Source organism: Cinclus cinclus, chromosome 3 (genome assembly GCF_963662255.1).
Source record: "Cinclus cinclus chromosome 3, bCinCin1.1, whole genome shotgun sequence".
Taxonomy (NCBI): domain Eukaryota; kingdom Metazoa; phylum Chordata; class Aves; order Passeriformes; family Cinclidae; genus Cinclus; species Cinclus cinclus.
Window position 1 is genome coordinate 14,006,145 of NC_085048.1, and position 144,179 is coordinate 14,150,323.

General features: G+C 38.6%; 3 protein-coding genes across 6 annotated transcripts; 1 reads left to right on the forward strand and 2 right to left on the reverse strand.

Moving 5' to 3' along the window:
- Positions 1-5,326: 5,326 nt before the first annotated feature.
- Positions 5,327-101,813, forward strand: ROCK2 (Rho associated coiled-coil containing protein kinase 2). Of its 2 annotated transcripts, XM_062489693.1 has the most exons (33): positions 5,327-5,491; positions 45,580-45,661; positions 56,085-56,185; positions 62,335-62,472; positions 65,722-65,982; positions 71,701-71,845; positions 74,188-74,326; positions 76,026-76,117; positions 76,912-77,071; positions 77,661-77,724; positions 79,121-79,186; positions 79,487-79,566; positions 79,972-80,020; positions 80,730-80,865; positions 80,994-81,085; positions 81,333-81,579; positions 81,895-82,001; positions 82,650-82,809; positions 83,485-83,645; positions 83,981-84,165; positions 85,315-85,384; positions 86,737-86,840; positions 86,962-87,148; positions 87,491-87,584; positions 87,700-87,794; positions 88,459-88,638; positions 88,852-89,020; positions 91,521-91,591; positions 92,581-92,669; positions 93,405-93,483; positions 93,687-93,948; positions 94,568-94,781; positions 98,020-98,980. In XM_062489693.1, exons 1-33 carry the CDS (start codon positions 5,342-5,344, stop codon positions 98,114-98,116), a joined length of 4,326 nt encoding a protein of 1,441 aa, XP_062345677.1. In that variant the 5' UTR covers positions 5,327-5,341; the 3' UTR covers positions 98,117-98,980. The 2 variants fall into 2 exon arrangements, with proteins under 2 accessions (XP_062345677.1, XP_062345678.1); XM_062489694.1 differs by lacking the exons at positions 79,121-79,186; positions 98,020-98,980 and adding an exon at positions 99,363-101,813.
- A 2,561-nt stretch (positions 101,814-104,374) lies between these two features.
- On the reverse strand, positions 104,375-117,908 carry SLC66A3 (solute carrier family 66 member 3). 3 transcript variants are annotated; one of them, XM_062489696.1, is made up of 7 exons: positions 117,539-117,908; positions 115,320-115,402; positions 114,807-114,876; positions 114,112-114,169; positions 112,828-112,948; positions 111,668-111,709; positions 104,375-104,866 (listed from the first exon to the last, which is right to left on the reverse strand). In XM_062489696.1, exons 1-7 carry the CDS (start codon positions 117,679-117,681, stop codon positions 104,814-104,816), a joined length of 570 nt encoding a protein of 189 aa, XP_062345680.1. In that variant the 5' UTR covers positions 117,682-117,908; the 3' UTR covers positions 104,375-104,813. The 3 variants fall into 3 exon arrangements, with proteins under 3 accessions (XP_062345680.1, XP_062345679.1, XP_062345681.1); XM_062489695.1 differs by lacking the exon at positions 104,375-104,866 and adding an exon at positions 108,088-109,815; XM_062489697.1 differs by lacking the exons at positions 104,375-104,866; positions 111,668-111,709 and adding an exon at positions 108,088-109,815.
- Positions 117,909-126,615: 8,707 nt separating this feature from the next.
- On the reverse strand, positions 126,616-130,025 carry C3H2orf50 (chromosome 3 C2orf50 homolog). Its single transcript, XM_062488314.1, is given in 5 exon segments — positions 126,616-126,804; positions 127,431-127,470; positions 129,734-129,790; positions 129,792-129,871; positions 129,873-130,025. Coding segments are annotated over 5 exon segments (519 nt in total).
- Positions 130,026-144,179: the final 14,154 nt, after the last annotated feature.

A 144,179-nucleotide genomic window follows, 5' to 3' on the forward strand; every position in this document is an offset into this window, starting at 1 on the left:
TTTGCATTTAATTATACAGATGGCTGAGTGGTTTTGTAATTTTATAGCTGACCTGTGCTAGTAATTGATGTGGTAGTGTCAGTCTTACTGAGGCTGGTTTGGAAATGCATGGGGTTGTATTTAAAGCCTCTAGTTACAATGCAAGAGATGAATTAAATGAAAGAATGTTAAACAATGTTGGGGTTTCTTGGTGGACTTTACATAACTGTACTATTTGTCTCAAGACAACACTGGAATCAGTATATCAATGATGAATATTGTGGCTGACTTTGCAAGTCCTTCAAAAACATAATTCCTATATACACAAGTTGTGTACCTTTCTTCCTGTCTGTTTTCATTAACCAAAAATGAAGAAGTTTATTTTTAATCCAGAAAAAATAATTTATTAACCTTTAGGCTGATTGAACATTAGCATGCAAGAAAGGAAAATTAAAACAAACAAGCAAACAAAGCTCACAGTAAACTTATATTCCTTTTCACACCATTTCATATTTATGAATCTATAAGTAAAGAAACCCCTGCACTAATGACATAAATCTACATTATTTTCTGGAGGTAGAATAATGATCTTCAGCTATGCCCTCCAAAGTCTCAAGACCTCATTACCTAAAAACTGACTTCTTGTCCTATTTCCATCACAACAACACTGATCCACGTCAGTGCAGCGTCCTGAGCGAGTGACGACAGTTATGCACCTTTGCCTGTAGCAGTCTGATATGGTTTAATTTTGGCAGCTTTCAAAGACTGTATTTGCTTAGACTATTGACAGGTGTTTTCTCCTTCTTACTCTGTCACCATAATTTGGTTCTTATTTGGGATAGAGTTGATTCGTGTAACTGGACAAAGATAGTTCATGATTTCACTGGCAATTCACTTAGCTTTTATATCTGTTCTCCCATATGCAAAACACAAAAATGGACTGGATCCACAAGATGCTAAATGTAAATTTTAGAAACCCTAGGTATTAGGAGAATCAACTCCTCTGTTGGTAGTGCTCTTAAGTTCTTCAAATACTTGCAGAGTGGGAGCCTGAAAAGAGGATTTGCAAAAGCCTTACTTAGCCAGCAGCAGGTGCTAAAAGCACAGCCCCTTCTTTTAAAACAGATGCACACATGGGTAGTTTGTCTCCTTTTGCTTCTTTTGCAATAGTAGTGAAAGCATGCCTGAGGTCCAAAGCCAAATCCCTCTTCTCCCTGAGTAGGCCTGAGCCCTATGGAATACCCTGAAGGAACAACCTGAAGCAGAACAACCTGAAGCAGATGGCTTTTAACCAATAAGCCCCATTTACCAGCTTCTTACAAATCTGTTTCTATAAATGTAGCCAGTTCTGAAAATGGTCAACAGCAAATTCCCTGCCTTGGGACACCTAAAACATTTTTGGACTGTAGATATCTAAAGAGTTCAGCAGCATTTCAGGAAGCAGACAGAGAGATGAAGGATCCAGCTATGAACTCATACGCTTAAAGCCACAGCAGGCACACTGGAAGGCTTGGACTTTGCCTTACAAAACATAGTAAACATCATTTGACAATTCACTGCATAGGACTTCAAAACTAGCTGTTGGGGATTGGTTTCTTTCCCTTTTCCCTCTGTGGAATTTTCCCCATTGTCATGCTAAAATACCTGTTGATTAGGCCCTAATGACAGGGGAAAGCGGGGAGGGGAGGGAAGAGGGAAACCCCTGGATATCCAAATAGCCAGAAGAGCAGACAGAAGGCTCTGGCTGTCCCCATTTCCCCTGCAGAGTTCGGACGAGAAGGACAATCACCGCCTCTGACCCATCCCTGCCATCCCAGCACCAGGAGCCATCCTCACTGCTGTCAGACCCTGCCCTGCTCCCTTCTCGCTGTAACCTGCCACCATCCAGCACTCTGCTGAGCACCAGGACCCACACCGTGAGCGGAGAGCTCTCTCTCCATCTCTCTCTCCCCCTGGGACAGCGCTGCCATCACCCCCAGCCCTCCTGCGGCTCTGCGGGACCCGCCCGCCCCCAGCACCGGGAACTGCAGCTCAGGGAAAAGGTGCCTGCAGCCAAAGAACACTGGGACTGAGTTACTGTTCTGTTTGTGGGTAATTTCATAGCTGTTGTTGTTCTAGTTTGTCTTGTTAGATATACTAGTAAAGAACTGTTATTCCTACCCCCATATCTTTGCCTGAGAGCTCCCTTAATTTCAAAATCATAATAATCTGTAGGGAGGAGGGATCACATTTTTCAGTTCAAAGGGAGGCTTCTGCCTTTCTTAGCAAACACCTGTCTTTCAAACTAGGACACTAGCATACACAGAGTGGGTAGGAACAGTTCTTCCTTAGATGGTCACTGTAGGAATAGGTGATACCCTGAGAGATTTATAGCACTGGGCAGAAAAGGTAGGAACTGTAAAATGACCACAGAAGGTGATATTATTTTTCCTCTAGGGCATGTTAAAACAGTGGTTTTTGCAAACACTGGGAGAAGAATCTGACTTTCTGAGTACTATTTTTGTCACTTAGTCACTTATAACCAGCAATAAATCTTCTGCTGATTTTGTTGAGGATTCATGTCATACAAAGGAATTCAGCTGACAACCATTGTCAAATTGTCCCTGTAACAGCGTAAAACTTGTTTAGTCAGTAAACAGATATGTCTTGAAGGGTGGAAGAACAGATCTATTGGGCAAGAATTTCAAGAAGGTATTGTTTCTACACACTTGCTTTTGAAGTCACACTTTTTTCCTACATAAAAAGGGCTGTTATGCTTACTTAATATTTTCCTTGTTACCTTTGTTTAGATAGCACCCTGAACAATGTCATTAAATCACATAAGCTAAAGATCAGTTTTTACAAAGCTTATAGATAAGAAAAACTGGAGGAAAGAGCAGCACCTTGCCCATAGCCAAGAGGAAACTAAGAGCTTAGATCATCACAACAGCTGGTGCTCAACTCCAAGCTCATTGAAATCACCCTCAAATTTTCTGTTCACAGAACAGAACTTAACACGAGCTGCTTATTGATCACTAGACATACTCCTCATGTTTGGTCTGTTGACCAAACCTGTTTTAAATTCTTTTAAAAAGTCAAAACATTTTTGTTGTGCCACTTACAAAAATTAGCCAGTGAATAGGCTGCAAGTGAAATAATTTCCGTAATTTAGAGTTTTGAGCTGTTGTTTTGTGAGGCTGTGCAACTTCATGATCCAGCTAGTACCCACATATAATCCTAGTAGCAAGCCAACTCATTGTCACACTTACTTCTTTTATCTCCTGGCAAAGTAAACCACTCAAGGAGACTGTGTGATTATTTTTTTTTTCCTGGTGGTGCTGCAGTTAAGCAGATTGTAATCTGTTTTGAAGATGAAGTAGTCCTAAAATATAAATAACTAGTGCCTCTCCCAAACAGATTTCACCAATTCCTTCAGAAAACTCACAAACTGAATGTGGTTCACTGCAAATCTTGAGTGATAACATCCAATTTGGCTTTTCAAAATGTTCATGTGTGTGCGTGTTTCTGTCAGGCTTGAGTATTTTGACTCAGTGGACTATAAAAGCAGAATCCAGTTATGGGGTTTGGGTGGATATTCAGAGCAGACCTTCCTTCAAGCTGGGAGTTGTTCAGCACCAGAGCCCTGACTCAGAATATCACCGAGAATGATCTCGTTCAAAGTCATGCAAGTGACTCACATATTTACTTCTCCGATTCTCTCTCCTCTTCCTTTAAAGTTAAAATACTGGGCCACTTTTCTGACATCAGCTGACTGCCATCCAGCTATCAACTGAAAGTCAACACAGTGAAATGTTAACCTTTCCTCCCTGAGGTCCCTCCACCTCAGTGAATGACACTTCCACAGTCTCTGTTGTTCTGCCCTGTAACATCTGCCCAGCAGCCACACCTCAGGTCTGCTGGAACCATAGTTTGGCCACAGCTCACATGCCACTCCATGGAGCATCCCTACCATCCAACTCCCTACCTCCATCCCTGTGGGGACAGCTCAGGCAGAAGTGACACCCTCCCTTCTGTATCCTCTCTTGCCTGGGTGTGATAAACAGCATCCTGTCCTCTCAAAGCTCCCACGGAGTGCTGCAAGGTGGCTGTGCCCATCTCCAGCACAGTGTGGAGGGTCATCTTCCTCAGGGGGCGAGAGTGTGGCCTGTACCTTCCCCAGCACAGCTCCATCCTCCCTCTCACACATGTAGGATATACACACAGGAGTACCTCTCCTATGAGAGAATTTGGACTATTCAGCCTGGAAAAGAGAAGGCTTTGAGGTGACCTTACTCTGGCCTTTCAATACCTGAAGAGAATTTATAGAAAAGATAGGGCAAGACTATTGACAAGAGCATGTAGCGATAAAACAAGGGTGAATAGTTTCAAATTCAAGAAGTGTAGGCTTAGATTAGATATGGGGGAAAAAAAATCTTTACCATGAGGGTGGTGAGGCACTGGAATACGTTGCCCAGAGGAATTGTGGATGCCCCATCACTGACACGGGCCGGCAAGGCTGGACGGAGCTCTGAGCAGTCTGGCCGAGTGAAAGGTGCCACTGCCCATGGCAGGGGGCTTAGAATTAATCGAATTTAAGGTCCTTTCCAACCGAAACCATTCCATGAATTCATGCCACGAGCACTGTTGAAAATCTGAAACGCTGCCCGCCCACCTTCTCAAATATTTTTCACTTTTTTCCCCTGTGTGCTTGGCGCCGTGCGGGCAGGCTGAGATGTCCCACGCCAAGTCGCACACAGCCCCGTCCCCGAGCGGCAGCCTTCCCCAGGCCCGGCACGGCCCCGCCGAGCGCAGGGTAGCGCTGATCGAGCGCCGAACAATGCGCCGCCCGCAGCGGGGCCTTGTGGGTAGGGGAGGCGGCCTGCGCGGGGCCGGGGAGCGGGAGGCCGGGCCGGAGTGGGCGGAACGCGGAGAGAGTGGCGAGAGAAAGCGGGGCCGGCGGGGATCGCCGCTCCCGCCCCAACAGCCGGTCAGAGCTGCAGAGGGAGCCGCGCTCTGAGCCCGACCCCGCGGCGGCCGCTCCTCCTTCGCTGCCCGCCTCCCCCCGCCCTCGGAGCGATGTCCCGGCGGAGCGGGCAGTAAGGCGGCGGCTGCCGAGGGACGCCCTGAGCGGGGAGAGGCGGGGGAACGGCGGGAAGCGCTCCGTCCGTCCCTCCCTTCCAGCTCTCTCCCCTCCCTCTCCCCGCGCCGGGCGGAGCAGCGGCCGTTTTCCCTCGCCCTTCATGCCCGGGCGGCGGCCACCGGTGGCGCTGCCCTCCGCTCCCGCCTCGCCGCCCCCGCCCTTCCCGGGCTCGCCGCCGCGCTAGGCCCGCCGGGCGGCCCCGCGCAGTGCCTTCCGCGGGCCCGGCACTAGGCGGGCCGGAGGATGAGCCAGCAGCCGGTGGGGAAGATGTCGGCGGCTACCCTGGCGGCCGAAGCCCTGGAACCGGCAGCGGGGATGCTCGAGGGCCGCCAGAGGAAGCTGGAGTCCATGATCCGCGACCCGCGTTCCCCGGTCAACGTGGAGAGCCTGCTGGTGAGGGGCGGCCGCGCCCGGGGCGAGCGCTCGGCGGGGGAACAAAGGGAGAGCTGCCCTCGCCTCAGGCGGGCGGGAGGGAACGGGAAGGAAGGAAAGGGCTCCCGCGTCCTTAAAGTGCTTTCCTGGGGGAGGACGAAGGATCGTCTCCACGCCCCCGGCCGGGCCACCGGCAGCGGGGAGGTGGCGGGAGCGGCCCTCGCCCCCAGGACCGTGCTGAGCGAGGGGACGCGCACGGCGCTGTGAGAGGAGAGCGAGTGCTCCCTATTAGCTGCATCTTATTTGGGGGGAAAGTGAGAAGCGTCCCTGGCGAGATCTGATCCACGGAGAGGAAAGCGCCTTGCTTTCTCTCCCAGCATCGTTCACACCGTTCGCTTTCGCGCCTCGTAATCACAGCGTGTCGGTGCCCGAAGTACCTGCCTTTGTGTGCGCTGCCGGGCACCCATCGCTCACCCCCTGGGAAACGTCCCCTGGTGAAGCTGAGGTTGCTGTGTGATGTGGAAATGATTCAGGAAAAGGGGACACGCCTAAGGGAGAACTGTAACTGGGGGGTCCAGTAGGGTTACATTTATTTTTCATTGAGGCAAACTGATTCGTCTGTATCCTGTTTTTTCAAATAGCATTTTTCCGCGTGAGTGTATGAAATACAGTTTACTTTAGTGAGAAATCTGTGCCCTCGGGAAGAAGCGTGAAAGGGGCTAGATTTCCCCATTTAACCATCTAAACTCTAGAAAGGCAGCCAAGAGACAGATTGTCATTATTGCTATCAATATTATTATCATTATTATCATTATTAGTATTACAATGATTAGTATTTTAACTGAACTTTAGTGTCTTCAAATCTTTTAATTCCAGGCTGCCCCAAAGATTTCCAATGTTTCCCAGTTATGAGGAATCGAAAAATAGGGAGAAAATCCCAGTCCTTCCAGGAGTTGCTCAAGGCGCTTACACTGTGTCTTTTTTTGTGCTTTCAAATGACTCAGTTCTGTTTGGCCAAAAATACAGGAACTGACTGAACAGAATGTTTGCCTGTGCTGTGTGGAGAATATAGGAATTTCCTATAACATCTGAAAAATGTTCTTCCCGAGGCTGTGGTGCTGTGTTACTCCTCTCATAGATGTTCAGAGGCATGACAGCCATAGTCAATGGAGGGGAGAGGGGAAGAGTGCTACATATCTGACTGGATTCAGATAAGTTTTTGCCTAGGCCAAAGCAAAGAGAGCTGCCTCTGGGCTTTGCTCCCAGCATTTTCACTTTGGTATTTTGCTAGGAAAACTTTGACCTGTGGCCAAAAAAGAACAGTTAAAAATAGTACAGTCGTTCTGAAAAATGCATCAGGTTAATACTTAACCCCAGTAGACTTTTTCACACTCTGCTTTTATACTCAACAGCATGATTCTTTTATTCTCTCACCTCCCATGCTTTGGACACAGATTGAATACACTAAAATATGTTTATGTGTCTGAAGAGAAATCCTAGCTACAAAATTGAGACTGGGCTGCTTAGAACTTGATTTTTTTGCTTGTTTGTTTTATCTGCTAGCAGTGTAGATTGCTTCATGTAGCACATTGAGAAAGCTAACCATGGGAGACTGTCAGCTGGATTGTTAATGCATTTTTTTTTGCAGTAAGGGTAATCACTGTTCTCTGCACTCTGTAAGTATTGTTTAAAAAACTAGCAGCAAGTAAAATATAATGCTAATCAATCAAATTTCCTATCTTGTGCAGTCTACCTATCTGTGTATGAAATAATGGACTATTTATTATTCTTATTTAGGAAATTTGCGACAGATTTCCTAAATAAAATTTTTAAAAGAGCTTTCTTTTGGTCTCTGGTATTGTTGCTTTATGCAGTTTGGTATTAATTTTCCATTGGTGTGCTGCTAAATAGTCTGAGTATGAAAACGTCATATTCATATTGAAAAATTTACTTGTTTACTAAACAGCCCACTCTCAGTGCAAATTATCAAAAGTGGAAATGTGTTTTCAGTTAAAAGTGGAAATACAGCAACATGAACTGAGAGTCAGGGAAAGCATCTTAAAAAGACTAGCTGGAATGGCACTATTCCATCCTCCAAAAATAACATAACCAAAACTAAAAATGTGGAATGGAATTCAAAATGGAATTCATTTCCTTACAGTGTAAGAAGTCATAAACAGCTGCTATTCTGCATTTTGTGTGCATGCTTTATTTTAGGGAAGCTGTAAAAAGCAGAAAAAGTAGCTGTTAATCTGTAACACATGGTGTAAATTTGAAAGACGTGAGAAGCTGAGGTAATAAGGTGTCTTTCTCTAGATAGCAATTCCACTGTCATCAAGAGATGTTTTATTCAGTGGCTCTAGATGAAGAGACTTTCTTTGCGTACCTTCCTGACCACAGGATGGCTGACCAAATCCATCTGTTTCTTCAGCAGGAGAATCTATGAAGCCAAATACATTGATTGATGATGTTCCTCCCACCTCCCTTCGGGGGCTCAGGAGAGACTGTTAGATTTTCTAATGGGATTTTTCCTATCTTGTGTGCCTTCACAGTTGTTATTAATGCCTTTGTTGAACATAACTATTTGTATTTGATTAAAGCATATCTTCCAAAAAGACCTATGAGTTCTTAATTCTGAGGCATAACAAGATGGAGAACTTCGCATTTAGTTTGTTCTCACAGGCAGTTATGAAGGCAAAATAAAACATCCCAGAAAACAACCAACCAACTGAAATGTGTGGCATAGTTATTACCACCCTTTTCCTGCTAAATTAAGAAAAAAATAATGGAGGACTTTCTACTCATTAGCATAGATGAGCTGTTCAGCCAGCACTTGGTGGGGTTCTCCTGGTTTTGGTCTGATAAAGAATGGAAAGAGGAATGCTAGAACTGTGTACTCAGTGCCGTGGTGTCAGCAAAGACATCCACAAAGGGAAGTGGTTATTGCAGCCTCATTGAGGCGTTGGCTGAGTGCTCTTTTCTCTCGTTGCATCTTGTTGAAAGCCTGTTGTTAGGTTGCCTATGCTAAGATAAATAATTTTGGTATTGTCACAGCTTTTCTATGGTCTTACTCTTTTTGGGCATGGAAGAGTGCATTAGTGGTTATGAAAACCTGTTTTCTGTATTGCATTTAGATCATGCAGATTACTTTGTAAAGCTACAGTATCTTCTCTGCCAGTTGTGTCATCCACTAATTTAACAAAGTGACATTTTTATGTGTACCACATGTACACATAGATGATAGCACTTAATGGCATTTGACCTTGGGTGATCCATAAGAAACCCTTCTATAAATACATTCCTACTGAATGGTTCCGAGTTGACAGCTAAATTTAAGGAGAGCTTAACAGTGCTCGAATACATTTGTGCATTTATGATTTTGCATATAAGCTCTATCTACAGTATGAACTGAGTTATTTTTGGTAGTATTTGGTACATGTTATCTAGGGGTGCGTTGGCAAGTGTTCCCTGCTCGAAAGCAAGAGCAGATAGGTCGCTGTAGGCTGTGTAAAACTAATCCAGACCTCTGCTTCCTTGCCCTGTGTAATTGTATCACTTCAGCACATGCTGAACTCTTGAGTTGAGTGGTAGTGATGAACAGCTCTGGTAAATCTTGCCATCCTCTTCCTGCAGTGCTTCGCCTGGAGCTGCTCGTGTGCAATTGTCCAGGGAAGAGTGCTGGTGTTTGCCCTTGGACTTACTTGTTCAGTGCAAGCCTCAGGATTGTGGCATTAAGCTTGAAGTTTGACATTACATTGGAGGTGTAAAATGTTGCGGAGTATATTCTGCCTGCTCTGCTATGGTTGCATCAGCTTTTGAAAGAAGGAACTCTTAAAACTGTTAATTAGGCAGTGCAGCAGTGAAATTGTGATCACAATGCTGGACTATGCTGAAATGCAAGCATAGTGGACTGAAAATTGGAGAGATGATTAGCAGGAGAGTGCTCAAGTGTCTCAGAAAACACATGCCTTAGAACCCAAAAAACCCAAACCCACAAACCAAAACTGAATTAATTTGCCCTTTATTTTTTTAATAAAGCTGACCGGTAAATTGTGTATTTACACTACTTTGAACATGAATAGATGTTCATCGACATGGATCATTGCCATCAAGACCCTGGAATTCTCTTAATGAAAAGTGGATTGGAGATACAGCTGTGACTCCCATGCTTTCAATAAGTGCATCTGTCCGTAAAGATCTCATCAATTGAGTAGATGCCAACCTTATACCAAGAGTGTTAATTGAGCAGATCACTAGGCTGAGCTCTGTTAATTCAGGGTCTTCAGGTCATCATGGCAGATACAAGGTATCCCTTTGCAGGATTTTAGCCTTAGAAACTTTCTAAGTATTTAATATTTAATATGAAAGTTGTTTCGCTTTCCTGAATTTATTGCCACATATAATTTTAAATCAGCAAGAACAATATGTTGTGTTAATTTGAGCCAGTGAGTACAGGGAAGAGATGGAAATGTAGCAGTTAGCAGGATCTGATATAAAATTCACTGCCCACTAAGTAACTGGAAGGCCAGATGATTCTGTTTTCTTGAAGATTTTCTTGCTTATTATATTTCCTGTGCTGTTATTTCTCTCTTAGTTTCCAACTCTTTCTATAAATGTTCTATTTTTGATCTGTAATTTTAGAGTAAAAATTAGAGTAAATTAATTTAGAATAAAAATTGCAGAGTTAAGAATTATGATCCTTAAGGAAACAGAACTGTCTTTTGTTAATTGTTCCCCTCTGATGGATTTATATATAGCAATATAGTTAGCTGTTTTTCTGACAGTTTTATGTGTTTTTATATTCTGTCTTATTCTACACTAGGATTGAAGTGTTTCACTTCTGGTTTGAGTAAGCAAAATGAGCATTTTGCTCAGCTTCAGGCCTTTTTACTGCCACATGAGATGCATGCAGATTTTGTGTGTGTATTCACAATAGCCATGTTCACTCCCAGTATTTCATCTCTGTTTATCGGATTGCAGAGTGTGTCATTAGTATCCTTTAATTGTTCAATCTCTGTAACAATTTAAGAGAAACATAAATACACCTACACTATCAAGTTAGCAGCGTTTTCTTCTGCTTTGTATATGCTGGAATAAAAATTCAGGGGCTGTTCACTTTTCCAAATATTAGTAGTCTCAGTTTCAGTTGTAATGTGTGCAAATAATCTTTAGAACCTGTTTTTTAAAGCACATTTTCAGTTTTAACTAATGGCGGAGCAGTGCCCAAGCAATTGGCTCTTTGTCTAGTAATGCAATCTGTAACAAAAGCTGCCTAATTTAAAAAGAAAGAAAAGTGCTACCTCAGTAGCCAATCTCCACAGCAATCAGTTGATGATTTCTTGCCAGTGTTTGATCTACGAAATATGTATCAGTGTCACAGAGGAGCTGACTTTGGATTTTAAAGATTAAAGTAATTGAAATTTGGTAGTAGAGTTTTACATGATGAAGGATACAAAAAATTAAGCCTGTGTATTTTTATAATTCATAAGCATGGGGAGTTATGGGGGGAAGAATGTTATATTGTGTCTAAGGTTTCTTCTAAACTGTTACACTGAAAAGCAGCAAATGTTTCTGGTAACAAATTTATTTAAAATACTTTTTTCTTGGTACATCCCATTGGTTAAGAACAAGAATACAGTGTTTATATTGGCAGACTTGGCTAGTAATAAACCTATTTTAATGAGCTGTTCGCAATGTAAACACAGGTTGAATGCAGCGCTCGGCTCCCCAGCCTTACCTACTGTGTGTGAAGCTGCTGCAGCAGCGCAGTGTCCAAGCAGCTCCGCGTGGCCACCCCTGTGCCCGGCCGCCTGCCAGCTAGCTGCATCCTTCACTGGCAGCATTGTATTCATTACCTGCTAGCAGAGTTTTAAGACTGTATGCTTGAACCAGTGATTGGGCTCCTAATGTGCAGAGGAGTTGGAATATTTGGAAGACTGTGATATTTGAATTTTGTCTAGATTTCATTTTGTTGGATAGTTTCAGTTTGTAACAGTGCTTTATGTGGTATGGATTTAGCATTTTCTCTGTGTTTGTCTGCTACTGTTGCAGCTATTGAGAGAGGAGCTTTTTTTTTGTCTGTGAAGTGTGGAGTTTTGTTGTTGGTTGGACACAGATTTCATTGTCATGTGGAACATGCCTCCTGTTCAGTCTCTGCTTTATTTGTTGTAGGGTGGAGAAGGTGATAGACCTGAGAAGAAAGACAATCTGGGTGCCACATACAGTGGGTTTTCGTTTATGCTTGTCTTTAATTTTATTTCATGTAGAATGACCTACCTATGTGAAATCTTTTGCAAAAAGTAACCAATCACATAGTTTGTGTTTTCTGTGTGTCCAGATGGAGACTAATGAGTTATGGTGTTAGTGTTCAGCATTGTTACTTTAATTCCGTATAGTAATTTCATCTCCTTTTTTATTATTATTATCTTTTTTTTAGGGTAGTCTTGTTCAGATGGTACAGAGAATAAAAAAAAATTAAAAATGGTGTGCGGGAGGGTCTGAACCCTGATTTACTGCTATCACTTTATGGCTTCCGACAAATCTTTCTTCATTTCCAGCTATATGAAATGGAGATGATGAAGCTTTATTTTTAAGATGTACTGGAGAATAATTAAATATTTAGAATAGACTTATGTGATTAAAAAAGATGATCATAAGCAAGCTATGCCCAAGTGTTTGATTCCAGACCTTGAAGATTCAGGTAATCAAGTGATTCTCTATTGCCTTTTGACTATTCTAAATCATGGGTACTGATTTTATTAGTCTGTATTTAAAGTACAGAATTACAGGATCCTACATAAAGCAAGATGAAGTTTGGATGACTCATCCAAACACAAGAATTTTCTTGTACTTTTCTTCAGGAGGAAATGAAGAGGAGGTCACATACAGACATGAAAGTAGGCTTGAACAACTATGAAAAAAGGAAACCTAAGCTTTAGCAAATACTCTTATTTTTTTAATCTCAAAACACATAATGTTGACTGTTACTGTGACCAGATAAATAAATAACTGGGAAAAAAATGCCTCCACACTTTCTTGCAAATGCTATTTAAAGGTTAACTAAAATCTTGATTACTATTTAAAGGCTGTAGCACTTCATTGTTCTTTGTCCATGTCACTGCTTTTACATGTAGACGTCCAAAGTCTATAGCTTAATTGTTGATTAAATATCAAACATAGTTCTCTTTACAGCATAGATTTACCCTTGTATGGAATATATAGAGAGAAGGACCTTCAGGTGTTTAGGAATTCTTTTTATTGAATGGGCTCTGAATTTGGAAATCTGCTTGTGTTTGTTGGTACTGTACAACTTGATTGGCCTTCTTTATTTTTCTTTTGTTTGAAATGAAGAGTGCTGCATTGATAAATTCACAGTACTGTGTATGTGCATGCTTTCAAAGAGATTGTGCTCTAGAAATACTAATAGCATGGGTTTTGGTTGAGGGGTATACAAACATTTGGCTTGCCTGTGCTATGAAAATATTCTGTTTCATACAGAAAATAGTTTTAAACTGGTTTTCCTTGTGGTTTCTGAAACTGGTTTGTACTAGTCTCTGTTTTCAGTTTAGTGCTGATTATGTTAAGTGCAAGATTAGGGAGAAAAGCCTTGTCATTTGTTTCATGTTTAGGACACAGATTTTTATTTGTAAACTATTTTTATCACCATCTGTTATATAGCGAAGGCTCTATATGGTGGCTTCTAGACTGTGGAGCTAAAGTCATTGGAAACAAGCTGCAGTAAATAGATAAAAGATCTTGTAGTGTTGCTTCATATTGGTTGCAGCCCTTGCACAATTTTGTAACTATGCTTGACTTCTGAATTAGGGTTTTTTTGGTGGAATTTTAAACTTTTTTGATAAAATAACCATGAAGTCTCTCAATTTAGGAATAGAATTATTCATTCGAATGGTTTAGGAAAATGGAGAAGAGCAGGAAATAATAACTGGAAGTTTTTGGTTTAATGAGTAATGAAAACCTTTCCAATGCCAGGGGTATGCATGCACAATCTGCTTCCTTTAGGGAACATCTTGGGTCCTCCTTCTCCAACAGTAAAAGTTAGCCCATTTAGGCATTAAGCTGTAGTTTTTATTTCTTGGCCTGTTCAATTTAATGACCTCTTTAGGTGTATAAACCTGGATCATAAAATACCCCCTCCCCCCCCCCCCCCCCATTTTTATGTTCTTTTATATGAAAAGTGACTGAGAACAACTGCTTGAATTACTCATCTGGCAAGGAGGTACTGACAGTTTATTATTGCGTTGCAGCTGCTGCTATTAATTAATGAGATTATTATTAACATTATTCTATGTTAATTGTTTTTCTCTGTGAGCACAAAATAATAATTCTGTTAAACTTAAGACATGCATCCATGCTGGTATTACAAGCACCTGAACTGAGCTATAGGTCTGATGGGGAGATCTGAAAATAACTGCACTTTAAAAAAAAATCCTACTACTAAAATGTTAAGTTTTGTAAAGCCATTTTTTAAAAATTGCCTTTAAGTTAAATTTTCAGTATTAGTTTAATTATATGCAATCTGGTTATTTTTATTGCATTTTAAAGTTATTTTCCTTCTTCCCCACTCATCATCTTCCTAGAACTGAAGGATTTGTCTTGACTCTGCAAATGTGGCATTATTGCCAGTGAGGGTGGGAAACAGCAGAACTCCATTGTCAGAATTCTGCTGGTAGAACCTGAATGTAAGGGCAAAGAAGGCAGCCTGAACATTGTTTCGTATGCATGTGGTATTCTGTGTCAGGAATATTTTAAGCTTGTATTAAAAGGTAAGTAATAAATACACTAATACAAGCTGAATCTCCTGAAAAAATATTATGTTGGTAATTCCTTTTAATCATAGACATCTAGCTAGTTCTCTGTTTTAGAAATTATTTCTGCTAGGATTATGAAGAAAACCGCTAAATATGGACACTGTGATGAAGAATGGTTCATGTGCGTAGAAGCCTGAAACAGTAGCACCATGAGGTGTGAATCATTTCATCTATTTTAATGGTTGACTGCCTCTGAAGAAAGGCAATTTAAGTGTCAAAATAAACTGTTTCAGTGCTCTCATTTTTTTAGAAGAAATACCAGTATTTGTTCCCACATGTGACTTGCAGTGTTTCTCAGGTAGCAGAAATCCCAAATGTCCCTTCTCTACCTGTGAAAACATCTTTGGCAAATTTGACAGATGTGAAGTGGAAAATGTAACTTTAAAAATTTTGTAAGGTATGATGTTCATTATTTTAAAAGCTCCTCGATTTATTTTATATCACTCTACTGCAGGATTTCACTGAATCAGAAAATCAGAGACAGCACTGAGCCCAACTTCAGAACTTATTTTTGTTTTCTACATAGAATGGACTGTTCTGCTTATGCCACATTGCTGTAAGAATGTTTGGTATAGGTTGGGTAAGAATACATATGGTGATATGGTATTCATGTTTTGAAATCACACTCTAAATTTATGAGGGAAGATGTGCAGTGTGTTGTACAGACAGATGGGAATTTAAAAAACTGCAGTATACTTGCAATGCAAATGTTTTTTTGTTAAATCAAAGCCAAGTGAATGTATGCTGAAGTTATTTATATTTATCAGTGTGTTACATCAAATGGATGCTGAATGTCACGGGGAGAGGAATGGCTGTTTTGCCTTCTTGGACTATGTAGGAAGCATGACTAAAGAAAAGTATTAGGCGCATTTTACTCCAATATAGACCTTTTTAGTTCTACTTTGATATCAAGCTTATTTTCTGGAGTTTATCAGAAGAGGCTGCCAAGTAATTGGACTCCTTTCTTGGTACACAGGAGCTTTTCTTGCGTTTATACACAGACTAAATTTCTGAATTGTGGAATTTGTATTGGTTTTACTGCTATTATTCCTTGATTTTTTTTTCTCACGTGTGAAATCTTAGCACTGTTGGGTCAGTTGTCTTCTAAAACGGAAGTGGGGGAGAAACAAAAGGGCATGAAGCTGTAGCATCATAGGGACACTGATGCTGAAAGCACATATGGATAGTGAGAGAAGCATAACATTTTATCTTCTTTGTGTTTCATTGCATGTGAAAAAGTAATGAAAAAGTCATTGTGGTAAACTATCACTGTCTTCTGTAAGTTTGTATCTAATAACAGTAACTCAGATTGTTGGGGTTCTCTCCTGTAGCTGGTGTGGTATTGTTCCCTGTCCCTAGTGGGAAGTTCCTGGCCCAAGGTTGTCCAAAAGCATTGCTGTGGTTACAGCGAGAAGACTGGAGGCCTCACAGAGAGGTTCAGGTGCTGCTGTTGGTTCACAAAAGGATTCACAGAATACCTTTTCAACTCAGAGTATTCTGTGTATCCTTCTGTAAATCTGTGATTTAAGTCAAAACCAGCAGAATAATTGGCAATTTAGGCTTAAAATGAACCTCACCAGTGCTCAGAGTGAACGATGGTTTCCAAGGCTACATCTGTAGCAGCAAGTGAAACAAGAGCAGCACCAATTATCTCATGTTATTACTGAGTTATTTCTGAAAATGCTGGCCTTTGAGTAAATGAACATATCCCTGCATTCAATAATCAATTTTTTGTATGTCTGAACTTCCTTTGACAGTGAGGTGTATGTAGCACATTTTCCATGTAGGGTAATGAGGAATGACAGGGAACTCAAATCATTGGGACCCAATTTTGTCTAGAATGGCCTGAAACACCAGGGTCATGCACTTACCTACTCAAAGTGCAGTAAAGCTGTTAAACTGTTTTTTGTTGATACAAGGACTTTGTACCCCCACATTTAAATTCTGCTTTAGTAGAGAGGTATTAGTGATTCTGCTTGCTGTTGGGTAGTGCCACGCTGTTGTGTCTGTCCTGTTTCTGGTTAGATCATGGTTATGTGCTCTCCACCTGTGTATATTCACATAGGATGCGTGCAGAACTTCGCTTACAAGAGACCTATGTAAACTTTTTCCCTTAATGGTCTTGATGCATGAGTTTTGCTTCAGATGTAAAAAATGTGATTCCTTGGGGAAGCAGCTGATGCAGATGTCTCTTGGGGGGCTTAATCTGCTCAGGTTTTAGGCGAATATTTTCTTGCCTTTCCACATAAGAATCACTTGTTGCCAAAGCTGAAGGAAAATTTTTGAAACATTAGGAAACATTGAGTCTGTGGGAAAACTGTTTTCCACTTATAAAACCATTAGGAATTTGAAATCTATTTTCTATTTTGCTTTACGTTCTCAAGTAATTGAGGATATTCAATTAGTCCTGAATTTCTTACTATATTTTTATTTAACAGTTGTGGGATTTTTAAATTATTTGTATTCCAAAGATATATTTGCTAGAAAAGGAAAGTGATTATGTTGGAATAAACAGAAGCTAAATAAACTGAAAAATATTTTTCTATTTTAAAATTTCTTTTTTGCTACCATAATTTCAGCTGATATTTTTAATATCAGTTTGTAAACAAATTTTGTTAAGAGTTTTAATTGAAGGCAGTCCTGCATATCTTCTGTTAAATGACAAGGTGAAAAGGCAGGATTTCAATACCTGCATATATGAAGATAATACCACTACATCGCAGAGCTATTATCAACTGGAAAGAATATTTTGTATGTGGTTCAAGTTTTACAGTGTCCAGGAGCCTTGTAATAACTTTACCTTGAAAAGGCTGTGAAGTAGTCCAACCATTCTGAAGATACTAGGTACTTCATTGTCAGATTGAGACCAATCTTCCGGAGGATGTGGGCTCTCTTGTGAAGATCTCTGTCAGCCGTAGACAAAAATGTTAGAGTGTCCATGGGGGATGAGGGAAGCCTTGAAATGGTATAGGATGTTCTCTCTGTTTCTGAATACTCTAGGAGCAGAAAGAGATGAGACTTTGCAGACACAGTCTTAGTAAATAGATGAGTACCATGCTTGGGTCAGATAACTCTGGTCTGTAATGTGGATGTAAATGTAGCAGTAATTAAGACAAGCTTAAGCGCTCTTGGATAGTCTATAATGCTCTGAAGGAAGATACAACAAAGAGGGTGGCCCTTTTATTTTGGAAAGGTGGGCACAACAGAGGACACATGTGTTCTCATATATATGGAATAATTATTATTAATGGCAGCAACTTAACTTCTGCCTTAGGACTAATACATTTAGAAGAGGAACAGACACGGTCTATTCTGGTGGTCTTGCTAATTAGAATAAGATTTTCTGGATTATTCTTTAATAGTCTAGATGTGGATTTTTTTTTTAAAGGTATGTATGTTTTTGTATTTACTTAAGGGCTTCTGTCGTTAAGTGTAGAAACAATTAAAATTTTATGTATTTAACAAAAATATGTCTGTCTTGGAAGAATATGTAAATGAACCAGTAATTAGATGAAGATACCAAGCAGCTTTTAATGCTAGAACAAGAAATGCCCAGAAATCTGAAGAACAGAGAATTTTTCAGTGGGAGAAACTAAGCCTCAGTGATCTCAGAAACTTTTTAACCTGTTTTTCTCCTTTAGTACTTTTATTAATCCATTTAGAAACAAATGGCTAATACAAATAGTTTCACTATCAGTTAAAGCAGTAGCTCCATCTACTTCCCTGAGGCACCACCTTGGTGGTGACACAATATTTGTGCTGGTGTATTGTGAATTGCCTTGAGTATCTAACCTGGATTAAAACTAACCTGAATAATTTTCTCAGCTAATCCTTTGCAGAACGATCCCCAACCATAATAAGTTTAACAAGGAGAAGTGTTGGATTCTGTACCTGGGATGGGGCTACCTCAGTTGTGTGTACAGACTGGGGCATGAGAGGCTGGAGAGCAGTGCCATGGAAAGGGACCTGGGATCCTGGTCCGTGGCAAGCTGAACATGAGCCAGCATTGCCCTGGCAGCCAGGAGGGACAACCCTGTCCTGGGGACATCAGGGACAGCAGCACCAGCCAGGCAAGGGAGGGATTGTCCTGCTCTGCTCTGGGCTGGGGCAGCCTCACCTCAAGTGCTGGGGCAGTTTTGGGTACCACAATGTAAGAAGGACATTAAACTATTGCAGTGTCCAAGGGAGGGCAACAAAGATGGTGAAGGGCCCTGAGGGGAAGCCGTGTGAGGAGTGACTGAGGTCACTTGGTCTGTTCAGTCTGGAGGAGACTGAGGGGAGACCTCACTGCAGTTACAACTTCCCTGAGAGGGGAAGAGGAAGGACAGACTGATCTTTTCACTCTCAAAGCCAGTGAAAGGACTTGAGGAAACAGCATGAAGCTGAGTCAGGGGAGGTTTAGATTGGCTATCAGGTGGAAGTTTTTCATCCAGAGGGTGGTTGGGCACTGGAACAGCTCTCCAGGGAAGTGGCCACAGCACCAGCCTGACAGAGCTCAGGAAGCTTTTGAACAATCCTCTCAGGCACATGGTGGGTTTCTTGGGGTGTCCTGTGCAAGGCCTGAAGTTGGACTCAGTGGTCATTGTGGTTCCCTTCCAACTCAGCATATTCTATGAGTCTATGAACTATCACAATAACATAAAAAAACTCCAAAAAAACCTACAATCCTGAACCTCTCCAAAGGAAACTAAAAACTCTACAGCATATCTCCTTTCTTCAAAGAGCTAGGTTCCAAGTGGATGGTGTGTTTGTTGATTAAGATATACAGTGTACTTTTTCTGAATGCAGGCCATCATCTGCGTGTCCTACCACAGTGTTGGTAATGAAATTTTAAAGAGAGCATGGGGCCAGGAAAAAAAATTTCTGTACTGCTCTGGAAATACTGTAGCTTCTTTCAGTTTGCAGAAAACTTCAGCTAGAATACGCTAACATAAATTCAGGAGAAAAGAGAATGAGAATAAAAGAATGAAATAATCTTACAATCACATTAAGGGTTAGTATCACATTTTCTTACTAGTCTGTGTACAGAGAAAATTACAGAAACTGGAAAAGGTTTTTTTTTCAAAAAAACTAATAAAAAGTCAATTCTGATTAATACTTGCCTGTGTTTGAATTTAGCAAATTTAAATGGATTTTTTGTGCTTTAATCTATTATTTTAGGAAAAAAGCAGGAGTCTGTGAGTAAACATGCTTGTTTTAAAGATAAATACTGGCTCATATTTTCTTCTGGAAATAGTGGAATCCATCAACATAAGAAATGCCAAAATGACTAATTTCAGTTGTTGGCTGCTAGTGATTAGCTGAAAGTTGTTCTTAGTGCTGTGTTAATATTGCTTCATCTCCAATATGTAGGTTCTGTTACACTGGCACAAAGCAGACTGATACCACTGCAGCCGGCTTTGATACCTGACTGAATTAAATTATATAAATAGTAATTTGACCTTACACTTAAGCCATTTTCTGATTTTATACTCTTACATCAGGGTAGTCTTGGCATTGGGACACTGTTGTTTAAAGAAAAAAGGTTTTGCTTCTAGGTTTGATGGAGAGGTAGACATAGTTATAATAGATAAAATTATTCTAAAGGTTCCACAGAAAATAAATGTTTAATTTTACAGTTGGCAAAAGAAATATTTTTGATGATGGGTACCATTTACCAATTAAGGAAATAGCTGATTATTGATGTATCATTTTCAGTACTGCTTACAGAATTCTTTCAGAATTACAGAGCAGTTTGACTTTTAAGGAACTTTTAAAATCATGCAGTTCCAATCCCCCTGCCATGGGCAGGGACATTGTCCACTAAATCAGATTGATCAAAGTCCCATCCAAACTGACCTGGAAGATTTCCAGAGACAGGACATCCACAACCTCTCTGGACAACCAGTGTCTTAACATCCTCACTATAAAGAATTTCTCCTTATGTCCATTATAAATCTGCCATCTTTAAATTTAAAAATGTTAACCCTTGTCCTGTCACTATAGGTGCTGCTAAAAGGTCTCTTAGTCTTTCCAACCAGCCCCCTCTAAATATTAAAAGGTTGCAGTAAGGTCTCCCTGAAGCCTCTTCTCCAGGCTGAACTCCAGTTCTCTGTCTTTCCTCATGGGAGAAGTGATCCAGCCCTTTGATCATCTTGGTGTTCATCAAATCCTCTGGACTTGCTCCAAAAGCTCCGTGTCCTTCTTGTGCTGGGACTCCACATCTGGGTGCAGCACTGCAGGTGGGGTCTCAGCAGAGCAGAGGGGCAGGATCCCCTCCCTCACTGCTGCCCACCCTGCTTTGGATGCAGCCCAGGGCACATTTGGCTTTCGGGGCTGCAATGGCATGTGGCTGGGTCACGTCCAGCCTCTCATCCATCAGCACCCCAAAATTCTTCTGCTCTCAATTTCTTCATCCCCTAGCCTGTCTGGATTGCCCCAGCCCATGTCCTTGACTTGGCACTTGGCCTTGTTGGACTTCATAAGTTTCTTATGAAGAAGCAGGCCAATAGTTTGCTGCAGTAACTGGAATTGCTGTTCTTGATTTTCATGCTTGAAAATGTTGTAAAATTATGTCAAATACAATTTATGGAGAGAATAGCCACTTGCAGTGTCACCACAGTTAGTTTTACGTTCAGTTTGTTTCTGATTTGTAGCCTGATATTAGGCAGTTCAGAGCTCTGTTTTGGTAGCAGATTGAGGGTTGTAAAAAATATTTTTTACCATTTGAATGAAGGAACCATGACAGGATGAATTTCTGTAGATACTAGATCTCCTGGTCAGATAAGCTAAAGGCAATTTTCTTTTCAGAGAAGTGAGGGTGCCAGGAAATAGCATTAGGCAGTTATTTTCATACAATTTGCTTTTTTTTTGACAACGCTAATGTCAAAAATCAAATACAGCTGATCAAAAATCTCTATTGTTGTACTTGTTCAGATGTTGTCAAAACGTGAATATATCATCTATTCACAATAAAAGGATACAAATTTCTCTGTCATACTCGGAAGCTTCTTCAGCTGTTTGAATTCATTCCCCCTAGATAAACAGAATAGATACCCAGACATGGATTTTAAAATTACTTAACAAAGTAATTGTTACTTAACAAATCATGAAAATGAAATGGATCCTAGAGAGTTGGATTCCTGGAAGTCTTTTGAAAGACACTTTGGGTTAGGGGGAGTATTTTTCAGAAATATTATTAGAGTGCAGTTTTGCAAGCCCTTACATGCATGTTTAACTTAAAATGTTTCAGTAAATACAATTAAGTGGGTAGGACTACTTATAGGCCCAGAATTAGACATAAGGTTGTTTCAGTCCACAGGGCTGTGGATTGGGTGGTTGTTGCCAGGACTGTGTAATTTTTCCTTGTCATCTCTTTGATATGTAGGATACTTGTTGTACCCACTTCATTCTAATCTCTCTTCTCATCTTAGAGCAACATGGAGCCATTTCAGTTGAGGCTAACAAACGAAATCTATTTCCTAACAAAAATATGTTCTGTTCAAGTGGATTACTGACATCTAAGAGCTAATGTTTGAATGTGTGTTCTGTTAGCATGTAATTCTGGGAGCTTAGTTATTACTGCTTTGAAGCCTAAAAGTTTACTTTATGTGAAATTTAGAAATGCATTCAGTAATACATTCAACTCATTTCCGTGGAATTCTGCCCCTTCTTTCTCAGCTATTTCATTATGTTTTTGGAGTGAGTTTTGTATGCTTTATGGAGGAATAATTGGAGGAAGAGGAAAGGGCAGATGTCCCAGCTTCAGTGATGATTTTATTTTTTTTTAGACTCCAGATGTTTTTTTTCTGTTACTAGAATATCCAGGTAAAACTTGGAGCATAACTGGAATATTTGCAACTGTTCTGCTGTGATGAAAATCACAGAATTAAAATTACTGATTTATCACTTCTGTAAATATGAACAGGTTGATAGAACCTTTCTGTTATTTTTCTAAAAACATTTTTCAGTGTCTGAAAAACACCGAATGTTTTCCGTGGTGCTGTCAGCTTTTCTTTGAGATCATTGGTTGGAGTCTACAATGCTTCTTGTTACATATACATATACATATACATATACATATACATATACATATACATATACATATACATATACATATACGTGTCTGTAATTTGAAGACAGTATTTCTTTACTGAAAGTGAGTTTTGGCCAGGGATTTGTTTCATGTGCCTTACTTGAGTAGTTATAAAAATGTGTTACTCTTAATTTCTGCTATGATTATCTGAGTGTTTATTTTCTGAATTTTTAACATGTTGTACAAACACAAATATCTAACACTGGAAATAATAATAAGTATTTTTCAGTATTTTTAGTGAGGAAATATATATATTACCTGTCTTTTCTTTCCCTTCAGTGTTTCAGTAAGTTTAATCAGGTGATATTGGCTGACAGATGTTTTCTCATGTTTGTCTCATTTTGCCAAGCGTTTAGTGAAATTTACTTTGATTTTATACACACTTTGCTCATCTTGGTACAAGCTGCACTACCTTAACTAGGCTAGTCTTTGAAAAGCAGTTTCGACCCAAACTGTCAAAAAATAGCTATCTTTTTCTCCCCTTTTTCTCCAAATGCACACTGGTCATCTTCAAAGGAATAAATATATATCAAAATTTTGAGTGCTAATTAGCGCTTCCTAAGCGTGAATTTTGTAAGTCATTGTGGTAATTGCTAACGTCTTTATTGTTTGTAGGAGAAACTTTCTGCAACACACTTAAGATGTTGAAAGAACACACTTTAGTGTCATGAAATGCATTAAAAATTATTTTAATATAAGTGAAGAAAACTGAAGTCTGTATCAGACCTGCAGCACTGGCTGCCCCCACAGCTGCAAGCTCTCTTTGTGTTCAGAGTTTGGGGAATTATATTTGCTTTTCCCAAATTTGTTATGCCAGCTTCCTCAGCTGTGGTATTTGGAGGTAAATCCTGTCGGAAAAATGTAGCATCTGACTAGAAAAGAGGAACCTTGTGCTAGAAAAGATGGTGAATTTTTCTGTGGTCCTTAATTCTGTGGAATTTCATTGCCTAATTTTGGACCAGTCTCTCAAAATCTTAGCCTTTCAAACAAAGATGATAAAACTCATCTCTGTTTTGCAAATCTTCTTTGCTCAAGAGGAATGTAATTTTACGCCACAGTCTTCAGGTGAGAGATTTCACTGGTGTGGTGACACTGTAAGGGCCAGTTGATGTGTTCCTTGAGGAATGTTGAGATAGATTTGCAAAGTCTAAATCTTCTACAGGAATCAGAGGCAAATATTTTGAGACAGCTGGCCTAGCTGTGGAGTAACACTGCAGCGTTTGGTACAGCAGGACTAGGCTCCAGAAATCTTCATGTCCATAAAATTGTATGGCAGCACTCCAGCAAGATTTAAGATAAGTTGAATAAATAAGGCTTATCTGCAGTATGGGATAGGAAGTTGAGGAGGAAAAACGTTGTTCAGATTTTTGCAGGGTGGTTTTTTTTTTTTTTTAAGGGTAGGGAGGAAAGAGATTTTCAAGTTGACAGTGCGGATACATGAAACTCAGGATAAACATTCTTTCAAACAACTTGATATAAATCCAAACAACACTTTTATGAGCGAGGTCATGACCATTGCCTTAAATAGAATGAGAAAGGAAAATTACTTGGAAGAGGTGATGTTACTGTTTCTCTGTAGAGGACAATAGTTTGCAATTAATATTTTCCCAAAATATGTCCTTACTGGTATAGTTCTGTGTGTTTACAGCTGAAAGGGGACCCTTGTGCCGTAGGTCAATATGATTTTCTTTAAAATTATCTCCCACCTTTTCAGTTTCTGGTTTTATGGCTCTATTTCCTAAGCAAAAGAAGGTACTATTTGCATATGTGAAGGGATTTTGTATAGTTGTATAAATATTCACTGTTTTGACATTTTGACTTTATTTTTATGTTTGGCAGGAAGTGAAAAATGAACTTACTGTATTACTCTAAAATATGTAGGGAGTGTTTTGTTCTTGAGAGATCTATCTGTCCATTTGGATGTGAACCATAACTTAGTGAAGCAAAAATATTTTCTGTGGGTAAACTATTTGCTATTGATAGTATGCTTATTTTATTACTTATTTTTCTTACAGAATTATTAAATATTTTCTATTCAGATTAGACTGATTAGTATGCCAAGAAACAGTCAGTTCTAAAGATTCGATACAGCTTCTTTTCAAATGAAGTTGTATTGATAGAATAAAAAAAAAGCAAGTTCTTTACAGCTTTTTGTTGTTTTGTGCGCACTTTTCCCCCTCTCTGTTTTTCAGGGGTTTGAATGAGATGACATTTTCTCAGGAGTAAGTCCCCATGCATGGGACCAATCTGCCTTGGTCACTAATATTCTTTCTGCTGCCTTTTCACTGATTATTTTACATCTCTGACCCTGCAGTGAGCAGGTTTACGGAGCTGAATGGCCAAAAATGAAAGCAGCAGAAGACCTGTCCAGTTTAATTCCCTAAACTGGCTTGCTCAGGGTCAGAAAGCCATAAGTGCTGAGGCAAAGGTGGGGATTTTTGTTTAGGGGATAGGGAGACTGGTTTAGACTGTCCTGGAACTTCATCCTCAGACCTTGAATAGATCACTTCTGTATGCAAACATATGCTGCTTGACTGGTTAATCTGCAGCTCTGAAAATTACTGTGGGTTGCTGTAATTTACTTACTCATTGTTAGGTGCCTGCAACACACAGCTTTGGAAGCAAATGTTAGTGTTAACCTGCTTTCGAAGTTTGTTTTGAGAAGAGTTGGGTGGAGTAAGTTCTTGAGACATCCATCCTGACTGCGGTGGATACCACCAATAGCATAGGCCTGAGCTTCCCATTTCTCTGTGGTTTTTATTCAACTGCTTCTTAATAGGGTCAACAACGTAATGGCTGTCTTTTGCAGTCTGGGGCAAATGAAAAGAAACAAGCTTCAAAAGGTTCTTTCTCACTTGTCCTTGATGCAGCATGTATATTCAAATGTCATATAATGATAATTATTTTATATAAAAATTATCAATATTTATCACTCTTAATGAAAAGTACAAGCTGTTCAGTAACTCCATCTCAAAACCCCTCCCCACAGAGCTATTTTTGATTGCTTTTCTTCAATAAATCAAAACAGAGCAATTACCAACATGTTTTACAGTTTCAGCATTTCAGCACTTGTTATTTGTGGAAGTTCTTCAGGCTTTGTTAGCAAATGTAGCAAAAGATGTAGCAAATAACTACTTCATCATATATTCCAAGGGTCATACAACTAGGCATTTTCTCATTTTACCTTTAAGACAGTCCTGTTTAAATTATGTTAATTGATTCTAATATGTTTAAGCATGAGTTTCAGACTTAAAAACTTTATTTTTAAAAAGTGTTATTATAAAATACTTTTATACATTCTGTATAGTTAGTGTTTGCAGTACTTGTGACAGTTTGTTTTGAGCAAGCCAGATATTTTGAGATGTTGAGAGATGGAGATAGGCGATGTAGGAGGCATAGAATGCCTTGAGTTTATTTATAAATCTGGTAGGTGCATTATTGCTAACGTCATGGAAGGAATGTATTAATGTTCTCATTTACATAACTGTTTTAATGAAGGGCTTAATTGTCTGAAGGTTGTTATTTTCTTCAAGAGATGAAATGACATCACAGAGCTAAAACTAAAAGACTGGACAGATTTCTGTGTTAAGCTATAAACTGCATTCCGAGAAATTACATGAAATAAATACTGTGAGTGTAAAGCTCTAACTTCATACGGCCACCCAGGTGCTCTGTTGATGAAACCCCAGTGGTTTATGCAGTGGTCTGTGCCTCCTTAGGAGATGCTGCCAGGCTAGATCCATTTCTGCTCCCCAGTCAAGTTTTTGAAGTGCTGTTAAATAATATTTCTGTCAAACATTTGATAACTAAAAAACACTGTCAGTAAATTATCTTGGCCACTTCTGTCAAATTCCACTATGCAGTTATGGTCACTCAAAAACTCTCTTTGCAGCATATGGAAGTTAAATGTTTATAACAGAGTTACAACTTAAACTGTGCAGTATATGTAATACTTTCACAGAAAGTATCTCAGTATCTCTATGCTGAGATAGTATCATTTCATACAACACATCTACTGAGCTTCTTTCTAAATGGTTATTGATAGTAGTTATTTGGAATTTCTCTGCTTTTGTGAAGTTGGTGGAGTGTCATTGTTTAGCTGTGAAGTAGAACTGGAGTATTGTTTTTTGCCATTGAGTAGACTGAAAACCAACAAACTTTCAAAGAGCAAAGTAAAGAAGACACTAAGGTCAGAGCAAAACTCCTGATCTCCCAAGGCCTGTAGGTGCATGTAGAGGAAAAATTAACAGATGAACTGTTGTAATCTAAAGAGAAGGATTCTGAAAAGTATTATTTAAAAGCTTGATTTTGCTGGAAAAAAGTTCATCATGTTGAAAAGTTTGTGGCATTTTCAGTCTGAAGGTTTGAAAAGGTTTTTTTACTATGTAATCTGAATAGAAGAACAGCAAACATTGCTGAAGATCTCTTCACATGTAATGAAGAAAAATGTTATTTGTATGAAAAAATGACATGGCAACCTGGACTGTGTAGATAAGATGAGTTTAAAGAGCTGCGAATTTGCTGGCTGAGTAAGACATTGCAACTCTGAAGAAGAGCTACTACTGTGGTCAAACATCTAATTTTGAGAGCAGTTAATGACAAATCATGAAAATAATGCAAGATTGGTTTTGAGAAAATGAAATGTTGCCTGGGAATCCAGCTGATACAGAGCTAAAGGAAGGAAAGAAACCCAAAGAAGAAAAGATCAGGAGATAAGAGTAGCACAGGAGCATGGCTTTGTTAAAAATCTACTTCTGATATTGTATTACTGGATCAGCCAAAACACCACTTTAAAAAAAGCCTTAAAATTAAAATAAGACAGTTTGCTGACTTCAGTAGAAGCAAAATGGATCTTGACTGAAGTGTCGTATTGCAGCACAAAGAAGTAAGAAGCTTTTAGCTCTCCTCCTTATTTCTGTACCATAAAGAGATGATGCAGTCTGTTTTGCAAGTGGAAGTTGTGAGAGCACTTACCTTGTTTTCCTGCCTGCTGTGCAGAATGGCTTACCTTTGCATTTATGGGGACAGTACTTCATGTTCCTCTGAACTGCCCAAAAAATCACAGCATAAATTCCCATTGATCTTGGATCTTCTGCCATGCTTTAAAATGTGCATTCAGTCCATTTCTGTCCAGGGAAGGACCTAGATCTTTTAGTGAAACATTACATGTCAGCGGGAAGGTTGTGCAGCTGGAAGGCAGCTGTGTCCTAGGGCTTTTGGAGGGGGTGATGAAGGTCTCTGAATGTGTCCTCCGTTTTTGTCTTGGTGAGAAAAGTTAAAAGGAGGGAGTTGGTTTACTAAGGTTATGACTGGTTGGAAGAATGTGTATAATTACAGCATGCCATAGTTATGCAGTCAGAAAGTGAGTTTTCATAGCGCATCACGATTGACTTTGTCACAGCTACACTGAATGTTGCTTTAGTGTTTTCTATTGTAAATGTCAGTTTAGCAAGGTACAGTATCACACTTGGAGTTTTAAGTTTGACATATGAATTATTTGGATAAAATACAAGTCTTGATGTTGTTAAAAATTCATGCTGTTCACAGAAACATTCACATCATAGCTCATGCAGATCGTTCTGTGTTATGTACCACCTTAAATTTGAGGTTGATCAGGAAGTTAAATAACTTCCCTTCTAATCATGTACTTACTGGATGATAGTATATGAGCAGCTGTTCCTAGGGGTGGGCAGGTACCCTGTTCTGCTTTCGTTCAGCTACTTCCTGTGGTGAGTGGAAGGTTTTAAAAATAAAGTATGATGATAATTTCATAAACATTTTAGAGGATGAAAATGTCATACTGTAAACTTTGCACATACAGTCTTAATTTAGGTAACTGAGGGGCCTAAAATCATTATATAGCAAAGCATGGTTGCAAATTTATGGGTGGCTTCAGAACTTGGAAGACTTTTGGAAATGTCAGGTCAGAATGATTTTTACATACTAACTGGTAATTTTCCCATAGTCGATTTTTTCCTATCACATTTTTTAAATACAGAAAATCTAAAATTGTGCTATTAAGAGGTTTAATATTTAAAATACTTCTGTTTAACAAAGGGAGTGAGTTAATATTTTCACTAGTATTTTTGTTAATTGAATATCACAACGGTAAATGTAAAATGGATCTGCAAAACAGTACTTCCTAGCAGATAACCCCGAATTCTGGTAAATTATATTTTGGTGAAGAAGGGTAATGTTTGTGCAGCTAGAATGGAATCCCATGTCTGAGATAAGGATAAGGCTGTTGCTCTGAGGGCAGCATTGACTTTCACATGGAACCGAAGAACAATTTTGTAATTTTGAAAATGTCTGTGGTGCTGTCTTGGGGATGTGGATGTTTTTCTTCCCCTTTATAATTTTGAGGCAAAGAGAAATTACCATGATGTGGCAGGAAAGAGCTAGCAAATACTGGTGGGGAAGCATCTCTGAAGGCTTCGTGGCACAGGGAGGGAATTCTGAATGTGTAGAGGGACGTAAAGCCCCTGTTCCTGACCACAGCTGTAAGTGTGGAGGACAGGACCAGAGTGGCTGTGTCCTGCCCTGGCCACCATTGCTGCTCTGCTCTCAGCACTGCACCATGGGCTGCAGGGGACAGGGTGCCTAGCAAAGGGATGCTAAGGCAGCATTTTTATTAAACTGATCCTATTTCCCAACAAAGCATGTTAGTTGCTTAGCTGAGTGTTGTGTTTGCAGAATGGATGAGATATGAGCTGTGACATTGGTATAGAGTGAAAATTCATAAGCAGGAGGAGGAAGGAATTGCATCACTAATCTGGTATCGTGCACCAGAAGTTTCCGCCTAGAAGTGTGTTGGCGTTTTGAGTTGCAATGGGAAGTGCAAGTAACAGTTGTTGAGATCATCCACCTTTGGGTTTGCAGTACAGGGTTAAGGTTGAGCTGGGCTCTGGGCATGGTCTTCACTGCTGGCATTGCTCAGAAACAGCCATAGCCATAAAATACTGCTCTATAGTCTGCACGATGCTCAGCCACTGCTTTGGGTGTCTGCACAGGGAAGACTTCATTGGCTTGTTGTAGGATATCTTTCTCTGGGAACTCGGGGCACTTGTGATTCTGTAGTCAGGGTTGTCCTCTTGGCAAAGATTGTGCTCTTGGAGTTGAAGTTTTTTTTTCTTTCCCCTGAACCCATTTTGTTGTTATTGTTTGTTGTCTACTCAGCTTGTGCTGTCTACCTGAAAGGCTTCCCATTTGTCTGTGCTGTCACATTGGAGGTGCTGGCATCCTCCACTCTTGATTTGTAAGGCTACTGGAATTGCTTTTCATGGAATTATTAACACTGGAAAAAACCCTTAAGATCATCAAGTCCAACCACTAACCTAACATTAAAAAAACAACTTCCATTTTCAGATGATTTCTGCCCACATTATTCACATGGATGTAATGTGGGAAATTTTGGAAACAATTTAGAAATCATGAATCATGTTCTGTGTTGGTGTGCATGTGCTGGTGATGACCTGAAAGTAATCTATTTTGCTGGCTCAACAAGTGACTTCAAGGCATATGGTTCTTTCACTTGTTGATATTGGAAAGGACTCAGATAAGAGGTCATCAAATCTGATTCAATTTATGATTCCCTATGGGCTATTTTTTTACATATGCATGTAGAAGTATCTGCAAAAATCCCCAACGTGGTCCTTTTAATGAAGTAATTTATGAACAAAAATTGTTAAAGTCTAGAACTAGTTCTAGAATTCTAGCACTATTTTGTGTTAGTATGATTTTAGGCTTTTACAAAAAAGATAATTTTTTAAATAATTGGCTTCAGTTTCTCCAACCTTATCAATCAGTGGTCAGCTAGGGAGTTAAATTTCCATTTAATTAATCTTCTTTCTTTTTGAAATAATTTAATACCTTATTTATGATATATTTTAGTAATAATGGGAATTGAAGTAAGTGCAGAAACATTGGTTTATAATTGGAATTAAGATGTTCAGACTGAAAAAGCTATAATAATTTTAACTGTTCCTTTCTTCCTTTTGCCCAAGTCTAAGTGATAATATTTAGAATTCCTTTCAAAATGTGTTTGGAATGATCTTTGACATTTCCCTCTGTAATCCTTTTTGATCCTTTCATCTTTTTTACTATTGGTTGCCTGCATTATGTCTGCTAAAACTCTGGCCTGTTTTTTTTTGGTCATTTTAATACTGACTTGGATTTTCAGTATCATGATTTACTGTAGAAACTTGTCTGTGGATTTTCATTCTTCCAAATCCTTTGCATGAGCAAATGTGATCTTGTTTTCATGCCAAACTTTAATCTATATGTGATGATTAATAACAGGTCTTAAATATCTTCTAATTCAGTGACCACAGTATTTCTTAGCCTGTCTAACACTTCTTTGCCTATCCTTTGTAGAAGTTTTATGTTACTACTATTAGGCAAATAGAATCATATGTACTCTTCAAACAGGTTTCCATGACAGATTTGTTATTCAGATGTGTTGAAGTCACTGTGGGGTCAAACAGAATAGCAGGGATTAGCTGCATGTTAATGAATTTTCACAAGTAGTTGTTGTTGTGGTAACTGTAATTCAGTGTTTCTGAAAAGTACATGTAAACATGGGTGATTAGGACACATAATGAAGTTGTATGCTTTCGAAGAACTAAAATTATATTTTCAGATCAATGACTCAGCATAAAGGATTACTGCTTCCAGGAGTTCTATTTTGGTGACTAAAGTATTTCCACTGTGAGTGATGGCATTCTGAGTGAAGAGATGGGTTAAATATAGAATTGTATACTGTGTAGTATAGGGTGATACCAAAATTTAGAAATAAGTATTAGAGGGTAAGATGCATGGTAGGTCATTGCACCTCTAAGTGATGAAAATGTGATCTCTCATCTGTGTACCTCCATTTTCTTGATTTGTGTACAGGAAGTTAGGAACCAGGAATTGTCTGGAAGAGTAAAAGACAGTAAAGGTACATATCAACTTCAAAATGTGGTGGGTTTGGGTGAGACTTTTTCTTGAGACCTCAGAGACTTGTATGTCCATCTGAAAATCACATTTTTCATGGATAGAAGAACAAGTGTGCATATGTAGAGCAAAATCTTTGATTTTACTGCATCTGTAATGAACATAAAAGCAGGTTTACAATAGCTCAGGAATAATACCTTTACTGTGAAAAAAGCATATTTGCTCTAATTTCAGAATTTTGCAATAGTGCTTGTGTTAGTAGAGATAAGTCCTTTTTTGAATTGGATTTGAAAATAATAATTTCCTAGGCTGGTGAAATTGTGCAAGTAAAACTAAATTAAAAATTGAGATACTGAGATTTGAGATGTCTGGGAAAAAAGACACTAGAGTTTTCTTAAAGATAAATCTTGTATTTAAAGTATGGCTATAACTTGAAATTATTTTCACTCTTAGCAGTGAAAGTCTAAGGAACATCATGATTTTAATCTCTTCTAAAAGGACTACAGTTTCCTTTGCCAATTTGATGTGATTCCTTTTCACAAATGCAAACAAAAAGATCTTGTATACATAAGCACACCCAATTGTTTGATTTGCACCTACAGCTAGAATATTGGGAAGAGGAATGTTCTGGGAACTCGTTATGCAAATGTCAGACCAAGTGTCCCACTTTATTTCAGATTTACCATCTAGAGTATTACCAAAACAAATGGCCTTTTTTGACTAGAATGAGGTTTAACCAGCTGTAAAATTGATAATCAGTCATGGTATTTCAGAAACTGCAGTGTGAGTGGTTTTTACATTGTCTGTGCAGTAATGAAAGTCAAGTTCCTAGAACGTTGAATGTACCTGAAAGTAGGTTTTAAGATACTCAAGAGAAATTTTAAACACTGAATTCTGTTGCTTTAGTTTTCACTGAGCAAGAGGTGAAGTTGCATCCAGGAAAGAGTGCACAAAGTATTGCACAACCACCCATTCCAGGCTGGATTATCATGTCGAATGGGAAGTGAAAAAAGGTTGGGCAGTCAACCCTTGTTCTGTTTTATCCTCTACGTTTTAATTTTTTTTTCCAGGCATCACTTCTGATATGTCTGTATATGTATGTAGTTGTACTGCCCCTTCCAAGATGTAAAACTTGGCTTAAAATAGATGCAGTATGACTTTAAAACATTACTAAAAGTTAAATAGTTTGTGGGTTTTTTTGTATATTTCAAAGATTAGAAACATTTATTTTTTATTGCACAGGGCTGATACTAAGTCCTTTCAAATGTTTTCTGCAAGCTCATAGCCTACTTTGTAGCAGTAGCACTTACTTGGCTGTTTCCAGAGCTGGCATTTGAATCCAGCCTCTGTTTTCTCACATTTCACAGAATTACTTAGATTGGAAAAGACCTCCAAGATGTCGGAGTCCAACCTTTGACCACTCACCACCTCATCAACAAATTGCTCCTCCAGCCCCAATTTTCAAGGCTCCTCTTGCAGGTTGGAAGGATGACAGCCGAGATGCAATGTACTGCTGGTTTCAGAATGGTTTATCTTAGTCTCTGTTGTTGAAGCTCTTCTCTTTTTCCACGTATACTTCTGAGTTTAGCATGATGTTCTCTTGTGTTGAGAGCATGTAATACTTAGACTGAAGGAAACTTGTCTTACTTCCATGCAGTTACTTGTAGGGATTAAAGCAGCTTGTGTGAGCATGAAAAGACAGTTTCTCAAAGTAGTAACATGAAAGTGGATCACTAGATTGAATTAGGAGTTTTTCTAGTCTAACTGTGCTGTTCCCAGCAGTAGTCAATAGCTCAGAAATGCCTGGGACAGAGTGCAGGAGTAGGACTCTGCCTGTTCAATTCCATTCTTGCAGCTTGGGGAGAAGGGACAACTCAGGGAATCTCAGAGGTAGACATGGTGGTTTTCTGCCTCACAGCCCGTGACAGCTTTATCTCCCTTGAATCAAATAGCCTTCAGCCTAACTTAAACTCCTTGGCAGCAGAAACGTCCCGTGGCAATAAGTTCTATGATATGAATAAACCCTTCCCCTCTGTTTTAAGTGTCTTGCATGCTGGCTCCATTTGCCTTCCATCTTCCTATTAATGGGGATCCAGCTAGCCAGGAAGTCTGAGTCACCACATACGTAGGAGACCGGGTTCCAGTTGAATGCCTGCGATGCTGTCTGATGTTGTCTGCTTATTTCAATTTGTGCTTATCCATCAGGCGTCTCTTATCTTAGATTTGACTGCAATACAAAACAAAACAGAGTCATGATCTTCCACAGACAGGCCCCAGTCCGTGATCAATGACACTGTGATAATACAATTCACGATGAAATATTGTTTCACAAAATACCCTGTCAGCTCTTCTAACAGCAATGTCTAGCCAAATAATTTGTGGTATTTCTGGAGATGTACATGGCACCCTGTCAGTAACTGAGCTCTGGTTGGAGCTGTTTCCAGAATTGAATACAAATTCCCATCCTAGGATAATTTAGGATGAAAGCTACCTGTGGAAGTCTTCTGGTCCAAACTGCTGATGTACTCATTATCAGCTTTAATTAGATTATGGTTAAGAATTTTGTTTGGAAAATGCCTAAACGTGGAGATGCCATATACTCTCTGGGCAACCTGTTCCAGCATTGGACAATGGTGGATAAAATGTTTCCATATAGCCAGTTTCAGTTTCTCATATGGCAACCTGTCTGTTGCCTCCTGCCATACTACTCTGCCACAGGGCCCACTGCTGACCCGTAACTAGCTTTTTGTTCACCAGGACCCTTGGATCCTTTTCCTCAAAACTACTGTCTAGCCAGCAAGTGCCAACCTCTCCTGGTGTGTGGTGGTATTCCATCCCACATGTGTGTGTCACTGAACCTCATAAGGCTTCTCTCAGCCCATTTTCCTCAGCCTTTCAGAGTAGCAGCTCTGCCCTCCAGTGTATCAGCCACTGCCCCAGTTGTGTTATCCATGAGGTTGCTGAAGGTACAATGTGTCCTAGTTTTTGGGTCATTAGTAAAAACAAACAGTATTGGTCCCAGTATCACTCCCATTATTGGTCCCTAGGGAATGCCAGTGGTCACCCGGTGCCAAGTTGGACTTGATTCTGCTGATCACAATGATATTTTGAGCCAGATGGTCCAGCCAGGTTTCCACCCAACTGATTGTTTGCATACCCAAGTGGCCCACACAATTACTGCAGGAATTGTGTTGAATACCTTGCAGAAGTCTAGATAAACAACACTGCTCACTCCTTGAGCACCAAAACAGTAATCTCATTAGAGAGGACAAGTTGATTATGTACAATTTACTTCTGATCAATTTATTCAGTTATTTTAGTCTCCATTTAGTTGATAATGATGTCCAGGGGCATATACTTAATTGGAATTTTGGCCTGTTTTTCTGCGGGTCCTCCTTGTTGAATATGGGCAGAAAGCTTGTCCTTTTCCACTTAACAGGAGACTCCCTCAGTATCCCTCAGCCTTGTTGTGACCTCTCAGAGGAGGTAGAGAGCAGCCCGGTAATGATTTTGACTGGCTCCTTCACACCCTCAGAAGGATCCTGTGACACTGCCTGAGGTGGAGCTCTATATGTCCCAGGGGACAGCAGCAAAAAAGGCAAGAAGTGCCAATCTTCTGTCCCCAGGTCTCCTGCTCTACCAAGACAGTGTGCCCCCATTTACTTTCTTTAGTCGCTGATTTATTCATAGAAGCTTTTGTTCTTGTCCTTCAAACCCTTTCAGTGCCAGGACCTGAGCCTGCTATTGTGTGTGAGAGGGTGTTTATGTATGTGTGTATATTCTGGTTTTCTAGGGACAGAAATACTAAATGCTTCCCAGTTTAAGAGAAACAGGTTTAGTCACAGTCATTCTGTGTCATGTTCTAAGTCATGCTCTTTTATGCATAGCACGGGATTTTTTACACTATCCAAAGTGACATAATATGCTTATTTTGTTATGGTTGTACATGACATTTGAATATCTCACAGACTCTGATGTTTTTCCTGCCTGAGGCAAAACTGAGGTAATGTGTACAAACACAAGTGTTTATTGCTTGTATTTGTCTCTTCAAACTGCAATAGTTCGGAGTTTTTTCTTGGATGTCCTAATATTATGTAATGTTTATTTTTAAATACAGTTCCTTCTGACATAACTTGCAATTAGCATTGAAAGCTTCTGCAAACTGATTCATGAGGCAGAGGATATAACAACACCCACTGAGTGGAATTTATGGCTAGATAAACAGATCAGAAATCAAGAGGTGTTATTTTCCTGAATTTGTGGTCAACTGTGATAGAAATGTTAAATTTTGTAATGAATTCACCTGCTAGCAGCTTCTAAAACAAGGTTCTGCAATAGCATTGATGTCTTTTAAACTTTACATTAACTAGATTTTAGTGACTAAAGAAATAAAACTTCTTCCACGACTAAACTAATTTACTGATGAAGTAGTTGAAAAAAATCCTTCAGAAGAAATTTTTTGTTGTCTTCTGCGACCCTTTGCATCACCTCCTCTTAAGAAACCCGAGACCATGATAAAAGGTACCCACAGCTTTGGGGAGCAGGTGTTTGCAGTGTGAAGGTCCTAACTGATCTTGTGGGAGAAATAGCTAATTAATATACATTCGTGCACAGAAAAAACTTCTCGCTCAGGAACTTGGAAAATGAGTAGTTATAGCAGCAGATTGCAATAAACATTCACTTCACCAGACCTGCTGAAGTAGGTCTTTCAAAATCTGCAGATAGCAAGTTCCTGTCAACACTTCTTTTCTACTGTTTTGATTCATACTTTTTTACAGGAAAAAAAAATTCTTTATTCAAGGACTGTCTTTATCTTTGCAGGAGCAGAAGGTTTTGGACTCATTGATACAAAAACTGATTTTAATGTTGCTGACCTACCATATGCTCAGGTCAAAAGTAATTGTACCATCACAGAATAACTCTGCTTTGAAGACCTCCAGAGGTCACCTAGGTTCAACCCCTGCTCAAAGTTGCTGCTTAATATCTCTCCCGAGTGTGAATCCAGTCTCTTTTATACAAGAGAGCCAGTTATGTGGAGGGACAGGGTTTGTTTTTCTCCTGGTTGGGGGGGGAGTTTTCAAACACTTTCAGTTGGGCTTGTCAGGAGAGACAAAAATCTGTTACAGTCCTAGAGACTGAGGCTATTGACCTCTTAAATATTTTTTTGTTATTGAAGTTGATGAGAAAACTTCAGTTTTTGATAATACCTCATCATCACAAATTTTACAAATGATAGAACTATTACTTTAGTCAGTCCCTAGAAGAATGTATGCAGAGTTCCAGTAGAAAACATCCAGAAAAGTTCCTGTTCTGCTTTAAAAGCTAGAATGTTCCATTAGGAGTCCTGACACAGGAATTAGAATTGAAGTGTCATTTCTGTTATTTTATACATTTAAACATTTTAAATATTTATGTATTTTAACTTATTTACATGTAGGTTTTTTCATACTACATCCAAATTCTGTACTCCTGAGTTAGATTTGATTTTGATTACCTCAGTTTTATTCATCACTTGAACTGGAAATCTGGACTCATGGAATTATGGTGAAGTATAGCACTTACATTTCAAGAAATAGGTGGTGCAGCTGATCAGAATATGCTGGTGGCATCAGATTTGAAGTTAGGAGATAACATGATGGGAAGGCCATTATTTATTTGGTTAGAGTGTTGTAAAGAGTGATTTTAAATAGTTGTTGGCATTTTTAGTACAGGGAAATATTATAATAATCTGTTCTGAATCAATGACTACAAAAACTTCTAATTAATCATGCTTTTAAGGCAGGAGGGTGCTAGGTTTTTTCTTGCTTTTTTTTTCAAGCCACATTGTTTGCAGCTCTAGTTACTGTAATAGAAGTAGTTAAAATTTTTGTTATTTACCCTTATAAGCATCCTTTTTAGTTAGTAGATTGTGTATTTGTATCTCATTTATCCATGACTGCTAATAGATTAGTAAAAATACATAATATAATACAATCATCAGCATTGCATGAAGGAATATAGAGGAAATACATTTATCCAGCAACAAGTTCATGGTGGAATTGAAGGGTGAGTGATTCTGATGGTGTAGCATGCAATGGATAGTTGCTGACAGCGGCTTCACAGACTGAACTGTCTCTGGTTACAGAAAGATAAATAAGATAATGTTCATTATGGAGAAGTGAGTTCTTAGTTAATATGGAACAAGGATGACCTTGTGGTCAAAACACGATTTTAAGAATAGGCTGTACATCTGTCTCCATCCTCAAGCACAGATGAGCCTCCTGACCTTTTATCTGTTCCTGATGTTAACTCTTAGTCCAGCAGCTGTAGCTTTTGGAAGCTCTTTTTTGGAAAAAGGAATGAATGAAGGGCTGTGTGTTGTACTTAGATTTTCTTGAAACAATAGGCTTTTTCAGGATGTCAGAGAAACAATTCCAGGCACGGGTTTATTTTTTGTGCATTTGTAGATAGTTTTTTTGTGATTCTAGTGCTTGTGCTGTTCTGCTTGATTGCTTGGGCAAACTCTGTCTGAGCTGGTGCATAAATGACTGCAGGAAAGTGACAGTCAAAATTACCAGCCTGCTCTTGCTGTCTTGTTAAGGAGCAAAGATTGCTAATAAAGGCCTTGGAAGTTTCAAATGAATAGGAAATTACCTCTAGTATCATTTTAACAGGTTTGTAGTTCTGGGCTTTGTTGCATATTAATGTTTTGAAAGCAGTGTGAATGCTAAAATCAAAAGTAGCTAAAGAACCTGGAAATGTACAGTGACTTCAGATGAAAGCGGATCATGCTGAACTACTGAATTTTCCATAGCTACAGTGATAATCAGCAACACATGTAAGACCAGTTTTATTTAAGCTTAAAGAGATGACAGTAACCACCAATTTAGATGAAAAATGTGCAATTTTGTAATGGTTAAGTTTTTAGGGGTTTTTTGTAGTGAATAATTTTAAGCTGTATCTTCAGAGCTTCTGGCTTATTTCTGTTTTCAGTCCTTTTTCTTTGGCTTGATTTGCTGCCTTTGTGTATTTCTTACAGTAATTTGTGAAGAGATTTTATGTAGGCTTGGCAGGAATTTCAGAGATCACTTCTAAAGGATCCACAGTTGGACCTACTGTAATAAATATTTCTCTGGCTCGTGAATCTCTTGTGAAGGCGATTTCTCAGCTCCCTTGAGGAGCTGCATTTTGTCAGTTTATCACTACTACTATTTAGACCTTTTTTTCCTAATCTATGACCTAACTTTGTGCCTGATTGAGCTACTTTTTATACTGTTTTGGGAATGTGAGGAATTGTCTATCATCAGCATAGCTCATAACAGCTTTTTATGTTCTGAGAGAACTTGTCCTGTCTCCTTAGGCTAACCGTCTTAAAGATAAAAGTCTCTGGGCCTGGCAGTCTATTTTAGCACAAATTGCTTATCATTTTCCTGCTCTTGTTAATTTTTAACTTCTCTTCAGTTCTTTTCCAGCTTGTCTTTTGCAGTCCTCTGTATAGGGATTCACAGAACTGGACACAATATTCTGGCTTAGGCTGTACCAATATCAACAAATGATTTCTGATTTTTATTTACAAAAGTATCTTGGTTCTCTGTGAGGTCTTACCTAATGCAACTCTAATGCATCTTAGACTGGACTTCTAGTCTGCTATAATCTCACATAATTTTCAATTATCTTCCTGCTTGGAAGGAAATTTATTTCAGTTTTTATATTATTTCAGTTTTTATATTCTGTGCATTTAACTTCTTTCAAAAGCATATGTTAGTGGAGATTCTTCTCCCCATTTTGTACTTTGAGTTGCACCTGACTGTATTTTTTCCCTTCCTTCTGAAGTAATTTTAAATGCAGTAAAAAATAGATCTGTTTCTAATTCTGTTGATTTATTGTGGCAATGAAAATATTATGTAGAACTGAAACCCAAGTGAATTTCTTTTTGACACACTTATCCAAGTTCTGATGATTAGCAAACTTGTAATTATTATCTTTTGGACCTTTTCTCTTTGATTTCCTATACCTTTTTTTTATTTTACTTTGCCAATGTGAATGGTGAGTCTTGAATTTTATTCCTGTGCCAAGATGTTTTTCTTTATTGATTACTCCCTATAATCTGCCAAAAATACTTTATGTGGCACTGTTTTATCTTTGAGAAGAATACAAAAAACCTTAAACCCTGGATCGCACATGTTAATCTGCTAGGTGTTTACAAGATGATTAATGTCTTGTTCTAACTCCCCATCTCCAGATTTTCTGATCTGTAGTTAGAAAACCCTATGCCTTTTAAGGGGACTGCTTTGATTTACCCTTTTCAAACCTGCTGACCTCTCCTGTTCTCCTGAGTTTTTTACATGAATTGATTAGGACAGTCTCCTTAAATACTGTGAGTGAATTTCAGTGGATCTTGCTGTCCTCAGCACATTTCTTCACGTATATAATGATTTTCCATAGGATTTGTTTTCATTCTTGCCCCAGAAAGCATGGAAAACTTAAACCTTCTGAGCATACTTGCTTTTTTGTAGCTCTTAATGGATTTTTTTAAATCATTCTTAATATAATGTACCTTTCATTATTTTTTTTTTTTTGTCTCTTGTAAAGTACAACTCATTATACCCCTTTGCCTTCCTGATCATTATTTTCATGCTTTTACTGTTCCATGTGGTGTTCCTTACTATTCATCTTGTTGCATCTTGAACAATTTTGTGATATACTTCTCTAAGTATTTAGGAGGAAGCTGTTTTTGGGCTGTTACCATTCAATTGTTAACATTTTAATTATTGTTAACATTCTACTGTTAACTTCACATTGTGCCTTTCAAATAGCACAGGAAAATTTATAAAGCCATTAAGATATGCACAGAAGCTGCAGCACATAAGAGGACATGTCTCAAGGACTATTGCTTATATGATGAATAAAAATTTGCCTGTATTCAATAGCAGACAACATTAAAACCATTTCAGTATTTTTTTACTTCATGTACAGAAATCAGATTGTAAGTAAAGCCTGTTGTTAAGTATTTATATGCTAATTTGTGGACAGCAGCTGCTTTTAGGTTTCTAAACTGTACATACTCAATACTGTTAAAAAATCTGTTAATTGATGTAGAACTGTTAAAGGGCTAGAATTCCAAGACCTCCCAGCAATAAATGTCGGCTGCATTATCATGGCTCAGATTATTCCTTCACATACTGATTCTTAATGCTTAAATAAGAGAAAAATGAATTGTAAGATATCTAGATATCACTGAGCAGGACAGGCTTGAGAAAAGGCTGTATTTGCCTTGCATATGACCCTTCAGTTGTTTTTCTTTTTGTATGCTCTTAGTGAGCTGTTCACCTTGCATCCAACAGTAGTTCCTGTGTTATGGAAAGAAGTAATTGCTCAGGAAAGACCAGAATTATTGAAGGGTCCCACTGGCATGTGGAAGAACATAGTGGAGATTTAGTCCTGGGGAAGAGTCATTAGATGCTCACTTCTTGTGTTCGTAGATTTGGGAAGTTTTGATTTTAAAAGCATTTAGGCCCAGTTTGAAAAATGCAATGTGATGTTACAAGACTGTTCTATCCTTACTTTTTGCTGCAGCATAATTTCTTAAATGTTATTTGACAATTTGGAAGAGGAAAGAAATATTGTTTTGGTTTTCTTGTAAATAATGGTTTTGTGAAATTTTCGTAGGATCTCATGGGTGTGGGTTGGAAGGGAATCTTGAAAGATCATCTATTCCAACCCCTTGTCCATAGGCAGGGACATTTTGCATTACATCAGGTTTTTTATGTTTTGCAGTTATTGCAGGTTTATTAAGTGTTTTCTGAAGCAACTGATACCTTTTCTGTTCAGTCATCCACTATTTGGCCTTGTGTTTTATTTTTTTTTTCACATAATGAAAGTGAGGAGTAAATCAGAATAGCCAGAGCTGCTTTTGACAGCCAGTTTACATGCACATACCAATGTTAGGTTCAGACACTTACTTTTGCATCAGAAAGTCTTATCAACACAGAATGGTTTAATTGGGTGAGGGCTTCTGTGGGATTGCCTGGAATTAATATTAAGCTCACTATTGAGAAGCTACAAGTATTTTTCCCTGTTACTGACCCCTCTGTCAGAGAAGAACATAAACATTTAGTTCCTGTATTTCAGAAACTTTTCTTGCTTCTTTTTTCTTTGGTTCATTCAGGTCACTAAACGGTACAAACTGCTTGCTGGGAAAGCCAAGCTCCATGTTGTCCACAGAGGGTGACTGCTTCCAGAGTGGCCGTGAAGTCTGCTCCTCGTGTAATAGAAGGGTGTTGCAAACTTCATCAAGCTTGATCTTTTCTCTTGGCAAACATTTCAGCATGTTTGGCATCAGCAAAGGGCTTTTGATGGGGGCAGATCTGTCTTTGCCAGTGATGCATTTGCTTGGAAGCTGCTATTTTTGGCCTGTTAGCTCTGAGTCTTTTGTAACAGCAAAAAGTGGAAGTGAGCAGTGAAATCCCTTTAATAGCATATTTCCTGGTTGAAGTGACTTATCTATGAGGCCTAGACACAGGAGACGTCATTTCCTGGATTACTTCTCTTCAGTCCCAGCTGTCTGTTTTACTGCATAATCTTTTGACCCATCTTCTTAATTGTAGTGAATTTTTCTGTTAAGTGATATAAACTAGTTCTTCCAATGAAAATGTAAAGCCTTAAAGGAACAAATTTTGACAAAATGCTAGTGTGCAGCACAAGTTTTTCATAAATTACATGTTGATATGAACTTGAAATATCGTACATTAAAATTTTGTTTAAAAGCTTAAAATCTTGTCTTTGAAAGAGTATGATAGTAAGATTCACGGGGCTAAAAAAAAGTTTGAGACACTTTCTGTTCCTTGTGATGATGATACTGATCACCTCTCTTTGACACCAGCTCTATCTGGCTGTGTTCTAGAGTTCTGTGTTTGCAAAGAGCTAAACTAGTCAGTTGTGCCGTTCTCAAATTTCCTTTCATTAATAACTACATGTGAAAATTGTTACTTGGAGTTCATGAAAAAGAGGCAAAAAGAGCTAATTAAAAGTTGGCTGCAAATATGGTTCTCAGTTTGTATAGCCCACAACAATGCCATGGAATCAGAATAACATGGTGGGAAAAAATGACACCTGAAATTATAATAGTTCATCTTAAATTGGAATTTATGATTGGTTTGGACCTTGTAATCCAACTTCACTGAAATTTTTGTTGGGGTGATAACTATTCTTTCCCCTAATGTTTTGTATAGGATAGAAGTCAAGCACACTATATATGGGTTTCTTGGTCAACCACTAAAATATCTTAACAGGAAAAGTATTAAGACATCAAGTGACCTCATCTCTCCTTCCCTTCAAAATAGGAAGAATAAAAATACGCCTTGCTGATTTTTATTAGCACAGACTGTTTTTACATCTCCCTTAAAATGTCTACCCATTTGTTAGGGATCATGAGAGTATTTTCTCAGTAGCAGTGAATGAAGAATGTTGGAGTTCAATGTAGACTGCCATCTAATTGGAATTAATACTTCATTGAGCTAGGTAAAATCCTAAAAGGTGGTCCATCTGTTCCCATCAGGGCATTGTCCTTCTCTACATGTTGCAGGGTGAGGATAAATATTTCTGCAGGCACATTGTGCTGCAGAATGAAGTACCCTTTTCTGAAGGTGGCTTGCTAAATCAAGAGTAGTATGGATTCTATTATGCTGTTTTACAAGAGGTCATCTCAAATTGGTACTTTCTGTTGGATTTGTCCAGATTATTGGGCATTACCTGTGCAATTCATCTAGTGACTAATCTGTAAGTATATAACAACTATGTTACTTTGGTTTTATTGTATCTTCTGTAAAAGTATCATATAAATTAGGAATAGGTTGTAAGTCTTCTGTCCCTCTGAAAGATGAGTATTATATCCTGGTTCATCACTCCTTTCTCCTTAATGTGTCTTGCAGGAACTGTTATGGTCAATGCTGAAAGCATTCTTATATTTACTGTTATTAAAGCAACTTCTGTACCTTCTTGACTGACTTTCTGTTTGCTTATTTACACTGTCTTAAGCTTCTTTCTGGTAGGAAGTTCTAAAACTTGATGTGTAAGACCATCATAACAGTTAAGGTTACATAGAGTCAGGAGTAATGTTCTACCTTTATTCTGTGCAGCAGTGGAAATATAGGTGTTACAGAAAGTTTGAGGTTGGCAAGGACCTCTTGATATTGTCTAGTCCAACACCCTGCTCACTGCGGGGTCAACCAAAGTAGGTTGCCCAGTACCATGTATGTCCTGTCAGATTTTTAATATCTCCACTGGTGGAGACTCCACAGCCTCTGTGGGCAATTTGTTCCAGTACCTGACCACTCTCACAGGAAAAAAGTATGGTATTCAAATAGAATTTTGTGTGTTTTACCTTATGTCCATCATCTCTTATTCTGTCAATGAGCAGTGCCTTTTCTTCAGTCCTTCCCATCAGGTATTTGCAGACACTGATGAGTTCCCCTACCCTGAGTGTTCTCCTCTCAGGCTGCAGTCACAGCTCTTTGAGCTTTTTCTCCTTAGAAAAATGTGTTAGTGCCTTAATCTTACCAGTTCTTTACTGGACTTCCAGTAGATCCCTGCCTTTGATGGTTTGGGAGACCAGGAGTGAACACTGCACTCAAGGTGGGACTTCATCACTGCAGAGTAGAGAGGAACGTGTTGTTCTCCAGAACCTTTAGGTTCTTCTTTGCAAAGCTGCTCTCCTGCTTGTCAGGCCACAGCCTATACCTGGTACCTGGGGTTTTCCCTCTCCAGCAGTAGGACTTGGCTTTTCACCTCACTGACCATTGTGAAAACTTCCTCTGTCCACAGAAGTGCCAGTGCAGGGGTGCACTGCTGATGACTGGCTCTGACTGGACTTTGTACCACTGATCAGTCTTCCAGGCCAAGTCTTTCAACCAGCTTTTAGTCATTTGTGTAACCCATACTCCACCAGTGTCTCTGTGACACTTTCCAAGACACTTTTATTTATTAGGAGGTGAAAATAAATGAATACATAAAATACCTTCATTTTGAAAATGGTTTTAACTATCAATGTGTGTTGTGGTATAAACCGATATTGCCACAGATGAGATGGTCATTTTTGTATGAGCTTATTTAGGACAAAGTGACATTCATCATGTATTAATAATCTTAGGCTTTGCCTTTTAATCTCTCCAGATATGTTGTTAAAATGAATATAATAATTTTAGTAATATTTGCAATAAATTATCCCTTCCCAGATATATTAATAAAAATATAAAATCACCAGGTTGTTAGCTATAGCCTCAGTTATTAGGAAGACTGAAAAGCTATCTAGTTCTGTTGGCTGCCTATAAATAAACATGTTGTGGACTCTGACTTAGATCTCTGTGCCCTGTCAAGACTCAAAAACCTGAAAAAGCAGTCTCAGGATTTTGCTCTTAGGGCAATGAATAAAGCTGCCAATTCAGGCTGAACACTGGAGCTGCTGACAGTGAATTGTGTCTCAGACTCCTCTTAGTATCTGAAACTAATTTTTAGTTTCATTTGTCCCTGTGTAACTGGAAAGGTCTCTGTGTTTGAAGAGTAATTTTCTAAAGTTTTTTCCAGGTTGCAGAAAGGTGGAATTGAGTGAAGTCTTGTAACAGGCATTTAAAGTACTATTTTTAGTTCAGTTTTGGTGATCTCATCCCTTGCCATTTTAAGAGTCTCAATTGTTTTCCGCTGAGGCATTGATAATGGGTAGCAGAACGGCACGTAGAGTTCTGGCTCGTCTTCTGTTGAGTCACTTGGTAAAGGTATTCTAGTCTTGTGAGCCTGAATTACATGGTGAATTGTCTTCTTAAATTTAGGTCACATCTTGCTTCCAAGAAAAATGTGTGGCTGGTTTTTGAATGTCCAGAATGAGAAGGTAGAGAGACTTGGATCAAAGCAATAATACGGATATACAAACATAAAGTCTTTGCAGGAAAAGTATAACAGAAGCAAGAAAAATGGATTGACTGAACTCAGTATCTTAAATCAGTGTTTAATGAGTAAGATTACTTACTGATTAAGATTAAAACTACTACTCCAGTTTAAGTCCCAGTGCCACTAATCAGTGGTAATATAGCTGTACTGTTTATAGAACTTGAAGCCAGTCAGTGTGTGTTGGCTCCTCTGCTGGTTTATAAACATACTTGAGAGCTTGTTTGATTTGCCTGCTAGGAATGTAATGCATGCTTGAATAATATATACTTAGTCTCAGTGCAGTGATTTTAGGAAAGTTGTTAATTAAGATTTTAAAACTCAATTAACTAATTAACTTTTTTTTTTTTCCCCAGGATGGCTTGAATTCTTTGGTCCTTGATCTGGATTATCCAGCGCTAAGGAAGAACAAGAACATTGATAATTTTTTAAATAGATGTAAGTCACAAGTGGCCCTTAAACGATGATATTGTTGTAATCTCAATCATAAGAAGTTGAATGGTCAGAAATGCATTGCCCATAGTTATTCTACTAATTTTTATTATTCTGAGCTTCAGAAGGCTTTGGAGGACCATTTATTACAGAGAGAAATGTCATTTTAGGGAGTTGTTTTATGGTGAAAATAGGTTGGAAAAATACCAGATTTTTATTTTCCTAAATGCAGTTGGAAAAATCCTTTTATTTTATTTTCTTATTTTACGTATGTGTAGCTATGTATCTTGCCAAGTATATCCTAGTTATTATTCTTCAGGAATTCATTACACTGAATGTCAACATTGTTCATATAGTCATATTAAATATAACAGACAAGCCTTCTGTAGGTTTCTAAAACTAAATTGTACCTTAAAATCTGTTGGCTCATTTATGAACCTTTGCATAAATGTTTGTGATTCTCCCCAAATTAATTATAGACAGGATCTTGGAATTTATTAAGCATATAATTCTACATCAGAGTAACTGTATTTTGTGGTTTTGAAGTGTTTTCTATTCATGTATGTAAGCAGAATCTTTTTTCTTGTAAAAATAGCAGATTATTTGTTTTAAAATGTAATTTGCAGTGTGTAAAGCTTGTTGGAATAGCTATGCTTTGTAGTGAGCTTATTTTGAGATACGTATTTTTTTAAAAAACCCTTTTTCTATTGCATATGTTGAGTTTAGGTTACTGCAGATGCAGTCTTATCAGCAACTCCTTTTAAATTTTTTACTGGCTAGAGCTGTGTCTGTCCTCTGTTATCCCAGGACTCCTTGGAATATCCACTCACACGCCTCACTTAAATAGTGGCTGGTGTAGTAAATTGTGGTGAGTTCTTTCTTTGGAATTCAGTGCTTCTCCATGAGGTTTATCAGAGCCCCGTAGATGGACATACACCTTCTACAGTTGCCAGTAAAGTCTCATTTGGAGAAATAATTTAAAATGCAGTAAATAAGAAAGAGCAGATTAGGACATAGAGGCATATTTTGGGATTATTTTCAGTTTGAGTTCAAAGAAATTCAAGTAGATATTTATGAAAGAAAGGATATTTAATAGCATTTGAAGTATCTTTGTTATTTGTAACTGAGCGTTGTACGCGTAAAGTGAAGGGAAAGCTCTATGAAAATGACATAAACAACATTTATCAGCAATTTCTCTGAGCTGGTTATATTTGCTTTTACATTACTATTTTTGCAATAGAACAAAATTAGAAGCCTTTTTCTGATCAGAAGACCAATATCTTTTAACTATTAGAAACAGCAACTGTGGGAAAACAATTTAACCTCAGGAACAGATTGGGGTTTTATTTATTATTTGCTTGGTTGGCTTTTATTTGCATGTTTGTTTTTTGCAGCCCCTGAACATTCTGGCTGGCTGTCTCTTTTTTTGAAGGCTCTTGCTCTTCCTCCTCTAGGTTCTCTCTTGTTGTAGTAAATATTTTAAGTATCTTATGTGGCCTGAAGGCTACCAGCAATGTCAGAAACATGAAAGTATACTTCTGTTCATCATTTTATTGCTGCCTTTTTATTGTTAAATCAGCTGACAGTATGCAGTTGAAATAGCCAGACGAGTTAAAAGAATTATTTTTGTGTTACAAAAAAATTGACAGTAGTTAATAAAGAGTTTTCAGGGGTGCACTTCATCCTTACCTGTTGAACTTTAAAAAAACATGTAACACCTGACTGTTCAGGCCATATTGTGTGACAATGCATGTTTCTTAAGAATCACACATGTAACTTCTCTCCTGTTTCTGTACTGACTGGGAGAGAATAAAAGTAGTGTTGCATATCTTCTCTGATTTACACTTTGCGAAAAAATAAATTGTGAAATGAGAATTTTGTAAACATTTGAGGCTCGTAGTATTTTGATATTGCAAGAGAAAGAATCAATCATGCCACAGTGATTAATTTCAAAGTTTCCCAACACAGGTGGTTATATGCTTTGTTATATACCACACAGGGGAGCTGAGCAGAATTCAGAGTCAGGTGGTTAATTTTTCTTTTTATTAAAACTAGTTAGGCAAAAGAAAAGCAAATACCAGTTTCTGATTTTCATTTCACTTCACTGATACTTGTGCTAGTACAAATTGAGCCATTCAGGCACAGGAAAAAACAGGACAACCGGGTTCTCATTGACATTGTCATTTTATGTAGTTTAAAATTGCTAAACCCATAGCTTAAGTCTTGGAAACTGTTCTGAGAGTAGTAAGTATCACTGGAAAGAGTGTGGCACACTCTTGCTAAAGCCTCTTGCCACCTTGGGCTTGGAAGAAAAGTTGGGAAGGGAACTGTATTGAGAATTTATGGAGCTGTAAGTTGTTGCTTTCTTAGGGTCAGGAACAGTGAGTTCTTGTCTCTTGGGATTTTTCTCAGCATCGAAGAACTGTCGCAAATGCCCAGCTGAGAACTGCTGTCAAAAGGTTCTGACAAACTCTGATGAGCAGTCTGTGCAGGAGCCTGGAGCCTGCATCCCTCCCCAAGGCTTCCTGAGGCAAGCACAGAGTTGGCAGGGCCTTCTGTGAGTTACACTGTGCTGCACAGTGAGGCAGCTAAACCAGAGTCACTGTGATTGTTCTCATCTATATTACACAACTCCGCAGAAATTGTGGAGAACACTAAATAATCATCACACTTCCAGTAAGTTAATCACTTAATTCTTCCACAGTAATAGTTCGAGAATTTTTTTTTCCCACCACATTCCCAGGGTTTTGCATACACCCTACTTCCAGCCTACATCAAGTCATTACTATTCAAGTTAATGTTTTATTAATAGCTTATTTTAATTTAAAAATTAAATAGCTTCCACTTCAGCCGAGATATTCATTTATGTTCAGCTCAACTCATAATTGCAAGCTGAAACTGCAAGGTTTCAACTGATTAACAAAGGCAGTTTATTAATTGTCCGTACCATAGGAGTTTGGTGTATTCTGTTTCTGTGACCACTTCGCAGAAGCAGCCTCTTCACTTGTTAAATATGAAAGAAGTTCTTTAATTGCCCGCTTTTTCTTGCTATTCTGATTTGTTACCACTTTCTCTTAGATACTGAACCAAAGTGGAGCCTGTGTTTGGTGTGAGGCACATTAAATATCTCACATAATACAACCGTTCCTTTTCAGTCTTTACGTTCCTTTTCTGTTGCATTAATCAACTGTGGGGATTCTGATTTAAATGGCTGGGTTTTTTTAGAGTATTCATGGAACACAAAAGCGTAATGCAGTATTTAATTCCCAAAACAATGAGATGAATCTCATAGTCCTCTGAGAACAAAAACTAATTTTCTTATTTTAGAAAAGAAAGCTGAGTTTTTCAGCATGGGCTTGGTGTAACAAATCCTTTCTTGGTCTTTTCTGCTTCTGTCATCCAGGCAAAGACAATATGTTGAGTAAATTCTTCCAAATCAATTTTTCTGCCATTAAGATTTGCCAAGTGTTGAATCATGTCTTAGTGGCTTGTGCCTGTTTTGGTGGTCTCCAATTCAGATGTAACTTAGTCTTAAATAGTTAAATAATAGGTTTAAGCAATAGTTAAAAACATTTGATTATTTATAATCTTACCATCATAAATACAAGGGCACAAAAATGAATTTTGAATCAGTCCAAGCAGCAGCACAGAGTGGTGCCATCAGCAGGCCTGGTACTACCCAGAAGTCTTGACTCCCTACATGGATCAATGATTTTCTATGCATTATTCAGCATCACTCAAGAGTTGTAAATTTGTGTTGCTAAATGATTTGCTGATTTTATGTAGGTTGGCAGATTTGTAGAGTGTAGTGTCAGTGGATGTATTTACAGTAGAAGGGACTTTTAGTAAAGATGTGGCACCTGTGCACCAGTTTTTCTAGACTCCCTGAATAAACTCCCTGAAAAGTTCCTTTGGTCATTTTCCTCTCCAAGTAGATACTGCTTACTTGGAAGATGGATCTTCCAAGGTTATTTGCTTGCAAAATCAACAGTTCTGGTTCCTTCCCTTGCATTTTGTTATGTCATTTGAAGTTGCTGAATCCTGCCCAGCCATGTGGTTACCAACAGGAATGTTATCTGGTGTGATGTGAGTGCCTCCCAGGGCTGCAGCTCTGTGCGCTCCGGGCTTCCTGTCAGCGGCACTCGTGAAATATCAGATGCCAACAAGGATCTTAGAAATTTAGTTCACTGTAGAACTTCCACTGAGTTAAGGAGCTAATTGCTCCTCTGGTTTTCTCTTGGCTTCTCTAAGGCAGCTCCCTGCCAGGTCTTCACAGTTGCCTCAGCAGGTTGGGCTCCAGTTCCATTCTTAATGATATTGTTCTGGTAGGAGTAGGGATGGGAGAGCTATCAAATAACCAACTTTCCCAAGTAGAGCATGGAAGCCACAGTATGTAAGACAGAATGTCTTAGATGTGTAAACAAGTTATATGTCAGTGTCATTAACCACATTCCCTTTTGGGTACTTGGTAGATACAAAACAATTCAGCCCTGCCATCAGGCCTATTTTCATTACATTAGGGATGTATGTGTTCTCTATAAGCCAGAGAGCTGCTGCTTTCTGTTTCCCTGTGTTCTGCTCTTTTCCATCTATGCAAGAGAATATACTTCTCATGTTCCCCTTTTATTTTATTTTCATATTTAGAGACAACTCCTGTCTGGAGTTGTGCTTTCTAGTTCCTCCTGATTCTGCAAGGTCTCCAGCAGCTTTTTCTTTTTCACTCACCTTTGACCAGACACTATGGATGCACCCCTAATTACTTCAGTCTTTCTGTTGTGCTTTCTGTTTGGTTTTGTTCAGCTGCAGGATTGCAGCACTTCCTGGCTGTACTTCAGTTTAACTTCTGGCTGGACTTCTGCCTAGGGCAGCAACTTTTGACTTAATATACTCCATAGCAGCACTCATTGACTGACTGTATCTGATCTGTGGGATAAAATTGCAGTCCCTTGCAATTTCATTCATCATATATACACTCCCCAGAACTGCTTGATACACATTGTTTTTTTTTTTTAAAGGAAATAGCCTGCATATTAACTTTTTTTTCTTACCTTAAAAGGGAGAAAAGTTTGGATTTTTCCTTCCTCCCCATATCCCCTTACTGTCCTAGACAGGTATTTTTTCCATTTTCGCAAGCATTTGCAACCTTCAGCCACATTCTTACTGCCAGCTGTCAGTGACTAATCCAAACACTTTGCCCTTTCAGAACATGTAACTTCATTTGTTCAAAAATTATAGTGCCATTTTCAAATAGTAAATCAAAAGCTGTCTTTAAAGACTCTTTGTATCTAGCATCCCTGATCCTTCCTGTGTTGCATAAAATTGAGTCACAGATGATGCTATTCTCATATTTTAGGGCATTCATTCAAATGTCACAGTAGTTCTATAAGATTCCATTGCATCCTGGGGCTGGGGAGTCCATCTAATGCTTTCCTTTAAACATAACGTTTTTCTTCTGCTGGGCTTTGTTCTGTTGCCAGTTCATGAGACATGTATACAGATACCAAAATTTTTGAACTCATCTCTGTGAAATCTGAGAATTCAGACCACTATAAGAAGGCTGCTGTTGGAAAGGTATCTTGTGCCCCGAATTAGATCACGTTATGTGATACATGAACTAAATCTTATGATCCAGTGTATTGCAGTTATGGTGTGGCTCCAGGGTTAATCTAAGATTGCCTTCTTGCACCCTAGTTTTTTTGTTTCAAGTTAGTTCCATGCACTGATTATCTGTTCCATATCTGTAAGATTTTTATGCCAAAATAGACTGTCCATCTGTATAACTGATACCTGCACAACACTTGCATCCCTATGTGGTATTACTGTTAACTGAGATTATTAAATTTTACTTGAAGGAGTTAGGAGGAGTAACCTCATTGCTCTTTAAAGAGGGGGGAAGTAGAGAGGGAGGTACTGAGCTCTTCTTCCTCGGATGCAGTGACAGGACATATGGGAATGGTCCAGAGCTGCACCAGGGGAGGTTCAGACAAGACATCATAAAGCATTTCTTTACTGTGAGGGTGGTCAGACACTGGAACAGGCTTCCTTGAGAGACAATCAGTGTCCTGAGCTTGTCAATGTTTTAAGAGGCATTTAACAATGTTTAACTGCTGGGCAGCCCTGAAACAGTCAGACAGTTGTGGTGATGGTCACTGTGGGTCCCCTTGAACTGAAAGGGCTCTATTCTATTCTATTCTATTCTATTCTATTCTATTCTATTCTATTCTATTCTATTCTATTCTATTCTATTCTATTCTATTCTATTCTATTCTATTCTATTCTATTCTACTTTTATCAAAGTGAGTATAATTTCTCCATTCTCAGCATTTCACAAGGATGATAAAACTAGTAACTCTTCATATGTATTTTGTTTTTTCATTGCTTATTTGCATTATTTAATGCTTGAAGTGTTTCACTGGAGCCGTAGTAACTTCAATTATACTTTCTACCTTCTACAGCAATATTCCTGTGAGTTTCTTCTCAGAAATTGAGCTGCATAAAACTACACATTCCTTTTTCAATGTGTTTAGCTCCCTGCTCATTTCACTTACTTGAAAACATTGAAACATGTCATAAACATATAAAATAAACTTGTCATTCCAATGTCTCATGAGATGTAACACTGTATTCAAACATTAACTGCATTCTCTGTGACATGAAGTTTGCTGATATTCTTTCTCTGCTGCTATGTCCTGTGAATTTGTATTTATCCTCCTTGTCTAGTGCCAGGGTGATCTGCAGTTAACTTCCAAACACAGCATTCCCTTCACAATCTGCAAAACTAATTCTTATTACTAACAAAAATAATAAACTTGGTGCAGGTTGCTTTCCTATGCTTTTGGTCTAGGCTGTCATGATTCAGTTTAGAAACAACATCACAATTCTCTGAACTCTTCTTCCTGTTGACACACTGAATTACTTTGGTCTTATTAGTACACTGAATGTAGCAGATTTGTTTACTTTTGGATATTTTAATTGCCTCTGTTCTTAAAATTTTACTAGCAGACCATTATTGTAACATTAATCTCTCCCCTTCCCTGTCACATTCAGTCTTTTCCCCAGAAGAAGTTTTTGTGTTCCACAGGTTACAAAGGATCTCTTGAGGCCAACTGGTCCAGCTCTTTGCTCAAAGTCAAACCAGTTTTGATGTTATATCAGATTGCTGAGTTTCTTGTGCAGGTGAATTTTGAGAATTTCCAAAGATGGTGGCTTTTCAACTCCATTTGACAATCTGCACCTTTCCCCAATTCTTACAAATTCTTTTCATACAAAATAAGGTTTCTGGTATTTCATCTTGTCTGGTGACTCTTGTCCTTTCACTTTCTTCCCCTTAGAACTATAACCTCATTTCAACTTCTGTTGAGGCCAACCATTTATCCATCCCTAACCTGAACATTCCAGTTCTCTCATTTTCTTTTGAGCATCATGTGAGCATCTTGGTGGTCTTCCATGAAGCTGGGGAATGTTTGGTATATTTTTTTGTACTGAAGACTCCAAAGTTAGTCATAATATTCCACATATGGTTTCACGAATAACAGATAGGGGAGGAAATCTGCTTCCCTCAACCTACTGTGCAGTTACCAACACATACTTGCGTAGTCAGTGCAAAGGATGGCTCTTTGTTCCTCTGCTTGGCTTTGCTGTCCACCAGGGCTGTCAGGTCCTCTTTCTCATGGTGCCTTCTAGCTGGTGAGTGCATCCTCTTCTGTTGTGTGGTGCTGTTCCATTGCAGCTACAGGACTCTGCATTTGCAGTTGTTGAACTGTGACCTTCCTGTCAGCTCATTACTCATCGTGTCTGGGTCTCTCATAGAAGCCACCCTGCCCTCCAGTGTATGGACTTTGAACTTAAAACCACTGGCTGTGACTCCAGCAACTTTTCCAGTCACCTGGTAATTCCTCTGTGCAATCCATATCAGCCTGGTTTGGCTACAAGATACTTTGGATACTTTGAGATGCTGTGTTGGAAGGCATGCTAGAGTCAAAAAAATGTACTGCTTTCCCTTTGTCCACCAAGACAGACATCTCATCATTGAAGGAAATCAGGTTAGTCAAACACAGTTTGTCCTTTTTAGATCCATTCTGACTGTTCTTATCCTCTCACATGCATCATGTGCTTGAAAGAGGATTCCTGAAGGGTTTTGCTCCATGAACATCTTGGATAGTGTGGTCAGGCTGCTGTTCCATCCTGTAGCCTCCTTATTGGCTTTTTAGAACATGGATATGGCATTTGCACTTTACCAGTCATCACCTTCCCAAATTGCCATGACCTTTCAAAGGTGATAGAAGACAGCCTAGTAATGGTCTTGACTGTTTTTTTTTTTTCAGTGCACTTGAATGCATCCTCTATTGTCTCAGGACCTGCTATATGCCAAGTTTGCTTCACTGCTCTTTACCTCATAACTTCTACTGTGATACTGTGCTGCCCTCACACTCTGCTGTTGGCTTCAAGGAGCTGGGAGGCCTCTGAGCAGGGCTTGAGTGTGAAGTGAAGCAAAAAAGGCATCAACTGCCTTAATCTTCTCCATGTCCCTTGTACTAGATCACCTCCCTCACTGAGAGCAGTGGTACCATATTTGCCTTATTCTTTCTTTTATGGCCAATATATTTATAGAGTCTCTTGTTTCCCTTCATAATCCTGGCTAGTTTCAGCTCCATCTGACCTTGGCTGTCCCAGTTTCATCTCTTCTTGTTTGGGAGGTTCCTGCTGGGTAACCCAACTCAGTTTCCATGTTCCAAACCTTTACCTTTTGTGCTTGAGTTGAGGCAGAGGTTGTCCATTTAGGCAGACGGGCTCCTTGCCATTCCTGCTTGATTTCTAGCTAACTAGAACAGACTGTTCTTGTGCTATGAACATGTCATCTTTGAAGATCAGCTCACTCCTCTGCCCTTCACAGCAGCTTTTCACAGGATCCTGCCACTGAATTTTCCAAACGAGCCATAGTCTGTTCTCCTGAAGTCCAAGGTCTGCTATTTTCCTTCTTCAGGTCTGTTCAAGTTTTGAATTCCACCATCTCACAGTTGCTTCTGCCAAGTCTGCCACAGACTTTCTTTCCCTGAGCCAGTTTGTTCTTGTTTGTGAGTAATAAATCAGAAAGCCTCCCTGATTTGGCTTATTGCTTGTTTGGAAGAAAAGAAGTGTTCCTGATGGTCAGGCATCTCCCAAATTGCTTTTAGCCTGCCAAGCTGCTCTTCATGAATATGTAAGAATGGTTAAGCTATTTACTAGATATTCTTATCATTAACTCCCTTAGACCATGTCATCTTTAATGTCATACTGGATTAACGGTGTTTCTGATTCTTTTCTCTCCTGTATTCAGATCTGAGATCCTCTTTAATGCCTTTCTAAGGATAAAATTCCATGGTATTTGATCCTAAACAGGGATCTCGCAATATAAACCTCTACCCCTCTCTGAATATAAGTATCCACAGTTTTTCATACAATTTCATGCTCTTTACTGGTAGAGTTCTTTCTCCAGCCACCTGTTTTGCTTTGTTTTGTTCTTCCTCTAAGTGTGTGCAGGGGCTTGTCATGCCTTAGATTACCTCCAGTATTATGGGTTCCATTCACTGATTCCATTATCTTTTGTCCTCATAATAAGGATAGATTTTTAAAAAAGCATTTAGCTAGGAATGCATTCATAGCATGCTTCATTTACAAAATTAAAGAGTCTAGGACCTTGTGTGTTTTTAGAACTTGTCAGAGATCAGAATTTTAATGTTTTCCCTTTTACAGATTCCCACAACTGCTGATAAGACACATACTGACAGGCAGTGCTTATCTGCAGAATGCTGAATAGCATTGTAGACATCATTTTAAGCAGTGTAGAACTACACATGTGATGAACACCAAAAAAGCAATTTGAGATGACCTGCACTTACATACTCATACGTAAACTTGAATCAATGTTCTGTATGGAATGGATGAGTGGATGTGCCAGATCTTTGTGTGATCTGCAGTTGTACCTGAGGGTTACAGAGTCACATTCCTCACCATGTGAGTTCTGTTGAACCTTCCAGGTGTGTAGGAGCAGGTTGCACCTGCAGTGCTTTTTCTGTGCCATGTACTCCACCTTGGCATTGTCAGTGGACTGTCAGTGGATCCTGGGAGTGCAGCAAGGAATGAGTGAAAATTCTAGATAGGCCTCTCTGGCTCTCTTCATTACCAGTCTTCATAAGCTTGTGAGTGATTATTAAATGAGAGTCAACAAAATATGGAAGATGTTTCAGTTGTTACAGCTAAAGATAGAGGGTTAATGGATTCCAAAGAATAATGAAAGGAGATATTAATATTGACTACAGATCTCAAGAATTATCAAGAAGGTTCTAAACATTTGAATAGAAATAGCTTATTTTTACTCTAAATGAATAGCTAAAATTCTTGTATTCTCTTAATGCATACATTATTACAACTTCTGTTTGATTTGTTTTAGATGAGAAGATTGTGGAAAAAATCCGAGCTTTACAAATGAAAGCTGAAGACTATGATGTTGTTAAGGTGATTGGAAGAGGGGCTTTTGGAGAAGTGCAGCTGGTAAGAATGTAATGATTTAATGTTTAGACAGATAAACAGCTTTAGCCAAAACCTTCCTCAGTCTTCATGTTTTATATTTAAAAATTCATTCTTAAAAAGAACAAATGTAATTTTCATTGTATTGAGAGATTGTTTCTGTGCATAGTAAACAGTAAATCTGAGTTTAAAATATGATTGATAGGAAGGGAAGAACTCAGGAATGTTTTCTATCCTTTGATCAAAATCAAAAACACAGTTCATGGCAATTCTAAATATTTTTGGCCATGAGTATCACAGTATAACAGTATCTGAAACCTTCTACAAAAGAGCAAGCAAACACTGCAACAAAAGATTTTATAATTGTGATACTTGCATTGTATTTTAAGTGACATGACTCACAGGATTTTTAAAAGATTATTTTCTTAACATTGGCCCCTCGACATTGTATGCAATATAATATCTAAAGTGTGAATGTGATTACTTTAAAAATTTCTGTTGCAGAAAAATTCTGTTATAAAAAAAGTAATCAAACTACAAAAGTAACTTGGTGTATCACATGTAGTCTGATTTTCATTTAATTTTGATTTTTCCAGGACTTCCAAATCCTACTGTGTGATAAGTGTAACAAAAATCTGAACATATGTATAAGAGGGATGGATATGTCACTTTTGAAATAATCGTTGGATGTCAGTGCCAGATAGAATCTAGAAGGCAAACATTAGGGACAAGTTATCATGAGCTGTCAGATAACTGTGCACCAGCTGATCCATGGTGATTTTCTGTGTGAGTATTTTTAGGGGAAGAGAGACATGAAGCAAGTCAATGGAAAAGGGAGCAACTAATTTGCTGCAATTGGAGGTTGTTTTCCTGTTACCACAAGGTAACAGAAATGACCCTTTTGCTTGTATTTGTTGACCTGGAACTGGCATTTTACTGCTCTTCAGTAATTTTGCTCTAGGAAGCTGGGAGAATCATATTGCCTTCTACCTTATGACCATTTTGGAAAATACAAAGATGTGTTGGAGTTTTGTTGAGGAATGTGGTAAGATCTAAGCAGCTTGTAGGAGGTACACAGTGTGTAATGGCAATAGAGTCATGATCCATTTATACAATTCTTTGTATTTTCTCTATTAGTGTTGCTGAAATTTGTTGGAACTGAAAAACAAGCCCCTCTGACTAGCTGAATATTATTTGCATGACTCATGGGTAATTTGCAAATTTAGATGTGATTAGTATGGCAGATAGCAACATCTAATCAGCAATTTGTATTCATCCATGTCATTTTTTAAAACAACTTCATACAAGTTTAGTAACATGAGAATGTAGTAACATGAGAATGTAGCACCCTCTTCCCTATTGCCATCAGGGTCATTTACACTTTGTTTTTGTCAAGAAGAGTGAATGAAGTATGGAGTGGAGTATTTCCGAAACTCCTCATTTTCTAGCAAGGCTTTAAAGAATTCTTATGTATATTTATATGATTTTATATCCTTGTAGGCAAGAAATTAAAAACAAAACCAAAACCTTCAGCAGAACCTTTCTTTTTGTGAAGGGGCTGCTGCAGGGTGTTTGTAAGAAAGCAGACTACTCCATGTCTTTTCAATGACAGTCACATTGAATGGTTCCTTTTAAAGTCTTCTTTTAGACATTTTTGTATCTTTATATTAATCCACATGGAGCAGTGAATGGAGATGCTTCTTACACTGGCATGTGAAGTCCGTGAAAAATCAAGTTTTAAGGCGCCGAGTTCCTTGTCCATTTGTTGAGGGGGTAGGGATGAAAAAGAGCAAGTCCCAGTAACAGAAGTTGTGTGTCATTTTTAGATGTCACACTCATATATTTCCTGGAAGCACCCAAGAGAATTATATTTTCGATGTGCTTCAAAAATGAAAATACATTGTTTTCATATGTGTCTTTCTTAAGAACAGAAGAGTTTTTCTAAATTATTTTATTTTCTTTTTAACACTTCATTTCAAATAGGAGGTCCTGATTTGTTCTGTAAACTCTTTTTCTTAATTCACCCTGTCATACACAATTTGAATTTTTAAGAAAGATGATTTTTTTTGTAGTGTACATATTGCAGTTTGTCACTTTGAGGTATCTGAAGACAAACTTCATTTTTCATTTTCCCGACCATTAAAATGTAATGACAAAATGTAACCTGGTCATACAGTGATGGGGTTTAGATTGCATTGTTGTCATGGGATTTTTTAAAATCTTTAATAAGTCCTCCAAAAAAAGCAAGAATCCTTGGTATTGTAAAGAAACTTCTGTGTGTTCATATAGAGCTCTTCTGTACCTTATGTCAATTAAAAAAAAATGTGTTTTCTGGAGAGCAAAAATACAACTAGAAATCACAATGCTGTGCAGTCTTACAGCTGAAAAGCAGTGGGCTAGTAAATACAACTGCAGATCTGAGCTAATATTAGCTGGTGATGTGGACATACATACCTCTGTTTTTTGCCTCACAAGGTATGATACAAGTTTAAACTATTGAGCTAAGCTCTATCTATTTCTACTCCATTCAAAATGTTAACACCACTGTTGCAGATGATGGATTTGTGGTAATGAAAATATTTTGCAACTCTTTCTGTGATCAAAATAGAAATTTGCTTCATTGGGGATTAAATACAGAAAGAACCATAAATAAGACATGATTAAGTACATGAGTTAAGTTAATGAATGTTGTATTATCAGTATGTGTTATTGTGCATAGGAATTGTAGCACAAATATTTATTATATGTTTCTAATGATTATATTAGTATGCTCATTTTCTGGCTTGTAATGTTTGCAGCATAAAATAGTCAGCTATGACCTCTTCAATTTAATTTTGTTTTCCCTTAATCTTCTGTTCCAGTGTAGCATTTTCTTGCTAAAGAAGTGATGTGAAGCAATCAGCTTTCCATTTTTTGTCAAAAAAGTGAAGCACATTCTCTATTGTTGTGTCTTGCAGCTAGTTTTCTTTAAAGGCTTGATTTTTCCTCTTCCTCTCTCCTCCAAAAAATTTTAAAAACGGTCCAGTAAAGAGAGATCAGATGAGTCTGGTCTGAGTATCTGTCTGTGGTGGAGAAACAATTTCCTTATAAATCCAGATGTATTAAATTCTACACTTGTGCTGTGGTCTCTGGTGTTGCTGGGTCTGTAGTGATGGGGAGAGCTAAGAAAATGATTGCCAGCTGCCAGGTCACTTATTCTCTTATGGAGTGCTGTGAATAAAAGTGACTGGTGTCTAGGGCAGACAGAAAAATTGAATTATGGTACTTAATATGTTGCTTCTGGTTTATGTAGAAATAGTTATTTATGAAAGCACATCCTGAGTTCCTCTTGTTTGTTTTCACTTGTGGAAAGTCATCTTGATTTGAAATTGAAACTTATCCTTAGTTCCTTCTCCCAGGTCTAACTATTGCAGGGACACAGCAGACTGACCTGCTCATGTACTGGAAGAGAAGACTAAAGCAAAGTTAGCACTTCCTTGTGTTTGGGTGCTACACTATGGTCTGGGTGACAGTCTTTATTGTCTGATTTGTCAGTGTTGCAAACCAGTGGTTGTCATGGTTTGAATAAACAGATGCTGGCTTATTTTTCTTCATTAAGTCCTCTGTTTATTAGGTTTAATTCCTCATTGGCTGCTGATGTACAGTTCTGCAGTAAAGCAGATAAAGCAGTGATGTTTTATTACCTGAAAATTTGTCTGGACGTGAACTTTGATACCTATCTGTAGTCATTTCTTACGGCTTTATTAAGTATTTTAGGACACCTGGAATTACTTCAAGCCTTAGAGCTAAAACTCCACCCTAGGATCATATTTTTTTTTCAAAATCATAAAAGAGACAGTACCATCACCAGTACTACATACTAAATCTGATCACTTCAAATGGATGTGTTATTTTCTTTGCCGACAGATTGTCTTCCCATGTGAAGGCTGGGGAAATTATGGATGCATTTTGTTTGTTGAAAGTATTAGATTGTTGAAATAGAGTAGAGTGAAATTCTTTTTTCTTAATGCATTTTCATGAGTTAAGCAAGGCCGTGTTACTCAGTGCTAATGGCACGAAGGGATTTTCCTACCTATTTTGAGAGTTACTCTGGCGAGCTGCAGTTTAAATTTGGCAGTTTCATTTTAACAGTTGGAAGAAATTGAAGCATCATGACAGTTTAATACATGAATAATCTGCTGTATGAGCCAATCTCTGTATGTACAAATATATCTCTGCCTAAAGAGCACAGTGACTAACAGCTCAAAGGGCTGTCTCCAGGGGCCATGGTGCTGATAGGAGGAATGTCAGCGGTAGGTCTGCTCACCTGCAGGGTGTGCCAAGACACACTCAGTCTCTGGGTGTGCCAGTATAACTGTTATTGCTTTGGTTTTGTACAGAGAAAGAGCCTATCTTGAAATTTTCTCAAGAAGTCATTTAGCCAATAACCTATTGGCACTATTTAGAGAGGTGTGCAGACTGATTTTTGGGTCCCCCGCCCCTCTTTACTTGGCCTCTCCTGTACATGAGCTTCCTTCAAGCTGTGCTGACTGTCAAGAATTTTTTTCCTCGAGTCATGGGAGACAGTTGTTTTTCTAAATGCAGGCAGATACTCTAACTTCACCTAGGCAAGAGTACACAGTGACTTTAGGAACTGTAAACTGCTAAATGCATTGTAGAACTTCAATGTCAGGTTTCAGAGAAAATGCATCTTCAATTAAACAAGATCTTTTTGAGGTTTCTGGTCTTTGTGTTTCTTCTGGTTTTGGGCAGGATTACAAAAGCTCTACTTAGGGGAGTGTAGTTTGTGGTGTACCACCAAGTTTTTGTAAAAAATCCCATTTGGGGTTAGTAAGTGGGAAAAAGATAGTTTTCAAAATACTGTTTTAGGACACCTTCACTAGCTGAATAATTAATGTCCTAAAATATGTGTATAGAGTTTTTAATGCACATAGATACCATGTTTCTGTTCTGGTGTTAGGTTGTTTTTGATCTAATTGTAGAGAAGGTTGTTTATTTGTGTTAAACTGTGCAAGATACTAATAATAAAACTTTGCACCTATATCTTGAAGGCCAAAAGCCCTAATTTCAAGAACAGCAGCTCCTTAAATAATTCTCTCTCTGTTCATGTTCTTGCTTTTTCCAAGATTACCCCTTCCACCTGATGCTTCTTGTATTCCTTCAGCAGTATTAATTTTTGCAGCTCCTGAGGAGGAGACTGATGCTCCCAGATCTGTAGACAAATAGGTGCCTCTCTGAAGCTCTGTTCTGCAGATATCATGGACCTACATCTACAGCTGTTCAGAAAAGCCTATTGAACATTCTTTCAAGTAACATAATTAAACTCAGATATTGTGAAAAACTAAGAAGTTAGGGGATCTGCTTTATTTATTAGGTGTGAGAGGTTTTAAATGGACCAGAAAACTGTAACTTCCGTTTCTGTGCATTTCACAATTTTCATCAATCAGTTTCACAAACTAGTCCACTGAAATTTTTATTTTAACAGGAAAAAAATATGCAGAAACTTAAGGTCCTTATGACTCAGAGTTTTTACAGCTAAAAACTTCTTACCTTGATTTCTTTAAGAAACACTCAAGAATGTTAAAAGCCTGTTCTTCTAATAGTTTTTTCATAAAATAGGATGTTTCATGATTAACTTAGCTGAGTAAAGACTGCAGTGTGCAATTTAAGGATTTGGTTTCACATCTGAATTCAGATGAAGTTTTTAAAAATGTTTTCATATTTTGTAATAAAAGCCTTGCTTCCAGTTTTTCAGCAAGATTTATTGTATTAATTTTGCACCATTTAAAGTGAATTTAAGAACTGTGTAGAAAAAGAAACAGGAGCAATTATGTTTTGGTGCAAAATAAAAATTGGAAGAGGCTGAAGCAGACTGGTTGCCCAGTTTCTAGCATGAATGAAATCAATGGCTAGACAGTGTTCAGAATAAGAAAATAAATGCAGAGTTAGACTTTATTTCCTGCTATGATGGGTTTTTGGAGCAGCTGTTAAACTTTACTTTTTAGGTTTGCAAGTTCTTAGATCCTTGCTGTGTAGAAAATTTGGTGTATGAAGACCTGGAGGTGTTGCATCCCAGAAAGCAGTATGCACGTAGCAGAAACATACTATGCTGGAACTCAGGTTTTTAACAAGGCATTTTAAAAAGGTTGATTCTCTTCTTTCTCAACCAACAGGTTCGCCATAAAATGACACAGAAGGTTTATGCAATGAAGCTACTTAGTAAATTTGAAATGATCAAGAGATCAGATTCAGCCTTTTTCTGGGAAGAAAGAGATATCATGGCCTTCGCCAACAGCCCATGGGTGGTTCAGGTAAGGAAGATTTGTAAAAGCAAAATAATAACAACAACAGCAATAGTAATGATGCTGATGCCATAAATGCTTCCCAGTCCTGAGCTGGTTTTGAATTTACATTGAAACTCAAATCAAGGTTTAGGTTCAGAGTTTTACTTTTAAAAAATACATTTTTACAGCAATTTCACTAAGTTTTTTATGTTTGGCTGTGTTAAAAAGTATATTAATTTTAGTCACTATAAATGCGTAATAAAATGAACTAAATAGATTTTTTTTTTGCCTCCAATCCTTCTCCCTATTATGGGGTTGGTTTTGGCTTCTGTGGCTGGGTGTGGTTGATTGGTAAGTTTAGGGGTTTCTTTTGTGTCCTTGGTGTTGGTTATGGTGTATCTTGGTGGTATGTTGGTAGTGTTTGTTTATTCGGTGTCTCTGGCAGCGGATCCTCATCCGGAGGCTTGGGCTGATTAAGGGGTTGTTGGGTATGCCTTGGGGATGGGGCTGATTGTTGTGGTTGGGGTTGTGGTTGGTGGTGGGTTTGGTTGGTTGAGGGGGGTACGGTAGATAATGGGGGGCTGTTGTCGACTCGCTTGGACTTTAATGGGGTGGCTGTGTTTTATTCATGGGGGGCCGGGTTATTTTTAGTTGGGGGATGGGCTTTGCTGTTGACTTTATTTGTGGTGTTGGAGCTTGTTCGGGGGTTATCTCGAGGGGCTATTCGAGCTGTTTAGGGGCGGGGGGCGGCCGCCGGTCAGAAAGTAGTTTAGTTGAAAATACCAGCTTTGGGAGTTGGTGAGGAAGGTTTGATTCCTTCTTTGCTGAGGGTAACTCTAAGAAGAGGTTGATTCTTCAATCTTTGGTTTACAAGACCAATGTTTTTATAAACTATTAGATTGGGTTATAGTTTTAGTATTTTATTCTCTAGTAGGGAGACAAGTGGGAATAGGACTAGGATGATTGTAATATGATATGTAATGATATATGATATATATGATATGTAATTATGTAATATAATATGTAATATGATATTTGGAATAATAGAGAAGTTATCTTTCCAACTGTGAAATCTGTGTAGGAATGTAGAAGCAAATGTGATTGGTATTTCCAGTCTTTCCTCATGATACAGTCAGTTGATCACAGGCAGTTGGTATTAAGAGTGCTTTAAATAGTCACTGTCTTTTCAGCTGCAGTTTGATGTATGATGAGTGTGCAGTCCTGGTCTCCTGCAAGCCAAGGGGCTGTAGCAGGGGTTCCTTGAAACCATCTTGCCATAGTGGTCAGTTCTGAGCATCAGCACTCAGCATATCCAAGCAATGGAGAGTTGACTCCTTCATCTGGTCTTGAGCACCGTCACTCGCAGCTGTCTCATGACGTGTGTCATCAAGATGCTGTCATGAGAATTGTGCCTCTGGGAACAATCCGTACTGATTATTGCCATTTGTTGTAATTGGTAAATTGCACCAGTTAACAAAAGGAGTAGTGAAAGCATGTGCTTGGAGAAATTGTTAGTCCTTAATTTTTTTAATAATTAATTTAAATGCTCTCATATATATTGCTATGCTTCTGTGTATTTAATAAGATTGGCTTTAAGCTTTCCGTATATTTTTCATAACACTTTACCTCAGGTATACAAAGATGTTTTGCTCTTTAAGCATGTTCTGTGTTCTTGCCTATATTCATCAGAAATACTTATACAAATAGATGATTTTTTAAATTTAGTTCTTTGTTCTAGTAACAGTAATTGTCAGGAACTATTTTTCACATGCAGTTGAAAGTAATGAGAAATGCATGACATGGATTTTCAAAGGAAACTGTCACAAGCAAGATCTAAATGCGTGTCTGCATCTGTAAATAGCAAATGAACTAAAGTGTAGTTGCAATTGTGCCTTCTGTGATTAAGTGCTTCAGTGTGATATATTTAGGTGATGTGGTCCAGTGGGGTAGGACCATTGAGCTGGTTTGAAGAAAATGTAGGTCCTGTTCTGATCTAGAAACTGGGATAGATCACACTGCTTCTTTCTGTCTAGTTTTTAATGTGAAAAACAAATGAAACAAGAGCCCTGCATAGTTTTAATTTTTTTAAATTAAATCCCTTGAGGACAATAGCAAAAGTACTGTGTAAAGACATAGTGCTGTTATTATTATACGAATATTTCTGCGTATGACAAAATAGAGTTTATTTTGAATCTTCATTTGGATTTTAATGACCCAATGCATTATTGTACTATATATTGCATATATTATCCATTTGTGCAAACAAATACAGTCCAACATATTTTTATTAAAGTATATCTTTCTGATGTAGGTCTTCTGACACTTGTTATACAAACAATTTTAATCTGAAGGTCAAATCTTCATTGTAATATACCTGCCTTTCATGGTTCCTCATCCTCCATAGTCTTCTGTGATTCCACACATCCTATTTTTCAATTGCCTTTTAATTTTGTGTGTGTAATTTAAAGATGTGAATGATTTTAGTTTTTAAGATAAGGCAGTATTCCCTCAGAAATAAGCTGAGATTTTCAGAGATTTCTTCACAACAGTCATTGAACATTTGATAGTAATGCTTTTTGCTGGACTGGGCTATTTTCAGGCCTGGTGATCACCGAGTGGAATCTCTAAAACTTCAGCACTCTAGGTGTGAAATACATTTTAAAGAGACTGAACTCACTTTGACTATCATGCCAATAGGAAACATACTGACTGCAACTTACACCAGACCAGTATTTTATTGTTAAGCACAGTTTCTTTATATTGTGTTACGATTGTCTTCGGGAACATTTTGGTTTTATTTGTTATTTCAATATGTGTTGATTTAGGACAAAGTCAGCAGTGACTTTGCAAACATGTACAGACATAAGGAATTTATAATATAGAAAATTTGGAAACAATCTAAGGTGCTGCTCACTGTTGAGCTATTTTCAAATCAGAATATGATGGTCCCTGTCACAGATTTGATACTTTGCATTTTTGACTCAGTGATACTTCTTAATACCTTAATCTTAGACACCTATAGTATTAAAATAATAGGAAATATTTTTTACTTTCGCAAAAATTATGAGGGGGTTCTGAAGTTCAGCAGGTTTCAAGGTGCTCTCATAATTAATAGGAAAATGTATTATTTTAATCATATTTAAAGCAATCTTGAGAACATATTCTCAGGTTAGTTCAAGTAACCACAAGAAATTTCAAGGTAAATGGCTTTATTCTTTTCCATAGCTGTCTGAAAAGTAATTGCATTTTTTTCTTTTCCTTTTTTTAATGTTGCAGCTATTTTGTGCCTTTCAAGATGACAAATATTTGTACATGGTAATGGAATACATGCCAGGTGGAGATCTTGTAAACCTTATGAGCAATTATGATGTGCCTGAAAAGTGGGCCAAGTTCTACACAGCTGAAGTTGTTCTTGCTCTTGATGCAATTCACTCCATGGGCTTGATACACAGAGATGTGAAGCCTGACAATATGCTTTTAGATAAGTATGGGCATCTGAAGCTGGCAGATTTTGGCACTTGCATGAAAATGGATGAAGTAAGTATGAAACTCAATAATTTACCGTCTGTTAAACTGCAATTCTAAATTACATCTGTATCTAATGTTATTTTCTTATAAAAATAAAAAGATAGTAAGTATAATACCCAAAGTATTCATCAAATTATCTGCTTGGTTGGAAAGCTGTTTCTTGTTTCATACTTTTAAATATAAGAGTACTTTAAATAGTGTAACCTTTTTCTGTTATAAACTGTTCTCTCTCACGGAAGAAGGATGTAAACTTACTCTTTGCTATTTTTGAAAGATGTGAGTTTATGAATTTCTGAGGTACATTTTTTTTTTTGCCAAATGTTTGAAAAGCTTGTGAGATAACTCCTAGTTTCAACATTAATAATGTTGGAACAGTTCATAAGCTGACATTTTTTTTGTAAATGACATTATTTTATAAGCAAGATACATTTGTGTGTTTTTTTTCCTGTATCTAATTGTTCTCATAGCATCCTCTAGTGGTCATTCAAATGAGGTCACAGTACAGCAGCAGCGATATATGGATCAAATTCTGTTAGTTATTTGTCAGTATGCCAAGATGTCAATTGAAATTATTTAATTATCCAGATTTAGCCATGAACAGCCAAATACAGTTTTCTTACAAGTTTGTGTAAGAATATTTTTAACCTTGAAAATAAAACTACCTTTTGTGGTTCGCACTCTTAGGACCTTGCCTGACAGGCAGTGTTATGCTGTAATTTACAGAATATACTGTTCCTATGGAAAACTGCAACTATTCTTCCTATGAAAAACTATAACAGATTATAACATATGCAAAAAAACCTGTATATGAATGCGTGTTATGATTTACCTGGTCTTTGAAAATTTTCTGTAGTAGCATTGGCAAGGGTAATCCCTTTAAGCTTGTTTGCCTTTATGGTTTCAGGGTTTTTCTGTATTGTTTAGGCAGTGATTGATTTAATTTCTACTATCTACTTAATTTGCATTTGCATCATCAAGTTAATGTCTCTTCAGCAGTATCCAGAAGTACTGCATCTGTTTAGGGTGGATTTTTTCACATGATAATATATTAACCTCATAATTGTCCAACTGCAGCTGTTTATTGAACTTCAGTCTATTTAGTTTTGTTGATGTTGTAGTTGTAGTCTAAAGGCAGAGATAATATTTACCTCCATTTTGTTCATTAACTTGCCTGTATTGTAGAAGACACCATTTACTTTAACTGAAAAATTCAAAAGTAGTACCTGGTCTCTTAATTCAGTCCATAAAAATATTAGTATTTATTTTGAGTCAGTAGATTGTAATGTCTTAAGGGAAACTGTTGTTTATTGGAATAAAACAATAAAAAAGCATCAAAAAAGCTCGCAATATAAATCTACAAAAAAAAAAAAAAGGTGATCCTCTGTGCTGTTTTAGGGACTCCAGAAATGGTGGAACTAAGCCTTTTACTGTTTTTCTTTTTTGCTGCTATTGTTAAAAGAATGGAATGCTAAAATGTGGATGATGGAACTGTAAATGTGAGAAATGCATCCATGTTTCTCGTAAAAGGTTACAGTGAGCTCCACTTTAGACTGGACCGCATCAATGGACAAGTGAGCTCCTAGAGAAATTAATTTTTTAAAGGATTACATTTTAAGTTTTTTGTGTTTCTCAGACTCAGTGGAATGGCAAAAATTTTCTTCTGCAGGAAACTTTAGAAGTTGAGAGGTTCTGGATTGTCTCCAAATCTCATGCTACTTTTTACAAAACATGAACACATCCCAGCTGTGTAAATAAAATATTAGTGTTGGCAGACTGATTTGTAGAAAATATATGCTTACCCAGTACTTACTTATTTTTTGGATTTGGATCTCTTTTAGCATTTGTGAGCATTAGCATCTTCCTTACACTGTTGAGAGCCCAGGAAAATTTGCTGCAATTTGTTGAGAGATTTTTTCTGACCTTTGCTGTTCAGTGTTTGCTGAAATCATCCAGGCCAGGCCAGAGCAGACACTTGCAGCAGAGTTTATCCTTATCATTTTCTGAAAAGAGTTGCTAAGTGTTTTAGTGATCTTCTCCAGCATAAAAGGAATTTTCTGTAACTCAGCTGTGATAATTGGGAGTTTGTGGTGTGTTTTTAATTGTTTGATTTGGGTTTTTTTTTTTTAATTAGTTGTCTTTTTAAAAATCTGCAACAAAGTGAGTATTCCTGTTGTTGAATAAGGAGTTAGACTCAAAAATTCAGTAGGAATCATGGTTCCTTTTTTTGGTATTTAGGTGTGATAAGGTAGAACAGGGCAGGGTTCACCAGTCTTTGTCTAATCCTCAGGTGTGTAAGAAAGTGTGAACAGCAGTTGGCTTTGGTAGGTGTCTAGGGCCAGGAGCTCCCAGTGTTGCCATGCCTAGCACTGTCCTGTGCTAACTGAGCTTTCAGCAGAGCACAGATTCAGAAAATATCTGTTGAAAAAGATGTGATCAAAAGAAGGGATGTTTGTCACTTGGGTTTTATTGCCTCAACCCAGGCAGTTCAGCTGAAAGAAGCAAGTGTGTTCCTCTTTTTGGAACTCAACTTCTTTCTCACTGAAGCTTGTCCACTGAAGAGGACTCTGCTGGATCCTTCTTGCCTCAGTGCATTGTCTGCTGTTAACAGCTGATGTGTGCGGTGCTCATGTTTTCACACAAACACCCTCCAGCTCTTGTTTACTGGAAGGAACTTCCTGAGGGAGTGAAAGCCTGATTGTCAGCCTTGGTTCAAGACAGCAAGTCCTTCAGGTTTGATGGAGATGGTCCTGAAGATGAAACCTGAATTGCTTTGTCTTCAGCAATATAATAAGGCTGAATGATGCTGGGAAACACTACAGGGAGCCTCACCTCCAAGTTGTCAGAACATTGGTGTCTCCTGGACAGCCTATTTTTTAGAATTGTTGTGCACTGTACATCTCTCACATGGCTGCAGGAGATGAGTTCCAAGGTCCACCTTGATCTTTTGAGGTGATGAGAAAAGTTTCAGGTTAAACACTGGCCTGTTTGGGAAGCTTTGCATAGTAACTGTTATAGTAAGTGTGCTGCTCAGGCATAAGTAGAGGCTTAGTGTTTGAAACACAGGAGTAACATATTGCCCAGAGAAAACAGCACCATTTAAGTCTCTTCAGAGTGTAGGGACTGCCAAGGTGCTCTGTACTGGACAGAGAGCATGTAGCTGTTTACTCAGCTTTTATGCCAGGGATCACAGTCTGACTGTTGTATTAAAGGTACCCAGTACTTAAAAATGCATACAGAACAACACCCAAGTTCTTTGAAAGAAGAAGCGTGTAAATGAGTGGGACAGAAATCTGGGAATTTTATATTGAGACGATAATGGGCCAACTTCCCCAGGGACGTGGTAGAATCCTCATTTTGTGATGCAGTCCCACAGGGTGCTAGATAATCTTTTATCAGCTCCTTTTCTTATGACAAGTTGAGTCAGGTGATCTTTCATGTCCCTTCTAGCCAGGCTGTTCTGTGATCTGCAAATGCATTTCTAGGTTAGTTCCTGAAACAGAAGGTAGAGAGTTATATGGGGAATAAGTATAATCAGCTCAATGTGCTTCAGAGAGCTATGGCCCACTGAACCTGGTGTTAGCATGCAAAGGCTTCTTTTATTGTAGAAATTTGTTTGGTTGTTTTTTTGTTTTGTTTTTTTTGTTTTACTGTTCAATTCTTTGGCATCTTGTCTGAAAGCCTAAAGTGTCATTGCATGGAATTCCTTAGCATCTGTATTATGGTTGAAAAGTCTTTCCTTGTTGCTGCATACCAGCTATCAGACTTATGTAGGTCTGTCTGGGTTTTAGTACAGCCTTTGCTTTGTTTAAGACTTCAGAAAATATCAACATGTGTAACATATTAAAAAATATTCTTGCTTTGGTGTATTAATTACATAGGGATGGGAAATAGGATGTTATGTGCTTAGGTGTCAAGGTGGAGAGGCTGTGACTGAAGCTGCAGACTTCAGAGAACTCTTGCAGAACTGTTTTGGTGACTTGGTTTTTAAAGAATCTCCTTAGCCAGGGAGGGATTCAGGTGGCTTCAACCAGACTTGACGGAGCAAAAATTCAGACTTTCCCTTGTAATTTTGTATTTGGATAAGGAAGAGATAGACACACACCAGTGTTGAAGCCTCATTAAGTTGCTACAGTCCTACTGGATGAGCAGAACCACATAACCCTAGAGCAATTCCTCCTGTGCTCAAAGCAAAGGGAGGCTTAGGCTTCAAAGGATACATGCAGCTTAGAGCAGAGAGTGCTCTGACAAGCAGGATATTCAAACAGTGGTTCCTTGCCATGTGCTAGATCCATTTTCAAATGCTCTCAGCTTTAGATTTCTGATGTCCTTGAGCTTTAGTTTATTTTGCAGTGTTAAAATGTGTTTGCCTGTATTTCTCTTTGTCTAATGAATGCAATAGGTCTTCTGGAAAGATCTAATTTCATTTTCTTATCCCAGTATAAGTAAGCTATGGGCTATCTCATCCAGCATAGAATGCAAAAGTTTACCTGCTCTTCATTCTGGAACTGAGAAGTTAACATTTCTTTAGGTTTCAGTTTTAGATTGGAGTCATAGAAGATAGGTATTTGCCAGGAGGACATTTGAAGTACTCTATAGGTTTCTACAGTATTTAGTTATATCCCTTTAGTTTTTGCCTGCTGGTTCATGACTTTCTTCTGGATTCTGTTTCAGTACAGAAATAAAAGCTTTTCACAGCTCATAGAATGTATGAGAAAGAATATTGTAATGTGGTGTCTAAATTTTGTCTAAATTCTCAAAATGAAATGTTTCTCTTACTTTCTTTAAATCTGCATTTTGAACTTAGTTGTTGCTACTAATACTCTGTATTAATATGCAGAATTAGTATGTATTGCCATTCATGCTGATGGCAAAATGCACGAAGAACTTTTGTATAATGATTTAGATAAAACTTCAGATTGGGAAATAGAATAAAAGATGAGTGTATTTTTGGTATTTCTCTAACGTCATCCAGGATTTCATTCCATTCATCCATCTGGTCTCTCAGGAGTGAATTCAGTGAATATCATTAAAGGAAACAAGACTTATAACTCTGAGTTGGAATGATGGCAGAGCTGATTGATGCTTCTGCGTCACTTAGTCCCTACATTTTTAGTTTCTCAGTGTGAAGCAGAGGATGAGGAATCATTTCATTGATACAACTGTGGTAATATGTTAATAAAAAATATTTTTTAAGAAAGAAAGCTTTGCTATTCTATAAAAATAGCTTCTCCTATTTTTCTTCTTCCTATCTTTAAACAAAAACAAGGTGTGTCTATAAAAATTTATCTATAACTTGATTTATTGGCTGAATTAGACAAAACTGTTATGTATCTGCTTTGTAGGGCCTAGAATTCATAACTTGTCAAAATTATTCTAAAGTTTGTCCCTGAATTCAGTGAGAAAAGGAACAGTCTGATATGGTGTGTACCTTCATATTAAAACCAATGGTAAAAATAATAAAATTGGTGAATTTTGAGAAGGTGAAGTCAAGAGAAGTCACTACGGAGTAGACAGGGGTAAGCACCTTACCAAGAAATGTCATTTCAATCCACATTGCTTCTTGAATTATAGAGTATTGCTTCTTGAATTATGGTCTTTAAAACACAGTCCTCAAACCAAGTATTTCAGGCTATATTTTTATGGTTTTCTGTCCTACTAATAGAGGAATTACTTAAAGAGGTGCTCAGAAGCCCCTTGATCTGAGCTGTTTGTGTTACTGTTGCACAGACGGGAATGGTGCGCTGCGACACAGCCGTGGGGACTCCAGACTACATCTCACCTGAAGTCCTGAAATCGCAGGGGGGCGATGGTTATTATGGACGGGAATGTGACTGGTGGTCTGTAGGGGTTTTCCTTTTTGAGATGTTAGTGGGTAAGTAATCATTACTTCTGCTAACGAGATTATCATAGAGTCTTCCTTGTGCCTTTAGCTGCACTTTGCTGTGTGGAGGCTGCTCGTACCTCACTAACAGCTTCTGACTTGGTGGATGCTGCGGCTTCATCGTGTTCTCTTTGCTCTCTGTCACTCGCGTGCTGCAACAGCTGTTTGGGTGCTTGCCTCACTGATTAGTTCCCTGAGTTGGTTCAGCTTAAAACTAATTCTTAGAATAGTTTTAACAGGAGTCAGTTACCTCACCACATTTGTGCCACTTCAGGCAGAATTGAGTTTGCAGAGACACAAGAGATGAGACAGGAATGGCAAGGGCAGGACTGTCCTTTTCTCCTCCTTTTCCATACCACATCACTGTCTTCTCTTAGGTCAAAGTGTGGAAGTATGGCTCGATTCTTTCTTTTGTGCTTGAGTCAGGATTTTCTAGTAAAATACACTGGACTGATATGGGAACAAACAGACTAAAATCTGTTAAGGAGATGAGTCATTTGCATCTTAAAATATGGTATGATAGTCTCGTAGCAAAATACTGATTATGGAAGGATGGAATTGAGCATACAATTATTAAAAATCCAAATCAGCGGTTTTTGGGAATATTGCAGATTTCATGTTTCTGGTTTCCTGAGCCAGGAAAGACTCTTAAACGTACGATGCTATTACTATTTTCAACTCTTTCAGAATTTCAACATTTTGACTTTAAGAATGTGTGGTTTATAGTTAATAGTCTCTTATGGACAATTTTAGCAGTAAATAAAATTATTCAGTTCTTAAAATATTTGGCATAGCTGTCCAGAATGTTTTCTGAGCATTTCAGAACCTATTTTTCCCCCCTTTTATCTAGGAGGAAAATACTACTTAATTTCTCCATATCCCGCACATTGGTATAAAGTATCTATTTTTGTCTGTGCTTAAGTATCAGATTCTAGCTATGGTCATCTAAAACTCTGCGCTTCAAAGAAAGCACAGAAACTGTTTTGTTATTCTGGTTTTGATAAAGCTGCAGAACTAATGAAAATGGTAATTTTATTATGAAAATGAAAATTTTATTATGTGCTTACTTAAACCGTAAAACATTGGTCCCAGGATGAACCGTAACATTAGTTCAGTGACTTAAGGTAGTTTTGAGGTGTGGCCAAAATCAAAGCTGTTTCCAAGACAGAAGATGATTGAGAAGAGGAAGGTTGGGAAAGAGGGAGAAAGCAGCAAGTATCAGTGATTCCTACCTGCAATGCACTGGTATGGCAACCTAATAGATTTACTAAAAGTTTAGAAGTTAAGCTCAAGCTGGTGTGTACTAATTTCTTATTTTGCTATAAAATGACAGAAGGAGACAAGAATTAGGATTGTTCTTTTGAAAGTAGAGTGGTTGTTGTCCATTGGTCTGTTTGTACATTTTTTCCTGTTCATGGCTTTTGAAATGCTCAGTTCCTTGTTGGAAGGCTGCAGCCTGTGATGCCAGGTGATTCCTGCCTAACCAAGGAAAGAGCCTAGCTCACATGACTGATTGTTTACCTTCTCTATTAAACCTATGGATTAGGTGGGAGAAAGAATTCCTGTAAGTTGCAGCTTCTTGATTATAGACCCAAACCATTTGTATGTTGAGAATGTTGCCATTTAATTTGATTGTCAGTTGCCTTTAGCACAGCCTATTCTTTTCTCTTGCCTCAGTTTTACCTCTTTTAAGTCTAGTTCCTTTGCAAATGTCTTTAACTGTATCCTAGGCTGGAAACCTCTGGGTGAGAAAAGTCTACTATTTAAAAGCCACCTGCCCTGTTAATATGGGTACTCAAGCTGATGTAATTTGTCAGTCAGCAAGATTTATTAATATGCGTTTAACAGTGTGGTAACACACTGGGAAGGCTCATGCCTTAGGGAGGATAGACCTGTGTGCCTCTGAAATGGTCTTCTGAGAGCTTTGGTGGATTCCTTCCAACAAATATGCATTAGCAAGTCTTTAATGAGTTTTGGTTCATTTTACCCTTGGAATGTTTAAAGATTGATTCATATGGGTATCAGCCATTATGTAAATTAGAAAATATATTGAAAATCCTAAAGCAGAACAAAAGATGTAATTCACCAGGCAAAATTGTGGTAGTGATTGACAAGAGGGGAAATGGTGTAGTCTGTAACAGACATTTTAGGGAAGGAATATTTTTAGTAGCATAAAGTATTTGTACACTGCATGTCCAATTTTTTGTTTTTCTTAATACAATACTCTTCCAGGTAAACTGCTTGTAGGCTTTTCATTATCTCTGTTGTCATATTCAACTCACATAACGTAAACATGATGTAAAGTCACAGCCAATTTATTATTTTATTTTCAGGCGATACTCCTTTTTATGCAGACTCACTAGTGGGAACATATAGTAAAATTATGGATCATAAGAACTCATTGCATTTCCCAGATGATGTGGAAATCTCCAAGCATGCAAAGAACCTTATCTGTGCCTTTTTAACTGATAGGTAAGCGCACATATTGTTCTGGCACTGTTTTTTATTTTGGAATGTATTGGCTGCATTTATTTGGGAAGGTACATTGTAAAAATTAATTCCTTCTCCTACTTTTCCTGATCTCTGTTCAAATTTTTTCTGCCAAACCTCCTGTTCTCTAGCTTTTCTTTTGAGATGTTTTTTCCAGGTATTTTATTTCTATGAGCAGTTCTGACAGCTCTTGTTAATAGCACAGTTTGTGCTGGACAAATCCTTCCAATTACAGTAAAAAGCGTGTAAGACTGAAAGTAATCCATAACCTCCAAGGCAGGGACAAAATTACTTTGCTCAATGTCTATGTGGGTGTTACTTAAAAAATGTGGAAGCAGATTCTTTTCTGAAAGTGAGCATGTATTTACTGAATTTGTTTAAGGTTTCTTAGAGTATTTGGATTTTTTTTCATTTGTTTTGTTGCATTAATTGGTAAATATGGTTAACAGTCCTCCAAGGTTATTGTTTTGGCTACCAAAAAAAAAATTCAGGAAGTTTCCCTTAATGGAACTAAGCCACTTACTGAAATTAAGCTGTGTAAGCTTGTTCTTGACCTGAACACTTATATTTTGTTTAGTTTCAGAAAGCAGAGATAATCTTCAATTTCACTGATTGAAAAGAGCAGTGTAGGTCTACAGTTAACTCTGACTCGATGATGCCTTCTTATGCTTTCCTGTGGTCACCTGAGCTTGGCTGGAGCAGAACATCTGGCTGCTATAGAAGGAGGGATTAGGAAAACAAAATGCCTTATGATGGGTTTTGCATTTGAAGAGAGATTGTTTGCTTTACTGGGCAAGCCTGCAGTTGGTCAGGAAGGATGTGCTTTATTTAACAGCATTTTTCACCCTTAGTAGCTGAAGGGTAGAGAGAAAATATGATTAGAATTTAATAGTGTAAATGTAGTAAGCTGGACATCTACGTGTGTCCCTCTTCCTGTTTATATTTAACACAGGGCTCAAGCAATTTATTTGAAACAGATGCTGCGTGATTGCTGCTGAAGCACTTAAAGAAGGACTGAACATCGACCCTGTGATTTATTGCTTCTTTTCCATGCATTGTTTTTATGTCCTGTTCTTGTATGTAGTTTCAAGAGGTACTCCTCTGTTCGAACTTCCAGTTTCTTATTGCACTTAAGGTTTACTTCGCGGCAAATATCGGCAAGAGATGTGTCAGGGTTAGTTGTGGGGCAGAGGATGGAATTCTCAGAATATTTATTTTAGTTCAGCTTTGAATAACTGTTCTGTGCAGCAAGTTAGACCTTCCTTCACTTGCGTCTTATGGTCTGTCATGTGGTTTGGCAGGCACGAAAGTTCTGCAGTTTTATTTCCCCCAAGGGTGTTGAGTTTTTGTTTGTGTTTCTAGCTTTTTCTTAGTTTTTGCCTCAGTGCTTGATTTCTTGCTTTACTTCCCACGTGGCAGACTCTAGATTCTGGACATTTTAGCAGTCACAGGGAGAGTGCATGCTAAACAATCAGTACATTTTACATAAGAATCTACAGATGAGTGGTAGGTGGCTTGTAAATTTTGTTTTTGTTTGACCATTAGTGTGGTTAACACAGACTGTTTTTTTTTTTGCTGAACGTTTCATTGCTACTTATGGACAAGTCAGAATTCAAATTTAAAACCACCAAAAACCAACAGCTATTTTCCCTGATGTGACTCCGGATTATTTGCTGTTTAGGGATGTGCGACTTGGGAGAAATGGGGTAGAAGAAATAAAGCATCACCCTTTCTTCAGAAGTGATCAGTGGAACTGGGACAACATTCGAGAGAGTAAGTAAATCAGGTTAAAAGTTCTATTTTATTCAATATTTGCAATAGTAGAAATGAAAAACATTGTATAAATTAAGTACTTTCTAGCTATCACAAATCTTTCCCAAACATTCATATTTATCACTTGTATTATAAAAGCTCATATGAGAAAGGGTTAAAAAATATGCATTTTTGCTACTGGAATTATCTCATCTTTATAATGTTTTTAATGTAGACATTTCCATTTTAAACAATGGAATTGGATGTTTCAGAATTTAACTAAAAGGAATGCGTGTTAACTTCTGTTTCTCTGGTTTTTTTGTTCTTTTGAGGTGGGTTTTTCTGTTTTCTTTCATTTTTCTTTTAATCTTCTGGTAGGTAAGACAGTAGTTCGACAGTGGTCTTGTCAGTTTTTCTGCTTTTCATGTAAGTTATTGAGAACCTGATGGCTTTAAGTGAAAAGCAAAGTGTGTCAGATCTCATAAGCTTGTCATAGCTTCTAAAGTTATATATTTACTGAGAAATTTTAAAATTATGATGGGATTTAATGTTGTATTCTCAAGTGTGATTACCTGAGCAGATATGTCTTGCATACTAGATGGTCTATGCATTAGGCAACAAATACAAAAATAGACTGCTCTAGAAAAAAATGTTCACAGTAGTATTTCCAGATCTGCTGTCTGGTTAATACATATTTAACTCCAAGTTATTTGAGGACAACTTATAATACAGTCTTTTAGCACCAGAGAGATACCAGTGTATAGCAAGTGACTGAATCTTGGAGTAAAATGCATCTTTTTTTCCCCTTTTTATAGCTGCTGCTCCTGTTGTCCCTGAGCTTAGCAGTGATATAGATAGCAGTAATTTTGATGACATTGAGGACGACAAGGGAGACGTGGAAACCTTTCCAATTCCCAAAGCCTTTGTGGGAAACCAGCTGCCTTTCATAGGATTTACCTACTACAGAGATAATTTGTATGTGATGCTTTGATACGCCTTTTTAAAAACATACCTGCACATTTTTCTTATATTCTTTCTTTTTTTCACTCTAACTATATAATTAATTCCTTGTATGATATTAATTTATGTCCAGTTGCGAAGATACAAAATGCAAAGTTTGAGTAGAATAATTTGTTACTCTTTCAATTATTTCGATAAGTCTGATTAAACAGTGTATTTTTATATGCACAGAAATATACAATATCTTAAAAAATCAATTTGGGTTAAAATTCTGATAGATTTTCTGGTAGTTTTTTTTCTAAAATTACTTTTTATTATTTTAGGAGAAAGCTTATGCAAAATAATAACTTTTTAGAATTCATCTTGAATAATCAAGAAATAATTGTATTAATCAAAAAATTACAAGTTGCTGTAGTTTTGGAACCATTTTGTTAAGGAAAGATTCAAATCAGAAGGATGCACTAACACCAAAATAAAACAAGCCTCATTCTGAGAGCAGTGTAGATCAAATTGAGACTTGAGAGAATTGATTAAAATGGCAAGGTTGCCAGAGTTGTTGAAAACTTGAGTAAGAGCTGGAGGGATTTGTTTTTGTTTTTGACAGGTTGCTAAGTGACTCCTCTCAGTCTTGCAGAGAAAACGAATCTGTGCAATCTAGTAAAAATGAGGTTAGTGCCTTTTTTCCTTAGTATTAATGGGATGATAAATTAATTTTGTTAAGTCTGTTAAGAATAGACAAAGTCTAAAGTAAGTGTTTAAGCCGTTTTGTGGGGGGCTTTTTGTCTTTTAATTATCTTCAATAAAAATGATATTTTCTGTTTACAGGAGAGCCAAGAGGTAAGTATAGTATCTGAATTATGAAAGGAATAAAAAAATTCCTACATAATTTTATGTGGATGTGAAGTATCTTAAATGTTTATTCACCAAATTGTTAGCAGTAAATCAATTCTATTTTTAAACAGTTGTACTCAAGTTTTAAGGTGCTGTAGTATCAAGATATATGAATACAGATTTTTCTTAAAATTCTTTTTGCATCCAGAATTGTTTGGAAAGCCTGTGTATGAGGCTGCGTTTCCTACAGACAGCATTACTCTTGTCAAGGTCCCACACTTGCATTAATGCACACTTGATTCATGACTGATTTATTCAGTTTGAAGAAGTAAATTGTCACCTGCAAGGATAAAGGAATGTTTAAATCATATTCCACTTAGAGCATATGGAGCATGTTTATCCAGCTTTTGAAGATTGACAAATGAATTTAAATTTGCATGACAGGAAAAGCTATGGTATTTTCATATACTTACTTCATTATGTTACTTAAGCATTTGTATTATTCAAGTGTAGATAGTATATTGTTAATATTTCTTAAAACTTACAATTCCTTTTCAAAGTTTAAAGAAAAATAAAGGAAATGCATTATGTATTGATCAGATAAATTTAAATGCAAATGTTTATTAGACTCCACTTCCTTCCTGTCATTGATGAATAGATGAATAGTTTTAGACTTGACCTTTTAAATAGAAATGGTACTGCTGTTTAAAATACGTATGGTCGCATTCATGATGTTTGCTTTATGTTGTGTTAGTAAATGCAGATGATAAAATTTTACATTTCACTTCTGACAACTTATTTTATTTGTATTTTCTCAAGCAATAAATCTCCGTTTTCGATGTCCTTTTCAGTGTTCCTATTGTGGAAATCTTCTAATTGTAACTATTAGAAAGTGTTTTGGAAAACCATATTTTTATGTTTCGTGTTTGGGGGGTAGAGGAAGAGGAGGAAGGGAGGAAAATAAATCCATTTGAAAGCCTGAAGTCATGAGATTAATCCAGAATTTATTAATTATAATTTATTTCATGAATATTTAGGTACTGGATTCACAGTTATTTTTTAAAATATTTTAGTAAGCAAACCAAAGCATTTCCAAAGTGTTCATTAGCTTCCAAGGTGTAAGACTAAGAAATTCTTCTTTATGTGAGGTCACTGAACATGTTTAGCCATATTGTCTGAAGACTGTCCAATTTGGTCATGTACACCCCTTTTTTATTTTTTCATTTCATTTAGAAAATGCTATCCAAAAACATCTGCTCCAGTGGAAAGTCTCTGGCTACAGAGCACAGCAAAGGGCCGGTAACAATGTTTTTTGCCCATATAAATTTAATGACTCAGAATCTGTGGCACATAATTCTGTGATGGTTCAATTCAATTCAGCATGCAGCAAATTTTGTTGCTATAAATCCGTATATTTAAAATGATCAGAATTAATTCCTTGTAAAGATGTAACCTTTTAGTAATGGTTTTAAAATAATATACTGGAAGATTGAATTAATTTTCCTCGCTTTCCCTTATTTTGTGATTTAATTGAATTGCATTTGTTTTCTGTTAAAGCATTTTTATATGTGGGCCATACTTTTTTGACATTTTACACAGTTTCAGAAAAAACTAAGCAAGCTAGAAGAACAGCTCAGTAATGAATTACAAGCCAAAGATGAACTAGAACAGAAGTACAGGTGAGAATGTTTCAACATGTTTGGTATGTTTATAAAGATGTTTTATTAAACCTTTTGTTTTTGAATGCTTAAAAGCATTTTAATCCATTCTGGGGTTTCCCAACCCTGCAAGGAGACATCACTGTAAGTTGCTGGCTAAATTCTTGCTGCTCTTCTGACTACTGGGGTGGTTTTATGGGGTTTGTTGAGGTTTCTTTTGCTTTAACTCCCTATAAGAATCTCACTATTTAGTGATTTCACCAGTCCTTGAGGTTTCCTGTTGTTGCTGAAAATAGAATATCTTGCATAAAATTAATGAGACAAAAGCACCTTACATAAAATTGCTGAAACACATGCAGACATGTTAATTTCTGTATTTAATTTCTGTATCAGCAGCGTTTAAAATTATTTTTCAAATTTGTTCAGGTCTACAAGTGTTCGTTTAGAGAAGATAGCGAAAGAGCTTGATGAAGAGGTAAGGCCACAGATTTGTTATTTTTAATATTTGTGTGTGATTTTTCTTTTGATAACAGCAAATTGCTTTTGAGTAGCTGTATATTTTACAGCAAGTAACACCAGTTGATTTCTTGGTATTCACAAGCATGAAATCATCACTTCTAAAATATTTCCATTATGATTTCTGTACTGTAACTGCACACTTCTTTCCAAAGCTAGTTTTTTTAGCTATATTTTTAAGTTAGCAGACAGCATGACACAAATATCCCATACAGATTTTAAAAACTGAAGGTGTGAGAGTAGTGTTTCCAGAGGAGGAAGGCCATGCTTTGCATTGTTTGGTGTTAGTAAAAGGACCCTGTTTCTTGCCTAGCTTTGCACCTTACTTCTACAAATTGGTGGCTGTGTACAATTTTATGTATGCAGGTGCATGTCAAGACCTTACCTTTACATATATGTCTCTCTGCTTCCAGAGTGACTGCTTAGGCAGGTCTACCAGGTTTGTCAAATCCAGATGATCAAACAGTATTTAAATTGCCAAGCTCCTGGCCATAGACATCCTGGGCTGGATTTGACCACGTGTTCTGATACGTTTGTATTTGCAGCATGCAGATAGATTGGCTTCCTCCATTACAGACCAAACTGAGTGCATGAGCTGTGTTTTTATCGTATAAGAATACCACTGCTGTGTGTGTAATTAGTGGTGTATTTTTTTAAAATATATCCAGATAACTTCAAGGAAGACTGTAGAGTCTGCAGTCAGGCAGTTAGAGAGAGAGAAGGCTCTTCTTCAGCATAAGAATACAGAATACCAGAGGAAAGCAGAACATGAAGCAGATAAGAAACGCAATTTGGAAAATGAGGGTATGTTGAACTGTGCTTGAAGGTTCCATTTTGATGTGGGTTTTTAATACTTAAAATAAATGAATTATAGTTCCAGTTGAAGCATTTTCTTGACAGCGATTAACAGTGTTGAATTGTTTTTATTACAGTTAACAGTTTGAAAGACCAACTTGAAGATTTAAAAAAGAGGAATCAGAACTCTCAAATATCCAATGAAAAAATCAACCAACTACAAAGACAGGTATGCCAACTTTATATGCATATATTTAAAAATAATCAAGGTTTAAGGTACAGATTTTGTTTAGTGGAAGAATTTGAAAAGTGTAACTGGGTTTTAAAAGCTATTCTTTCTCGTTAAGTTTTGGTGTTCAAAAGTAATCTTAAAATATAATCCTTACTTCTTTAATCTATAAGACCTAATATTCTGTAGAAGAAATAGTGGTTTTTATATTTTAATTGTTTCTGAAGTATGTTTTTATCAATCTTAGTTGGATGAAGCCAATTCTTTGCTGCGGTCAGAGTCTGATACTGCAGCCAGGTTAAGGAAGAACCAGACAGAAAGCACAAAGCAAATCCAGCAGCTGGAAATTAATAACAGAGAGCTGCAAGATAAGAACTGCCTGCTAGAGAATGCAAAACTCAAACTGGAGAAGGAGTATCTCAATCTTCAGTCAGCTCTAGAATCAGAAAGGAGAGATCGAAGTCATGGATCAGAAATTATCAGTGATTTACAAGGTATTTCTGCAAATCTTTTGAAGTTAAGATTGCTTCTTGTTTCTGGTTAGGGTGGTGTTATTTGAGTTTCAGACTGTTACTGGATAAGTGTGCTGGTTTATAGAACATTGAATAATTGTTAACAGCATTTAAGAAAATATGTGTGGTAACATCTATAAAACATTATTGGTAACTTTTAGAATCACCCCAAAGGAGACATTCTTAATAGTCAGAATTAGAATTTGTTGAATTTCAAAAATATTATCTCTAAATAGATAAAATACAGTCTTGTTTTCACACACTGACCAGCCTCGTTGATATATTGGTAATTTTTAGGTCGAATATCTAGCCTGGAAGAAGAAGTGAAAAATGGAAAGAGTGCGCTAGCCAAACTGGAAATGGAGAAAAGACAATTGCAGGAAAAGCTCACAGATTTAGAAAAGGTGATAGCACTGCTAAATAAACATTGGTGTTACATTCTTATGGAATTTCTGAACTTGTACTTTTATTACTTCAGACATTGCAACCAAACCCATACAAAAAAATAAGCCTTGTTTTCAGCCTGTTTTTTTTATCTTTTCCAATTTGAGAAGTGGGGAAAAAAGACATCATTTCCCATACAATCATGATACATTTTAATTGTGAAGTACTTAAGTACCTAATTACGTGCTTCAGTGTGTACCTTAACAGCACAGAAGTTATGTTTCATTTCATGTGTGGAGTTTTTCCAAACTCATTATTGCCAAAAATAAAAGATCCTCTGCCAGTAGGATTTTTTTGGACAAAATTGTTATTGAAACAGAAGGCTTGAAAAAATTCTTCAATAAACTTAATGTTCAAGCTGCTCTTATTACAGAATGTTGGTTGTTCAGGCAGTAATTCTGTAATTGTTTTTAACTGGGGATGTCATTGTACATTTTTAGAGAACTTTGATGTTCACAAAAAAACATTTATGGAAATGAGTTCTCAGTTCCTTAGCATGAGCTCTCTCTTTTACTCCAAGCATCCTTCCAATGTTACTATTGTTCAAAATTCTGGAGCTAACCCGATGTATTTAATATTTTATTTCAGTGTTATTTTTTCTTTAACAGGCAAAGAGCAACATGGAAATAGATATGACATATAAATTTAAAGTTATGCAGCAGAACCTTGAACAAGAAGAAGCTGAACATAAAGCCACAAAAGCACGATTGGCAGACAAAAATAAGATCTATGAGTCTATAGAGGAAGCAAAATCTGAAGCCATGAAAGGTGTGTATTTGACATCACAGTTGGACTCAGGTGTGAATTATACAAAGTGGAAATTACAGTCTTTCACTGGGCAGTCTTTCTGGTGCATCTCATGACAACTGAAATATCTTGAAGAGAGGTATATTTACCAAACAAATCCTGAAGATGGCTTACTTTTAAATTAAATTGTTTATGTTTATTGCAGCTAATTAAAGAACTACCTACAGATTCTGTCCTTCCAATTGCAGAGCATTCATAAAAATTTTGAGCATGCAGATATTCAAAAGAAGTGAAAATGATTCTGTAATAATGCCTGAGTCACTTGGCATATCAGGCTCCAAAACAGCTTCAGATCTTTGATTTTATATTAACACAGTCAGAGCAGAGTAGATTTAAATGTTTTATTTTTTAAATTCCACCTGTTTTGTTCATCTCAGAGTGTTGCAAATAAACTGGTAGCTATCTAGAGGCTGAAAAGTAGGAAATAGCTCTGTCAGAAATGCTTGACGAAGCATCCTCTGGGTGTGTATTTACTGTGAAAATTTTAATTAATCACTTTTAAGTGGTCTTTCTCTTCAGTTTTAAAAGGAGAAACATGTGGCTTACTGTTAGTACAGGGTAGACATCCTTTTCTCTTTGGTCTCCAAAATCTACTCTTTTACACTTCACTGATGTCTGATATCTTTTACTTCACAGAAATGGAAAAGAAACTTTTGGAAGAGAGAGCTTTAAAGCAGAAAGTAGAAAATCGGCTGTTGGAAGCTGAGAAGCAGCGCTCCATGTTGGACTGTGATCTCAAACAATCACAACAGAAAATAAACGAGCTCCTTCGGCAAAAGGATATACTAAGTGAAGATGTAAGAAACAGAAGGAGTCTTGAGTCAAACCTTGTTTTCAGTGTCCTAGTATTTTTCCTGTTATATCTGTATTTAGGAATACTTGGCAACATGGAATGTGGTGTCATTTTTCTGAAAAATTTCAGCATTATTCATGTTAAAAGATTTGTCCTCTAGAGCAGTAAATGCTGTGAGATTGACATGGAAAAACTAAGTCATTTAATGTGTGCTAATGCCTTTATTCAGGAAGCACCTTTGATTTACCCAAAGATGGAAAGGAAGTCAATTAGAGACTGTTTCAATTTTGTTTTCCTGTGTAGATCTGTAAAATTCACAGGTTTCTGCTTATTTTTCAGGTAAAAAACTTGACATTAAAAATAGAGCAAGAAACACAAAAGCGCTGTCTCACTCAAAATGACCTCAAGATGCAAACACAGCAGGTCAACACCTTGAAGATGTCAGAGAAGCAGTTAAAACAGGAGAACAATCACCTTCAGGAAATCAAATTAAGTCTGGAAAAACAAAACAGTGAACTCCGCAAGTATGCAATTTGTTCTTTATGTTTAGTCAAGTTACTGATTTGAAATATTTTTGGAACAAAAGTTGGGAACAAAATTAATTTTAAAACTTGCCACAAAGAATATGCTATTCTACAGTGAAAAAGTTAATTGTTCTTTAAAATAATTTACAGTGACTCTAATTGAGATTTACCCTAGTGATTCAGCAATGTATAGGTTTGTATTAAAAGATGTTTGTTATCCTGAAAAATCTTGGAAAACACAGCTTAAATATGAGTGAAAACTTCAGAGAAGGACTTATTTAACTAAAGGTCTAGGTACTTTTTTTTTAATGATGTAGGACTTCAGCAAAGAGGAAACTTATTGGAATTACTAGTCTAGAAGAGCTTATCAGACTTGGAAATTAATACTGCTACAGAGCTATGAAGCATAACCATTGGCAATATCTAGTACTACAGATCTTTAAACACATCTGTTGGACCTTCAGATAGGAGTGTCAGTAGTTCTTCAAGGTCTTACAAGTAGCATTTGCACCTGATAGTAAGTAAGGAAAGAATTTTTTTTTTTCTCATGAAGCTTTTCTTGTGAGTGCAAAGACCAGATTACCACACATATCAATCCTAGATTCTTTATGACTTTGGATGTCTTGTTGCCCTGTGCTTTACCTTTCTGCCAGCAAGATGCAGTTGGTCATGTAAAAGGTGGCCATAATGTGGAACACTGGCAGAAGTCTTTTCCACCACAATTCTGTTGTTATGGAACTGACTGTTGTTTAAATAACAGATGAATTCAAGAAAATATGCATGTCAAGGAATACAGACATTCACAGACTGTGCTCTAACAAACAAAAGACCCAAAACAACCAGTCAGATCAGTGACATTTTACATAGAAATAAGATTCTGTTGTTGTTTATCAGTGTCTCGTACTGGTTAAACTTTGTGACACTGTTGTAGTTAGTGTGCTAGCAGTGTTAAACTGACTTGTTATTAGTGCAGTGTCCTCAGCTGTACAGGTCAAAAAGAGAGCTGGTACCCAGAGGAAGCTTCAGATTTAATTGCTGATGATACTTAGGTCAAGAAATTGCTGGAGATCTCAAGAGTGTGAATGCTGTCTTTTCTGTTTACTGCTTTGGAATATCTTCATATCTCTAAAGCTTATTCTTCCTTTCTAGGGAACGTCAAGATGCAGATGGACAAATGAAAGAGCTTCAAGACCAGCTCGAAGCTGAACAATATTTCTCAGTATGTTTTATGCTGCTTTATTTTTATATTAATCCGTTTACTGAGTATATTAGCTTTTCTTCTTTCCCCTCAGCCATCAGATGTTTCACATCTCTAACCCAAAGCTACTTGTTTTTCTTGTGCCTGTCTCCAGTGTTGTCTGCTGCCTTGATCTTGATCACTGAGCAGCACAAAAGAGTTTATGCTGAGAAATGTCCCAGCATTGTAGGGAAGTTCAAAGGGAGGAGTCAAGCAGCTTATTTTTCCACAGTGTGAATATTTTTCTGCATGTTTCAAGCCTTTTTGCATTCAGCATCTCTTCCATGATCTGTGGTAGAGAAGAGTTCTATTCTCACATGGTGTGACAAAACATGTGCATCTGTGGCTCAGAAGGAAATTTTGTATTACAACCAAACTTGGTACTGATCTGTTGGGAGTTTTTCATTTATTGTGGTAATAAAGAATGCACCAGAATAAATAGGTAGCATACTTAAAAATCATCACTGGCATGTGGACATTAACTTTTATTAACAGTGCACAGCTAGTCTCACTGTAGGAGATGCCAAAAAGATTGTTTCAATATTAATGGAAAATTAATATTTCCTTGTGGATTTAGGTCAGTGAGGAGGCCTACCTAAAGTTTTATAGATGAAAATGTTACACACATTAAAGGAAAGAAAGGGAGAATTGAGGTCAGTTGACTGCTGTAGGTGGGCCAGAGAGAGACAATGTGTTTGGAAATGCCTGCAGTAAGTACACTCAGAGTTGTCTGCCACCTGACCTGTAGTCAGTCATTTGAATGGATAGAGCAATATAATGTCTCTTTCATTTTCTTCAGAGTTCTGTATTTATACTGATTCCATGAAATTTTTAATTTCAGATTATTTTCTAGTTGGTTTTTCTCTTATTCCTGTCTTTCTTTTTGTTCTTTAACTGCCATGTTGGTTTCATGGATTTATATGATTAGAATCTGAACTCCACATGCCTAATTTCATCAGATAAAGATTTTGAATAGTAGAGGAAAAAAATTATTTTCTCTGCTTTTGGTACTTCCAAATTTGAACAAAATAGTGATTTTCACATTTAGAGCATCTTTAACAGTATGTATAAAAACCATAGAAAATATATATCATACATCTACCCATTCACAAATACACAAGTTAAAAAAGGAACAACAACAAAGTAAAATAACCAAAGCACATTTGTGAATTATGATATTTATCTAAATGTAAGTTTAGAGAAGGCATTGCACTATCGCTTCAATTAGTGTGATTAAGGAAATGCATATCATGTCAACTTGTATAATTTTTGTGAACCTTCAAGAGTATAGACTATAGAAATCACATAATTTTCTTTCCAATTTTTAATTCTAGACTCTCTATAAGACACAAGTGCGAGAACTTAAAGAAGAATGTGAGGAAAAGACCAAAATTTGTAAAGAAATGCAGCAAAAGATACAAGAGTTACAGGATGAGAGGTAGGTTTTGCTAGTTGGACTACTAATACATAAAAGATCAGGATGGCTTTTTGTTGTTTTCTTTCCTTCCCTCCCTAACCTACCCATTTTAAAGTTAAAAGTATATATCAATAATTTGCAGAGATTCCTTGGCTGCTCAGCTAGAGATTACTTTGACGAAAGCAGATTCAGAACAGCTTGCCCGTTCCATTGCTGAAGAACAGTACTCTGATTTGGAAAAAGAGAAGATTATGAAAGAGCTGGAGATTAAAGAGATGATGGCGAGGCATAAACAGGAACTTACTGAGAAAGATGCCACCATAGCCTCAGTGAGTTTCATGATCTGTAATTTTGGTGTAGAGGTTGTACATGAGCTTTATTTACAGTTTGAGTTATCCATTGCTCTTTAGCAGATTCAGAGATACACAAGTATATCTAACATTTTAAAAATATTTATTTCTTATGATTGAAATATAATCATTTCTTACTGTGTTTCTTCCATGCATTTCTCTGACCATTCTTTCTTCTGTTCCCCTACCCCTCTTACAGCAACTCCTCTTATCCTTATCCTGGTCTCACTCCACGGCATTTCCTTCTGTCCTGTGATGCTTTGTTTTGCCAAATGAGTTTTGTTACATGGTCACATGTCCTTTTTTTTTTTGTTTTTTCAGTTGGAGGAAGCAAATAGGACACTAACCAGTGATGTGGCTAACCTTGCTAATGAGAAAGAAGAACTAAACAATAAACTGAAGGAAGCACAAGAACGTATGTAATCTCTGAACCAAATGTCATTTAAATAGAAACTTGGTTTGTTCTTTAATAGCACTATATTAATTTGTAATGGGTTTTCATAGATTTTCTTTTAATTACCTTGCTACAGAAATTACAAAGCTAAAAGAAGAAGAAGCAAATGTAGGAAATATTAAAGCACAGTTTGAGAAACAGTTGTTGAATGAAAGAACATTAAAAACCCAGGTAAGCAAATACATTCAAATGCATGTAGACACAGTGTTCACGTATCAAATAATTTAATAGAATACTTTCTGTTATAAACTATTGATATGTACTAGTAATGCTTTCTTTGTTTTTGCTCTGAAAGAAAATGTATTGGTTTTAATCTTCCTTCTTCGAAGTAGACTTTCTGTGTAGTGAAACTGGATCCTTATGATTCACAATAGAGGAGCTTCTAATCTAGATGTATTGCACCAGCAAAAGCCTTCATGTCTGTCAAATGATTTGATATGATACTGGCTTCAGTCTTGATTTATATGCCTTTACAAGTTCTATAAAGAAGTACATTTCTGATTTTAATCTAGATTGTTTTTTAGAACAAGTGGCATTTTAATACAAAGACATATTTTGGGTCTAGTGAGTGCAGATGGAAGGGATTATTTAATTGAGTGAAAGTGCTCACACAGCTAATGCTTGCTTCAAGTAAAAACGGCATCATTACCTTTCATATTTTGTGTAATACGTTGAATTAAAGCAAGCTTGAAACTTGTACTACTGGATTGCAGAGGTCTTAATTTATAGTTAGAAGTGCCTGGTTATAGACAGAAAGAAGATTTTACTTCTTCACAACATAACTCTGGGTATTTATTAATGTGGTTTTTGTCACGTTTTTCTTTCCCATGGGAAGGCTGTGAATAAATTGGCTGAAATCATGAATCGGAAAGGTCCAGTGAAACGTGGAGCTGACACTGATGTACGGCGGAAGGAAAAGGAAAATAGGAAGCTGCATATGGAACTGAAGTCTGAACGAGAAAAGTTAACCCAGATGATGATCAAATATCAGAAGGAAATAAATGAAATGCAGGCAGTAAGATGCTTTTGTAAATTTTTTTGTAAACATTGCAGTCTATATTCTGTAGAATACAGGCTTTAAGGTAGCATGGATAGTCTCTATTTCTGAATTTCCCCAACCAAAAGAAATACACAGAATGTATATTGAGATTGGCTATAAATTCTGCATACTTTTCTCTGAGTAACCAAATATTGTGTTAATAAGAAATCTTGCAATTTATCCCTGCAGCAAATAGCAGAAGAGAGTCAGATACGGATTGAACTGCAAATGACTCTGGACAGCAAAGACAGTGACATTGAACAGCTTCGTTCCCAGCTGCAGTCACTGCACATTGGGCTGGACAACAGTAGCATAGGCAGTGGACCTGGAGAGGCTGAGGCAGATGATGGATTCCCTGGTATGTTAATTTTATTAATATTTCTGCATTTACTGGGTTTATACCAGTGTTTTTCCATAGAAACCGGACTATTGAATTGATGGTCTAATGATTCCGTGATTTTTATCTTCATCTATTTCTACCTTTGGCAGTGATCACTTGTTCACCTGCTAACTAAATCTGTCTGTTGTAATACTTCACCTTTCATTAATTTAAAGACTATTTTTAAACTCTATTTTGCTCCATTAGAACTAAATATTTTTTTCACTTTATTTTGGTGGTTACTTTGCAATTACTGTGTGTATGTGATGAAATGTAAAACTAATACTTTCTTAGAGATTCTATTTTGACTTCTTTTCTACTTTTCCTCCTTTGTGCTTTATGTTCAGTCCATATCACTCAATCCCACACTATGGAATCCATGTCCTTTACCTATCAGCACTCTTCCACCTCTGTCAGTATTGCCACTAAGCCTTCCAGTTCTCGCATGCTTCTTGATTCCGATTCTGACACAGAAGAAGAACCTTTGTCTTGTTCCCACAGCCCTACAGAAGTTGATAGCACAGGTGACATCCCTGAGAACTGTTTGGTTTTGTTCTTATTGTGTCATTTTCTCTGGTTCAGAACTAACACTATTAATATATAATTAAAGAAACATAAACCAAATCTGACAGATATCATGCTGCAGTGGCAGTAAACATTGCCATCAAAGACGTGAGAAAGTTTGCATGAACAAATAACTGGCCTGTTCTCTCTAAATGTTTGCAACTGCTTGCTGACAGTTATAAACCCACCATTTTTATTGAAGCATTGAATAAATGAGCTTTATGGCTTGTTTTCAAGATAGCCTCTAAACAGTATCTGCAGCTCTCTGTATGACCCCAATGTACTAGATACCAAAAAGTCAAATCTTTGTGTTTAAGTGAAGTGTGGAAACATCTAACTCCTCATATCAAAACATACATTATTTTCTTGTAGAAATTAATTGTTCTAAATATTACATTGTTTTGCCTTAAAAGTATATTATGAGTGATAAGGCCCTGTTTTCCTAATTCTGTATTCATTTTATATGGCTACACATATACTCTTTTCACAAAGCTTCTGCTTAGTGTTAATGCTAGAGGTGGGTTCCTTATTGCATTCAAATTTCTGTGTATCACATGAGGTTCCTTTAAAGTGTGAATACCTTTCCACTGAAGGTAGAATCCCTTTTGGTATTTTGACATTACTTCATTAAACTAGAGTAAAGAATAATGCATTTCCTCTATTTTCCTCATTCTCTGGTTTCTGCTTTGAAGTTTCTAATGAAAGAAAACCTACATACATACATATTCTTATCTTGTTAGTTCCTGTTGTGATATGTGCATGGATTTGCTTTGTTCTAAAGTAAAAATCATAGCTAAGGTGGAATTTTTTTATGACGTAATTACAAAAGATTTGAGGTAGCATAGTGTCTTCTGTTGTTTCCCCCTCTTTGTCTTTATAAGCATGTATTGTGAGAAGTTTGGAATATTCTGCCCTTTTTCTGTGGTATTTAATGGACGCCAGAAGTGAAGAAGCCTAATCAGAAGCTCTCATTTTGTCTAATTTAAACTGTATTACAGGTTACAGAGAAAAATAGGAAAATCATCTTTTAGGAAGTGGGTTAAACATGCATATATTTGCCCTACATGTACTTCCTGGATATGGGATAGATTATTTTTTTGCATCAACATTATGCTTGCTGCACTTTCTATAAGGTGTAGTTGAAAGGGACGATATAAGGTGGCAGGTATGAGGCAAAACACGTTATAGAACTGTTTCATGTACTTGATATGTGTATTAAAATAGGTCACCAACAGCATTGAAATGTGTGTCAAACAACAGCTGAGCACTCAATACTCTTGATAAATCAAATCTGACAAATGTGCCAGTGTAATATAAAATACTGCAAGTGTGTGAAATGGCAGTTGAATTCAGGCAAGGCCTAAGGGCTAGCCAAAAATTACTTATTTTAGATTGGAAGGCCTAGGAGATACAGGCAGAATTAGAGAAAAGTTTACAGACCAAAAAGTATGAATTAGAATACTAAACTGACATTTTCCCCAGCATATAGGGTATATAGGTTATTTGTGGTGGTAATTTGCCTCTTTTCTTGGTCTTGGATTTGATGTTGTGTGCTCTGTACTAATATCTTCAGGTGCTGCTGTAAAAGATATAGGTCAATAGACATAAGGCTTTTAAGACTTGAAAAAAATTACTAAAGGGAATGTGTGTGCTGTAATTGCAAGTTTGTTCTTCCCCCTCCTCCTCTACTACTTTGTGACTGCATTGTTGGCTATTGGCTGTATTTAGGGGTACATTATTCAATGTACTCCTGAACATTTACCATGATAAACTTCACAAGATCTCGTACTGTTAAATAGTTCATCTTCTCATGTTTGGTCTCTTGCTTTTTTATTGATGTTCAATAACTTTTAAAATGCACAGCAGTCTCAAAAATAATGTTTTCTCTGTTCTTTAATCCATATCTCTTTTTCAGAATCAAGACTGGAAGGCTGGCTATCAATGCCTGTTAGAAATAACACTAAAAAATTTGGATGGGTTAAAAAGGTAAGAAAATCTGATTTATGAGTTTGTTTCATGCGTTGTCTCAACTTTAAACTTACTGTAGGTTTTCAACACTTCAGTGTTTCCTTGATATGTGTTGTCTCATTAAAAATAAACATAAAATATGTTAGCTGGTATAGCTACATCTGAGAGGAGCAGTTTAAGACAACTGCAATAGTTTAAGACACCTCTTTGTATAGCCAGAGGTGAGAACAGTCATTCATGATCTTCAAATGTTTATACATGCCGTAAGCGTTCCCAGCAGTATTACATAGCTGGAATTAGGCAGAATCTAGAAACAGGTGCTTTTGACAATTTATTTAGGAAATAAGACTAAAACCTACTTCTTCTGCCTTGTGCAGCCTTCATTTGTTTACTGCTTCTCAGTAGCCTCTTCTGTGAGTGGTTGTCCAAAATGTAACATACACATTTTCATACAAATTTCCTTACTGCTGTCATATAGTTAATTCTAGGCAAAATTCTGGAAGTAGGACATTTTTTAGGTAATTAGCTTTTTAGTGAACATTGCTAGCTATTCTGGTAAGTGTATTAGTGATCTTTTTAAGTATGATCCCTATTAGTAGTGACCTGCACACATGAAATAGGCAGAGGATGACAGTTATTCTCTCTAGCAGTCCAAGTGAAAATTAAATCAATAAAATAGAAAGGAGAAGCTTATGTCCTACTTTCTTCCAGACTCTCATTTTTGTTTCTTTATCGATATTTAAATATGTTTAAAAATGAGTTAATATGATAATATAAATTGATTTATCAAGCAATCAGAATTTTGTTTGTTATGCAATTAATTCCTTGGCATGGACTTAGTATAGAGTACTACTATTGTCAACTTAGGTACCCTTTAATCAAATTGTGGAAAAATATTGCTACAACATATGTTGTAGCATATTTTTTGTAGCATATAATTTCTGTGACGTATTTGACATCTGTGATGAGCTGGATTAAAACGTGTTTTTCCTTTTGTCTCCTAACAGTACGTAATTGTAAGCAGCAAGAAGATCCTGTTCTATGACAGTGAACAAGACAAGGAACAATCTAATCCCCATATGGTATTGGATATAGAGTAAGTATTGCCATGTGTGATTCCTTCTTCTGATTTGTAGCTGAACTCTCTTGGAAAGACCTGTGTCCAAAGGGCCTTTTGAGGTCCAGTCTGGGAGCACATCACCACTTGGGGACATGACTTTTTAAAATCTGAGCAGTAGAGCTGGACCCTTGGGTACCCACTGTGGTGAAGAGTGGGGTTTGCTGTAGGCATTGGTGCAGGAGAAGCAGTGTGGTGCTGATCCAGGGACCTGCACTGAGCCCTGGTGTTACTGAACTGCCCCCACTAGCTCAGATAGACCTTCCTCACACACACCTGGGAGCAGAGCATGTAAAGAAAACTGTAGCTGAGCAGATATCATTTTCACTATTTGTATATTTTCTTTTACAACATGGCTTTACAGGTGGGTTAAATAGTTAATAAATTTTCTTGATAAATGCAGAATGTGGCTATTCAGAGCATGGGGACAGGATTGTGACTGAAAGGTGCCAGCAGCCATTAAAGTCACATGATGATGGTTTCCTAGTGCTTCTGCAAATATAGCTTGGTGACTTTTCATTTAGGATTTTTGGGAGTATGTCATGTGCAGAATTGAAAGATAGGGCTTTACCGAGGGGTTAGAAATCTGTACAAATTTGACAACTCTTTAATGGCTCTAAGTCTTAATGTGATGTGTTGTGTCCTAAGTTAATCTGTCACATTTATCATTGTGGTAACATTAATTTTTGTCCTTATTGAAAAAATTTCCTATAGCAAACTCTTCCATGTCCGACCAGTCACTCAGACTGATGTGTACAGAGCCGATTCCAAGGAAATTCCTAGGATATTCCAGGTATTCATTAATAAATTAATGTTTCTAGTCTAACAGACATGGCATTTCAGACATTGTCAAAAACATTTGTCTAATGAAATATTTATTAAAAAAACATTGAAAAATTGTTCCTAGTGTACTTCTTCCATCTTCATGCTTAGATAATGACTCTGAGTTTATATTTGTCACCTAGGAGTACTGAGATTATTTTGCTTTCATTCTAGATCCTATATGCTAATGAAGGAGAGAGCAAAAAAGAGCAGGAATTTCCTGTGGAGCCCATGGGAGAGAAATCAAATTACATTTGTCACAAGGGACATGAGTTTATACCTACTCTTTACCACTTCCCAACCAATTGTGAAGCTTGTATGAAGCCACTGTGGCACATGTTTAAACCTCCTCCTGCTCTGGAATGTCGCCGCTGCCATATCAAATGTCACAAAGATCACATGGATAAAAAAGAAGAGATTATAGCGCCTTGCAAAGGTAAATAGCAAGTGTTTGAATATGCAGATTGTGGTGGGTTCACAAGGCATTCTCATACATCAGAGTATTCTAGTAATGATCTGACACCAGCCAAACATAAAGGTTGCTTTGACTTTTATTAGGTGGCCATCAGCCCCTTTCCAAGGGTGTCTCCATGAGGGTCACTCTGCTTTGAGTTCATGGCACGTGGCTGTGGTGTGCACGTACCTGTTGTGTTGTTATCCTTGTGCAGCAGAGCGTGGTGGTTGTAAGGTGCTCACACTGTGTCTTGTGCTCTTTGCTGTGGGAAGCAACAGTGCTGTGGAAGGGGTTACGTTTGGTGAAGGTTGCTCCTTGTGGCTTAATGTTATAAAATTTCTTAGTCTCAGTCACTCCTCTTCGTGTTACCTGTGTTTTCTTCCACATGAATGTGTGTCTTCTGCAGTATTAAGTTGTTACTCTCTAAATATAAGGAGGAGGCACTGTCAGCAGCCAGGAAACCTACTGGTTGATTTTGCTTTTGACCTCTCTACTGATTTCTCTGCACTGAGTATGAGATTATGCTAATCAGACAGCTAATTTTTGATGTGGGGCCATGTTTAGAATAATAATAATTTTTATTTTTTAAATCTGATTACAGTGTACTATGATATTTCTACGGCAAAGAATCTACTACTGTTAGCTAATTCTACAGAAGAACAGCAGAAATGGGTGAGCCGACTGGTGAAAAAAATACCCAAGAAGCCTCCAGCACCAGACCCCTTTGCTCGATCTTCTCCCAGAACTTCCATGAAGGTACAGCCAAACCAATCCATCAGACGACCAAGTCGACAGCTTCCTCCAAACAAACCAAGGTGACACAAGAGCTGCTATTTAATTTATTACCCTAAATGTTTTCACTATATTCGGTTTCAATTCCTTATTCAGGGTAGAAGGACTCATGCTAATGTCTTATGATTCCTAAAAGAATAGTCTTACCTGATTCTTCTGATTTGGTAAAAATTGTCTATACAATAATTGGTTATTTACTTCCTAGTGGATTACTTCTAAGGAGCAGAATCCTATGTGCTGTGCTGTGGAAGTTGATAGCATTCTGCAGGTAGCATTTATATGATTGCACAGTGCAGTTTCTGTTTTTTTCTCCAGTTTGCTTTTTTCATCACCTGCAGTACTAGCTTATATTTGCTTCTGTCAGTTCCCAGTGCTAGCAGCCTGTGGAAAGGTTGGTCTGACCGACTTTGTTCATTGCACTATTCCAGTTTAGCAAAGGCTTAACAATTTTTCCTCTGAGAGGTAATTGGGCAGTGCCTAGACAGGATTGTTGTCCTTTTTTTTCTGTGAGCAAACTGGCACCAGTATCTCAACTGGCTGGGTGAGACCTGGGCTGGGTGAGTGGCCAGAGTTACAGTGGGAACGCAGGGAAGCTGTGATGCTGCTGTTACCACAAAACATCCTTATGCTATGAAGAGTTAGATCTTAAACAGATACTGGTATTTTAATGGGTGGAAATGCATAATGAAAGGACTTAGAGCAATTTAATTTCACTTCCCTCCCAACCTTCATATAGTCTAATTTTTGGCAATTTAATTTACATATTTAAAAGAGAGTTTCTTTGTGCAAACCTAACCAAAATATCAGTGACAGGACTGATGCATGAATCAAGGAAACATCCATGACAGTTTGGGGGACAAGTAGATTACTTTTCTTCTGCATACTGTTTACAGGCTAACTTAATGGTGTTACTCTGTTTCTTGCTGTTAACATATAAAGGTATATTATAAATTCTGATTTTTTTTTTCAATAGCTATTCTTAGGTGTTCTGAAAATAATAATTCTCCTTCCAATACCCTTTTTTTAGTCTTGAACTTTTGTACAAAATGCTTTCATAGCACAGTATTTACCATTATATACTGATGGGAAAAGGAGGAGGATGAATATTTTTGTGTGAAAAGCATGTATTTTTTCAGTTTAAGTTTCCAAGTTTGCCTTGTAAACGTGCCTAACAGATGAAAAGTGTAGTTCTATGAGGTCATGTCACCTATTATCTGACGAATGCAGGTGTGTCAAACCAGTGGAAATTTGTATGGATTTAAACACCTTTAATTAGAAACCACATACTTATAAATAACTAATTGCTATGGTAAATTTATATCTCAGTGTTGCTTCTGTGAGGCTTTTGTGCAAGGGCTTACCATACAAAGTAATTAATTTTCCTTAATAAACTTTATTAAGAATGAAGATGTAGTTGCCACTTTGGTCTAGGGACTGAGCAGTGGGCCCTGGCAGCCAGGCAGGCTCTGAGACTGCTGAGGACAAGAGGAGCACAGCTGGGTGACTGAGGGGAGAGATTATTCCCCTCCGTTCACTCCATAGTCTGCAGCACAACACTGCCTCCACCTTTGAGCCCCCAAATTCCAGCCGGACATCAACACACAGGGGAAGGACCAAGCAGAGGCTGCCAGGATGGTCAGAGCAGATGCCTTGAGAGAGCTGGGCTTGTTCAGCCCAGATGATGGATATGTCCAGGGGCTCCCAGAGCAGCCTGCCCCAGCCTGTGGGGAGGGTATCCAAGAGACAGAGCCAGGCTCATTGGTGCTGTGTGGTGGCAGGCTGAGAAACAAGGGCCTCACTTGAACCAGGAGGCACTCCAGCTGGATAGAAGGAAAAGCCAATGCAGAGAGGGAGGCTGGACAGGCTGCATCCCTGGTGGCTCTCAGCACCTGACAGCACACCAGCGTCCTGGACTGGCTTTGCATCTGACCCTGCTTTGAACAGGAGGTTCGGCTGGAAACCTCCTGAGGTCCCTTCCAAGCTGCCTGGTCCTAAAAATGCTGTCCCTGCTAGGAATTTGACACAATGATGGTTTCTTCAGCATTTTCATGGCTGTTCTTCTTCGTGAGGATTTAAGAAAGGGAAAACCAGTTTTTTATACAGACCATATAATTTCTGCTTAGCCATTTGCTTGGATCGTGCCAAATGGATAATTCCAAATTGGAAAAAAAGCCAGCTTCAATTTTACTTCCTAATAAATTGAGTGTAACAGCCATAGTTCATGTAAAAAAATAATATTGAGCCTTTTCAGGGCTATATCACATTTAAACGTTTAAATAGTTTAAAGCCTGAAAATCCGAATTCCCCTGAAACCCATTTTGAAAGACATATGATTTACTGTATTAAACAATGTAACATGTTTACACTGATGCTCTCTTAGGGTAAGGTTTCCATGCCTGCATCCTATGCTTGGCATACATCCCTAATTAGGATCCTTCCAGTTCACTGGAGAGATGACTAGGCTTGATTTCATTAGTTGTAGCTGTAGCAGTTGAAAAGTTAGCACTTAAGATATTACAACAGAAAGAGATGAGTGCTTCTAGACAATGATTCACCCCATCCCAAAATAAATGCCTCAGATAAGTAAAATGACTCATTTGCTGACAGGGTTTGCCTTGCATGCCTTCTTTGTTCTATAGTGACCATACAAGGAGCACAGACAGGGAGGCCTAGACAACAAGTTGATATATGCTCTTTTTTGGCGTTGCTTAACTTTAAATAATGAGCTACAGAATAGCTGTATAATGTAATCACCCTGCATTTGGGATACAGTAAAATCCTGCTATGTTTGTTTGTACATTCAGATGAAACTATCTTATTCAATGTTCTTTTCAGCATTCAAAATCACTTGATTTTATTGGAAAAATTGTTAGGTTTATATTATTGTCTGGAAGGGAATAGCAGGAGGGCATAAAAGCACCTCAGTCAAAAAGAACAGCAACAAAACAGAAAGCAGATAATTTTATAAGAGGTACATGGTGGTCTTTCCTACTGAAATTCTAGGGGAAAAATTAATATGGTAAGTGTTCTGTATTGAATGGAATGATTTTTTGAGATGAATTTGCAATGAATGCAATATTGTTAACTTACATGAACACTGATTGAGTCTTCATACTCGTGATAGGCAAAGGAACAAAGACACCTACCTTAAACAGGTACCTAAAACACCTTTAACCTTCAGTTAAAAAGGTTTAGTGATAGCAAAAGGAATTTTCAAGTCTTTTATAGAAGTGTGACACTCATTAAACCCTCCTGTTGCAGATTACTTGATCTGGCATTTAAGGACTGGGATTGGTCCTTTGATGATGTTGATGATATTGATGGTGATGATGATGATGACGATGTTTTTGATTTCTGAAGAAGTATAAGGGGTAAATCTAAATAGAGAGGAATGGATTTGTTTGCCTTTGAATACAGCATGCTATGTTGGATTTTGTTTCTCATAGCAGAGAAAATACAAGATCTCATTTTAATATTTTAAACAGAAAAATGAGATTCTGTTCATCATATTGAACTTTTAGAGGAGTCATTTTCATTAAAACAAACTTGTTGCCTTTGTCAGTGTTTTTATTTTTTCTAATTTTAGATATTTTTTTTTTTCAAAATTCATGTCTGCCTGCCTGAAAAAAAAACCCCAAACCTGCTGTTTTCAGGATCATTGCTCATCTCTAATGCTAATACTGCTAACCTCAGCAAGAGGTTATTTGAAGGATAAAAGGGAGATGGTAGCAGTTGGATGTTTAGCTGAAATAGACTTGGTATTTACAAACACTTTTAATTTTTAAGCTTTGAATATAAAATGACTGGTCTCTGGCTAGCAGACATGAAATCACTGGAGTTCTGCATTTTGCTTTTCTACCTCTGTCCTGAAGTGAATTTGACTTGGCTTTCCTTTGCAGTGCTGTGCTTTCTGGGTACCTAACCATGCATTTGAAAACTATGTGAACAAACAGGTTTGCAGCTTCTGTGATGTGGTTTCCTTGACTGGGTTAGAAAGATCTGGCCATTGCAGTGATCTGATATGTCCCATGGCTTAATTCTGGATGTACTGCAAATAGCTTTACCTCTATTATAGACCTCAGTATCTGATAATTTCACACATTGATGCAATCTTACATTTAAAAAGAAAAAACCTAAATGTTAAGTGCCTAAGAATTGTTTTAAACAGTATGTGAGATGTGTCTCAGCTGTATAACAGCAGCACTGGGGCTGCTCCTCAGCTGTGTGCTCAGGGAACTGAGGAACCAGCCCCTGCAGAACTTAACTGGCTTAGTGTTCACAGTAACGAGCATTACGTTAATTAAATATACTGCATCTTTGTGTATTAAAAGCTTACTGATCACTAATCCTTTAGAAGTAACTCTTACATTGTGCATATTCTACTTTACCCTCATGTACTGCAGGGGGGTTTAATTGATTTGGGATTACAATGTGTAAGGATGTGCTGTCCTGAAGTAATGTTGCTGTTGGATGCAGAGGAAAGGAGCTTCTCACAATTCCCACAAGATGATGAACCCATCTGAAATGAAGACTTTGAAGAAATATATTTTTGTCAGATTTACATTTGTTGCATTTACTGACCAAACTTCCTGCTTCTTTTTCAGCTAACTGCTTTCCATGAATGCAGACACAGTCAAGGTGATAATTTTCTTCCCGTTACAGCAAGACTGAAACACATCCCAAAATATATTAAAAATATATATTTTCCTGAGAGATTGTGCTATATATATCAGAGGTTTACATTTTTGCTGCAATATAAATTACTAATCTCTGAGGGTTTTCCTGTATTCTCCCGAGTGACTGATCAGTTGAGGAATGGTTGGTAAATAGTCAAAGGATATGTTAAGTAACCTTTTAAACTCTGTTCCACAAAAGCTTTCTTGGCAAGACACATACACTACATTTCATACAAGGATCGAGAGGAATGAGTATTGAAATGGAAGAAACTGACTTTTCAGCTTTCGTAAAGATGCCACCAGCATGTCTGCAAGTAGAACCAGAGGAAGATCCACCATAGTGATATAGACTGCATCTGTAAGAAGTGACCATTATACTGTGTATATATATTGTACTGTAATACTGCAAGAGGGTTTTAAAAATCTTTCCACTTTATTTTTTTATGCTTATTAATCAGATACCGTTACTTATTGCAGTTGCAACTATGCACTTGTATAAAGCCATAATGTTGAAGTTTATATCATTCATACACATCTATCAGAAGCTGCATGTCAGTGTTCAGCAGCTAGTATAGGTTTGAAGTATATACTAGTTTCAGCCATGTCATCATGGGCAGTCCCCTTTTACCTAATTGCCTTAATTTAATTTTTTTCAAGTTTTTTTTTTGCCCATTCTTTCTATTTAAGGAAAAAGAAAGTTTACCAGCTCTTAGGATGCAGTTTTGCTTTGTGGCAGAAAAAATAGTGCACTATTTTTACACCTAGTAAGTTTATCGGTTTCAACCTATTTTGAATGTATATCGACTGGTTTTAAGGGTGGAGAAGTGTTGGTTACAGAAATAGTGTCTGAGAGCATGGGATTTACCAGACCATTTGCTTGTACATGTAACTGCTCATCCAGCCCTTTTTACAAACCTCAATACTAGTCATTGAGTTATATTAACCCTCATTAAGTGCTATGAAACTTCATTTTGCCTTGTTTTTGCATACTCTCCTAGATGTGGGGTTTTTTTATTTCTGGAAAATAAAAGAATCTGTGACTTTTTTACATTTCACAACACAATATCCAAGGACTGTCACAAACTTTAAGAAAAGTAAACCATACTGTAGATGTATTTTAAAGTTGTAATCTGGTTCTCTAGCACATAGCTGTAGGCATAGATAAATATTTCAGTAGTGTGTTTTGAGAACTGATAGCTGGGAAGAAATGGCCTCAGAGGCACTTAATCTGACTTTTTTTTTAAACTTAGAGTTGTACAAAAATATAATTTATGTGGGCTCATTCATGATGTGTTCATAATTATCCCAGAAAATGCATGTTTTATACAACTACAGTATGTGATGTTAAACATATTGACAGTAAAAAATGTAGTCTCCTATTTGGTCTCTTTATATATATATATAAATATATATATATATTTAGAATATATATATATATAAAATATTGTGTGGGAGTGCAGTAATTTAAAATATGATCTAACACTTCAATGAAGGAGGACATTTCACTTTAAAATTTTGTTTGTTTGTTTTTGTTTTTTAAAGAGTGTTGAAATGTTTGGAAGGATAGGACCATGTTTTATTTAACACTATCATGAAAGGTGGACTTGGAAACACTGAAATACTGAAAATTAATAAATATATTTACATTTTGTAACCTCTACTACAGTTCAGTTTAACAAAGCAAGAATGTATTCAGTCTTCTATTTATGCACTCACAAAGTAAAATGTTGTTTGTGAGTTCTTAAATTCAAAACTAAAACTTTCATATCATTTCTGTTAGATATTATAACCCAGAGCACAGCTACAGTGGTTTTTCCCTGCTTGTTTTGGTTTACAGAAGTATGGTATATTTTTAGATAATGCAGATTTGCATAGAGTACAACATTAAAAATGTATACAGTAAAACTGTTTCCATTCACTGAATGCATAAATATTTTATATATATATATAAAAAATGTTACATTGTGGGAAGTTCTATCCTTTTCTGAATTGGAGAATATTATATATATATATATATTTTTAAATAAACTATTTGAGTAAGGTAAAATAGTTCCTGAACTTGAGAAGCTGGTAATTAATTGAAATATTTGACTATAAAGATAACTACTGCAGCAGATATGGGAAAGGCAAGGGCTGCTCCAAGGCAGCCCCACAAAGCCTGTGTGCGGAGGAAGCGCAGACTCCAAGGGAGCTTTGGCAGCTCCTCCGCTGCTGGGGCTGGATCCTTTGCACTTTCACTCCCTGGCTTACCCTCATTTACTGTGAATCCACGGGGCCCTGCTAAGCCTGACATTTCAGGAAATGTACTATATTATAGTACTGGCTAGCCACGGTTTCTAAATCCCATGCTTGTACAAGGGGTCATTAGCTGTACGTACAGCAGGCTGTACTGAGGTGGTGTCGTGGAGCAATATGGGCTGAGAGGGAGCGCTGAGGGTCCTGTGCTCTGAGCAGAGCTAACTTAGCACAGGTTCCTCCAGGCAGTGGTCTGAGGTGCACGAACCTCGCTTTGCATCCAGGACACAAAAGGCAGAGCTGCTCTTCTGTTCTTCTCCCTTATGCTGCTGTGAAATGCAAACACCTCTTCGATGCTAGTTCCTGGAGACTGTGTTGTTTCCTTACCATCTAATGGTGACCTTCTAATATTTTTGAGGGAAGGGCATATTCATGAACTAAGGAGCATTTCTCTTGAAAGTCACTGATGTTTTAACACTTTCTTTTTGTTACAGACTTGCCCTTAGCAAACAGGACATTTTTATGGCCTGAATGACTTACCTGTAGTAAATCCTCTCATTGCGAGGCCCTCTGGCTCATAAGAGTAAACAAGTGGCATAGCCAAGCTGCAGATTAATCTTCTGGAAAAACCAAGAGTCCAACCTAGAGGCAGAAGCTCAAGGCACTTGTAGGGAAGCTGATCCATAGTTCCCAATCCAAGAGCTCACCAGCACTGAAGGACAGGCAAACCCCACAGGAATTACCTTGTCAGGTCTCAGAAAGTCCTTTCTGCAATGAGATTTCCACTTCTGTTCCTAGCTGTGTGCTGCAATTCCCTACCTCTTGTGATCCCTGCCAAAGTGCAGCCCCTCCCAGCACTGCCAGCAACCCAGCACCACATCTGCTTTAAAGTACCAGAAAACTATGGTGGTTCTTGTGCTTCTGAGCACAGCTGATGCTGTAAACAAGAACATGACATAGAATCACAGTAGGATGTAGACATGGGAATATGCAAGAAGCTCAAGGATCTTAGCAGTGACAGGTGCCAAATTTAAAACATCACTGAAATTTCATTGCAAGTAGCTAAATCTCTTACTGCCTCTTGGAAACACTGAACTTCCTAAATTTTGACAGGCATTCAGTGGCTCTCTGAAGGCAGCAAGGCCAGGAAAGCTGCCACTGAAATTATGTACTTTTTCTCTTTAGTTTCTTTTTAGTTTCTAATGTCAAGTTGAGAGAATCATCCTTGGAAGAGGATTACATTATTTTGGTCCCAAGTGCCTTTACCCATCCTGTGCTTGTGAGGTTGTATTTGGGATGCTGCTGTGTAAAGGAGGAACTTATATGAAAGGAAACTTCTTACCTGCATTGCTCTTACAAACTCTTAATCACCTCCTTATTCTGTCTTTTAGGCAGAAGAACAAACAGTACAAGGTCCAGTTGAGTGAACTGGAGTATTTCAGTCTCCTCCACATTCTTGGACAGTTTGCCTTGACATTAATGTTAAAATAATGATTAATTTATTTTTTCATGTAATCATAGAATATATCAAGTTGGAAGGGACCTGTAAGGATCATCGAGTCCTGCTCCTCACAGCACTACCTAAAACTAAACCATATGGCTAAAAGCATGATCTAGACACTCCTTGACCTCTGACAGGCTTGGTGCTTTTTTCAGTGCATTAGAGTTTTTTACAAATGATCATCTCTGCACATAGTACACTTTAAATTGAAAACATTATTTCTTATTTTTTAAGATGATCTTCTGAATTGTTTAGGGTTTTATCAGAATCCCAAGGATCATAGGTTTTTGCCTGCTGCTTCAAAGTATCCCTCATGAGGGTAGGAAGGAGTCTTCTTTTGAATTGCCATAAAAGATCTTGATGGAGTGGTTCTGAAACTATAATTTGTGTTCCATGTTGAAGTTTCCTAAAAAGTGGACCAGTGTATATACTCAGACATTCTCATCTGAGAGATTAGACAAGTCTACTGAAATGTGTGTGGCAGAGAAGAACACTCAAAACACATCAGCCTAGGTCTCCCCAGAAACTACTGCAATGAATGGAAAAGCTGTAGCTGTAGAAACATTAGCTCCAAGAAGTGGGGATGCAGAGAAAATAATGTATTGGCACAGCGATGCTAATTACCAGGCATTATTAATGAAAATTGTGTTTTGAAATCTTTTCCACTTAGTAGGCAGGAAGCAGTGTTTATATTATAAAGGTAAGAAAGCCACATTACTAATTGATACTGCAAGGGTGCAGCCTGGGATTTGACTGCAGCTGCTTTTGCTCCCATAATCTGCAAGAATAATCTGAAGATGCAAGATTAAAGTGATCTTTCAAAATGAAAGTCATGGAGAAAGGTCATGAAATTTCATTTGTAGGTGTACGTAGTCCTGATGCCTTAAAGAACTCTGGAAATACACATCATCACCCTGAAAAGAAAGAGTAGAGAGTCCAGTAATGTTATGTCCCTGCAGCCCCTGTTGGAGGAGCTGCACAGAAATGCCTTCACAGCCAGGACAGCTGCATGGGATGCTTCAGTCCTACCACCCCATTTTAAGGTCTAGGTCTTCAGTGTTCGTTCAGAGGTGCATGCCTGCTTCTATGCATAGTCTTATATTGTCCTTGTGGGCCTCATGTCATGTAGTTCTTGTCATTTGTCATTACTGTTTGGGGTGTTTTTTGCCCAGGACACTCTTGCACCACTTGGTCAGCATGGCTATCCAGTGAGAAGTACAGCAGGCTTGTGAGATCACCACCAGTCCTCTTTTCCTTCAGATCACCAACTGCTTAGACTTTGGGCACTGAATTGCCTTCGATATGTGCTACTTTTTATTAACAAGTAAGCTGGTGGAACCCATTTTTTGGAGTTACCAGAGATATTAAATCCTTTAATCTTTTTTTAAGACAAGGAGCTGAGTACACCATCATCTGAGCCCTGTTTCATATTGGCTTGCCTTGCACTATCTTTCACCTCAATTGCTCCATTTTCTGGCAGGCTCCTGGAGCAGGTCCTGCTGCTGGGTGCATGTCTGGCTGCAGCTTCAGGACTTGAATCTGCTTGCCGAATCCCATGGTCTCATGTCTGCATGATGTTTTCCAGCATATTGCAATCCTTGTGTCCTGGGGGTCACTGAGATTCAGCAGCATCTGTGTAGCCTTTAGTCCAATTGGGAGCTGTGGGGAGAGGCTCTCCTGCCTGCTCTGTTCTGAGCTACAGCAATGGGAGTTGTATTACTGGAAGGTAGGCATTTGTGCAAACTTAAAAAAAAAACAACAAGGCTGAGAGAGGAAAATACCCTTGAGCTCAGAGAGCCTATGAGGACTTTAAATTATGCTGACAGTGCATTTAATGGAAAAAAAATTAAAATCTCACAAGATAAGTCAGACTTGAAAGTCAGACCTCTCTATATAAAGGATCTGTGTATAGTCAGGTGTTCAATGGTGAAAGAATTTCTCTCCAGTAATTATTTAAATTATGCTTTACAAAAACTCAATTTGTGCTATGCTAAGAGTAATGATTTACATGGCAGAGGCAACACTGAGGCATAGGATGTGTGTACCTCAATTTATGATTTTCATATATTATGAGTCTTGGTACTACAGGCCAAAGCCTTCACATTCCAAACCAGAAATCTTGTACATTCCAGAGCAGGCATATGTACAGATAACTTGCAATTATAAGTGGTAAGTATTTTTCAGGATGGAGCCATGTTACTGCTCACTTTGAATAAGAATCATCATTAGCCAACTTAACTTGTCACATTTTAGGTTGGTGCAGGTTCTGTCCTATACATCATTTTCCTGAACACTTGACAGATAAAACAAGGTGTCTGACCTCTTAAAGCTCCCTCCCTGTGAGTCAGTGATACCATATAATGCACAGAAGAACCTGTTTAGGCTTCTGACAATTTAAGACAGTTCTAAGATGAAATAATGAAACAAAACAGGCTATGAACAAAATTGTGACAATTATTTAAACTGTCCTTCAGGTATCCCAAATTAAATTTCATCAAAACTGTGATGCAAAAAGTCTCTTTTTTTCACCCCTGGAGCAAAGACTGGATTTTTTTCCAAGATAGATATGGTTGCCCCAAAGTACTGCCAATGTAGAATGGAATAGCTGACACCTTTAACTTGAAAATGTCTGTATGGCTGTCTTGCCATTAGGCAGGAAACACCTGAAGTCCATCAGGACTCAGGTCTGTGAGGCTGGCAAGGTCTTGCAATTGGATCCATCACAAGTGATGATATGTCAGATTCTTACAGTGATGTTCACTGGGCTCCCAGGCACCTGTTTAACCTCAACAGCTGTCATCACTGAGAACTCTGAAGTGTCCTGGAGAACTCTGGCTCAAAATCAAACAAATTAAATTCAGTACAAACCAAGAACTTTGTAAGATCCTATTTTAAGATTTTTTTTCAGGTTCCTCATCTTCAAAAGTAAGACATCCTTAGACCATTATTAATGATAAAGGTGACAATTCATGTTCTGCTTCATATACAAATATGAATTTCAAGTATGAAAGAATTTGCAAGAGAGTGGAAAAATTAGCCTGAAGAGAATTTGGAGGGAAGTCATTATTATTTATCATCAGGGAAAATACATGGCTGGGAAACTATCTCATTTCAATTATCTCCACATCTGTGGAGCTTTTCATTTATAACAGTTCCTTGTGTGGACTCAGCTGTTATTTCCTTTTTTTATTTTCCCCCTATTACATATGTCACTAAATGGAGAATGATTGTTTGGTGGAGGAAGAGTAATTTTACCTCATTTAAAGAAGTGAGTGAAGGTGTTCTGTAAGACTGAGGCCATTCAGCTGATTTTGAATTACTTTCCCCAGAGTCAAACTGCACTAAAATCTAGCTCTAGATCTGCAGTGGTTGGGGGGTGTTGCTGCCTCCCCACCCCACTCCTTTCCCTCCTGTTTCAGTGGCTCAGATGAGCAGAGCCAGGATCAGCAGCAGCCACATGCACAGTTTAAGGCAGACAGAGGCCCAGGGGTCCGGCACAGACGGGGACTCTGGAGCAGTCCAAGGGATAGCATCCCTTGCTGGATTGGAGCAGCACAAGGAAAGACATCAGTGTCCACTTTGCACAGCATGCCCAGTGTTGGGGTAGGGAGAGGATGGGTTTGCATTTGTGTTCAATGTTCTGTTCACTGCAGACAGTCCAGAAAAAACAAACTATACACATCCTCCACTGCCCACATCCTCAAGACCTGCAGCCTGCTGTCTCTGGACTCTCATTCTTTCAGTAGTAAATCTCATGGTAAATGTTTTCTCTCTCATACAGCTGAAGTGAGCTTCTAGCTTACCTGTTATTCAGTGGACTGCACTGGAATTCAGATCTTGTCTTTTCACAGACAGGAAGACTCGGAAAGCCCTGACAAGACCCAGGCTTTGTCAGCCAGGGCAGGACAGGTTGTGTTACTGTGTGAGCATGTTGTGAACTGGTACAATTAGACACCAAGTGTGTAATTCCACACTTGTACAGCATCTGTGAATGAGTTGGATTACTTCCAGCCCTGTGGATAAAAGCTGCTTACTTGCTTACGCCTTCTGCCATAAATCCAAGATGCTATCCCTGTTTGCTTTTGCCCCACTGCTGCATTACACAGCAAACAGCCTCTTTGTGTCTGCCCTGATACTGGAGAATGACAAATTTAACAAGATTTATCCTGCCTATGTATTTGTCTAAAGCTGTTGCCTTTAATCCAGCCACTGAGAAGATTATTCTTTACCTACTGGAAAACACACGGTCTGTGCTTTCCTGGAGCTTGCCTGGAACTTGAATGTGCCTCTGTTTATGAAAGTGAAAGAAGTTACTCTCTGAGAGGGGAAAAGGTGTGTAAAACTATTTACTGCTACTTTCTGATTTGTTCCATATCTCTTGCAGCTTGAGTATGAACTCATGGTCCAGCTTTCCAAGTCCACAAAATTACTTTACCTTCAGTTCATTAATTACCCAGCTTTGTTTTCCTCAGTCCTTTTTTCCCACAGGTTTCTAAGGTGGTTTATTCAAAATGTGCTAAGTAACCTATTAAGAACTGTTCTTAAATGCATTTTCAGTATTTTATGATAAAAAACCAACTTGAGATGCTGATCTCAAACTAAAAATGGCGCAGCTTCATTTTGCAACAGCATCACTCAGGAGTATGAAAGATGTCAATACAGAGAGGGTTTGGATTCCATACAAATCCTTCTCTATCAAGAAAAGGCTTTAATTACAAAGCAAGTGTGTTTTTTTCATTTTAAGATGCTGGAGCTCTTTAGCATTTGGCAGGTCAATACTGAGCCTGATGCTTCATGTGTTAAGGTGAAAGCTGTCCATTTATGACCTGTAATGAATATTTCATTTTCTCTCCATATATGGAAACAATAAAAACTCAATTGCAATGAAAATTAACTGTAAGAATGACACTATCGATCTTGAAGAAGAGCATTTTTTAATATCACCTGGAAAATGTATCACACACCTCCTGCCACCATTTAGAGCACTTCAGATACTTTACACAGCTTTAATAAAATCAGAATGTTTACAATTAATCTTCCAAGCAACATAGAAATATTAACACATTTTATTGGAGCACTGAAAAAAAATCTCAACTTTGACTTGCTCTCAGTTATGTGGGATACATGAAATCAAAGGTCACAGACACGTCTTCCCTGCCCTTCATACTAAAATTTAGAGTAAGATGCAGCTGTTTTCTGATGGTGAAGGCCCTGCTCCAATTGCTGCGTGCTCACTGGAAGAAACATCTGCTTTTGCAGATCCCTTTGCTCCACAGCAGTTACACAATTTAGAATGTTGTGAAGAAAACCTGCCTCAAATGTAGTCAGTGCAGTCTTCCCACAGTTTTCAAAGGTGTTGAGATCAAGGGTGCCTTGGTTTTTAAATGCCAATCAACAGAATACTGTAAGAATACTGACCTTTGAAATGTTGTATCTTTTTAAGTTTGGGGAATGTAATGAGAAATGAAGGCAAGCTACATGATTACTAATGAAACTTTTGGTTGTGAAGGCAGTACTTCCAAAACCAAAATCCTCTTTTAATAGTTGTCAGGACTATCCCTTCCCCCTTTTTACTCGAAGTACTACAAATTGATAGAATTTCTGATGTAAAAGTTTAAGTGAAGTCTGTATTCTTCAACACACTTAGCACTGACAGGCCAAAAACTCATGAACCACAGAGCAGCATCACCAAAACCTGACAGCCATGGCAAATCAGTCTGCTGAGATGCATCAAGGTGCACATGTCACTGTCAGTATGGATGGTGTTTGGGAATCCTGGTTATTGTTCAAGGAACTTCTGCTTGAACAGCATTTTTAACTGTCGGTCACAGTTTCATTACTCCCATATACTCTAGATCCTGCTGTTCCCAAATCAGTATGTTCAGTGAATAAGGGCTGAGGTTGAAAAAATCATAGTTGAGTTTTTGCTCTTACCTGATAAAAACTGGGTATACTGTGACTATGGGTATCCTGTAATCAACTGTATAAATTGTACTATTTAAGTGTTGCATGTAAGTGCTACAGTCCCAACTGGATTTGTGATTGGGCCTTGACTCAGATTTTCTTCATCCTAAAATATAGACAGTTAATGTTGAACTAATTGAGTTGCTTGCAAGAAGACAAACATCTGTTGTGGTTTTTCAGTTTTGCAGCAGAAGGATGAGTCAGTATATTGGTGCAAAATTGATCATGTATAATGGAGGAAAATTACTTATATGTAACCAGAAAGTACTGAAGTGATACCAGAATATATATATACATCTAATTATGAAATACCTTGTAATAAAAAAAAAATCCAGAGAAAATGTGATATCAGTGAAACTTGTCTGAAATGACCAATAAAAATATGCTGCTTAAATTAAGTATCTTATCAGAATTATTTCTAAGAGAAAGTAAGCATGAATGTACTATACTGTAAGTCTGTAAATACTATAAGTATGCTAAAGGGTAAACATTAGAGAAAGAGAGCTTCTTCTGTCTTTAAGGAATTCTTAAATTCTTTAGGCTTAATTATTTTTTTTTTCATGGTACTGGTATGTGTGCTGACGAGTGTCTTCTAATCAGTCTTTCTAGTCTTCCTGTAGTGCAGAATTGTGACTGTGACCCAAATATTGAGAATGAGCATGACTATGAAACGGATGAGAACTAAAAGGGAAAAAAAAAATTGTAAGCATAATTTAAAAAATCCGCTGCTGTTACAACACTGGTTGGTAAACTTTTGCTGGTGTACAGACAGGCTGGTTCACATTCTGAAACTGTTTTCAGCCAATTAATTTCAATTACCATGTTCAGGAACCTACACATTCTGAGCATGAATCCAAGAGAAAACAGCATTTACCACTTGATCACTTTCAGAGGTAGCTCAAAATAATAAACTACATAACCTTTAATTCTTTTGTAACCAGGAGAATAGTACAAGCATGAGAAACTTCATATAAATTTATATTTACACCAGAAGTTAAATTCAGAGTCACAGATCACATGTCCTTTATAGCTGCATATGTTATTTATAATAAAGGAACTACTCTCTACTTCCATCTCTTAAGTTTAGACTTCAAGACAGGAAATACTTGTATCTGTCAGATTTTAGTGACAGAAAATCTGACAATGACAAAAAAAGCAGTTTTTCAGTACCTGAGTTAACTCAGCTTTAAAAACTGTAACAGCATAGTACCTCTACCTGTGAGAAGGTATTTAAAGTATAGGTATGTCTGATGGCCGTTTGGTAGGTGGAATATTCACAGAAACATGCACAAAGCTTTGTTTCAGAACTATGTGATATCTGACTGTTTCATACAGGGGGATGTATTAACTGCTGCAACTTAATTGGAAACATTTTTCATTACAGCAGCATAGCATCAATGTTTGCTGCTGACCCTTCCATGTTCCAAACTGGATGGTGCTATATTTTAAACAGCAGCTTTACCCAGTGCCAGCTTTGCTTCCCTGCTGTTTTCTCCATCCCCAGAGTGAATCTCTCCCTCTCCTCAGTGTAAATGGGTAGCTGTGGGTGACATGGACTCAGTACTTGACCCTGCATGAGCATTTTGCCAAATCTTTGGTGACCCAGTTAACTGCAGAGCCCCACGAACTCCTTACTTTGGCAAAGAAAAAGCAAAGCATGAGGGTGGAAATGTGGGCCAGAAATGGGACTTACTTTTCCAGTGAAAGACCCACTTGAAATGCTTGCAAAGCTACAGCTTTATTGGGCTGCAGAGGCCACTTAAAAAATTACAGAGTCCATTCAAATGATGTTTCTGAGGAAACAGTTTTGAACGAGAACAAGGAACCACCAGATGAAGTACAAAGGGATAGTTACTGTTCTTGCATCCACCAAGTTTTGATTTTGAACAATTTACTGAAAAATCTGTGACACTCCCTAGCTCTTGCAGTTTTCTCAGGATGGTAAGAAGCTGTTAAATAAATCTGCTTAATCATTTGCTGCAAGTTATATATTTTAAGTCAGGTTTTTTGAGTTTCTTACCAGCCTACTATTTTATTCTCAGCCTGCCATAAACTTTCTGAGTGTTGGACTTAAAACTGTTCACATACTAAGCTGAACTTTAGTTTTCTAGAAGAATTTTTTAATTCACATAGCTGTCAATAAGAAAGTGAAATACTTGTTACTTGAAAATTTCATTCAATTACTACAGGTTTTTTTAAGCTGCATTACCCTACATTTATTTATTTATTAAAATAGTAAATATTTTACTACTTTATCCTGCTCTTTTCAGAATTAATTTTGTAGAGCTTTTGCCTTTTGAAAAAAAAATCTTTTGGATCAGTTGCACAACATGATAAGCATAAGCAGTTTTCTGGCTTTTTTTTCTTGATGTCTGCCTGATTTGTAATCCTGTGTAACTCCTGCCCTCACCATGCTAACCTATCACATTCACTGTTTGTTCTTGTGAGACCTTCTAGGTGTTTTACAAAACAACTAAAAACTACTGTGGCAGCTATTCCCTTGGAAAGGCAGAGAATTCCATACTTTACTCACCTGCAAGATCATTTGTGGTCATTACAGTTGTAATAATTCTTGCTGTAAATTGAATGAATTCTGATTAGTGGAACACATAGGACACATTTATACTTTTAAAAAATTATTATATATTTATTTTTCAACAGACGATAATCCTGCATGAAAATACATACTGTACACATTCCCACTTTTAGTGTGTCCACTCTTCACTATTTTGGCTTCAGAGGTCAAGCTCTCAAAGCTGACTGACAATATATTAAGGGTCTTTTTATGAGAAAATCACAGATACAATTACCATTTTTACATCTATTTGGATGTAATCAGTTTACTGCTCTTCCTTCCGTACAGCCCCTCCTTCAGTAGCTGACAGTGAGCTACACCCACAACGCAGTTAGCATGACTTAACCACTGGGAATGTTCACGTTTGTGCCTTCAAGCTTTGCAAATACAAAGAACTCAGCCTCCCTTCCCACAAGGAACCTAAATGTTAATTATTTCACACTTGCAGCAGAGTAGAATATTTACAAAGTTTACTGTCATTGTTCACCAAACACACCCCATTTCTAATTACTGGCTTTTTTTCATGTAGACATAGGTCCAGCATCACTGGATGATAAGTTTTATAGTGAGAATATTTTAAACAAGTTTTGTAAAGATGGGAAAGGCACTTCTGACAAACAGCTGCAGAACTGTTCATGCAGACCACTGGGTAATTGCCATAGGAGCTCCACAAATGACTGTTCATAAATTCTGTCAAGAAATGTCATTACAAGCAGCCACAGAGTTAAAGGTATTTAGCATTAAGTGGGTATTTATTTGTGGACAGCTTTTCAAAATTAGCATTGTCTGACTGTATACCTGAAATCTTAGCACCTTCTCATGCTGGATCACTAGTAACTATTAAATCATAGAACATGGATAATTTTTCCTCATAAAGACAGCCTTTCAGTTATTTCAATTCAGGTTCCCTTGGCCATATTCACACTTTAAGTCATTGGTTTTTACCACTGGTGTCAAAAATAAAACTTGTTTTCAGGCGACTGTGTCGTGCCTGAGTCCCAGGCATCAGCACTGAAGGAAACTAAAGCAAGATCTTTACCTACTATGATGGAGTAAAGACTTATGAAAAGAGTAATTAGGAGAACTCAGTACTTCACAGCAAGTTGCCTGTAGCTTACTTGCACAGGTGTATGCACCCATGCCCCAGGTCAGGGCGCTCGCTTGTCCGGAATCTTCGGTCTGCCAGAGATGCTGCAGCTGAACCAGCTTACTGGCAGCACTGATGAACGTGCACAGATTCTGAAAAGCAGATGAAAAAGAGAGAGAACCTCTACCATGGTATCATCTGAATAGGAGTAGCTTTTTTATTTAGAATAAAAAAAAAATTACACTTTTCCAGTATTTGGCAACCCAAGCACTTCGGCTTCTTAGTAAGGAACAGCAAAGTAAAAATGGGAAGTTGCCAGAAACAAGGGACTCATTTCTGAGGTACTGCCCGGCAAGAAGCTCAAAGAGCACAGTTGCTACTGTTGTGGCAAATGCTTGAAAGAGGCAAATACAATAAGAAGCAAAGAAACAAAAAAACCCTTCTCAACCTGCTCCATAAAACTGTTTATAAAAGTCAGCTAAAATGAGACTGACCTAGTCTAAACAGCAAGGTTGATTCAGACCATCTGTTACCATTATGTCTGGCAAACCAAACCATAAAGGAATGAAAAAACTGACAAGAATGTGTGGAAAATTAGTCCAATTGGAGGGGAAAAATAGTAACAGGAATGCACTCTTTACTCAGTCCCCCTTTCAGAGGGGATTTTGCAAAGGCAGCAGGTAGAGAGGACTCCACACAGGCCTTTGTGCCATGTCTGGATTTCTGCTGCAAGTAAGGATCAGCGTAGGGCTTGGAAGCTTTTCTCCCCATTTGTATCATCTTTTGCATTAGCAGATCCAGCACTACATTTTTACTTTCTCTCTTCTGCTAAGAAAAGACCATCTTTAATCTTTGTAGGCATTATCAGATGGTATTTTTCTTGCAAAACTGTACAACTAAAGGGGGAAAAAGAAATACGTCACAATCCCTGTTTCAAACACTTTGATGCTCTGTTCTTTTTCTCTTGTGTTAAAGGCTTATTGGTTGAGATTATGACATTAGGACTAAACTGGTAGTAGAATTTCAACATTTAAGTATTTGCTAGTTTTAATTAAGGCACCACCAAGTAACAACTTATCTCAGAACATGCCTTTTTTTCCTCACATAGTCTCTATTTTCAGTGCTGTTTTCTAGCTACTCATAGAAGAGTGAGCCTGTATCTGAAAACTGGCTGGTTATTCTGAAAGCTGACCTAAATGATGAATTCTTTCAAGGACATACACAGAGGAGAGAGTCCACTAATAAATGCTTCCATAAAAAAATAAAATGTCATTTCATATGAAGATCTAATTTCAGATAATCATGTAGCACTTACCATGGACAGGTCTATTATCCACTTCTGCAGTGTTAGCATGTACCAGACTCCCAAAAATCTTGTATTACGTTAAGTTTCATAGCACTGAAAATTATAGGATACAAAGTTCTCTAAACTGCCCGAGGAGTAAGATTTTTTTAAACATCTGGAAATAATCTTATTGAAATCTTTTAACAGACTATACCATCCAGATAAAACATATTAAGAACTGGTTGAAACACTAAGTGTTCCTATTTTTCACAGTGTCTTTGGTCAAATAGTGTCTGGAGTTTCTCAAAACCTGCTCCAAAGGACAAGATTTGAGAGTTAAACCCAAGTCCTATTTTAAAAAAAAAAAAAAAAAAAACCACAAAACATTACTGTCTTCATTGTAATACGTAAAACATGCAGGGGAAGGAATGAAAAAAAATAAAAATCTGTGTTTCTACTCTTCTCTGTTGAAAATATGTAAATTAAGAATTTAGTTTACTCTTTATCACTTGGGAGCCTTCTAAAGCAGAGCAAACATATAAAGTTCACTTTCTCTAGAGGTTTTACTGTGATCCCCAAAATCAGCATGTGAATGTGGAATATATGTTGAGGGGTGCCTGAGAATGAAATACAATAGTAGCACACAAGAAATGATGACATAGCTGCTATGCAAAGAACTACCAAACAAGCCACATAAACCAAACCTCCTGGATTTCAAAGGATACACGACTGCATAGAACAAAGCTCGTTTTGCTTTTCCACTGAAATGCATAACACAGTAAAGGAGAATGGCATCTGCAATAAACAAAAGATGGCTCGTCACAGAAAGGACTGAAGGAGCCAAACACAATCCTAGACAGTTCCACTGGGCACGAGGTCTGTGGAAACTCCTTTCTTACAGCTTTTGTCTCTTAAATGTGATTGATAGCCAAAACACTGCAAGCTCCAAAACTAAGCTTTTCTTAGAATCTGGAGTGTTTAGTATGTTTCTGTCCCATGTGGAGGCATGGACAAACAGGCGAGTTTACACTGTGACTGTGTAATAATCAGGTCTTTCTCCTTTACCTGACCTGAATCTTCCAATAACATTTAAAAGAATTCAGTTTTATATGAGATGTTAATTCCCTCTTCCCCCCCAACTCCAGCATTGCTGCAATGGAGCATTGTACCTATATGCAGAGACCTGGAGTGCTGAGTGAGCCCCATTTCATTTCCAAAATATGGCTTCCAAAAATTACCTTGTGCAATGATGATGGGATACTCCAGGTATGTCTCCAAGGGGTAATCATAATAGATCTGGTACCTCAGAAACACAAGCAAGCTGAACAGAGAGATACAAAAAACATGACTGCACAGAAGGACACAAAAATGCCTTCACAACTTTTATACTGTTTTGGTGGTGCCAAAAGCTCTAGATAGGTGTAGGCTTTGCTGTCTAACTGATCAAACACACACATAAACACAGAGCAAGCCTGATCATTCTGTAATCTGTTTCTGTTACCCTCCCTGCCCACAGTTCTTGTTGCAGTCTTTATGTCACAGCCTGTAAGGCATAATTTTATTAATTAGAACTGGTGAGAAAGAAATAAAGGCTTCCAGATGTGAGAGATACCTTCTCTCTGCAAGAGCCTTGGCACCTCTTTGGTAACTCTGATTTCTTTATTTATGTCTGTAGTTCAATTTATACATTAAGCAAGTTTTACAGGGGTAGAGAATGTTTTCCAAGCTGTCTAGACCATATTGTTATAAGATTACTCAGTGTAGCTCTACTTGTCAGACTAAGAGTCTGCTTCTAAGTGCACCAAACAATGGCAATTTTCCTTCCTGCCATTCCACAATACAGTACCTAAAAGGAACTGAACTTTTATAGTGTTTTCTGTACTTCCAACTCTTTCGCAAGTCCATGGGATTAGATAGAAAATTCAAAGCTGTATAGAAAACAGAAAGACTCCGGGCAGTTCTACATAAGAAAAAAATTATGGTTTCTGGTATAGAAACATGGCAGAAGAAACAACCTGCCTTGCAAGGAACCGGCTTTTACAGTATTCAGAATTTTCATATCTGAACTTCCTAGAAGTGCTATTTCATATAGAGTCAAATCAGACTCCCAGCCACCAGCACCATGTTTCTGTGTCACTCTGCCTGGTCACTCTATATTGATTTCACAGAACCAGCCCAACTTGCACTGGGAATCACACAGCTCCCTGCAACTGGATTCAAAGTCTTTAAAGGTATAAGGATAAATAGTCTACTAAATATAAAAACAGTCACAATAAATGCTTCAAAGAAGACCAGAACCTGTAGTTGTATGGTTGCTCTCACACAGGGGCTGAGGAGACATTTCCAGCCTCTCCATGCTCATCTCAAACATTACTTACAAAGCCTTTTTAATGCACACCAACGCACACGAATGATTAAAGTGCTGTCACCGCTTTTTAGCTGAGGCTGTGGGGTCAGTAATCTCTGCTGGAACTCCAGTTCGCTTCGTTTACTCTGAGGTGCGTTAAGAGTAAACAGCAGCAACGCGGGTTCTGCGCTGTAGAGACTTGGGCAGGGAGCGGCCACGGCGCAACCTGACGGATTCTGCACAGCTCCACGGAGGTGTCCGTAAACCTGAGCTGTGGGCCTGCCTGGGGACACGGCACGGCCGCCTTCAGAAACACCACGCCGTTTTGCTGAGGGGATTTTTCTGAATAAATTCCCCTTCCCTAGGCTGGAGCGGGGAGCTGGCAGCCGTCCAAGGGCAAGGACACCCAGGATGTCCTGCCCACCTCCACCCCTGGGCCCGGACAGCGCAGGGCTGTTCAAGGTATTTTCTCTCACTCGTACCACACCTGACGTGCACGCACCGAGTTTATTTATTTGTCGTTTCATACAATCCTCTTTAAGCAAGATTTAATAAGCCTAGCCCATGTAAGCTCATTACAGGCTCACAAGTCTTTGGAGTTTGACACGGCTTGTAATTTTCTTAAGGAATTATGTAAGTCTTACTGGTTCGGGTGAGGGAAGCCTGTCTGACGAGTACAGCGACCTGCTCCGCAGGGCACACGGGCCGCTGAATAGCCTAAACACAGCCTTACACCCTCTGCAGCTGCCGTATGCAGCGACACGCGTGGTCCGGCATCTCTGGGGCAAGTTTAAAAAGCCGAGTTTCCCTTTAAATGACAACGCGGAATCACTAAACCAGAAGTTCCGTTCCGAAAGGCTCTGTGGGCTCAGCTGGCGGGGCCGCTCCTGAGCCCCGAACGGGGCGATGTGACAGGAGGGGCGGGGTGTGCTCGGCGCCCCCCAGGCCGCCCCTCAGCGCACCCTCACGTCTGACCCGAGCCGCGGAGGAAGGAACTGATCCCCGGCTGCCGCGGCGGCCCCCGGGCCCCGCACCCCCGGCCCAGCCGAGGGGACCCGCGGCTCCAGCCGCTGCTGCCGCCGCGGCCCCCGTGTGCCCCCGCCGCCTTACCCGCCCAGCTCCAGGAGGAGGCTGGTCACGCTGAGTCCCCACGCCGAGCCGGCCCTCAGCACCGCCACCAGCTGCGGCAACTTGATCACGGCACACGCGGCCCAGGTCGTCAAGTGCACCAGGTCCAGCAGCCCCGGCGCCATCCCGCCGCGGCGGCCCGGGACGGGGAACCCGCGGAGCGGCGGGCGGGGTGGGGTGGGACGGTGGCGCCGGCCCGGCCCGGCCCTCACGGAGCGCCCGGGGCGCCCGCGCTGCCCGGGGCACGGGAGGGGAGAGCCCGGCCCGTCGGGAGGGACAGTGCCACGGCCGCCCCCGGCCCGTGGTGCCGGACACCGCGGTGACCGCGGGGACACCCGGGCCGCTGCTTGAGGCCTCCCTACCTCTGACTGCCTCGGTGACCGGGCCGAGAACGGCTCCGCTCCAGGTTGACAGTGTTGGTCCTGGAATGACTCCGTCACTGTACACAACATCCCCAGAGCAGGGACGGCGTGATGCTGCGCCAGCCGTGTGCCCCCCGGAGCAGTGCAGGTCAGCTCCGGCTTTGGAGCTGCAGGCTAGAGCTCGGTGTTCTCCCCCAGAGTGGAGCCCCGACTGCTCCAGCACTCGTGTTTTTCAGGTCACACTAATTCCTGCAGCAGGGATCGCACGGGTCTGACGGCACCACTTTATTTCTAGAAGAAGAACGTGCAGCAAAATTAAAATACGCTAAATGCCAGACCTATCAGATGATTCTGAAATTGGCTGGAATAAACTTTCTAACACAATTTGAAGTATTAGAAAGCAGCCATTCTTTACTTGTGCAGGACACAGTGGATCTTTCTTTATTCTGTGTCTGGAGTGACACTTTACAACGGTTTTTATTCATTATTACTACAGATATTCATTAAAACATGTTTATTATTTAATATATAAATAGCATTTTCCTAGAACTAATTTGAATGCATTTACCTCTTCCCGGAAGTTTATGGTCCTGGAGGTTTATTAAGAGGGGGTCTCTGGTGTTTGTATTCACTGAGTGCTTCGATAGTAAAGGTGACCTTGCCTTGAAGTTTTTCTTTTGTCTATGTGCTGTTTTTTCTTGTTATATAAAATTTGCTAAAAACTCACTGTAGGCCTCCTTATCTGTTTCTCCACAGGTTCCAGCTGTGTTTATCATCCTGTGTGCATACCTTTACATTCTTTTATCTTTTTTTTGCCAGTTAGTCTTTAGACAACTTCAGGGGAGCTGAAAATTTTTATTGTTTATGTTATTTCTCACAGGTTATTTGAGATGGAGTAGCTTCTCCAGAATATAATCCTACCCACCCTACACAGTTATATACAAAAACGGTGATGCTTTTGTACTCCACAGCTTGTCAGAACTAAATAAAGGTTACCCAAGGAATACACGTTAGTACTGATTACACATGGACAGAATCTTGGCTCTTTCATGCCTGTATATGGCCAGGACTGCTCAGACTGTCAAATCCACACCATTAATTCAGAGTTTTGCCTAGAACATAATTGCTTTAACATGAGGTGTTATTCACAGGCATAGCATTTCTTCTTTCTCATTTTATTGTTAATGGAAGTTGTATTTCACAATGATCAATAGTTCTTAAAACGGCTTAAAACAGGTATATTAAATTAATTCCATATACCCTTGGTGGTATTTTAAAACAGTATTACCAATTCTTAATTTGTACATCATGTTGCCCTTTGGTAATTCAGTCATAAAAGGAAGCAGATATGTAGAAGTACATAAAAATCACAAAACTCAGAAATAAATAGCCCCCAATACAATATGTAGAAAGTGTGTTTCTGTTAATACAATTCAAAATAATCAAGCTTTTTTAAAATAAGCTAAAAGAAGTAAAGAAAATTTGGGTTTACCTTAATAACTATTCCAAGATTTTCTTGATAAACTGAGTTGTTGACTTTGTGGGAACATTATGTAATTGAAAAAAAGTTGAGAAATAGTCATACAAGATGAAGTTATTTAAAGTTAGGTCTGAGGTGCAGCTGTGTCTGTCATTTCAGATAATCTGAGACTAACAGAAATATCGAAGGTAGAAGTTGTATATATGCACTACTGTGTGGATGCTGATCCAAAAAACCTATAAAATTGTCAGTACTGTGTACTTCCTTGTACCTTTCTAGAGTAATCAAGAGGCTGAACTTACTTCAAACCATTAAACAAGTCCATGTGCCCATTTTATTCAACTGTTTTTATACTTAAGAAGACATTATTTATTTAGCTTTAGTCAGCATTTTACCTTTTTACAAATACATCCTGCTTTGCATTGCAAGCAGTCAGATAAACAGGATGACTAACCATGCGTGCCCTGCCCTGTCTGTGAAATGGTCCTGCTCTGCATCTGTTCTCTGCCCACGTGAGCAGCAGCTTAGGGAAGGAACAGACGTCACAGTGCTGGGCAGCCCCAGCCGAGGTCATGAAAAGAGAATTAATCTGTGAGCAGGATGAGAAATTCTTCCTAGTCTGTTTAAATTATTTAGTTCTACATCAAGTTCTACCTAACCCAAAAGTGTAACAAAGCTAGGATCTGTGAGGAACAGAAGAGAAGGAAAATACACTAACTAGAGTCCTTTTTAGAAACTGAGCTTGTAGCCCAGAAAGGAGGTTGAGCTACAGCTTTTGGATCTGGAACTGGTGGTGTACTAGATCTATACTTATATCTGACTTACCCTAAGAGGAGGCTCCAGCAAGAGTTGAGAGCGTCAGTACATAAGGGAATTATGCTCATTCCAGCAAAGATCATCATCTCACCAGGTCTGAAACACTGCCAGGTGTGGGTTTCACTCTGGCCTTGGTAGAGTTTTTTATGTATCTCTATGGAAACACAGTGCTAGCAATGTGTCAGCATTCCATTAAGTTTTGTGGTGGAGAGTTGATGTAAACACTGTGTTTTCAGTCCATTTGGCTTTAAAGAGACATACCAGTGTAACTGCTAAATATGCATTGTGATAGCTGCAGGTGGTTCTAGGCTACATCTTTGGTTTGTTTCTTGTTCTCAGCAACACCTGCAGTTGAATAAGAGTTACTGCATGAATAAATTTGTTAATTCACCGATCATATAAAATATGTCAGTTATGATATTTGGTTATAAGTAACTGAGCAAAGTGAACCCACAGTTTTAAATGATCAGGTCATAGAGTGAATCCAAGTGTCATCAATTTTACATTTATTGTGCCAGTATATTTGGATATTGCTTCTTAATGCAATCTATCAATCACTGTATGCCAGCTGAGATTTTCATCTGGGTTAAGAGACAGTTAATAGAGATTTGCAGTGGTTTTGCTCCATTAGCCTGGCATAAAGGCCTTGTGCTGATGTGAGTCTGTAACCTCAGACACTTGGAAATTCCATTTTTAAGTGCTGGCAGTTTTGTAGATACATAGGTTCACACAGCTTCTCAAAGAGGCTTTGGAAAAGTCACAAGCTGAAACCAGCCGGTGGTATCTATGCCCTGTGACAGAAGGGGACTGTGGGCAGGCCTGTGCCAGCATCTCTTCAGCCTTCCACAGAATTCCTGAGTCAGCTGGAGACCCATCTGTGTTTCAAGGAATTCACTGATGCAAACATGAAGTTTTCTGAAGAAGGAAAACATACCCGACGTGGATTCAGACTACCAAGTTGAGTTTTTAAGAGAGGCATTCAGATTTAGGAAAGTTTTAGTGGTTTGTATCTGTGCAGGATTTAGGAAATGCAATTTGAGGCCCTGACAGATTATTTTTGCTTTCTAAAACCAACAAACCAGAAAACACCCCACTTTAGAAAACTGTTGTTTGACTTAAGAAGAAATTTAATTGAGAAATTTATTTCTTTATTTAATCTGAGTAGCATGAATATGTATGTGCAAAATACATACAAACAGATGATGCCCTGACTGGCAGTGTTGCCCATCTAATGTTCACACATAATCATCCTCATCCTTCCCAGTTCTAGGAAACTTACTGTTTATGCAGTAATTGTCACAGCATAATGAGACCTTCTTTGTAGGAAAACCTGTTTAGTTATTTTGTTTACTTTAGGGTAATTTAGCAGTCTAGAAACAACTGGATTTATAGTCGTAAACAAAACTTATTAAACAAAACTTTATATTTAAGGTGCCGTCTGGGAACTATATACAAAGACTGTTCTAAGAGCACAAGAAACGCAGATTTATTTGAACTTGCATATGCTATGTATTTTCAAAAAATTTATATTTCACACTTTTTAAAATTAAATGGAACTTAGAATAAGAACACACAAAATCTGGATGCACTGGAAACACCTGTTCACATGATTAATATTAAAGCTATACTCAAAAATCTAGAAGAGAAAGCAGTATATAACCAAGGGAAGAACTAAATCAGTATAGCTACCCATTTGGGCTCTTTAACTGAAAGAAAGAAAATGAGTTCTCTAAACATGGATAATCCTATGTTTGAGATCTGGCAACAAAAGGGAAAAAGGTTTTTAAAACTGAAGCCCAAGTGATACGCCATAAGAAAGTTTACAAATAACTTATCACACAGTTTAATGTCTACACAATCTCTTTGATAAATGGAATTTCCACTGATTATTTACAGATTTCACTACTATTATAATACCATCCAATCTTTCTAAGACACTCTGCTTATATAAATAAGGATTAGTTGGCAAAGTTAATTATTGTGAAAGAGAAATGACTGCTAAAATTGGGATGAAATTGAAGTCTAGAGATTTTCTGTTTGCTGCCTTCTACTTGCAGGTGCTGAGGCAGTTTTGATTAGAACCCTGGATATTCCCAAAAGTTCTTTTCTGGAGGTTGCTGTACATGTTGTTTGCTGTTCCAGACTGACTTTGAAAATGTAATGTTGGAGAGCTAATTGCAGCAGCATAAAATAATTTATGTGCAATTATTAGGGAGAGTGTAATAATTTAATAAAATCAGATGTCCAGTTCTACACAATGTTCCCACATCATACAGATTGTCTGATCTATTCCACATAGGAAACTTTAGTTCTCAAGATGCTCCCCCTTAATCATTAAAATGTCAAAATGCTTAAGAGTTGCTATTGATTTCAACAGGAAGTATGAATGAATTGGAGTTCTGTGGTGAGCAGAGTTAGTTCAGTTCTGTCATTGCCCACTAGTATTTTTGAGTAATCTCAATTAGCTTGAGCTCAGACTCAGAAAGCCAAGATATTAGCTTAATTGCACATCAAAAGAGTCACCTGTCCTGGTTTGAAAGACAGGTATTTGCTAAAGAAAGGCAGAAGCCTCTCTCTGAAATGAAGAGTGTGATCCCTCCTCCCTACAAATTATTATAATTTTGGAATTAAGGGAGCTCTCAGGCAAAGGTACCGGAATAGGAATAACAGTTATTTACTAATATATCTAACAAGACAAAAAAAAACCAAAACAACAAGAAGAAAAACAAAACAAAAACAAACAAACAAAAAGCTATGAAATTACCCACAAACAGAACAGTAACTCAGTCCCAGTGTTTTTTGGCTGCAGGCACCTTTTCCCTGAGCTGCAGTTCCCGGTGCTGGGGGCGGGCGGGTCCCGCAGAGCCGCAGGAGGGCTGGGGGTGATGGCAGCGCTGTCCCAGGGGGAGAGAGAGATGGAGAGAGAGCTCTCCGCTCACGGTGTGGGTCCTGGTGCTCAGCAGAGTGCTGGATGGTGGTAGTTCACAGCGAGAAGGCAGCAGGGCAGGGTCTGACAGCAGTGAGGATGGCTCCCGACGCTGGGATGGGGCAGAGGGACAGAGGCGGCGATCGTCCTTCTCGTCCGGCCTCTGCGGGGGAAAATGGGATGAGCCAGAGCCTTCCGCTTGCTCTTCTGGATTTTTGGGTATCGAGGGGTTTCCCTCTTCTCTCCCCTCCCCCTTTGCCACCAGGGCCCAGTCAACAGGTATCTTAGCATGACAATGGGGAAAATTCCACAGGGGGAAAAGGGAAAGAAACCAATCCCCAACAGCAACTCGGTTGTGGGTTGGTGTGATCCTGCAACAAGGCACAGAGCTACATTTACCAAGATTGGACTCTTCGACAATTAAGCCAAAAATTATTGCATACTTTGGGTCCTTTTCAGGTATTCCTACAGGCTCTCTAGTTGTGATCTGTTGGCCTGAAGTGACCTGTGCAAGGGAGTATACAGCAGAGGGGAGCTTTTCCTGTGCTGTATACACATCACCACTGCAAATCCCCACTTCAGGAATTGCTGGCACCTCAGTGGCTGCTTTATCAGATTAAGGACACAGGACTATGCCTTTTTACTAAAGACTTCCTCAAATTTTTTGAAGAAAATTGGTTGTTGCCATTCACAGATAATGACATAAGTTCTTTGAGAAGTGTCCTTACATGAGTGTCAGGAGGGCACTAAACAAGCCTCTCAGATGTGTGTGATTAAAGAGACACATCTAGACTTGGTGAAAAGTATCCTATATGAGTAGTTAAAAGAAACAGAAATATATTTCAATAAAAAAATTAGCCTGTATTTTAGAGGTGATATCTATTTAAACCTGGTATAATTAAAATGGGATATTTAAAAAATTATTTGTTAATGTGCTTGAAAAATCACTTTTGCAAAATATGTTCTGATCCCAACAGCTCTGGTTAGTCTAACAATTGGTGAAAAGCTCTTCTGACAGTCATTCAATTTATACAATAAAAGGCAAATCTTATTAAATACATCCCTCATGATGGATCCTTCAAAGGTGGAGATTCCTCAGGGAATCCATTCCAGTGCTCTATTATCCTTACTACTAGCTTCCCAAAAAAGGTAATATGATTCTTCCATGCTAAAACTTAAGCTTGTTGTTTTTGCTGTCGCCTGATGCTCCCTTGAAGTGCACATTATTCCTTTTCTCATTCCAGAGATGCACACGTATCTAAAGACTGCTATCCTCTTCCAAGACTGCTTTTTTTTCCCTTCAGGTTAAATTTTAAGTCTTTTTAACCTTTTGTTGTATGACATGTCTTCTCATACTCCAGTTGCCATTGCTGCTTCTCTAGACTCTGATTAGTAACCCACATCTTTAGGTTAAGACATGGAAGGTCTTGTCCAAAAACAGAAGTGCTTCAGTTGAAACAATGCCAGTTCTAAGTGAAGTGGGAGGATTAAATTGTGCACTGCTTAGAGCATCTTTTACCCTCCAGTTTGCAGGAACTCTCTGGGGGAAGGATTCTCTGGATTCACACACAGTAAACAGAGTCAAGAATTGGAATTATTTAATGTAATTCAAAAGGCACTAAGCAATGCCTTACTGTCCTTTCTTGTGTATTACTTGATGTAGAGGCAGTGCCATCTGGAGGTTAGGAAACACAGAGCTCTGTATGCTTTCATGCTGAAAAACAAAATCCCCAAGCTTTACGAATGAAATGTTCTTACATGAGTAGGAGCTTGAGCCTGACAGATACTGGGCATCCACCACTCAGTGTAAAGATTGTGACCTAGAGGAAGGCATGCAAGTGCAGTGTCTCTTGCTGTTATGCAGTCACCAGTGAATGTGTACCCTCTGAGTGGCCTGTGCAGTTTTCAGAAGAAGCTCTGGACTGGGAGAAGGACAAGGGAAGACTTGATCTGCTCTTTCCTCTCCTGCTTTCAGGTGTGTGAAGGCAAATGGGCTCCCGGTGCCGTTTTCTGCTCATGGGAGAGAGCAGAAAGCATTTCAGCTGAACAAGAAGTTTCAGAAGGAAGGTTCTCATTTGGTGTGTCCAAACTCAGTTCTCCATCATCATCCATGTCTGCACAGAGTGGAATCAGCCTTCCTCACCTGGGCTGGTTGCACAATGTAGTCTTCTTTAGGTAACTTCGTTGTCATCTTGAAAGCCCTGATCCTCCAGTTCTCGCTGTGTTGAGGAAGCCGGGAGGAGAACCACTTGGAGTTGTGACTTCAAGGGGTGGAACCTGGCTCTTCTACAGTGCTTTTTACTTGCCTGAGTCTGCTTGGATCAGTGATCACACCAGTCACAGCGGTCACTTTGTATGCTGAGCTGCCTTCTGCCACTGAAGTCTAATCATAAAAACAAATAGCTTTAATTGCAAAGTGTGAGTACATCCATTTCTGTCTCAGTTGGGTGGGAGACTGCAGCCTGTTGTGTCAAGGCAATGCTAATGGCTTCTGTGTTGAGCTCCACTCTAGGCCTGAGCATGATCCTGCAGAAGTTACATACAGCTAAAAGGACAGATACTGTGTGCACTCTCCATGCTCTGCTCCTTGCAGATTTTCCCTACAGAGCAGCAGGCCATAAAGTTCCATCCAACCTATGTAATGAAGATGCAGTAGCTGAACAGGCTTTTGGTATTGTTGTGTTGATTTAGCTTCAGGATGGTTTCCCTGGGCAACTACAGATTTTAGGGACTATGAGCCTGTTAAATTCAAGGCAGACAATCCTGAAGGTGTAAGACGGGTTGCTGAGCCAACACGCCTTCAGAGCGAAATGTGAAAACCTGCTTCCTTGTCAATGAGTTTCCATCAGCTAAACCAGAAAAAAAAACCAAACCACAAACCAAAACAACAAACAAACAAACAAACAAACAAACAAGCAAACAAAAACAAAACCCAAAAAGCATAGGAGAAAGGAATTTAAGAACAGCAAATCCACAGAAACAAAAATGAAAAAAAATGTGAGAAATATTCGGTCTCCCTCCCTCAGCAGAGTGGTAAAAAGCACAGAGCATGTCTCACATGCTTAAATAGTATTCTTTAGAGCAAGTTTAAACATGCTGATGATAGAAGCTGATGAATCCTTGTCAACTACATGAAATGCAACAAGCTGCTGCATTTTTGTCATGCTCGCTTTCAGAACTGAAATTGCACTGTTTATGTTGTGACTCATCTGAGCAGATCTCTATTAATTGTTTGTTTTCAGGAGATAAAATTCAGGAAGAAATTGTCTTTTGTCTGTAGTCTCATTCTTTCAGATGTTAGTGGCATTCTTACTGTAGATTTGCCTGGGAAGATGGACGAGATCTGTAGTGCTGTCTCTACATGGCACAATCACCCAAAATATGAAGAGGATCATCTATTATGGCATTGTTGGAAAAGATCTGTTTTTACCCTTGAAGGAACTTGCTTTGTTGCTGTTATACTGTTACTGAAGCACTAAGAAAGCTGGAGCTCACCCTCAAGTTTCCACTTTCAGCAGTGCACTGCTGAAGAATTCATATTTACCAGAGCCCTGCCAAGCTCAGTATTCATTTGACTGCCAGTAGTTTGACTGGCTGAGTTGGGAACTTTGCTTGAGAGCACAGACATATTGTTTGGCAGTGGTTTCTGCTTCTTTCTCTTCCCCTGGATAAAACAAAAACTATTAATAAGTTTTCAAAATTGAAAGAATTGCTTCTTAGAAAAGTAAAACTTACTAAAATCATTTATAATATGAACACTTATAATATCAGCAGCTTAGCTTTCAAAATTAGAATTTAAATGCACTTAAAAATATCATACTGAATGTACATGAAAGTGCTGTAGAAATAAAGCAAAACAATTGGGGTTTTTTTCCCCTGTTGTCTTATGATAGGATAACAGAGGGAAATGAAAAATTTTAAAATGCGCTGCATAAAACGTTATCTGGGATGGAAGTTACCCTGCTCTAGAATGGTTTTGATATGGGAGGGTTTTGCTTTAATATTTAGTAAGTAGATTGGGTTTCAGCAGGATGATTATCTTACAGATTTTCTCCTAGGAAGTTGATTCTTCCAGCACCTGTCTTTTTGCCAAGTTATTAACATTAAAACAGATTGAACACACATGGGTAGCAGAGGAAAACTCTTCAGTCCTTTTATTTTTCCTCAAGATGATAGTTGTAAAGACTTTGCCAATAATGCCTAGGTATGCTTCAATTCGAAATATTAGCCTAGCTCAAATTGAAAAAAACTAAGAGCTTGGGTACAGTTAAATGTCTGTTCAAAACTAACCATATGGTCATGGTCCTTTAGGAACCTCCAGTTCTGGTAGCTTGGAATAGAAGTAAAAATGTAGTGTCAAATTTTTTGTCTTTAAATAAATTGGTTATTTGATTATTATTGATCGTAATTGAATGCCTCTTCAAATGCTCAGTTTGAAGACTTACAGCCCAACTCTTACACCTGCAGATTTCTTGTATTAAAACCTGTATTTTCAGTGATTTCAGTGATTTCAGGGTTTTCTTTATTCCCATACTATATGAGGAGAGGGTGTTATTTTTGCTAAGGGGAGGTGAGAATACCATGTCCACAATGTATTCCTTGTGCAAATGCAAATAAATTACTCGTGTCTTGAGTCACTCTAGAAAACATTTGTCCAATGCCTTGAGCAAGACACAGGATCTTATTTTTTAAATTACCAATACTTTGCTGACGTAAGGCCCTGCTAGGAGTTCCCAGAGCCATATTGCTGCAGGCAAACATCCATGGAAGTATTCTGTGCAGACAGGCAGCTGTGCCAGGAGCTCATGGGGTCAGAAGACCTGAGTTTTGCTCTTCAGTTCTGTTCTATACCTGGTGTGGGACTGCAGGACAAATCCTTTCATTTTCTGTCCTTTGCTTTCCTCAGCCTGAAATGGAGAAAACATCTGCTCACCCACTATTGTAAGAGTACTGTGAGACAAGAGAGGAAACTGTTCTGTACAGCTCTATCTGCAGCAGGGCTCAAGGGACATGTGGGCTGACTCTGAGCTGTTTACCTCTGCTGCATCTAAGCTCATCGAACTAGTGCTGAAGCTGTACATCTTTCTGGGCTGAGCTTTTCTGTACGGCACAGCCAGGTAGCATGTGGAACTAGGAGCAATAGATTTCTGTGCTGCACTCCCCTGACCAGTGCAGATATGCCCCAGGTGCAAATGAAATCAAATTTATGACTGTTCTATTTATCACTGTATGTCTTGGCATGCCAGCACTGCACTGAGGTCCTAGAATTTATTTTGATATACAGCCGTGATTTGAGCATTATCAGATTTGGGTGCTATTGGATGGTGCTAATTAGTGGGAAATGTCATGGTCTCGGGCATTGCCCTACATCTACTTTGAGTCAGACCCTTTAATGCATACCAGCCTTTCTCCATCATTGTTTTCAGGACAGGAATGTGGAAGTGAAGGACAGTCCCCTGCAGACTGTAAGGTATGTGGTTTGATTAATCCATCTTTAGGTGTCTCATTCTTCACAAGCCTGTCCTACCCTTTTGCAAGACTTTGTCTTCATAGGTAAAACTGGAAAGCAGAACATGCATCAGCTGTATGATGTGCTACATTGCACATGAAAGTGAGTTAGCACCAATATTCCTGATTGCCAACCCCAGGGACAGGCACAGAGTCCTTCCTGCTGCCTTAGCTAGGGAATGAGCATGGAACAGGCTGAGCCTGTTGAGCTAGAGTCTGAGTGTCCCAGCACAACTGGGAGAGAGTAACATTGCCCTGGCCTTGCATGAGTCAGAGTCCTGGCATCAAGTAAATGGAGCCAGACAAGACTGCAAAAGCATCTCCAGGGAAGTCAGGACTGGGATCTATATCTCCTCTGGAAGGCTGAAGGGGGTGAAGGTTTTGGATGGTTTCATTTCCCGTTTTAAAAAATCCTGAGAGTGATACTCTTTTCTTCACTTTCCTCCAGCTTGGGCAGTGCACAGTTGGAAATGCAGTTGATTTTAAATTTACCGAGAATGTTCTTCTAATAGACATACTGATGGTGTATACTGATGTATAAACATAAACACTTACTCAAGATATGCGGCAGAGAAAGGATCTTAATTTTGGGTTACTTTGGGTCACTAGTGCGTGCACAGCCAAAGCTTAGGTCATATGTGTGCAGCAGTCTGCTGAAACACCGTAACAGTGGGGCAAGTTCAGTAGATTTACAGGCTGGGAATACAAAATTGTATTTTGGCAGAACACTCTGTTCAGCTTCCACTTCAGCCATTTCCAAGAGTATGAGAAGAGGTGATAATATCAGTGTGTCTGCAATAAATTATAAGGCTTGGCACTTTTATGTCTTCATTGTGGAAATCTCTAAAAGCTAAAAGATACTTAGCATACAGTTCTTTGCATCTCTTTTCAGCTAAAGCCCAGCATGCTGGGAGATATTAGGACAGATCTTGTCCAGTGAAGGAGAGCAGAGATAAGGGAAGACAGGGAAGACATTAGGATCTGATCCAAAGTCCCTGCAGCAGCAAATTTTGTTTGATAATGTTGGCTTTGGATCAAGCCCTAATGCTGTCAGTGAATATTGAGATAAGCCGAAGAGGCATGACCTGGAACAAGTGACTTGCCAGATTCTCCTTCCTCTCTGTTCAACCTCCACAGACTCTCCAGATCTTATCCTGTTGGACCTGGTCTGCCTGTTCGTCTGCCTGTTCATCTGCCCAGGCCCAGGTAGTTGTTTGTGCAGCATTTGCTAGCTCTGCTTGGCTGGGTGCTGATAGATGCAGAAGGAGCTGGGGCTGGTTGCCCCAGTGGTGTGGTTGCTGTTTGCTGAGACCTAACCAAGGTATTTCTCCTGATTCCAGAACCACCTTCTAACTTGTCCATTTTGAGACTCACCATATACCCAGCCTTTTTAGCTATATTGTGACTTCTCAGAAAGTGAAACCTATTCTTGCTTGCACTTCAAAGTTCCTTCTCTCCTAATATTTTCTTTCAGCTGCTGCCTTGGAGTGCTTTCAGAAAAGAACATGCACAGCAGCACTGACAGGGAGTGCTGAGCACTGGTTTACTTCCCTCTTATTTAATGCCCCTTTCCTACTGCTTTATGTTGCATCATTGCTTGAACACTGTTGGGGTTTTCATAGTAACAGCAATTTCATAAGAAGTGACTGTAATTGGAAGCAATGGGATCTCCAGATGTAACCAGCAAACTCTTCGCTTACAAGGTGGTTACAGTGACTGCAGCTGAGATCAGCTTCTATTCAAAATCCTCTGTACAATAAAGTCTGGTTTAATAGCAAAGGGTACTGTGAAGATTGCTGCTGAGTGTCAGGAGGACTTTTGTTGTGGTTATGTAGCAGAGGCGAAAGCTCCTGAAAGCTGCTGGTTTCTCTGGTGTGTTTACTGTCTCTATTGGAAACGTCTGACTTGTGAATATATACCAGAAGAGGACAGAGACCCAGTGTGACAGCCTTGAACTCTGTTTGGGGCAGAGATGTTTGGTTAAAATTAAGCATTTCAAGGAATCAGTTCTGAAAGCTTCTTATTTTCAAATTTAAAAAAGAGCTATTACAGATCATAAAAAGTATTTTTTAAGCACTTGGAGAGTTCTGCAGAAGGTATTAAGCAACTATGAGAAGTTTTAAAGTCACTTTAAAGGGTCATTGGTATAAAAAGCGAGAATTTTCAAAACAGTGTCCAAAATGTCAGTGTTTGTCTTTGCAGTCAGCCTGTTGGGCTTCTGTGGGATGAACTCACTTCCTCAAGTATTTGCGACCTTGCAGGAAAACAGAGCATTTCAAGTATAAATTTCCTCTGAAATTCTTGACTGACTTGTTTTTTGAGTAGTGTGGATTAGTTCCAGATGAAATCTATCCCCTTGTTTCATCTATCTGGTAAATGCTAATGAACTTTGAATCTACTTTTTCACAGGCGTTTTGGCAAACTTATTTGCTTTCAGTATTGGGAAACACATACTGAATTTAGAAGGTAATTTCTTTAACAAGAGTTACAATTATACAACAATCCAAGAGCTTCATGTAGAGAAGCTCAGCAAGAAATGCTTCTATAATTCTACAATAATTTTGGAAAAATTATTCTGAATTTGAATTGACTGTGATAACGTAAATTAAGAAAAGGTAAATTCCACCTCAAAGTCCCATGTTTGCTTTGGTTTTGAATTAAATTTTAGTAGACTTTTTGTTTGTTAGCTATTTTTTCTGTGGTAATTGAAACGTGAATAGTGTTTTTCACCTCTTTCAGCCAAAAAAGCAAAAGAAGACATGTACCCACATAGCATTGTCATGAAGTGAATAAATTTAGTGTTTTTCAGCCTGGACTAATAGTTGTCACTGTTTCTCTTGTGGAATCTGCTTATCCTGTTGTATTTGGTCCAGGGTCCTCTGGAGTGTGTGCAGCTGGTTGGAGAACAGTGTTTTAGCAGCATCTGGTTGCTTTTAAAGGAATCTGAGGCATATTTGGAAGAAACAATGCATTAATCAGAGTGAATGGAATTTTAGCTCCTGATCTGTTCAGAAAAGGATGCTGATGGAAAGTCTGTTCCTCTTAATTCTTGCGTACAAGTTCCTGTGTCAGATCAGAATTTTAATTCTGATTGCTCTTTCAAGTAATTTTTTGCAAATTAAACAGTAATAAGCTAAAACTGGTTGTTGTACTGACGACAGCCTCCAAATGACTACTTGCAGCCACTGAATAAACTGGACAGAAAGATTACAAGCATGTGTTTTAAGTCTATGGCATTGAGTGATCTCAGCAGACCTGGCACAGATACTGAACTGTTTCCCACCATTTTTCCCATTTGCCAGTTTAGCTTTTTATTTGCTCGTTTGAATTGGTACAACTGATTTACTGTGTACATATTTTCATCCTGTAGGTTGATGTTTATTGTGGTTTCATGCCACATACATCAACATTAACTGATTAGAACATCTTTATTTTTTCTGGTTGGGGACATGAAACTTGCAAAATTATTATGAGTGTCACTATTGAAGATGGCCTTTTCTTAGAAGTTTGTTTTGTGATTAATTAATTTGACAAGCAAGGTCAGTGCCTATCTTTTCGAGGAAGAACTTGACTGAGGTTAGTCTTTCGGTTTTACAAGACAAGTGATGATACGCACTACAAATATCTGGCAGAAATATGTCAATTATTTCCTTTGAGTCAAAGGAAAAGATGCCTAGAGAGGCCTTTTATAGAGGAAAAAATTCAGGTGTTTAGACAAAACCTTTTTATTTGACCACAAGAGGGTATTGCAGTATCAGTTATGCAAGACTTTAACTATTGTTTGCCTTTATGTGGCTTGATTTATTTTTAAAATACATACTTCTCAAAACTGATGATTTATATTAGGTGGTAGTTAGGAAAATCAGGTTTTGTATGCCAGTATTTGATGTCCTTGTCCAAGGGCAATTTCTGAGTTGTTTTTTCTTAAAATTTATAGTACAAGTTTCTTAGAGCTTAAGAGGTTCCCTTCACTGGACGACAGACACTTAGACAGTTAGTCTGAAACACTGAAAAACTTAATGGAAATGGCTTGCAAGGATAAATCAGTCACAGAAGAGAAATAATAACAGGAGATGAATGTGTTGCTGTTTTGTCTGGAAGTACCCATTGGTCCAAGATGGGAGCTGGCATAGTCAGTGAGACTGATCTGATTTTTACATGTGGTTTTACTCGATGGAATAAGTTCTGAAATCTTTTTTAGCTCATTTGTGTTTCCCAATTTTCTCATTTACACACAATTATTCTACAGTATACATCCAATGTTGGTTTGCACTTTTTTTTATGACTCAATTCTGTTGCAGCACTTCCCTACAAAAGTTATGTATTCTGAACTTTAAGGTCTGTTGCCAAATGTTTGTGCCATGTTTTGTACAGTTCAGACCATTGGAGAGGGACCTAGAAGTTTTTGATTCACCCACTCCTAGATCTACTGCTGAATTTAGGAGAAGGTGCATGGGATGCCTGCATGTCTCTCAACAAGCTCACCTTTGTAAAAGAAGTGGAAGAGCCATATCATATTACCTGGGAGAATCAAGTTTCTGAGGGTTCTTACAGTGGCTGATGGACAACAAAACCATTTTCAAAGAAAGTTTGAACAAAGAAAGTTTGTGAGATATTGCAGAGATTTAAGTAGCACGCATGTTTAAAAACCCAGGATATATGTTGTATGCAAATAAGAGTCAGGGGCAAAAGCTGGAGGAAAGGGCAGTGCTCTGGAGACCAGCTTCTCAGAGCAGGTCACGATTCAGAAGATCTCTGTCACTTCATGACAAGTGAAGCAATCCCCATGGAAATCTTTCAGTACAACCAGTGTTTCCTGCCTGCCTCAAATAGTGGCATCTGACTTGTCATCATCATCATCATCATCTTCCTCGAATGAATGAAGATCAGTCAAGTCAGTCAGGGTTGCAGTCTCGAAGGTGGGCTGTGGCAGTGGCTGGCAGAGCAGGCTGTGAGGTGGTCAGTCAGAGGATGCTGAGCACTCAGCAGAGAAGTGATATTTGGCAGGGCATTAACACAGTGCTTTTTCATCAGCCCTGGGCATTAAGCACTGAGGGCTCTGGTGAGTCCTGCTGGTGAGTCATGGTATGGCAGAAGCAGAATGCCTCCGGTCTCTTTATACAAGCAAAATGAAAACAAATCTAGCCAGCTGCCACTTTGGAGTCAAACACCTTTTAAGCAATTTATATAGCTGATTGATTAAAGGCATTATGCATTAAGTTTTGCTGTGGGTTTGCTAAAAAATATATTTATTTCACATTTTGATGGAGTTCTGCTGATAGACCCTGGCAAGTGGAGTGTCTGTTGCGTCGGCAGCGTACAAATATTTCAGGGGAATGTCTGCTTCCAGTGACACAGAGTCTGACACTTCAAAATAAAGCTAAAGCTGTAGTACAGACTGCAAGAAATCTGTTGTGATTTTTCTTATCCCCTTGTAAAGGTTGCAAAATATGTTAACTACTGATGTGCTCCCTATTTGGAGCAAAAATTATTGAGCTGGTGTGTGAGTAGGGATTTGAAGGTATCCGGTTTTAGGAGAAAGAACTATAAATACATGTAGTGTTCCTCACAGGCTGAGGAATCTTTTCAGTTGCTATTTCACATAATTTCAGTCTTAGAGGCCAGATCCTGTCAAGAAGTGCAATGTTGTACGGACAACCAAAATTATCTTCGTTAGTCAGAGGTGAGTTCAAGTCATATCCTCACCACAGCAGGGAGCTCTGGTAACTGCGCAGTGGAGCTTGGCTTTATTCAGTTCATCCTCACTGATTTGGCACATCCTCATCTACAATTTAACGCGTCTTGGAGAATTGCAGGGTACAAAGTGGTTCAGTATTTCTGCAGAGGTCGTCCTCTGTGCTGCCTAGGCGCCCGTGGCAGTGGTTTGACCTCTGAGTCTGGCATGGCCCTGATTCCTGCACTCCTGGGGTCTGCAGCTGCTCACAGTCAGCTTACAGGGCAGGGAAACTGCTGCACAAGTACTACAGAGGCTTGGTTTTCCCTCTCTGCTACCTGTAGTACTGCAGTACTTACAGAAGTATTTTGTCCTGTGAATTACAACATTCCAGTTTTGTATTATTACATGTTTCAATGCTCAAGATCCTCTTCCGGTTTGGGGGGTTTTTGCATAATTCTCTGTTTTTTTACCTGTCTGCTCTGGCAGCTAAGGGTATAATTTGTTGATCTGCATTTTGGTACACTGAATGTTTCATTTACCATGTTCTCACCATATTCATAACAGACATTAACTCTCTGTTTTCATGTGAGAAACCAAAAATTCTCTGCTGCAAGTTATGCAAAGCTTTCAAAGCAGAATATCTAAAATTTATTTTAAATTGTGCCTCACTATTAAATGAAAGGAGGCACTTGGCTTTTAAAATGTTCTTCACCTTTGTTAGTTTTGTTGGCTGGGAATTGAGCTACTTCCTCTTAGTTTTTTTCAGGGTAACTGCCAGAGTCTTAAATTGGGAAGCCTTGTCTGAACATGTCAATCACAAGCTTTGTCTGTTTTTCAGCAAAGCTTTTAGTGTCTTCATTGCAGCTATTAATGTGGGTTTCCTTTTTAACTGTAGAAGCCAGTGTTAAATCACACTTCAGGCTGATGTTTGTCCATCTCTGACTGTTGGGGAATGGAAAGAAGTTCTCCCAGAAGGCAGGATGTTCTCATAACTAGATGTAAGGGGGGTTGTGTATAACCTTTTTTTTGATATACTAGAATCTGGTGGCAGATTTCCAGAGATGATGAGAATTCAGGTCTGAAGGGACCTCAAGAGGTCTCTAGCTCAACCTGCTCCACATAGCACGAGCTATGAAATCAGACCAGCTGGTCAGGGCTTCATGCTGTTGGTCTTGAAAACCTCCAGGATGGAGACTGCAGAATCATTTTGGGTAATATGTCTCACATCAGGGTTGCCACTGTGATAAAGATGTTTTGGATTATGTGCAATCAAAACCTTTCCTGTTTCAATTTGTTCCCATTTTATTTCATTCCTCCACTGAGCCATTTTCTAAGCAGCCTGACTCTGTCTTTCCAACAATCTGATTTCAGTTACTGTGACTCTGCTCACAGCTTTCTCTGCTCCAGGCTGGGCAGAATTTGGTTGTCAGGTGTGTTGTCTGTTTTACAAAGATGTGTCAGACCTTTACCTCTGAGAGAGGTAAAGAGATCCACTCTGTTCTCTGTCCCTGCCTGATATGACCATTTACACTGCCCATGCCCAGCAGGGCAGATGCTCCATGAAATTTAGAAAGGAGGATAACTGGGATTGCACAGTCCATTTTGGCATTCTTTTCTTAGATCACCTGTGCTCTTCTCTAGTCCAGTTCAGCCTCATTCCTTCTATGGTTGTACCGAGCTCGACTGTTTTGCTGTAGAGTTGGAAACTTTTGCTCCCTAAAGAAATGGACATCCATTTGTGAAATCTTCCTGGATGTGTTTGGAGCTTTTTATTTTTAGCTCAGTTGTGAAACCATTCACATGTGAATCCTCAAACAGACAAAACTGAAAGGAAAACAGCTACATCCCTAGTCCTCTAGGCCAGAATAGCCAAACAGACTTGGAAAAAATTTCAGACTGGATTTTCACTGTACCAGGTGCTTCAATAATGATCTTGTTATGGTCTGATGAGGAGAATGGGAGTCTGCCTCTTAGAATGGACTGTATTCCAGTTTTCCAGACAGGTCCCAGTTTCCAGGAAACCTTTTGCTTAGGTCACTACTTAAATTTACAATCCTCTGAAAACAGTATAAAGAAATACAACTAGAGGTAGAGTTGCTGAATTAGGATAAAATCCTGCTTTCTTGCATTTGGTGCTTAATGAGAAAAAGGGCAAGACCTTATCCTACTTTTTGTGTGAACTACCCACATAATCTACACATGTACAGTATGAGTATCATATATCTCTCCTCAAAAATCTAGCTCTGATCACAGTGCTGATGTAAGTGCACTGACCAACCTTTTCCATGCAGACATCATGAAAATCTTCAGCCAAACTGAGATTATGGAAAATTGTTGCCCTGTTTTACATGAAGCATTTCATCTTGAAATATAGTGAGATTTTTGAATCAGAAACAGGGTTTCCTAAATGCTTTCAGGTTCAGGAGACCTAGGACAGAAAACACAGCAAAGCCTGACCAAAGCATGAACTGACCATGTCAGCTGAGGTCTCCTACAGCTTCCAGCATTCTTGGCACTTAATAGCAGGCATCTCAAAGTTCTGAGATACTGTGCTACCTGTGTCCTTGGTTTCTGAGCAGATGACTCAAGGCTTCCATATGTTTTTAAAATAATGGAAAAAATAGCAACCAAAATAAGGATATTCATACGGGCTTTTTAATTCTTCATCTACTTCAGCATTCCAAGTTCTTGGTAGATTAAACCATTAAAAAAACATTTTGCAAATCTTTGTTCTTGTCTGCTGAGCATGCTAAGGATCCTTTGAATGTATTCTAAATTGTTTAAGACTGACTAACCTGTGCAAAATTAGTTGGGTCAGTGAGATAATCACTCATAGAAGCATTTACTACCATTTAGAAAGTCCTAGGATAGCTGAGAAGTCCATGATGGGCCACCAGATCCATAGCAAAGCTGCAAGAGACCTGCATCTTTTTAAAAAAGCAGGAGGGACAGGCAACAACATCTGGCTGTCACGTTGCACTGGATGACCATGAGTGTCAATACATCATGTCTTGACATCCAGCTAAGATTGTTATTCAACCAAACCTCCCAGTCATCTCCACTTACTGCATTATGGATTGTGCCATGGAGTGGTCCTGGCACATGCAGCCTGTGGGGACTCTCAGACTGCTGCTGGGGAAGGTGAGGTGTATCCACTCTCCAGCTGCTCACAGCTGTCAACACTGAGGACCAGGGCAGGGCAGGCAGCCCCTAACCTCCAGGGTGGGTTAAACATCTCTGTGGCTCCTTAACTACAGCCAGTTTCACTGCAAAGATCCACACTTCCTGCTACTGCACACATGTTCCCTACACCTCCATTACCTGTGGGGTGGCAGAGATATCCTTAAAGGAGTCCTATAACAGCTGTTGAACATGAGATTTACTGTGAGGGACAACATAGGGAAACCTATGCTAGGAAAAGAGTGCCAGGGCCCACTCTCTAGATGGTAGTCATAAACAGTCCCCACATTAGTGAAGAAGTTTGTACTAAGTGATGACATTATATTGTATTAAGTCTGTTACTTAATTCCTGTTTAAAAAGGGACTTAGCCAGGAACAAAGGAAGAGGATGGGTGAGGGACTTCTTAGAAAAAACAGCTTAACTTTCTAGTCTTTTTCTCAGTTTGATGAGGTTCATGTTCCAAATTCTAGCCATTTTTCCCTCATAAAATTTTGTTATATACTTGAACCTGACAGTTGAAGGATTGAGGATGTGTTTGGACTGCCTTTTTTTGCAAGTCTGATGATAAAACAATTAATGAAAAAAAAAAAAAGCCCAAACCTCCTTATACTTACAGGAGAATAGTTTACAGAAGCTGAAAGTTTGCTGATGAATGGGAATATCCATTTTGGAAATAGACTGGACTAGCTCTGTAGTTGAAATGATACCATACTCTTGCAAAAGCCTAAAAAAGGGATTTTGAATAAAGCATCTCTGTGCTGTATCTGTTTGCTTTTTGCCCTTTGCCTGTTCCATTCCTCTAGGGTGTCATTAATTTGCCATAATGTGAATATTCTCCCAGGCTGCATACCTTAGCTTGCACAAACCTACCATTTTGCAGGAGGACTAGAAAACAGCAACAGCCAAAACAGATTTTTCAAACTGCTTCTTTTAAAAAAAAACAACAAACAAACAAAAACCTTTGTCCCCAAATACAGATTAAAATACAACTTTCAACCAAGAAGGTTTATCTTACTTTTCTTTATGTCTTTTTTTGTGGTGGGTGTTCAGATTCATCAGCGCCTTGGTCTGTGGTGGCTGCTTTAATTTGTACATTCTGTTTTATGGACTCTGCTATTGGGATTGTTGTTAGCTGGGAGAAGTAAATAGACTTTGAGAAAGAGATCACACCATAGCAACCTTCTCTTCTGTTTATGGTTCAAATAAACATTTGCACTGTGGAATTTTATGTCCTGAAGAATTTTCTAAACTAGAACATTAATTGGTTTAATAACAAAAGGATTAATAGAGATAAGTTGAAGAGAAACTTACATTCAATATTTAAATGATGAATAATTTTATTTTTCTAAAGCTGCCATTGACCCTGAGATTATCTTAGTTGGTCAGAGCATGGTGCTAATACCACCAAGTTTGTGAGGTCAATCCCCATATGGGCCATTTACTTTAGAACTGAACTCTATAATCCTTGTGGGTCCCTTCCAACTCAGAAGATACTGTGAATCTGTGAAATATATATCATAGGCACTCAGTAGGGAGAGAGTATTTTTCACTTATTTACAATACCAGAAAGGACATTATTGTTTTGAGGGAGAGATTCCTGCAAGCATCCAGCAGAATATGAGTTCTCCCGTTAAAATCAATATTAGAACTTCCCTTGTTTAATGACAGCAATTCCATGTGTGTTTTAAAAACCCAAACCTCTTAGTTTGTAATTGCCTTGCCTTTTGGTTAAAGAAGTGGATTTTACTCAAGCAAAACGTCTGTTGTCTGAACTGGATGTTTTGCTCCCTTCTGAACATCCTGGCTGGAGGGAGATCTTCAACCTTTAAAGAGTATGCCAGGAAAGGACATTTTTTATTTCCTGCAGCTGATGCTAAGACACTGTTGCTGGCAGTACTTTGTGGGTTTTTTGGTGGTTGTTTGTTTGTTTGTTTGTTTTTAATGCAAATGGGGAAGATTTTATTCCAAGTGTAAGCATTCCTTATTCCTCAGAGGTTTCAGCCATTTGTGTTTGTCCTTTGGCTGGCTTGCCTTTTTAGTTGGCCAGTGGTGCAGAAAGCATGATCAGGGGAAGTGCCAGTGTGGGATGGAGTCACCATTTGGGGGGAATCTTCTATCTGGTGAGGCCCTTGTGGGTTTTGGCACAGAGAGTGGCTGGAGAAGCCAATTAGGAGGCAGAGTAAGGTTAGTTATGGGTTTAATACCAGGGTATTTCCCCCCTGATAGAAATTATCATAAAAACCAGTAACAACAGGGCATCAGTGGAACTTTGGTCTTGAAATCCAGGAGTAGATGAACCTCACAGAGCCCCCAGCATGGTGCTTGCTCAGAGCCCACCTGCAACAGCTGCAGGTTTGTGCCTCCTCTCCCAGCTCCCTTCCATCACATGAAGATTAGCTGGGTGAGGGGAAAGCCAAGCTTTTTATATAGAGCTTGCTGCTATAGAAACCACGAGCTCTGTGACAGCGTGCTGGGCTGTGTGGGCACAGCCAGCAACAGCTCCCGACCAGGGGATGCTGTAACTGCACTCTCAGTTTTCAGTATTCTCAACAAAAACCCATCTGCCTTCTGAACTGTTGTGTGTCTGTCACTCTGCAATGTGCAGGTCTTTAACAAGGGAAATAAGATGCCAATTGTCCCAAGTTGTTCACCCTGTAAAAGAAATCCACAGCTCCCTGCTATAAAGGTTTATCAGCACTTTCAAGTCCATTGCAACGTGTGGATGACATCAAGCCTCTAGTGATGGAAATTATGGCTGTAACTTTCCCCAGAAAGTCAATTTCAGCCATCTCTGTGTCTCTCCAAATGTAAAGAGCCAGCATTAAAAGAGGTGATATATGAAAAGTATTGTGTCTCCTATGCTTCATGACTGTGTTAAGATAAAAAGTCTATAAAATTACTGATATTTCTGAGGTCAGAGTAGGATGGAGCTGTCAGCTGTGAGAGGAGAAAAGTAATTTGGCATTGATTCTTGGTCAATAGGACATTGCTGCTTATTCCGGTAAGTCTGGCTTTAGGAAAAAAACAAACAGAACAAGAAGAGAGAAAAAAAATATAGAAAGTCACAAAGACATCTGAAGTAAACTCTGCTAAAAGGAATAAAAAGGAAATTATATTCATGAAATGTTTTAAAGCAGTAGATATGATTGCTTCTGTCTGGATTATAAGATTTCTAGAGGAAGAAAAAGTGGCCTGCTTTTTTAAAATCCAGGTTCTGGATGTTATGTCTGAGGCAGTATCTCAAAAACTTTTACCTGAGAGACAGAGCTGGAAAAAAAAAAACAAAAGCCAGAAAACAAACAAACAAACAAACAAAAAAAAAGCCAACAAAATGGAAGATGTTGTACAAAATAAAAAATTTAGAAGCTGAACTTGTTTTGGGTTCCAAAGCCTTCTTCTCAGAGGAACTTGTGTCTCACTGGCAAAGTACTGAGTGGGGCAGAGGTGAGGCAGGGACTGTGGATGGAGACTGGGGAGCTTCTGTGGAGGAGAAGGATGAGAGCTTTGCATGCTGACTTCTACTGCTGCAAGTTAGAAGCTAATTTTGCAAGCTTTCATCCTGCTTTATCCAGTTCTTCTCCTTTCAAACACTTAACACAGGCTATGCTATATACCCAGTAGCCTCCCCTTTGAGGAAGAAATGTCACACAATGTTGGTGCTTCTCCAGGTCCTGTTGAGTACCTTCTGCAAACCCATGGTGTCCTTGAATTTTGAGTTAGGTAGAATTCAGAATACAGACAGCAGACACACGGGGTTGACAAGCTGCATACAGCTATTGGAAAGTGCAAAAAGAAAGGTGGTGGTTCACCACCAATGATTTGAAATCAGTAGCCAGTCAGGTTCTGTCAGAAGTAAGGACGCTCTGGCAGTACTGGAGTTGATCCCATAGTGGGATAAGGATTCTGACAAATTGCAAAACCAAGTCTTTCCAGAAATACTGCATGATTTACACACCCACTTCTTAGTTTTGAATAATCTAGGATTATTGCTGTGAGACAACCTAAGTTGGTGCTGTCATAAGCTCTCAAACCAGGCAACAGCAAAACCAATTCAAGGGGTTTTGTTTTCTTCTTTGATTTTTTAGGGCTTTGCAAGCTGTGAAAATGATGAAACACCTAAAACAGTGTGAGAGAAAAGAGTGTTTGGGATTATACTAAGTAATCTATCTGGTGGGAAGCACGCAATTATGTACTGTCAGCACATGGAGCGTGATGGGACTATAATTTTACCTATGTTATTTCCCTGGGTTGCCAAAGAAACCATAATAAGAAAAGTCGAAGTGCTCCTGTTCTTAGTGATCTTCTTAACAAATTCTCACAAGCAACATTGACTGTTATAATTATTTTTTCTTCTCTAAGCCACACGTGTCACACATACCACTGTCAAAATCAGCTGGTTTGCCAATGCTGAAATCTAGTATAAAACTCTGTAAAGAAGGCTACACTGAAGGAAATTAAATGAGCACATGAATGCTTTCCTCTGCTGTTTCTTTAAAAGTTTTATTAAAGTTGTCAGAAATAAGAAAAAAAGGTTTCAAAGTCCAAGAAAATTAATCCTTGTCAATTTTAAGGTGGGTGAGATGACGTTGAAGGTCTCCTTAATGGCTGGCAGCAACCATGGTGTGTTCAAGGAAGAGCAGGAGCTCTTTGGAAACATTTCTTTTCAACCATAGACCAAGGCAGGTTTGCTTGGCAGCCTTGGGAAATAGTGGTGTACCTTGGATGGACTTTGGGAGACACAAGACAGAGAGGACAGTGGCAGGGACCTGCTGGTGGACAAGCAGCTCTGGGGCAGTAGTAGCAATGGGGAAGAAGGAAGCCAGAAGGACTTTTCATCCCCAGTCCCTGTGGAACTAGTAGCTAAGCAGGTGGTTGAAGGCTTCCTCCTCACCCTTGTCCTCATTCTCCTCCTCTTCCTCCCTGGCAGAGTGTCCTGGTTTGAAGGACAGGTGTTTGCCAAGGAAAGCAGAAGCTTCCTCTTGGACTGAAAGAAAATGTGATTCTTCCGATTATTATAATTTTGGAATTAAGAGAGCTCTCAGGCAAAGATATGGGGGTAGGAATAACAGTTCTTTACTAGTATATTTAACAAGACAAACAAGAACAACAACAGCTATGAAATTACCCACAAACAGAACAGTAACTCAGTCCCAGTGTTTTTTGGCTGCAGGCACCTTTTCCCTGAGCTGCAGTTCCCGGTGCTGGGGGCGGGCGGGTCCCGCAGAGCCGCAGGAGGGCTGGGGGTGATGGCAGCGCTGTCCCAGGGGGAGAGAGAGATGGAGAGAGAGCTCTCCGCTCACGGTGTCGGTCCCGGTGATCAGTAGAGTGCTGGATGGTGGTAGTTCACAGCAAGAAGACAGCCGGGCAGGGTCCGATGGTGGTTTCCCGACGCTGGGATGGGACACAGGCGGCGATCGTCCTTCTCGTCCGAACTCCGCGGGGGAAATGGGCCGAGGCCCAGCCTTCCGCTTCCTCTTCTGGCTGTTTGAATCTCGCGGGGCTTGCTTCTTCCCTCCCGTCCCCTCTCCCTTGTCACCAGGGCCCAGTCAACAGGTATCTTAGCATGACAATGGGGAAAATTCCACAGAGGGAAAAAAAAAGAAAGAACTAACCCTCAACATTATCCACCCCGAATTTTCCCCTACCATCATGCCAAATCAAATTAAAAATCTTCAAATTATAGACATCCATACAGTTACAGATACAGGCACAGTATTGTAGGTAGTTCACCCTAAAACAAGGTCTCCTTGGGGTATGCATCTGGTCTTTCCATCCCTTTGCATGATCCACCAGGTACACCCTGGCCCTTGAGCAAAAACCACCCCCCGAATTGGATTGTCTTTGCTGGAGGCAGGGTTCACCCAAACAGTTTTTCCTAGCATACCTCTCATGTGCACCACTGGAACCTTGTCCCCATCTGGTGTTCTCAAGGGCTCAGACTGGGCAGGGCCTGCTCAATTAGTGGAACCTCGGGTGTTCACTAACCATGTGGCCTTTGGTAGATTAATCTCCCAGTTTTTGAAAGTCCCCCCACCCAGTGCCTTCAAGGTGGTTTTAAGCAGCCCATTGCACCGTTCCACTTTCCCAGCCGCTGGTGCGTGATAAGGAATGTGGTACACCCACTCGATGCTGTGTTCTCTGGCCCAGGTGTTTATGAGGCTGTTCTTGAAATGAGTCCCATTGTCTGACTCAATTCTCTCAGGGGTACCATGTCTCCAAAGGACTTGTTTTTCCAGACCCAGGATGGTGTTGTGGGCAGTGGCATGAGGCACAGGGTAGGTCTCCAACCATCCAGTGGTGGCTTCCACCATGGTCAGCACGTAGCGCTTGCCTTGGCGTGTCTGAGGCAGTGTGATGTAGTCAATCTGCCAGGCCTCCCCATACTTATATTTGGACCACCGCCCCCCATACCAGAGGGGCTTCACTCGCTTGGCTTGCTTGATGGCAGCACACGTCTCACAGTCATGGATAACCTGGGAAATACTGTCCATGGTGAGATCCACCCCTCGGTCTCGTGCCCACTTATAGGTAGCATCTCTGCCTTGGTGACCTGAGGCATCGTGGGCCCATCGAGCCAGGAACAAGTATCCCTTGTGTTGCCAGTCTAAGTCTATCTGTGACACCTCTATCCTTGCAGCCTGATCTACTTGCTCATTGTGTTGGTGCTCCTCAT

What these genes read in the sequence shown, in the direction of transcription:
- SLC66A3 (XM_062489695.1), bottom strand. Translation starts at nt 117,681, where the DNA reads ATGGCGCCGGGGCTGCTGGACCTGGTGCACTTGACGACCTGGGCCGCG. An exon ending in GGGTGCATACACCTGTGCAA is followed by an intron (nt 111,710 to 112,827) that starts GTAAGCTACAGG and finishes TTCAATTTACAG; the next exon opens with CAAGAATTATTACAACTGTA. An exon ending in GACCACAAATGATCTTGCAG is followed by an intron (nt 109,816 to 111,667) that starts GTGAGTAAAGTA and finishes TTTCCCTTTTAG; the next exon opens with TTCTCATCCGTTTCATAGTC.
- ROCK2 (XM_062489693.1), top strand. Translation starts at nt 5,342, where the DNA reads ATGAGCCAGCAGCCGGTGGGGAAGATGTCGGCGGCTACCCTGGCGGCC. An exon ending in CTTGCATGAAAATGGATGAA is followed by an intron (nt 65,983 to 71,700) that starts GTAAGTATGAAA and finishes ACTGTTGCACAG; the next exon opens with ACGGGAATGGTGCGCTGCGA. An exon ending in AAGCTGAACAATATTTCTCA is followed by an intron (nt 85,385 to 86,736) that starts GTATGTTTTATG and finishes TTTTAATTCTAG; the next exon opens with ACTCTCTATAAGACACAAGT.